Raw genomic sequence first — 120,936 nt, 5'->3', positions numbered from 1 at the left:
CAACCTGCAATCTGCATAAGCCACGCCCTTATCTCCCTCCATTTGCTGCATCAAAACGAGATCGGCGAGGAGGTTTGAAGCTGCGAGGCATGGCCCCCCAAAAATAACAGAAGAAATTACAATTGAGGTTGTCGTGTCGAGGTGAAGGCAAAGGAAAACAACCCCTTTCAAAGTTCTTCCACTCTCACAAAAAGATAATTGGGTCTCTATCACAAAAGCTTCCACATATTTACATGTATGGTGAACTGCTGAAATAACTTTGGCTAATGTGTCCAATGGAATTGCTGCTCATGCATTTTTGATTCCTTGTCTAAGGACATCAATGTAGTTGGTTTCCTGCGATACTCAACATCTTTTAGGGTACCTATGGGGGAATTGAACACCGGAAAATGTTAACTCATTCACTGCCATTGACGGCTATTGACGTTAAAATTAATTTGAACTATTTCTATTAGTTTAACATTTTTTCCACTTTTGTGAACAACTGTATGAAAAACAATATTGTGAATTTAGAACAGATATAAAATTTATGATTAATCGAGTTAACTATTGAAGTCAATAATTAATTACATCACCTGACGCGATAAAAAAAAGAAAAGAAGAAAAGATGATTAAAAATTAGGAGCGTCAGGCGATTACATTTTTTAAATCATAATTAATTGCATGACTTCACGAGTTAACTCACGATTAATCACAAATTTTATATCTGTTTTAAATGTACAATTAAAAAAAATCTAGGTTTTCATACTCATACAAAGTGGGGAAAAAATGCTAAACCGATATAAATAGTTAAAATGACGTCTATAACCGTCAATGGCAGTGAATGAGTTAAGTATGATGATGTGGTATTAATTGGATCATTTGGACGCTTTCTTTCGCTACTTTTTTTTAGTTCAGCACCTTGAGTAACACTGAGAGCAAGAAATGCTGAAGATCACATCAGGACAGCAATGTTGGACATGTCGACATGATAATTGTGTCAATGATGAGAATGACTAGTGAATGAAGGTGGGACTTAGAATGTAGTTGTACTCTATTTATTTATTGCTGGTTTTATTTATTTATTTATTCAAACAATCTGCAGTGTGCTGTTGTAACACCAAAGGCTTATCTTATCATATTTTATAATTTTTCATCAACTTGTCAAGTGCACTCTTACCCCTGTATGCGAACAAAGTAAGAGTGAGTTGATGATTGACATTCCCTGGCAGAGTGACCATCATTTGTCCACCGAAAGAGCGTCAAATGCCACCGAGTGGGGGGGGGGGGGGATGTTGTCCAAACAATGGGCTCTCTGCTGGGCTATTCGGACCTCTTGTCAACAGGGATTGGCCCCCATCTGGAAGAGGTCCGCTTGGTCGACATCCTCACCCGCTTTGTGGCGCATCATTAGATGGGCCTGCCAATTTACAGGCTGGTGTTAGCTGGATGCTATAAATACAAGGCGTCGTTCCTCCTCATGTTTGCGACCATCCTGCTCCTTGATGAGTTTGCTGTTTGGTTTATCCGCATCTTTAGGGGTGACATTTTTATTTGCCTAATTTTGGTTTGCCTGACAGGCGGCCCTTTTTTAAGGCATCACATTTTTCCTCTGCTTAACCTGCGACGGGGCTCAAATAGGTAAACATGGTTTAAGATGGTGTACATTTATCCTGACTTCAGAGTGGATTTGTTCAGTGCCGATAAAGGGCCAAGACAGGTTTAGAGCATCATTACTCCACGGGGAGTTTGTAGACCCCGAGTAGCCATGCTGGCGAATGGCTAAATTGGCTGCTTGTCAGTCTGCTTGTCCGTTGTGAGGCACTAAGGAGCCTAATGATGTCTGGTCCGGGCTGCTCCATTGTTTGGATGTTTGATCTTCTTCTGCTGGTTCTGTAAGGTTTGAGCTGTTACCGCCGAGCTATCAGCAATAAGATTTCTCCAAATGCATGTTATGTGTCCCAGCGGATAAGCATGGATACGAGATGGAATGTTGATTTGCACTTGGGCCATTGGGTTTATTGTGCCGTCAAGAAAATAATGCTATGCTTTGTTTAAGAGTTACCCGTGGCCTTGTCAAGTTTTGTGGATTTTTAACAGTCAGCCTCATATTGACACAATGAAATCAAATTAGACTGCAATGCTCGCTTGCATTCCACAAACACGCAAGCATGTAAGGTCAATTAAAGACTCTAAATTGTCCAGGTGTGAGTGACTAAGTTTACATGCAAGCAATAACCCTTTTAAAACTCAAAGATTGGCAATATTCAGGCTTTGAAAGGCCATGTTAACACACGCATTTAAAAAAATAAATAAAAATGAATAAGAGCCCTGGGTTACCCCCTTTCATAACCCGGCATTTGGAATACCTCGATTGAACGTTAAGGTTTATCGATGCACGAATGCTCAATCTTTTTCATCTTCTTATTTTCTTTTTCACTCATTTGTATTCTCAAGGAATCTTGGTCTTTGTAGTCACAACTTGTACGCGCAGCGCCGTCCACTCATTTCTCTGCGGTGTTTTCACATTATTTCGTGTCTCTGCAGCGAAAATGCCAGTTTGTTAATCCCACATATAAATACGAGTATATAAGTCTGTTCTTCTGACGTGTAACCCACCGGAAATACTCAAGTCGGGGTAAACAAACATGACGATGCAGCAAAGAACCACACTTCTGGAGCGAGGAGGAAGCCGACTACTTTATTTAACGTGGTTAGTGTTAGTGACATAAATATATTGTCTTTTATAGACCGTAGAAAGTTAAAAGCAGAAATGACATCTATTAACGTAATTACGTTATCCGCGCGTCGCACTTACGAACCAGATATTCCAATCGAGCACAAATTACCTCAAATGTTTCATAAACCGGAATTCGGACCCGAATATTGACTGCATGCAAGCATAGTCACTGTGACTGCTTGTTTGCCAATACGTTATGCACACTGTGACCAGATGTCCAGTCTAGGATGCACATTAGCTCTTGCCTAACATCAGCTTGGACCACTCCAGCTCACCTTTGCCATGGAAAATAATGGACGGGTTGGTGTAATAATAATAATAATAATAATAATAATAATAATAATAATAGAAATCATAAAAATCATAATAATAATAATAATAATAATAATAATAATAATAATAATAATGTTGAATAAATTAACTAAAGAAAATTTACAGTTGATGGGGGAAAAAGAAATCCAAAATTAAAACATTGACTTTTCTATGAATCAATAAAGGACATTTCAAGGAAGTGCCTTTCCTACTTGAAATATTCTGCAGTGAGATTGAACCTGTAAACCAACATTATCAAGCAGGGACTTTGACTGTTTCAAGTATTAGATCAAACTGACGTGCCATGCAACCCTTTTTTTTTTTTATTCCCAGTGACAAACCAAGCCATCTAAATTCATGTGTACTTTGGGCAAAGTAAGTCCACTTCACTCTGTTCCTAAAAGAATTAATAATAGAATCAAGATCATTAAGCAAACATAGTGTTTGACATGGAATTTAGGTTCCACTTCAGCAAAAAAAAAAAAAAAAAAAGATTAAGCTCAAAGTGATTCTTTCATTTCACAGGATGATTTTTAGATGGGATGGATCCAACCAAGCAGACTTGCGGGATTTATGGACTTTAAAAGCATGCCCACATTTTTCCATGCTAAAATGGAATTTTTTGTGTAGCCTTGACACCTTTGACAATTGGGACGAGAGGCAACCTTCACAACTTTCAAGTGCGCATAAAACTTAGATCAGTTGTTTTTTTGTTTTTTTTTAAAGTGCAAACGGAAGGTTGCGGCTCACCACTGAATCAACATTTCAAAGTCTTCCCGGAGCCCTTGACTTGTGCCGCACATCACAGCAAAGACTCATTTACATTGTTGGGGCATGTGCAGAAACTTGAAGGGAAAAATACCCGCTGCATTTGGAACTTGTAGTTCATGTAAAATGGAATAGAAAAGAATATAATTAAATTACTTAGATAGATAGAATACATATTTGATGAAAATTCAATTCCAAAAAAAGGAAGATGCAAAAAAGCAGCTTCTGATTGTATTGTTCTCACCGCTAAAATTAATACACTTGAGTGGAAATCAACTTGCGACAATATGAAGTCATTTTAAAGCAATTGTTGTACTTCTTGAAACTTGTTAAATATTCATGCAATAATTGATTGATTGCAATCCTTTATGAGTAACTTAAATATTGACTGTTATTAGCTTATAGCTGTTACTGGAATTTCATTACAAGACTATTATGATGCATCCTAATCTCCTTCTACATTTATTTAAATATTAAAATGGTACTTAAAAAAATTTAGTTGTGCAGAACTGCTAAATCAATGAAATTGATGAAATTTTGATTGAATTGATTGAAATTTCATTTTTCTATTTTTATCTAGGCAAGAATTATTTTTATTTAATTTATTTTTCTATCCATTGAACGCCCTCAAAATGTCAGCCCACCATTAAAAATATTCAGTGAATGAATTAAATGAAATGTGACTTCATATTTTTATTTTTTATGTATATTTTTCTTTGTCCCATGTGATGTCTGTTGATTAAACACAAGTTCATGTTGGAGTGAGATATTATTATACTATTATGCTACACACTATTTCAAAATATTTTTGAATGATGTGGCAACATAATTGTGTTTAATAACATTCATCCATTCATTCCTGTACTGCTTAACCGCATGAGCTCACAGGTGAGATGGAGTTGACTTTGAGCGAGAGGTGCGGGATTCTCTGGACTGGTCGCTTGCCAACCACAGGGCACATGCAATTTTATGATTACTGGTGAATACAACTTTTATTGAGTTCGGTCTGACAGCTGTTTTTAATTAATATTTTGATGTGGAATCTAAAAAAATGAACAAATTTTTTCTCTATCATGTCAAGATTTTGAACTAAAGGATTCACATTTTCTTTACAAAAGAAATGAAATATATGTAAATAAAACACTAAGATGGAATAGCTACAAGCTTTAAAAAAAAAAAATAAAAATACCAGAAATTACAACGGCATGCCTATGGTTACAAGGTTACTAATCCCCTTAATTTTTATTATGCTATCTTTCTGTTTGCGGATATTGCTAGCACAGACTTATTGGGAGCTGCACACGTCTCACCGCACTAACTCAATTGTGACTGCACAAACAATTTGCCACTTATAGCTGTAGATGAGTGAAATCATAATCATCTCTTTTTTACTACAGTCTTACTACAGCTAATCAGTGGATTTTTTCTTATCTGGAGGGTTAAGGTGTGGAGAGAGAAAAAAAAACCTTAAGGTGCTAGGGGAAAAAACTAATTCAGTTTGTTGTAATCAGTACAAGAATCTAACTCAACAGTTTTGTTTTTTCAAATTGTTCCCCAGTGTTACAATTGGGATGGTGTTCTGTAGAAGTTCAGTGTAAACTCCACCGAGGTTTTGGTTCCTAGCTTGACACGGCTTTAAGAAATAAGACAAAAAAGTTGATTCCCTGCCTGAGCTGTCAGTTGATTAACCACCTTGATTAGCATTCTTAAAAGACGCAGCCACTCTGTATTATTTGCATTCCCATTTAGCGGCGATTCTGCGGCCGGCGCACCGTGAGTAAACTTGTCAAGGGGCTTGATTGACAGGGTCAAATCTCTACTGAAATGAGGATGGGGAGGGGGGAAAAGGCAGAAGTAAAATGGACACTGGATGTGTCAGCATGCATTTCCTCTGCCCGACCAGTCTCACTCAAGAATGTTTTCATTTTACGATTTAGATTCCGCCTGTCAAGAGGAACTGGATGGGCCTTAGTTCAGCCGAGCTAGAGATGTGATGGGTGTAAAACAGAAAAAAGAAAGAAAAAAAAAGGAGAAAAAGAAGAAGACGATCAGGAGATGGGCCAGGACAAAAAGGGAAAGAGCTCCCTTTATTGGACAGATTTAATTACACTGAATAGAGATTAAGGCAGGCGCTCCACTGAGGTGTGAAATTAACCCTTGATTACTGATGGAGGCTGAAAACAAGCGTTAAGATTGACCACTTGCTGGTGCAATTATATTGCAGATCACTGCCTTTTTTTTTTTTGTTCCTGCACACGGATAGGTAATGTTAGCGCACATAAATGAAGAGCGAAAGGTAACTATATTATTAAGCGCTCTGTTGAGAAAGAAAAGACTTGATGTTCGGCCAAAATCGAGCAGCTCGCTTGCTTCAGAGCACGTAACCTTTCCATTATGCTGGGCAAGAAGAATGAAAGTAAGGAAATAAACAACTAAAGATACAGAAATTCGTTGGCCTGCATAAGATTGGGCTGTGCTATTGCTGTGGATGATTGCATGATTTGCTTGCATGCCAATGCTAGCACATCAGTTCTTGGTTGGGGGTTCGATTTAATTGAATAAAACAGTCTTCCCATGTCATGAATATAAGATTTGCCATTAAAATTTAACAGGAAGTACCTACCCACCTTAAAAGGAAAGGAAAAGAAAAGAAGGAAGTTAGCTCTATATTACCTATTAGGTTGTTACTAACATAAATAACTATGAGATTATTTTTTTGTTTGTTTTTTATCATTTCCAGTTTCCTGACAACCTCACGACTCTAGCTGGATTCTGAAGTATTCGGTTTAGGTGAATGGTATGGGATTTTTAATAGGTTTTAGGTGAACTAATGAGTACACACTCACACGCGCGCACACATGCACACACACATACACGTACTCACACACATACAAAATGAAAAAAATATTTTAAAAAAGAGAGAGAAAGAGCAATGATGATGACATGTCGAATCGGTAAAATTACCAAAGGAACCATACTGAGCTCTCTGAAAAAAAATAAAAGGAAGTTAGCTCTATATTATCTATTTGGTTGTTACCAACATAACTATGAGATTCATTTTATTTATTTTTTAATCATTTCCAGTTTAATACATTTTGTTGAAACTTTATTCGGCCGTACGCCGCCATCTTTATTTACGTTGCAACGCATTGAGTGCATAGTGACATAGAAATGGCGGCTGGTTCTTGTGAAATGCCTATCAAGAAAGCAAGTTAAGCCTTGTAGCGTTCCTAAAGAAACGACATGTGATCGGGAGAGTCACCCTCCCCCACGCCGCGCTCTCGTCATACACCAGTTTTGATCGTCCCTTTAGGAACGCTACGGAGGCTTACCTTGCTTTCTTTACAAGCGTTTCACACGGCGCCATTCTACGTCACTGCGCACTCAATGCGTTGCGACGTAAATAACAATGGCGGCTGGAAATGATTTTTGAAAAATGAATCTCATAGTTATGTTAGTAACAACCAAATAAATAACATAGAGCAAACTTGTCATGATAGCCGGGGTTGCTTTTAAAAACAGTATAACAAATGTAAATAAATGGAAGCAAAATATCTTTTTGTGAGGAGTTGAAAATTGAAATGAAGAACAATTGCCACTATGATGGTCACATTCCCCCAGCAGGCTGATGCTCATCCCATCCCACATTAGCAGTCAGTCATCCAGGAGGGAAATGTGCACATCCGCCCGTTCGAACCTGATGTTCACGACTCGGAGACAGCCAAATGCGCTTCCCCCCGCCAAGGCTGGAGCTGTTTTGTATAATTAGCAGTAATTAATGAGCACAAAGTCAGGAGTCGTTTGTGTTTTAAATCATCTTAAACGATCCCATTAGCACTTGTCATAGTCGCGTACACCAAACAGCGTGAGATCAATTAGATTTTTGTCAAATTAAAGTGGTTTCAGGATGCCTTCTTGTGGGTCTCCTCCACGCTGGACCGGCCCGGGCCAAATTGGGACGTGTAGACGTTGCCTAGTTTGTTTTGAATTTTGAATCTTGTTTTCCTCCACAGATGACATCAATGGAATGTTATTAAATCGATTGTAGATTCTTACTAATAACGATGACGGCCACAATGAAAAGAACACAAATGACAAAATGAAAAAGGAAAACGTTGTAATGTTATGGAGTATAAAATGGAATTTAAAATCAAGGTCAGGTCACATTTTAAAATCAAAATTCCCACTTCAACGTAAAGTCAGACACCATCAACTGACTTTCACCAAACGGTCATATTGTTATTTGGATGAATACATAATGAATATCAATTCAAAACATATTGGAAACACAACAAGACGGTTATGTCAGTTCTCTCGTAAGCCTCGTTTAGACTGTCAACCAAATTCAGATTTTTAGCCCATCCAGATTGAAACTGACAACATAAAACTGACTACTGTATTTCATTGCCTGCAAAATTTATACTGAAGTATAACACTCCGCCATCTTAACATCTATACATTTCTGCTTTAATATGTTGACTTTATTGTAGAATTATCCATTTTCTCATATTACAGATATATTCTCAAAAATTATAGCGATATCATATTGTCACTTAATTCAGATTTAGACTGGTATTGTATTCTAATGTATTGTATGGTAGTTCAGGTAGTTCTTTTTATAATTTTTTTTTGTCGTGACAAATGTTTTCTGCTTCGGAGGGGCTTTTGATATTAATTTTGATTTATAATCGAATTGATATTTACATAACTTTTCTCCATGCCAAAGTTTTGGTTGTACAGTATATTCGCCCTCACATTTGCATCTCCCACGAAAACCAACAAAAATCACTACACTTGTGGAGTCGACCACCAGCGCTCACTGAATTCCTGATTTGACCTAAATTTCTTCATGGCCAACTTTAGAGATGTATTTTTCCACCAAAATTGTGTCCTTTTGTGCTTTGCACCGTAAGCACAAAACGCTGGCTTCCATTTTGTGTGTGCGTGACAGTTTGCATACTATAAAATATGTAGCCTGTCTTGTATGTTTCATTGCTGCAAGCTGAGCAGACAAGGGGGGAGGACATAGAGGAGAAATAAGGTGCCATAATGAATCTAAAAGGCATAATTCATTCAGATCAAGCGCGCTCTGGGATGAGTCATGCACCGGTGAGCCCCCCCACACACACACCCCCCGAAGCCCCCCACAAGACCAACCCAGAGGTCTGAAGACGGCGGCCGAGACGATGAAGGCGGGATTGACGAGCGCGCATAAATTCTAATTATTCCCAATGCATGCCATGCTGCAAATGGCCGTCCTCACAGTGGTGGCCCATGATGCCTTTCTCTAACAAACTAAACCCTCCTCTCAAAATGTCTCCTTGGACTATTTTATGAAGAAGCAGGACAGGAAGAAGGACTGGGTGGGGGTGGTGGGTATCAGTTAGGTCTTGGAAAATAAGGCAGGGCGATCAATTAATCCAGCCGGTAATTGGACGAGTGTGTACATAAGGCCGTAATGTTGTAATGAAAGTCATCCATTGTGCACGTTCCCTACCTCCCCGGCTGGTGAACCCTCCCCCCACCCCCCACCCCCACATCATCCTCTGGATCTCAGGTGCTTAGCCATGCAAATCTGTCTGACAGCCCAGTACATCTCTGTCCGCCTAATTGGACAGTATGGAGTTGTTTATGGATATCACAGACATTTAAGGCTCAGTCGGGGGCTGCTCAAAAATCATTAGCAAGCGGCCCCCGTTACTAGCCTGTCAGCTTTGCTTCACCCACGTCAACGGCGTGCCATAAAGAATGGTTATCTCCAGCAGCGGAAAGAAGAGAACTCCTTACAGACGACACAAGATCTTGCTGAATGTTCAAACAAGAGTGTCCAGATTTTAAAAGGCGTGTTGCCATCAGACAACACGGTTGCCTATATATTTTTTTTTGCATTAAAAAGTTGTGATGGACCACCATTGAGTCACAGAATCTGTCAGTTTTTGCAATCAAAGTCAGAAAATGCATGATCTCTTAAACAGCAACTCTCAATGTAGCGCTCGTGCTAGTAGTAGTACATGAGCTCCCTCTAGTAGTACATGAAAGAATCACTGAATTAAATGTTCAAACTGTGCATCATGTTATGGTGGCTTCAGTACAGTACATTTGCTACAGTTCAGTTATATTTAACTTTAAAGTAAATTTGCAATTTTATTTAGGTAGAGGTTTTAGATACTTTTATGTCCAATTAATTTTAATTGAATCAATTTCTATATTTATGTATTTTATATATTTTTTAAACTATGCATGTTGTTGCAATGGCTTATATTATTATTAATAACAGTAATAATGTTTTTTAGGGGTAAAACTCATTTTTGATTGACACTGCCTTCTAAACTTTTTTTTTTTTTTACATTGGTTATTATGGTGGTACTTGGAAAGTATTTTTTTGAGATGATACTTCGTGTAAAAAGTTTAAGAACTGCTGCTCTAAAATAATGTACTGAGTGATTTTCCTGTTTCCTGTGGTGTATTTTTTATTTTTTTTTTGCTCCATAACTCATGTTCCATAATTGTAATATTATTCAGAATGTCATGTTTAGAATAGTGAGGTCACATATATTATTGTCAAGAAATGTTTAAGGTTGACGTCCACTTTATGACTAATTTTTCATCCCTGATCTGCTCTGAAAATGTAAATGTAAATATCACACCTATTCAACACTTAGGACGGCAAATCCGTGTAGTCAACACAGAGTTGAGTCAAACCGTGGACTCTGTGAGTGTGACATAAATAACAATAAAAATAAAATGACAAGGATAAGAGTTTGTAACCACAATGTGGTCACCAGATAAACAGCTAGCCTATCGTATTCCCTATCTTCTTCTTTTGCACTCATGCCTCCATTACTTAAAGCATCGAAACCACCTGTTCGATGCTAGGAAATGTTGCTCATCATTGCCATCTGTGGGCTTGTGAAGACCTTTGAGATTCTTTTGAGATTAAAGGTTATTCAAATGAATTTGACTTGGCTATGTGTTAGCCTGTCTCCTGGCTTATGTGTAAATATTAAACTAGTGGATTTATGGTGTTGTTTTGAACCCAAAATGTAATTATTTTAATTTTGTTTACTTTGACAGTGCATTTCAACTGGGAGTGGCACTTAACAAGCCTAGCAAGCTACACCCACATTCTTTATTAGAGATAGGCCAATATGTTTTTTTCATGGTCGATACCGATACTGATTAGTAGTTAAGGATGCCAGTAACGATATTCATTTTCACTAAAAGTTACAATACTGGCATAAAAAATTTTAAAAATACAAACTCCAGCTCAAATTATTCTTTTTTTAAGCATATGTTTATTGAACAACTTTTGGGGTTCGTAAAATATTGGAGCTAAAATCTAACAAAAAGTTCTGGGAGCTCCTAAATAAAAAGTTAAGTAAATAGCTCCCTATTGTGTTCTAAAGTAAATAAAGTTATCAAAAATTTAAAAATATCTGAAATATTAAAATGTTACTTTAGTTTTAACTTCAAACAAAAACAGAAGGTGCAGAGAGTTCCCTGGGTCAGCATGCAGCATCTATGAAATGTAATAATTATTTCCCTGAAAATCCACCCCCGAACACAACCTAGCCTTATTCTTATATCATAGTGTATACCTTTCATTTATATGTACCTTATATTTTTTTGCTTACAAAAAATAAATAACTCACATTTTAAAAATCTTGTAAGTCAGGTTACTTGTACCAAAAGGAACGTGAAGTTTACAGCAGGTTATGTAATTTGCAAAATCTCACTATGATCAAAATAAAATCCTAAATAAGACCGGTGCCAATTTTTATTTTTTATTTTTTTACCCAGTTAAATCATTTTTTTCTATAACAATGTCATTTTCAAGAAAGTGCATATGAAGAGAGCGAAAGTCAAAGACAAAGCAGACAATGCCATCATCGCCATCGCGTCATCAACGGCCGCCTTTTAAAAGAGGAACTGATTGATTGGTCTCATTTTCCAGGACTTGACGCCATGCACAAAAACAGGTGACAGGACAAGGGTACGATCTTTTTAGGTGGACCAATCAATGGCAAAAGCGGTGTCTTTGTGTGTTCTGTGCTCTGGACCGCTGGCCTCCTCCTGCACTCTACCATTATAGAAATGTTTCTTCCCATCAGTGCCTTTACTTATCACTTCCCCGGTGACATTGAACTTCCGATGCCCCCGCCGACGAGACACATCTCTGAACTGGCACAATCACTCTTCATCCCCCGCTAACAATTTAGTAATGAAGTATTGATTTCCAGATTCCCTCTCTTATGGATGATATTAGATTTTGTTTGATAAACTGTGCCCGGGCCTCTAATCTGTGCGCTCCCTTTTCCCACTGTCTGTAAAACAAAGTGCCACTGGAGGGATAATGACCGGGGAACATCGATGAACTCATTTCATCAATTTGTAACACTTGACAATGAAAAAGGGCAGGCATTTTTCAAACGGCAATGTCAAAGTTTATTGCTCCGGGTACAGTCTTATTGGAAGCCAGACATCTTGAGCGGCGTTGGGTCCTAATTTATAGGCCCCGCTGTGCCAGTTACTTTTAAAGGAAATGTTTGGGTACTGGGAGGATATTACAGCTGCACCTGGTGCGTCGGATTCCAGCTGGCTCCCCAGGGGATTTTTGCGTGCCATGTTAGAAAATAGGAAATCAGCGGAGGGGAGCTCGGTGACTTGCAAGGCAACACGATGTTGCTTTGAGGACGTAAATCAGCGTTACGTGCGTGTTAGGCTTTCATGGCTGGAGAAAACGTGAACGGCGCTTGTAGGGTGTGTCGCTATGACGAGCCATACGTTGTGCATTCAATATTATTTATAGCACGTTACAAAAGTCCACCTCTAGCTTTGTTCTTTTAATTACCCTTTTTCACAGTCATGTCAACATAGTGAAACAGTAGATAACTGCATGACACATAAAAAATACAAAACTGTGTACGGGCCATTAAAGAAGCAATTACATCTGCATATAGATAAAGTTGCCGACAGAGACTTTATTTACAGGCATCATTGGAAGCAGACAGCAAAATTGATGGTGTTATTTCTGAGGTATGTATGAGTTTGTGAAAGCGCAAAAAAAATATACTGTATGTCTTTAATGTTATTAGGAATCGATAGAAAAAGAGTGTAATGGGTTTAATGTGTAGTTAGGATTCTTCATGCGCTTTTATCTGCAGAATTTGAAACATGCAAATTGGGCAACTCACATGGTTACTATGAAGCTGTTTATGTCTTGTTTTTGATCTTATACAAGAAGTTTTAGGATTTTGAATTTAGGTCATTATCATTCTTTATGATTTTTACCATATACGTTTAAGAAATGTTATTATTCAGATGACATTTGAATTAGACTGCCATGAAATTAGTGTATTTATGTCTTTATTGCCGTTACTAATATGGTCTAAAATTTTAAACCATAATTAACTTTTGTAAAATAGGACTCCAATGGCTGTTTCAGTATGTGAGTTTTCATCCACCTATTTTTATTCAAACTTTCAAGAATTGTGAAAATAAATCCGAATGGAAATTTAAATCAAAAAAAAAATTTAAAGGCCGAATATTTGCAAAAAAAGAGGGGGATTTTTCAGCATATTGATAAAAAAGCAAATGCAAATTTTGGCTATAAAACAGGTTTTGCGACTGAACGATGACAGGACCGGATACCACGTCACACGGGCGATTAAGCATGTTTGTGAGGATGAAGAAACTGAAATATTTCTGGAATTAATCAAAGAAGTGAACATTATTCTTTTGTTGACCGTCAACCGATAGGATATCTTATGGCAGAAAAGCCTCTCATATGACGTCATCTCCTCTCAATATCCGCAAAAATAATAATAGAAGCGGGCAGAAGTTGCATGATGATTTTGCGCATTTTTACTAAATCCGCTTAAAAATTTTGAAACATTTGGATGTAAATGCCATGTTTACACATAAAACCAATTTCACATAAGAAAATTGCTCAATATAGAAAACAAATCACAAGTGTCTTTACCGCTATTAATTAAATGATATAAAAAGGACCCATATAAAGCTAATTTGAAGGAAATGAGGAAAATGAGATACACATCTATTCTTAACGCCTATTTGCAGTCAGATGACCTGCAATCCAGTCGTTTGATTGACAGCGTGCAAAAAGTTCACTTGGTGGTTAGCAGTAAAGCAACCATGCCAGGTACCGGGCCACTACCGGGTTTGTTTGCAGACGGAGCTGGGGATCGAACCCGGAGAGCCTGCGGTGGCTGGGCGACTCTCTCTACATCCTCTTTTGCAGCTGTCCCGAGGCATATCAGGGTGCGAGAATGCTGACGCTAGCGTTCGGCTCAGTGCTTTTCCTCCCGAGTGCTCATAAACTGGTCCCGTTAAACCAAGGAACCGGAATCTCATTAGCCCCAGTCGGCTTCGGGAAAGGAATTAATCTCCGCCTTCACTCGCCGACTGTTAGTCTTTGTTATTCAATAAAGAAACATTGAAAAGTTTGTTTTTCCGCCTACTTGCGCTTAGAGCTCCGGCAGGTAGAATGCGTCTAAAGCCATGCCTGGGAATGAAGAGTCCTCAGAGACACGACATGAAACATCAAACCTTTTTGTGCATTTGCAACTTTTCTACACACGTGCTGTTCAAGTGTTCACTCGCTCGTGAGCCTCGGGCGCTTTATCTGCTGCAAAGTCAAATCATTTATTTCCGCTCATTCATCCTGATAGAGTGGAGGGACCCAAGGAACAACAGCCAATTTAGAGGGAAAATCCCAGTTCGGCTGGGAGTAATCTGATTGCTTCACTCCCCTGAAATCTACATGTATAGTGCTTATCAAGTGGATTACTGGCAGGTAGGAAGAATAACCCAATTTCAGGTTACTTGTTTCTTGCTATGTACTATTCGGTGTCACAATGAATTAGCAGACAGCAGGTATTGCTTTCTCTGGGATGGATGTGTAACTTCCTTGCTCCAGTTGTAGCAGCTCATTTGCTTTTTCTTTTCTTTTGGCAGCACAGGGTGGAACAAACCATCAAACGTAAATGTTCCGCAATCAGATAATGGCTTTGAGCGAGGCATTTAAGTGGAGGATTCCAGTTTGACTGCATGTGAACATGTTTAAACGCTTACTTTTTTCACTTTTGAAGGCGCTTTTGCAGGCATGTGGTGGCTCTGCAGGGCTGGCTATTTTTATTTTTTATTTTTTTTGAACAATGTTTTAGTTCAGTTCAATGCTGACATTTCTCAGTTAACATGAAACACAATGGCTCCATCATGCAAATTGTGCCATTTGAGATGTTGAGGATTCAATGTCAACCAATCAGGTGTGTGTTTTCTCCACCAAACTAATGAGGTTGGAGTGCCACAAAATGTTGGGGTGAGGATTTGGAATAACTTTTTGAATAAAAAAATGCTTGATGGAAATGTGTCTCGCTGTCACAGCAATGCATATACAATAAAAATTGTATTGTTGCATGTAGTGTTAATTTTACCAGACTTTTTTAAATGAAGTCTTGTTTTAGTCCAGTTTCAATCACGCTTGTTAGTTTTTATAATAGTTAGTCAACCTCATCCAGTTTTTAATTTAGTCAACTTCTAGTTGACTATAAGTCAAATTTTTTCATCTAGTTTTAGTCAACAAAAACTGTCAACGTATTAGTCTAATTTTAGTCAGGACAATCATTTAACCGCTGTATTTTTGTCAGCAGATTATGTTAATGATCTAAAACTATTTTGCATAAAATGTTCTCTCATCTTTTGATGAAAAACACACAATATTTCACACACAGTATATCAACAAGTGGCTACTATGGCTCCATGCTACGAGCTAGTAAATTAGCAAACATTAGTTAGCGGTCGGATTAACATAATTGTTGGAACGTTAAAGCCGTTGGATTAATGTTACGTTATAACTATAATTGACTCTTTTTTTAACCTTTCACTATGAATCCACCACCTGTCTGCCCCAAGTGTTTGTTAATGTTGCACTTGCTAGCTGCAGATTTGAAAGGGTGTGTGTCACATGGCAGTGTCTCAGTGACAGGTTAGCAGAGACCGGATTTTACAAAATCATCATTTTTGTCTCATGAACTAAAATGTACATAGATTTTAGGCCAGTTTTTATTAAGTGAAGTACATTTTCGTCTCGTCTTCATTAGTTGATGAAAATGCATACTACTTTAGTCCCAGTTATTGTTTAATAATGAGGGTTTTAGTCTAGTCTAGTCTAGTTTTTGTCTGGTGAAAAGTGTGTGTTGATGGGAAAACATTTTGTTTAGTTTTCATTAACAAAATTAACACTAGTTCCATGTCACACTAGTAAGCAGGTCAAAAATATGCATGAATCTTATGATCGAAATTATGTATGGTTACAGTGCATCCAGAAAGTATTTACAGTGCTTCACTCGTCTACATTTTGTTATGCTGCACCTTTATTCCAAAATGGATCGAATCGATTTTCCCCACTCAAGATTTAAACATAACACCCCATAATGAATGAATAAAGTGTTGTTGTTGTTTTTTACTTTTGCAAATTTATTTTTTCAAAAAAAAGGCAAATGACATGTCCCGCACATGGATTGAATATTCACAGACTTTGCCTTGAAGCTCAAAATTGATCTCACTTTCAAAAAAAATCTACTTATCTTCTTTGGGGTGTTAGTCTGAGCACAAAACAAACATGACATCAATGGAATTTGAAATTTGGAACCTTTGCTTGATTTGAAATAGTCAATTAAAACAACTTAAGCTCAGCTAAGGCTACTGTACAAACCTAAATTGTAGTTTTTGTGAGGCTTGGGTAACAGATCGTCCCTGCCCTTCCTAATCCATGGACCATCATCAGTACAGAAGTCAATTGCCCTTGAGCAAGAGCAACACTCCTCCCAAAGGTGGTTTATGGGTGACACACCAATGTAGGCATGAGCGATACCACCCCCTGGTCCAATCACTCCTCCTCCTAGTTGTGGACAGGGAGACCTTGCTTAATGTACAAACACTGTGGCGGGACACGATTCCCTCACCTATTGAGCGACCATAAAAGAAACGGAGTGGAAACCATTAGGGATGCGAGGGACCGTGAGACTTTGTCCTCACGCGTCTCAAGCCAATCATATTTTCTGATCAACTTCACAGTCATGCACAGTAAATGCATCACGTGCACAAGCCTTTCTTTATGTCGTCTCATCTTGTGTTGCATCTTTACAGTAGATACATCATCTTAACGCTCTGTTAGGCACCGTCGTATAGTTTGTTTACATCTAGCTGCTCTCATCTATAGGCTTAGTGATTTAGAAATTGCTGTACGAGCCATTTTTAAGGATGTTTGTGGAGTTCTTTTAAAATCAATAACTCATTCCAACAGCATTTGTTATAGCCACATAAACACATAATGAACATTTGATAATGCGGCACAGCATATTGTAATCACAAGCCAGTTGGAAACTCAGCACATGATGCATCAGATGTTTTTACACTGCATGTGCACTTTGAAATCAGGTAATCACCAATGAAGCAATTTGTGAAAATGGTTTTAAATAAAATAAATAATTGATAAAACGTTTAAATTATTATTATTATTATTATTACCACATTGAATAAATTGTCAAAGAAATTACCATTTTCAAAATATTTCTGGAGCTTGTCCAAATGATTGAGGTTAAATTGATGAGATCATAAGGATTGGCCATAGGACAATGTGCCATGAGGCTAAAAGTTTAAATTGCGCTTGGTGTCTTTAAATTGAATATGGTTCTCAAATATCAATGAATAACATTTCTTTTAAGTTTGCTGTTTCAGGATATTCCAACTGGAGAAATACTGGCAAAAAGCCCTACCCATTATTAGCATACTAACCACAATACTTCTTGGTGTTCAATGGCACTGACGTTACATGGTATCAGAGAAAAAATGATTAGGTGTGTTTGAATGGGAAAAAAATAACATAACATTTTTAGCAAAATATTTAAAAACATGCAAGTCAAAAATTCAGTGAGAGACTGTCAGAAAATTATGTAGTTAAAATTGTATTCTCTGCTATTTGCTTTATTCCTTTTTTTATTTGATAACTTCATTATTTTTTCTGTACAATTAATACCTTTAAAAACGAATGTTTCCACTTGCTGTTGGCTGAAGATGACATCACCTGTGCTGAGGAAGTAGGTAACAAGCAATCATGGCTCACCTGCTTTCTGGGTTTGGTCAGCAAACTGAGCCATGATTGGTCGTTACCTACTTCCTCAGCACAGTTTGTCATCTTCAGTCAATAGGAAGTGGAATAAAAATAAAAATAAACGTTTTTAAAAGTATTAATTGTACATGGAAAATAATATCAAATTCATTCTGGACAAAATATGAACTTTTTACTGCTGAAAATGGCTTAATGAGTCAAGTATCCCTTTAACTGCATGTTTTGACCTCTGACCTAGAGCTGGCTGGATAAGGTATGGAGAGGTATGAAACCTGACGCCAAATTGAAGTAAAGTAAAAAGAGATCAAACTGAATGGGACAGGAGCTTTGAACAGCTTCCTTCCATTGATAATTATGGGAGATATACAATCCTCAACAATCAAACGGGGGGGGGGGGGGGGGGATGTAGTTGTTAGTTTAACCATCACTGCTACACTGCTAGGATGTTGTACTTGCTGTGATGTCCAGATTACAATTTCAGCATCCCTGTGCACTCACACTGGTCAGTGGAGACTCCAATCATGCTCCTCTCTCTCATCTGCTAACAACGTCACAAAACATGTTGACTGTGCAACAAGAGGGAATAAAATTGGACCTCTTGTGTCCCAATGTGAAGCAGGCAGCCATAAGGACTGGGACAGTTTCATCTAAAGCATTTTTAAAGATGATATCTTAAATAATTATTCATTATTGTTGTTATTACGATTATCAATTGCATTTTAGGTCTTATGTTTGATTAACAGCACCTGGTTTCAGCTGCGGTTGTTTCTATATTATAAATAAAGTTTAATTGAGAATTGTCTACCAAAACAATTGTCTATCATGAAATCTGAAAAATAAACTTTAGCTACTTAATTTCCTATTAAATGTATTGTAATATTCTGACAGAAGTGAGTTTTTGTTATTTCATTTTACAAGTCGACGCCTTTATTACGATTAAGATTACCACCGCTTCTGCCATTTTTATAAATCTCCAAAGAACAATACCACCATCGTGATCATCATCATTTTAACTCTGTGGATGGAAATGTTTGTGTTTGAGCGTCCCAGTGCAAACTGTAAAGCGTAGCAAGTCAGGAAAAACAACAGTTGCTTCTAAAAGGAGGCTCCGATGTCACCTTAGGGGGAATCTCATGGCTATGGTCCCAGAAAGCCTGCCGCATTGACGCCCTCTTACCATCTGCTCCCCATATGAGCAAAAAGGCACCTCAATCACGCTGTCATTGAACTATCACACCAAACATGTTCTCCGCCTTTGGACCGCATCTTGGTAGAATACGCAATGGTGCTATTTGGCTGCCGATTGTGCCAGAATGTGAGAACATGTCAAGTGTACATCATTGTCCCGCCCCCTTACCTCTCACTTGGCATCTAAACTGGAAGCCTTTGGACTCTTGTAAATAACCCCTCCATGCCTTTGGTTTTATCATTCCCTGACAAAATTATCCCAGGCCCCTCCAGACTCGATGAGAAATAGCATTACTTTATGGCACGGAAAAAAGAGAAGGAGATAAAAAGAGCAGCCAGGGAGAGTAAAAGGGAGATGGGGCTAAAAAAAGGTCCTTCAGGGAATGTGGTGTAAATGAAGTTTCAGGAATGACACAGGCGAGCAATGAGGCGTGGATGGAAAATATACGCTGCACATCATCAGATAGAGATGCCGGTGGAAATGGCTTCATTGAAGTGTCAACCCTCATCCATCAATCAATCATCCGCGAGAAACAATAACGCTGCAGCGGTGGCGGGTCGGCTTTTATGGGGCTTACTCATGGGTATCGGAAACAGCACTTAAGTGTAGTTCTAACACCGGGCGGGAACAGAGGCGAGCTGCGGGGCTTATTCCACATGCAGGTAGATGGGGCGCACTGGGTGAGGGGCTAAGTACTGTATACTGGAACACATGACATTATAGACACAAAGTTGATAGGCTCAATCGATAGAATGGAACATGTGGAGCAGAACAGTTTATAAATGAAAAGTGTGTATTCGGTGAAATCTTTCACCAAGCATTCATTGAATTATTAACTCTTTTATAGCCAACAACGTTTAATGACGTATAGTCAAATCCAAATGAAAGCTGCCAAAAACGTTAATTGACGTCTACGTTTTTTGTTTTTGTTTTTTCAATGGGCAGTTCAGCGTGTTGTGCTGCCTGGTCAATAGACTTGTGAAATCACAAACACCCACTAACTATGGCCAGCAGATGGCAGCATTGTATCTCTTTTTAATGGGCTCCCATTAGTATGGAATTACACTGAAACATGGCCAATCTGATGAAATAGAACGTTTTCAAGGATGACGTGAATGATCAAAGCCTTTGTCACATTAAATCTAATTCACACAGCGTCACTAAACAAAAAATATTCGTGTCAATGTCACTGTTGTGCAGAAAATGTATCTTTTCACAAAAAGCTTGTTTTGTCATTATGTTTCAATTTTCGCTCAATGTCACTCAAATTACCTATTTAGAAATGGTGATTACTAAAGAACGGAATAAGGTAGAAACATAATATTTTTTCTAATGAAAGAATGGAAAATGATCTTTTATTTGGTAGCCACCATGTGCATGCAGTCAAAGTACACAATATTCTGTTTGCCTTGAAAGGTGAGTTAAAATGCTCGAAATCGGCTGGCACGGTCGGGGTTGTTTTTTGGATAAGGTGTGGCAGCAAAAGAGTTAACTTGCATTTGCTTTGCAAAACGTGCACAATGTACAATGAATTTTAGCCGGAAAAAATATGAAATACTGGTACGTGTGTTGGTTGGGGGGGGGGGGGGGGGGAACGCAGCAAAACTAATGTTGGGCTGTTGATAATGGCAGTGATATGTTGAAAGTTGTTTGAATGAACATTTATGACAAAGACCTGGAAGCAAGAACACGTTCCTCTCATTTGGAGTTGACTATCTGCCGGAATAGCTGCACGTTCAGGAAGAGCAGAATAAAAACAAGCCCAAGGAAAAAAGCTTACAACCTTACTGTACCAAAATTACCAAGAGGGAACCACACAACATACTGTACACGGATAAAAATGATTGTTTTTGTCCTTGTACATATTACTTTGATTTCATAATTATATGTACTTAAGTTTTCCAGTTAACTACATTTACTAAAAAAAAAAAAAAAAAAAAGTAAACTTTAATGTGCTTGCTTATTTTGCTTATTTTTCCATTGTAATTTTTTGTTTTTGTTCTTCTTATAGCATGCATTGAAGCAGGTCAGCAGGTCCTGTCCTACCCGGTGTCCGTTTTGTTTTGGGGGTTTTTAGTCCTGTCAGCAAGCTAATTGTTTGGGTCATGTGTTTGTCAATCACACACTTGTCATAGTGATTATACGCTAAACCAATTAATAAGGAATTTACCGGCAACTGTTAAATTTCTTCCTACTTTCACATTCACGTTTGTGTCGTGCTCAAACTAGAACTACTTCATGCTCCGTGTCCAAGAATTATGGGAAATGTAGTCGGACTGAACGCGAGCTGAACGTTTCTGGCAGCGTGTTTCCAATGTTACAATGTGGGGCTATGAGGTATGTTGTGCCAATGTAGTAACCCAGGGGTGTCAAACATACGGCCCGCAAGCCGGATCAGGCCCGGAAGGGTGTTTAATCCCGCCGGCGAGATACTCTTGTAAAGTTAAAAAAAAAAAAAAGTGTAATGTCAGACCAATTAATCTGACGGCCAAAATCAAAACATAAATTTGTAATTGCACAAGCAATCCTCAGATGAGCAATGCAACTTGTACACAGAATTGACCTGGATGTCATTTTTTTACACACAACCTAAAGTTACCGGAAAAAAATGTAAAATAAAAACATAGATGAACATAAATCAAACAAACATGCTGAATGTGACACACATTCAGCTACTAGTAACACAAACACATATGACATCCGTTAACGTCCTATAACTTTATTAACTGCGCCACGCAATGTATTCTGGGAACAACATATATGCAAAACAGGTAGGAATAACAACGCCCGGAACTTATACGGGCAAAGTGTTGCTGTGTTCCTTTTACATTATCATGTTATTTTTTGGAACAATATTTACAGTTGAGCCCCGCAATTTAGGGATAGCCTGCAAATAGCTAAGATGTGTGTTTAACTGACGCCAATTGTTTGTTTATAAGTTATATACCATGATTTTACCAGTACGGCCTACTTGGTAAAAAAAATGGATCACCTTTGCAGAAAAAAAAGTTACATTCAATGATCAATAGCTGCGTGGAAAAACAAAATAAAGCAATTACTGCACTCACTCGTGTTGCATTCAATGCCAGTCACACAAAAGGGAATCTCAAACATTCAGAAATAGTCATTCAATGCACCAAACACTATCACTAGTATGTGAGCACATTGCAGGGGTTAGGTGGAAACATTTTGTCATTTTTTTGATGCACCAAAATCAGACGCATGTCAATTCAAGTTGCAGGGGATTAAAAAAAAAAAAAATCGGGGGTAATTACAATGCCACAACAACGAGACTGAGCAAAAAAGGTTCAATCATGGTGAGTGCATTGCCTTATTTAGCACAGTTGACTGTCAACCAAGATAGCACTTAGCGTTAGCAAAAGTAATAACACAACCACCGTTCAACAGATTAAATTTGTTAATAAATAAATTCACACTAGGAAATATTTATATTTAATTTTCAGCAAAATTGAAGCATCCCAGTTTTTAATTTTGGAAATTTATTATTATTATTCTATTTTGGTCCCATGCAGGTTGACTATTCAAATGCACAAATGTGTGTGCACTTTTTTAGGGTTTAATATTACGGTGATGATGATTCAAAGGTCCACTGTTGTGCTAAAATGCTAACAAGCGTGTTCTGTGCATTTTGAACCCCTTACAACAACTGAGATGCCTCAAAAAGATGTTAAGACTGAAGCATACTGGCTTGCTGTAAATGAGAACATTATTGAAATGTTGCAGTCCGAGTGCTTAAGCTAACATGTTATGATATGAATGCTTATAAATCTATAGTAACTACAATAATTGGGTGGATGGTGGTGCTAAAGTAAAAAAAAAAAAAGAAGAAAAAAAGAGAAAAAAAAGCAAAGTATTCCACTATAAGAAGAGCTACAGTAAATCACTTTCAAATCAATATAAAGGCAAGAGATATTGTGCTGGGCTATAAGATCAGCACTCTGACAACATAAAAATAAGCACCCAAAAAGCTTAATGGTCCAACAGTCACTTTTGCTGTATATGAGTCTTTTGAATTCCCCAAACCGAGTCTCTTGATGGCTTCTGGGCATCATGAAACATGACACATCATCCATTATTCTGTACATGTGCCCTGCTATCTCAGCTCGCTCCATATGGCCTCTGTTGTCTCCAGACACCCAAATCCCTTTCCTGAGGCCAGGGGCTGTTTTTGTGGGAACCACTACATCGCTCCTCTTCCTCAGAGGAGCAACGCTGGCTGACGATGATGAGCTATCACAGCCAGAGCCCAGATTCCGCCTCCATATACTGACAGGATGTGCAACAATCGACTCCACTGGCTTTTGTTGGCCCAATTGCTAATTCATGCAAGTTGACAATCTGGAGGCAACAATTAGGAGTGATGAAAGCGGCGGTTTGACGATCACAAGATTTGAGAGGAAGAAGACAGAACACTTCCTCGGCCTTCAAAACATGTACGTACCTCCGCTGAGGCCTCACGCGCGGAATGGACGAGTGGATGCTAACGCGAGCATGAAACGTCATTTGTCTTTGGGATGCTGCACTCCGATGGGTCCAAACTCCAAAGAGACTTGAGAAGGAGCCGCGAAGACCTCAGGTGCTTCATTCCCAAGTGATGGAATTGTTTTCCAGATGAAAACACAGATGGCTCCAATATGTCATTTTTATGAATTACTGTACTTTCTTAAAAGTGTGGTTGTCTCTCTAATTGATGCTGTGCCCCAATTACTTTATCATTTAAGACAAATGCGCCCTCCTTCAAATTGATGTCTGTTTTTCTGTCACAAGGAAAAGTGTAATTATCTTAGTTTACAGACATTACAACTCACACACAGAATAGTTAACTGCTGAGCTTGTTTGCACTCTGTTGCTAACCAAAACAACAGCACGGACCAAAGCACAAAAGCAGTCTCTGAGATGAATTAAAGTGTGGAATCTTGCCACACATTGTAATCGAATCCCCTGCAGCGTATTAAATGTGATGTCTTCAATCGTTCCTGTTGACTCTGACATCCTCACTGCATTATGTTATGTGCCTTGCCTTGATTATTGCCGGTGCGCCACATTATCCATATTTTTTATTTTGTCTCCATTTCCACTTAATATAAATTGTAATATAGCAGTAGTTTTGTTTAATATTTCAAACAAGCGTTCGTACAAATAAAGCCCCACCTCCCATCTGCAGTTCAGTAAATAAACAGCCACTATTTGCAGAAATTACAGTAATTAAGGTTTATGATTATGATGATCATTAAAGGAAGGCCTGTCATGTTGTCTTTGTGTCTGGTCTTAAGATGGAGGTAAACATCTGGCACGGCACAATCTGCTGTTTCCTGATCTTCCAGTACTCCAGCAAACAGACTTGGGCAAAATTCAGAGTATCTTTGCTTGTTTATAGTCTGCTCCATCATTAAAAAAATAACAAAAAACATACCCTGGCGGACCCAGAGACGGAGAGTCGGCAGACGGATGTCATAAGCTTTTGTCGACTTGCGACGACCACCGCGTGTTTGTGCAGTGCGGGGGAATATGAGGGTGATGCTAAGTGAAATGCTCATTTTGCGTTCGTGATTACCGAGGCCCATGGGCAATATGCACTAATGTGAGCTAATGCAATAGATTACACAGCGCTGGCCCAGGGGAGCAGACAGCAAACAGATGTGGTCTACTCAAAGGGAAGGGGGAAGTGGCAGGGGTGCAAAAAAAACAAAAAAAACAAAAAAAGCAAAGTTGAAAGTACTCATTGTGATGAAGATTGTCCATAGTCATTTGTTGTTTACATGTCTTAATGAAATATGTGATGAATATGATTCTGCAAAAATAGTAAAAAAAATATTTAGAGTGTGCTCTTGGTCTAAGTATGACATACGGTATACTATAGCCTCGGTGTGGTTTAGAAGCACGCACACTACGGTGGCTCAGAGAGACCATACTTCGCAAGCCTACCACCTTGGCAAGCGACAGCGACTAGCAGCCAGCGAGCGACACGGAAAGACCGAACGAGCCGGATTTAGACGGAGCAGCCAACAAGAGCGGCTAGCGGGAGTTGGTCGGAGCCATAAACTGGAGTGGCTAGCAAAAGCGACTGGCGGAAGAAGCTAGTACAAAAATAAAAAATTCCATTTTTTTAAAATTACATTTATGAGATACATTTTTTTTTTGCATACTATTGACATAGTTTTAAAAATGAATGAATTATTAGTTCACCACTAGATGGCGCTAGGGATCACTATCTGTACCTTTAAGGCAGTTCTGTCGGCCCACAAAGGGGTTTAATCCAGCCCACGAGATGATTTTGTAAAGTAAAAGAAAAAAAAAAGAACGGCCACAATCAAAGCATATAAATTTGTAATTTCACAAGCAATCCTCAGATGAGCAATGCAACTTTTACACAGAATTGCTCTGGATGTCATTATTTTACACGCAACTTAAAGTTAGTTAAAAAAATATATATATAAACCAACATAAAACAAACATAAACGTGCTGAATACGACACACATTCAACTACACATATGACAAGGATTAACGTCATTACAATTGAATTAACAGCACCACAAAGTATTCTGTGAACAATATATAGGTATATGCAAAATAGGTAGAACACGCCCGGAACTCATACGGGCAAAGTGTTGCCGTGTTCCATTTATATATTTATAGTTACCCACCGCAATTTAGGGCTGGCCTGCAAATAATTGTCGGCAATTGTTTTTCAATTTATACACCATGATTTTACTGCTGCGGCCCATTTGGTGATATATTTTCCTCCATGTGGCCCCTGAGCTAATATGATTTTAACACCCCTGCTTTAAAGTATAATAATAACATGCAATCAATGTGCAAAAAAAGAAAGAAAAGAAAAGAAATATATATATATTCCATCACATCAACATAAAAAATATATATAATCGTAGGTCTAGTAATCACTAATTATGTTACACTTTACAAGAAGCTGCCACCTTCCTGTTACGGATGCCAAAAGGACAACTTCCCAAATGTAATTAGCCCCGGTGGCGCTTCCATCGAGTTTCGGACCCAATGGGTCAACCGCCACTTACCTTCCACAGCAGGTGGTCGTCACTGACTTCCGTGATTCGGGCTCCTTTCGCTTGTCACCTCTGTTTTGCTCTTGTAAGCTTTTACTAGCTTGTTTTTAATAGCTTCTCCCGCTAGCCGCTCTGGTTAGCCACTCCAGCCTATGGCTCCGACTAACTCCCGCTAGCCGCTCTTGTCACCTGCTCCGGCTAAATCCGGCTGGCTCTGTCTTTCGGTGTCGCTCGCCGGGCTTCACACCATCAACCAAGTCGCCATCGCTCGCAGAGATGCTTGTTTGCTCACGCAAAATAATATTTGGTGGAAGGCTTGCGAAGTGTGGTCTCTCTGAGCCACCGTGCGTGCTTCTAAATGCATGCATTTCAGCTGCATTCTATGCTATAGCGACATCTAGTGGTCACTTTGAAAACACTGTGGCTTTAAGGCATGCTCTGTCCATGTGTTCGTGTTATTTTCACATATTTCACATAATATTGAATTGAAATATGGTGAACCTTTGCTCTGTTAGGGGGCCTCCCAGAATCAGAAGGGAAAAAGTTGACAGCAGTCTAAAATTTTACAGATATCCTGCAGCCTCATCATTTCAGAGATTACAGTGACATAGGATGGATTGTTTGTCATCTTTAAGACGAAGAAAGAAAAACAACTTTGACAATTGTCTGTCAACAAACAGTGAGTGTGGAATCATTCTCAAAAATATATGCTATTCTTGTATGCTTTTTCAATTAATTAAGATTTCTTATATTAGCCAATCTCCTCTTGAAAGTTGTTTTTGGTCTTTTACTAAAATTATTTAAATGTGGTTTATAAACAAGGATCAGTTAAAAGTTCACACAAAATCACACTATGAAATGAGTAAATAAATATAACAGTATAGCAACTGTGCATGTGATTTAGGGCTTCTAAGTAAACCTCAAAATGTGTAAAAAAAAATTATTGCAAGTATTGCGGTACATCATGTTTATAGCTTCAACAATTGTTTGTTCACCCGCTTCATCATCTGGTCCTGTACAAATTGTCAAGAAATGCTTGCAAAATCTTAACATTTGTATCTATCACAAATTACAATTTGATTTTCTAGTAGATTTTAGCAAGCATCATGGTAGCTTGATTTGCTTTGTGGTGGGCCACATCTAGCCCTCGGACCTTGAGTTTGACCCCTGCGGCCTACAGTAAGCCTTTGTTTACATTTGCCGCAGCCTCCAGAAGAGTGGATGACGATGTCTTGTGGACTGTGTGCCCAAGGCCAATTATACAATAACCACATTAATCATGTTAAATACATTTCTTCCACGTCTATTTTGGAATTAGTTTACTGTACCTGTTTAAATGTAAAATTATGGCCAGCGTTGGTCTCCCAAGCATTTTACGCCACGTAAAAATGTTGACAGATTGATAAATTCATGCAAATGTCTGCTTTTCATTGCGCTAGGTGGAGTGCATCGTGTTACCGCAACTGGTAGACCACCATCTTGAGGCCGGCTGAGGGTCCTCTTTTTTTAAAAATGAAAATATGGTCAGCCTAGTTTACTGTTCGTGCCATAGGCGACCCTTTTGCCACCCGAAAAAAACTGGTGACGTCATGGTGAAACGTCTACAGTCTGACAGTAATGAGCGGGTAGCGTTTGAAGCCTGATTGTGTCACCAGGTGTTGACAACTACACAAGGCTCCACAACAGAGACGCCCCATGAAGAGGCAGAGACTAAAATATGGGGTAACCGCAATTGATATGCATTAATGCAAATAAGATATCAAATAAAATCAATGGTCTGCAATCTGCACCATACTCTCTAGTGACAACGGAGTTGGCCTGCAGGTGCATGGAGCTTTAAACAGTACTTTGTAAATATTGCCCTCTAGTGGCAGATTTCTCAAGTCACTGCTGAGCTCAACAAAATACAGTACAACCCTAAATCATAAGCCTGAATGATGGATGTACTGTGTTGATTATAGGGGGATTCCCCCCACCCCCCATTCACATTTTCAGACAAATGTTTTTAGGATTAAAGATAAGAGGTTCAAGTTAAAATGGCCTGTACTTTAATGTCTAAATGATGGTCCTGACTAGAGTACATTTGCTTCAGCCAGTAATACCAAGGTAACCAATAACTGACATGCACCTCTTTGCCTCTTTTTTATTTTATTTTATTTAAACGTGTAATACAAACCTCAAACAATATACTTCAATTATGCAAGATGTGAAACAAAAACATACATAACTTAATCCGAACACATCGAAGTGGCACAATATCAATTCAATCAGACTTTGCCTGCAATTTATTCACATTGACACATGGATTCTGCTAGCAGTTGTTATGGCTGACTGTTGTGTTGCATGGCTCTAAGAACCCAGTCACCTTTAAAGATAACAAACCGGGATGAACAACTGCTATATGAAACTAAATACTTTCAAGAGTCTGCAAGACCCGAAAAACTGACTGAAAATGTGCCATAGAACAACAAAGTACAGCACTAATAATAACCACCAAATCTTGAGGACCATTTGAAGAAAAGCACCACACAAACTGTGCCAACACTCTCGGTCAACCAGAAAACCAAGTAGCACATTGGGCTTCAAAAAGAAAAAGAAAAATACTCAACATACCACTAATGAACATAGCAGCAACATTTCACAAAGCAAAGGTTTGCTAGATATTATTATTACGTGCTGAAAAGACACACAAATGTTATGTGGTAAACTCTGGTGAACATTAGTGTGGCTCAGACAGGAATGGACGCTTTTGGGCCTACAAATATTGGAGTGCATTTTTTTTTTCAGCCCTAAAAACAACAAAATACACTTAACACCCGACAATCTCCAAAATAAGGTAGCAGCATATGAAAATAATTTCACATTTTCAAAAGAACCATTTGTGTTAGGCCATAGGTGAACAAAAAAGAAATTGTAAGTCTTTCAGTGTGCTTTGACCTTTTTACATTGTGTTATCAGAGGTCCCATAGTGTTGATTAGGCACGGGACCTGGGGGCTCTCTCCTGGGCAGGATGGGTGGAGGGGGTAATTTCGGTAACAGCACACTCCTGCCCCCTGAGGAAGACATCGGCCATGTTAGATCCACAACATGTGACCGTACAGTTGTTTCAAGCTAACGCAATTCAATTCCCCGTTCGTATGCTTCAGTTGATCAGGTGTGGTGAACACGGTACTCAAACCCGATTAATCAATTCAACAGTATCTAATGAACTCTGATGAGAAAACATTCAGCACTAAATCTGATCCAACTGGCAAATGAATGAATCAATCTAGACAAGATAAGCACAAGAGCACAGAGGGCAGATGAACTGTAGCGTTGCATTTGATTTGCTATAACACAACTGGGCCAAATTTACAAATCCTCAACTGAGTCAGACTACGGGACTACAATTCTAGGTGTGAAAGCACCCTAGGTGAGCGCCGCCAACGCCGCCCTGTAGCATCCAACCTACGTACCTGCTCTTGGATGAGCTAGCCCCATGTGGTTTTGGCTCAGCGGGATGTCGTGGTAGAGAGACGCCAGGTTGTTGGGGGTGCAGGCACCAAAGAGGTTCATCATGTTCCAGTCGGCATCCAAACCTCCTCCAATAGCCGCCTTGCTCTTTATTGGCGCAAACATGTCCGCAGGTGGACATGACCCTTGCGACGTACCTTGAACGCCACTCCCTTGGAGACGCAGCCTGATGCGTCCATCACCCGGTGGTGGTCCTCTGAAGCCAATGTCCATGCCCCCCCCTGCAGGTAGAATTTTCTTGAATTTCTTGCTGGATGGCTCGCCGATGGGAGGCAGGCTCCCGAACTGGCTGGGCAGGAACAGGTGCGCGGCGTCAGACTGCCACATGGCTGCGCTTCTCTCAGGGAAACTCCTCTCGGCGGCTGCCACTTTGGTAAAGGTGGGCGCTTGCTCAGCTTGGTATGCGCCCACCGGGCTCGACTTCCTCGCCTGCTTGGTTGAGCGAGCGGACTTCTGGCCAGACTGGGACTCCCCGTTGTGCTTGTGATGCTTTCTCTTGTGGGGGCCGGCGTCAGGAGACGCGCGGGTTGGCTTGGGAGCATGAGGTAGGCTGGCAGGCGTGATCACGTCTTTGGGTTTTGTCTGTGGCGGGGACGGGGACTTGGTTCTGCGGGGGTGCCGCCTGTCAATCATAGCGAGAGGGACGACGTCTTTTCCTTCCAGCGCGGGTGGGCAGCCCGTGAGGCGTCTCTGCTTGCTGTAAGTGTTCTTTCTTGCACCGCCACACTTATCTTTGTGAGTCAGCCTTTTGTGCATAATCAGAACCTCCGGGTAGAGGGTTTTGTACGTGCAGAATGAACACACCGATGGAACTAATGCATTTCTAGGTTGTGTGCTGGCAGGGACGGAGAGACACACTTTTAAGGACAGATTTAATGGGGCCTCGCCATTCCCCTCTTTTATCTCCTCCTTTTCCACCTTCAGATTAACAGCTACAGGGCACTTTATGGTCACGTTCTCAGTTGGGTTGAAAGCTCGATTAGCAATTACTTTTTCATGCGCGTCATCGTTCTGCGCAGGCACTTTGTCAAGCTCGCCATTAAGGAGTTGCAATTTATCCTGCAGTTCTCCCATGTCCACGTAAGGCTTGTCCTTGTGACGGCGTTCCATGTGACATTTCAGTGGCGTCCTCTGGGCGGCAGCATAGTCACAATAGATGCACTTGTAGGGTTTTTCACCTGACACACAAGACAGGGTAACAAGAATCAACAGAGCAAAATGTATGCAGAGAAACCTCTTAAGTCATTTGACTCACAATCAAACATGAACAACAAATATCCTGAGGTTGAAACAGTATTGCGCATGATTGTCATCACATGAAATTTAGGCGATTCCTGTGATCACCTCAAGTGTGCTTTGCTGACCACAGATCCAAAAATATTATTATATTATGAATAATAGTTATTTTCACTTAAAAATATGGTACCCACATCTCTGCTCTGGATGATCAGTACAATATGGCAAAATTTTGAATGTAAATTATATGACAAAAAGATCTGCGTAAGCACATTACATCGCATACATGATCAATAATCTCTCTTTGCATTGTCACTCATAAAAGTTGGACGACAACAGATTTGTTGCATGTTTTACTGTTCTTCAGCTTTTATATTATTAAAAAGTGAAATGCTGAAGTCTGTAGTAGTACTCGCGCTCCAATTTTACTTCAGTGTCTCTTACTCAATATTAAAGATTAGAATGTGTTGTTTTTATGTTCTACCATTAACATGTGTTGATTGGTATTTTTATACCAATTTAAGTGGGGAAAAAAAAGTTTACAACACTCTAACTACTCCAAACATGGCATTCTGATTAATATTCCCTTTGTGGAATATGAGTTAAGCAGCAAAATCCACCAGTTTTTATCTATCTCAGTGGGCGGCCATTTTGCCACTTGCTGTTGATTGAGAATTACATCACAGTTGCTCAAATAATGACCAATCATGGCTCAGCTGGCGAACATCACATGACCATACTCGGACTACAGGTGAGCCGTGATTGGTGGTTACCTGAGCCCTGAGCAACTGTGATGTCACTTTCACTCGACAGCAACTGGCAAAATGGCCTCCCCATGAGAATTATAAAAACTGGTGGATTTGGCTGCTTATTTCATATTCCACAAACACAATTTCAAATATCAGAATGCCGTGTTTAGACTAGTAGGGGGCTCATAAAACATTTTATTGTAAATAATTTATACCCTGGAACAGATCATTTGCTATGAGAATTTTTTTCACATTTCAAGTGGGATGAATATACCTGTGTGAGTTCTCAGGTGCACTGTTAAGTAATAGCTTGTGCGAAATGATTTGCCACAGTAGCTGCAGCGTTTCGATCGGTCTTTAAATTGGTAGAAGCCATCCTCACCTGAAACAAGAAAACACAGGAACAGAAATAAATACTCAAAGAGCTCAGACTTCCAAACAGACAACAAAAACGCCAGATGTTGGCAGGGTCCTCCTTCCTAGCTTAGCGACGAGTACTGTACATTACGGGTGCACTGATCGATCGGCAAGCCGATTTATCGGCCCCGATTTCTTTAACTTTGGGGGAATCGGTGATCGGACGATCCATTAAAAATAAACCGATCTTTTCCACCAATCTCATCTCCCTTCTTAGAGGACTGAAAAAGTCAGCCACTGTCCTCTTCTGCTGACATGACTAATGGGTTTTTCATTTTTATTTGCGAGAACTACTTCATATGCAGTTAAAACAACCCGTTTGTAATATTTCACAGATATTTGTCAATGTTTTCCCCTAAAAACAAGAGTAGAACACTGAAAGTGTATGTTGCTTGTTGTGAAAAAATATTGGAATCAACAAAAATCGCGATCGGCAGGTCAGAATTTTTAAAAGATCGTGGATTGGATGGAAAATTGTGATTGGTGCAATATTTTTACAGTTGTTCTGGTCTTTAAAGCGAAAGTCAACCCCCCCAAAAAATTATTGACGATATGTTCTATGCAGCCCCACTAGTCTAAATATGGCATTCTGATCAATATTGCGTTAGTGGAATATGAGTTAAGCAGCAAAATCCAGCTTTTTTTTTTAAATAATCAATATCAGAAGGCAGCCATTTTGCTTGCTGTCGATTGAAAATGACATCACAGATGCTCAGGTCTCAGGAACAACCAATCACAGTTCAGCTTTAAAGAACAGGTGAGTTCTGATTGGTCGTTGCCTATGAGCAACCGTGATGTCATCTTCTGTGACGTCATCTTCATTGGACAGCAAGTGGCAAAATGTCCGTCCCCTGAGATGGATAAAAACGGCTGGATTTTGCACCATAACTCATATTTCACAAATATAACACATTATTGTCAAGAAATCTTTAAGGTTGACATCCCCTTTAAAAAAAAAATTACAAACTAAAAGTTTGGGATTACCATGTTCCACTCCAACTGTTCCAATGGGCTGACAAGTCATGTCTGATTTATGTTCACATTGATAAATATTAATTCCTTGTTCTGCATCAAAATGTCACATCTGTGAAAATCCTCAAATCTTGCACACAAGCAAGCGTACAGGTAAACAAATGAATCGATAAATACCTGTGTCAAAGCCTTCCTCAGTCCCGTCCTCGATGTAGGCCGCTGACCCTGCTCTGGACAAGGTTCCATAAGTGGGCAAGGTGAGGCTCTGCTCCCCGCCTGCTTCACGCTTGTGTACCCTAGAGTGAAGTACTAACTGGTGGTAGGTCTTAAAGCTTCGCTGGCATTCCTCACAAGTAGTGGGCCTATAAATGTCTTTGTTCTTTTGCATCAAGGACCGCCGCTGTGGTAGTCGCGGTTTGCTGTCCGGGTTTGCTGCCACATCCTGCTGCTGAGGTCCCAGCTCTCTGCTGGGAACCTCTTTGAAATTCTTGTCCCCCTGACCATCAGACCAGGAAATGCTCATTTGCTCCTTATCAGAGGCGCAGTCCTCGTTGTCTGTGCTGGCCTCCGGGCCCAGTTCTTTCGTAGTAATAGGGCCAACTGCAATCTTGCCCCTTGTGGCCAATTGCCAGGCCTGGAACGTGTTATAGGGATCCAGTTGAGGAATCCATTTTGACGTTCTTTCAGGTTGCAAAGGTTCGCCTGCAGGAGAAGGCTTGAGATTGAGATTGTGAAAAAAACTCTGTTGGGTCAGCGTTTCAGCCTTGGTGCCCTTTGACTCGGCATCTTCATCTTTTCCAGGCCCCACCTCTCGATTGTGTACTTTACTATGTTCTACCAAGCTGCAGTGGTCCGGGAAGAAAAACCCACAAACCATGCACATTTTGTAGGCAGTAACCACTGGCTCCGACACGGGCTCTTGGACCACGCCATTGACAGTAGCAGGACCCTCCTGGTCTTGCAGGGCCTTGCTCTTGGCTCCCGACTTGCCATGCATCTTCATGTGGTTCTTGAGGAACCAGGGCTCTCTGAACCGCCGCCCGCACACATGACAGCAAAAGCTGAAGTAGTCCTTGTGCTTCCTCAGGTGGGTCTCCAGCTCACTGGCGTCCTGTGACGCCAGGCCACACACGATACAGGTGTGGACCTCCTCTTTATCCAGCGCCAAGCTGCTTGGTTTGGCACGGGGTCTCTGCCCAGGGATTCTAAATTCGGCTTCGATTCTGAGCACGGTCGGCTCAAAGAAAGTGGTGGGGTGCTGTGTTAGAACGTGATGCCCCACCTCATCCTGATGATTGAAGGTCTCGTCGCAGAACATGCACGATGGCGACTCGTTGGCTCCGCATTGTGCCACGGTCTTTGAGAGGTAGGAGGCGTCAGGGGTCATGCTTGAGCCAGATTCCGGGATGCTGGCACTGTTGCTAATCAAACTGTCTTGGGTGAGTCCCTCCGGGCTCTCCACAAACGGCAGCAGAGACTGAGTTGGCATCGTGGGATGGAGCAACGGTGCAGTGAAGGTTACTTGGAATCTGCAAGCAAAAAGAACAGTCTCCTAAGGCTTTGGTCAAATATGGCACAAAACATTGCATGAGTAATTCTTGTCAAAAGAAAAATTGACATCCAATGTAGTGAAACAGGAAATGAAGCTTTATAGCAACCAAGTTCAAACAGAACTGATTACTACACCTCAAACTGGAGACTGTTTGGAAAACATGCTTGTGTAATTTAACATGTATTACTTCATGCTAACCTTTTTTTCATAAATATAATATAATACTAGGGGCGTGCCCCCCTCCCCCCAAAAAAAAGATTCTCATTTAGTATGATTCAGAATCGATTTTAAATGTTCCAAAATTATTTTATACTGTCTTGCATGTGTTTGTGTGTGCCTTCATTGGGAGCGCTGTTCATGTTGTACACAATTTGGCCACTTAGGGGCAGTGTGGTTCCGCGCATTCTGATACACTGTTAAGTTGTAGCCACACGAGTGTAGAGGGAAAGAGTCACAATCAAGTTATTCCAATAAAAGTTGTTTATTGCAGCGTAGGAAGTGCATATGCCGGTGAGTTATGTTTTGTATGACTAGCCGTTCCTTTGAGCGATAAAAGTGTTGCGAGTAGCGCGCTAATTAGTAAGTGAGACTGGAGTAGATCATGACAATTATTTGCACATCTATAAATTGAAGCAAAAATTAGTCAATCAAATTGTTAATCAAAAATCGATTCTGAATTGAAAAACAATTCTAAATCGAATCGCAGACCCAAAAATTGGAATCAAATCTTGGTAAGGTGAGATGTTCATGGTAAAAAAAATATATATTTAATCAAAATATGACTTATTCAATTCTTTAAGGTACTGATATGAAAACTGCTTGCAGTCAACAACAAAAAAATACAAATTAAAAACAATGGACATCCTTAAAGCAGACAATAATGATTTCTCCAATTGTAGATCTTATTTTGATTTCAATCTGCCAAATACCTGTCGTGTGATTGGCCCAAAAGTGGAGTAACCTGACCAGCCAGTGTAAGCACTGAGCACTGTACTGTACACACAAATACTTAACCACCCCCTGTTACACACAATTAAACTTATTCATTATTTATTTAGTATCACACAAGCTTCTGCCCGTTGTCCCATTTACAGGAGGAAACTGAAGATAAAGCAGCCGCTGAAATGGCAGCTATAATAATAAAAATAAAATTTAAAAAGGCTTAAAATAGAATAGAACAGACATTTGACATGAGTGTCTTGAAACAGTAGAGAAAAATAATTGAGGAAGTAAACACAATCATATTCAGAGCATCAAGACATAAATGTCATCATAAAAATCATCCCTTACTATCAAAGAATCTTTTGTTTCACTGTATTCACTGTGGATAGCTTCATTTTTCATTCAGTGATTCTTTGGGATACCACTAGAGGAAGACCACATACCACACTGATGATCTATACAAAAAACATACAAACTGATATCATAAATTAATCAAATTAAAAAAAAACATATCAGAAACCATGGGTATGGGGCAGAATCAAGCTGCTGTAGGTATTGTTTACAAATCTGTCTACTCTACATCTGTAGTGAGCATTTGTCCTTTGTTGAGTGGTAACTGACCAATCAGCCATTGCAATCAGCAGGAGAGTTGCTGGTCAAAGCAAAATAACCACTGCCTTAGTCATGTTCCACGTCTCACAAAAAGGACTCACTGAAACATTACATTTAGTAATTGGGAAAACTACAAAAAAAAATCAACTTAAAAAAAAGGTAGATATTTTGTTACAGCAACAGGGGGAAATCATCAATTAGTCAGTTAGATTGATTGGCCGTGGTTCTGTATATTTTTTTCAGTTACCACGAGCTAAATGTATACAGCCCTATGTACATTTAGTGTTTTATGTGCAGTTAGTTACTCATGCAAAGTTATCAAAATATGTATTGAATATGATCTGTTTTATTTATATATATTTATATATATATATATATATATATATATATATATATATATATATATATAGCGAGAGAGGGAGAGAGTTGTACTTAATTACATTTCAAAGAGTGAACTTTGCTTTAAGAACAGTTGAATCAGTACTTCTACTTTTTTGTCTTCATTTATTTTCTTTTTCTTTTTTTTAGACAATTAGCTGTACTTTGTTCAATCTTAATAGAGACTGAATATCAGCCACCTTGGTTGACTGCTGGGGGGGAGGGGGGGGGGTTCTTTAAAACAAACGCATACAAAGCATTGCAATGCACAGTACTGAATGGTACCACTTACCCAAAAAGATGTTTCAATTAAATAATGACGTAATTAAACGCTGGCAATAATTTAGTTCGTCAATAAACGTTAAAAAGCGAAGACAAATCGGGCATGCTCACATAATTCATACAGTATTCATTCACATTATGTGCTGCACAAGAAACGCTCCCCCGGAAACTTGTAAGAGCAAGAGCAAACAATTCTTATTGTTACATGCAAGTCCAAGGTGAACAACACGGCTAGTGTCACGCACAATTGTGTGTGCACTGTGCGCTTGCCATTATAGCCACGTTCTTAATCAGGAAACTGGCCAAAATGGTCTTCATTGCTCCGTTCGTTTTATTCGGCACTCGAGTCCAGAGTATAAACGTTTGTTAAGAAACGTCCTATTACGTTTCTATTATCTGCCTCGTATGTACATGCTCACATGTTTTCCTGAATCAAATGCATCTCTCACATACGTTAGAAAGACAAACTTTTTTTGCAGTACGTGTACTTACTTTAGGCGTATCTGTGGTGCCTTCAGGGTCCAAACAACGACTTAACTGACAACAAGTTGTTGTTTTTTTAGAAGAAACAATAACCGAACCTCTCTTCTCCCGTTTCCGGTTTAATAACGCTGACTTCTTTGGTGTCTTTTGTTGTTTTTGTAGGAGGGAACTTTTCAAAGTTTACTTTGATGCCGTCTGTCCTGCTCGGCTCACCTTTCCGCCCCCAACAAATTGTTCAATCATTTTTGTCAGCCGTTGGGAAGAAGATGAGGCGCGTGCACGACACCCCCCCACCACTTCTTCTTCTTCCCTTCCTCCTTTCCTAACCTAACCTCACCTCACGCGCACGCGCGTCCTCTCTGAAGAAGAGTGATGTCACGTGGTTCTAAGCAACAGATGAGATAAAAGTAAAACGATAACTGCAACTCATTTGGAACGGTGCAGTTGATTTGTATTTGTTTAAGGAACTTGCAGTTTAGTTACCCGATGCTTGTTGCCATGTCGACGTCACAATATTCATCAGCTGCGAACGAGCGACTAATGACATTTGCATGTTAAAATAGTAATTATGAACGAGATGTTTTAAGTGTCTTGTCACAACGTGTGCGTTAACAACTTCATTTAAAGAAGGTGGGAGCTACCTTTTAAAGCGCTGCTGCTCTTCTTCCTCTTTTTCTTCTTCTTTGGGCACCATGGGGCGGGTGGGGGAGGGGCAACCTCCAACTTTTTCACAGTTACATGGGGAGGTTTTTTTTTCAGAAGCAGGTTGGTTGAGTGAGTCAGCTTCCTCCTATTTCACGATTTCGAGCTTCGAGAATTTAGGTGGGGGGGGGGGGTCAAATCAGTTGATACAGCTAAGTTAAATGATAATGGTGAAAATAAATCACTTGTGTGTAAATTCTAACGAATATGACACACGCATCTTAGGTGTGACAGCTGTGTCAAGGGAATAAAATCAGTATCAATGAAATTCACCGACTTTTTTTCCCCATCTCTTTTTTTTAATGAGATACTGTACAGTAAAGAAGGGGCAATGTGAAGAGAAGCAGCCCCTCCTCCACCCCTCAAAGCAACCAGACAGCAGGCATTGATAGCGGTTTAAAAGCCACATACATACAATGATACAATCAATGAGTATATTCACTGAACACACTACTCACGGCCTGGATGCCATTGCCTGCGGGAAAAAGACGAGCATTATGTGCAAGCACGCCCAGCTGAGGGACAGTATAACAAAGAGCAGTTGTGAGCACATTAGTTTAACTTCTCCAGTCCGCCGTTTGTTAGCCACCATATTTCATTTTCACAGGATGAAAAAGTGGATTTGTGGAGTGAGGCATTACCAAAACATATCAATATAATGTGTTGCAATGTACATGTAACTGCGTAAAAGCTGTACATTGCAGTAAAACATCTCAGTGAACACCCTAAGCACTTAAAAGAAAAGCACTACAATGTTGTAGTACACAATAATTTTGCAGTCATCAAATGGGTTTTTCCAATAATAATAATAATAAACCATTAAAGTTTTGTCTTTCTATATATTTGATTAATGGCTTGTTAATTTTATTTACAATTTAAAACATTAATAATATATATATATTTAAAATCCCAATGTTCTACAAGGGATCAGATGTGCCCAAAAGTTATACATATTTTCACAATTGTTTGTTGTTTATTTGTTTTAGTTCATTAATATTGAAATATATGTTATGATTTCATGAAAAATATCTCAACGCTCAAAACACAATAAAAACACTGTACAGTAGTCCCTGGCCTTTCGCACACATTTTCATTTGTTTTAATTACCGCTACGAATTAGCATTCAGTACAGCAAATGGAAACAGGCTCAGTGTTAGTTACCATTATCTGACAGGATTGTTGTTCTCTTTGACTTCCTAACAAGTACAAAGAGTGGAAGTCATTTTTTGCTTCCAAATAGCAACAACAAAAACAACTGCAAAGTTGTACTTATGTACAGTAATAAGAAATCAATGTATGCAAAGGACCGTGTGTTTTTTTTTGTCCTGACTTGTCAGGAGCAGCTGACTTCTTTGTTCTCCTCCAGTTTCATGACCCCCCCCCAAGCCCAACCCCCCTTCTTTCATAATGGCTCCTCAAAAAGAGAGTGATAGTAGCTTTGAGATCTCCTTCCACACCCTTGTAGCCTCCATTGTGTTCAACAGACAACCAGCTGTTGCGTTGCCAATCACTGGAAACATTCTCATATTCGACTTTTCTGACATCTTAATGGCTTTAAATATGATCCGTTTCAAAATATGCAATTTAGAACTGTTTTGTATTTGGAATGAATACATTCTTTTGAATTCAGAAGTGATTCAGGATATCATTACCTCATGTGAGCATAACGTGAAACAACTGACAATCTTACCCGATGAGAGCTTATTGTGTGAGCATGCAGTCAAATGGAAGAATGTCATCAATTAAATAATAAATTACAAACTGTCACACAAAAAGTAAAACCAAAATAAAAGTAAATTAAAATGCTGCATTTATTTGTTGGGCTCATTATACTTTGATTTTGATCTATTTGTTGCTTTGAGAGATAAGTCATGTGATGGTATTGACGTGCTTCACATCATGTAAATGCTTTTTCAAGAGTCTGCTTTAAAATGCATAAGGTTGTTTTAAGACCAGCTCCGTGAAATATCATTTTCATGGGCTTCCAAAAGCTTTTCGCCGCTATCAACTTCGGATGCCTTTTGTTGTCACATTCAAAGAGCATCTCCATGACAATGCTGCCCAAAAATTCAGCCTGCAGGCGCTGCTGTTTTGAGCCTGGCCTGCAGAAGATCGGAGTCGCAAATTTGTAATCATATTTAGTCGGCAGCTCTTTTCATTTTTCCCTCGAATCATGCATCTCTACACCAGCAGGCAGCTTTATTAGCTGCAAGCAGCGTCGACTCGTAACGCACATTGAGGGCCTCCACCCAGGCCTGCCTGCCCATGAGACACATGTCCTGGGATGAACCTCAGTAGTATGGTGGTCCATGCAGCTGATCTAATCCTTTGCATGATTAATTCCATAGACACAACCATTGCACAGCTCTACTCAAATGGCAAAGCTTATTGAAAGGATACATGCTTTCACATTGTGCACGTGGAGATTTCCACTTGTTAGTGAATGCACAAACGCGGAGGAAAGAACTTGTGGGTAAATGTAAAAAGCAATATTGTTAACCTGTAGCACAGCTTTTTATGACGCCCCAGGAAGGGTGAACGTATAAAAAAATGAAGAACTATGTTAATAAAGACAATAAACTCCTCTTTAACAGAGTGCCTCAGCTTCTTCATGACTTTTTATCAACATTCTTCTGCCGTCAAGTTAGAGCAGCTGTTATATATAAGTTTTTATACATTTAATTTTCTAAGTTTGTCTTCAACATTTTTGATCCACTTCAGCACTCACCCCCCTTAACCTTAAACCCCTTAACCTTAAAAAAAGGTTGCTATTCAATTTTTTTTTCTTTTTCTGGATTTCACTTTCCTTTCTTTTCTTTGGTCCTTCCTCGGGTCTCCTGACGGCCTCACGACTCTGGCTGGAAGTGTTCGGTTTAGGTGAACGGTATGGGATTTTTTAATAGGTTTTAGGTGAACTAATGAATACACACACACTCACACGCACGCACATACACATTCTCACCCACATACAAAAGAAGAAGAAAAAAGAGCAATGATGATGACATGTCAAATCGGTAAAATTACCGAATGAACAATACTGAGCTCTCCCAAAAAGAAAGGTTGCTATTCTAGATCTTAATGAGATGGGTGGATGTTTAAATTTCAGTCTTATGCTTTTGGGGATTTAAAAATAATGACATGGGGAAAAGGAATATTTGATCACATTTTATTACATGAAGCTTCTGTATTTTGTGACTACTTCCTAATTTGTTTGACTCAAGCTCCCACCCACTTGTTCCGTCATAAGGTTGGGAGTGTGCAAAACTACTCGGGCAATGTCGTCACTTTCTTCCTGTCATTGCCTCTGCAATTACATTAATGCAAAATTAAAAATGATCCACCTACGGAGAGTAACGCGAGAAGAGTGTCCTTGATAACAAAGGTGCGGTCGGTGTGAGTTATGGCTGCCAGGGCCGTGACTCATCACTTAATGGCGGCTCAACACTTGGCGCTTATTGAAAACAATAAATGTGAAACGTACTATATTAGCAATTGTGTAAATCAGTGGTTCTTAACCTGGGTTTGATCGAACACCATGGGTTTGGTCTCAGGGGTTTGGGGGAGGCCAAGACACACACCTGACTCATATGATTGGTGACGACGCTCCTGCTTGGCCATCATTGGCTGCAGGTGTTCAGGCTAAATGTGCGCTCAGTAGTCAATTTGTGATTGTTGTCTTTGTAAGTCATGTTATTTTTTTATTATTGAAATCCCTTCTCATACTTGTACTATGTTGAGCAAAAATAAAAATAAAATCACATTTTCTTTTTCAATAAAAAACAGTTCCGTGAATGCACATAGGAAACTTGTGGGGTTCAGTACTTTCAACGACATTAAAGAGGAAGTCAACCGTAAAGATTTCTTGACGATAATATGTTATATGTGACCTCACTATAGTCTAAACATGACATTCTGATTAATATTAAATTTGGGGAATATCAGTTATGAAGCAAAATCCAGCCGTTTTTATCTATCCCAGTGGGCGGCCATTTTGCTGCTTGCTGTCGACAGAAGATGACATCACAGTTGCTCAGTGCTCAGGCAACGATCAATCACAGCTCACCTGTTTTCTGAAGCTGAGCTGTGATTGGTTGTTACCCGATACCTGAGCAACTGTGATGCCATTTTCACTCGACAGCAAGTCTATACCACTTATCCTCACAAGGTTCTCGGGTGAGCTGCCGCCTATCCTAGCTGTAGACCACACCCTGAACCGGATGCCAGCAAATCACAGGGAACAGACAATGAACCATTCACACTCACATGAACAACTATGGACAATATATAATGCTTAACCCAAAAAGCATGTTTTGGAATGGTGGCAAAAACCAAGGCAATGCAAAGGGAAAATATGCAAACTTCACACAGAAAGGCCACATCCCAGATTTGAGCCCCCAACACCAGAACTGTAAGGTGTATGTGTTGTTAACCACACACCCGTAACGCTACAAATCACTTCATGGGATCTATTTTTGTACCCAATGGAAAAGTCTGTCAACATTTGAATACTGGCAGGCTAGACTGTATTTGGATATTTTCAGAGAAGCACGCATGCTGATTGGCGCAGATAAGAAAGTGCACGTTGCGCCGTTGTGGGGATGCTCACTGCCGACTTGGCACCAAATTGTTAGGCCCATTGAGCGCGTGACAAAAGAATGCTCATCATGGCGTAGAGCAGTCTGCCAAGTTCCTAAACAGGCGTAAAAAGGATTGCACAGGCACAAAAATCAGGATGCACAAGTTTATATACTCAAGTGCAGCTGTGCCATCTCGGAATTTCAAAGCCAATTTACTCAGCTAAATAAAATACCTCCTCAGGACAGTTCATGTTGTTTCCTTGCAGCTGTCAGTCAGCGATCCAAATGAATCCAACAATGACTATGAATTTACAGCAAGAGATTGATGCGTCACACTTTCTCACAAGTTCACCAAACACGTACGCAAGAAGGCCGTGTCATCATCTTAACATCGTCCAAACCCAATGACTCATTGTGGGTTGTTTAAAGCAGCGGCTGCCTTGTATGAAGTTAAAACATTTCATAATGAGCATGAAACGACAAACCTGTTTATTGTCCTCAGAAGTTACACACACATACATTAACAGAAGCAGACAAAAGCACAATGTTAATTGCACAACAAATTGCCACAGGACAGCCACAACTGGACAGTTCACAAAGAGGCAACATCATATTGATATGTTGTCAGTTGCCATTTCTACAAGATACTTGCACAACATTGACGATCATTTTACCGTATATTCATTCCTACATGAATTTGTTATTTTCTAAGCTTGTAATTACTTCCAGACATAGTAACGATTATGATTTATCTGAAGGTTCCAATAGATGGCATCAATACCAAGAGCTCACATCAACATAACATCATCTTTAAGTGCATTCTTTTTTGTCAAGCGCATACAAATTTAAGTTGACTGTTTCTATTTGGCACTCAAGTAGAGTGTACTAGTGGATCCTGTAAAAGGTGTTTATAAGTCCACACAAAGCTAATTTCATTTCATGTGTTGATTCCTTCATTTGACCAAACGTTGACCTACCCCACATTGTCACTAAGCAGAGCATCTAAAAACTCCACATCTTCAGCTACCTGCACTCTCTGTTCATGTTCACTTTTGTTTTTTCACAATTGACCTTTTAAGTGCTAAACAGACAAAAACAAGCAATTATTAATTTGACAGTTTCGCAAAATGAAGGTATGAGCCAGAGAGAAAAATAAAGATCGAAAGGACTCTATACAGAAGAGCTTGAGAGTGGATTCTGTTTTCATTTGGCTGTTGGAGCCACAGTCAATGGCTCGGTCTGGACCCCAGCGTCTGTCGAGTGACGTTTCTGACCCTAAAGAGAGGAGGAATAGTACAACATGGATCAAGCGTCTCTTGATGCTTGTAAGTGTTTCCTTACAAAGTGACATCGCCAACCACGGCCTAGATGGACTGACATCCATAATATGTATATGTATATATATCCATAATGTTTTTGTAGGTTCATATGAATAGAGATCATTTTGACAACGTTGTCATTTGTGCGCATTAGCACAGCGCGGATCGCCAGCACCCGGAGCAAGACAAATATTTGCAACTAACTAATCCTTGGGTCTCTTCCACCCGTCTAATATTGAGTCTGCGGGACAAAACAAACCAACCACATTTTGTTTTCCACAGTGTGCATCACCGTGGTCGTCTACATAGATAAAGAATGTAAACGTCAGTCGCAGAAGGAATCTGGAATTTTTCAGACTTCAAAGACATTAACTGACTCTTAAATATGTACAAATTTAGTGGGGGTGGTGGCAAAGGAGAGGGGGTTGACAAAAGGCGCATTGATTGAGTCAAGATGCCAAATGCACTCTGAAATTAAAATAATTATCTACTAATTCTAATATATGTTCTTGAAATTTCGCAAAATATAAAACAGAGTGCAAAATAGATTTCCACTCAGAGATGAGCAAAACTGATAAGAACCCGGTGTGATGAGAGCTGAGACTTTAAACATGAACAAGGTGGATTTGCAGCTGGTTAAATTTGGGACATCCAGCTCAGGTCCCAATTGGTTTGATATTTGCTTGTGATCCAGCATACACATGCACGCAATTCAATTCTGATATAAGATGATCTCAGTTTTTAATGTGTTGTCCAAACTGTAGAGAAAGTTTTTTGTTTTACAGTTAAAGTGTCAATGTAGGAGTCCAGCTAAATTTAATATGAATATTTCAATAATACAACATATATTGAAGTAAATATAATAAAATCCAGTTCATGTAAGCAGGCAGACAAATGAAGAAACAAACAACTCTCCCCCAATCAATCCCCATGATGGTCAACACTTATGTTGACTTTTTTTTGTCACTTCGTGAACCGCTGCTGCCATCTGGTGGACACAGTGCGAGCAGCATACTGCAACGGGTTACGTCGGGCCTTTGAAAATGAGCTCTCCGGGGAGATGTGACTAACTAATTAAGGTGCTGGAGCTGTAACTAAATATTGATAGCGTATTTTATTTATTTATTTATTTATTTACTCACCAGATGTTTCAAGAAGAGCTGGATGGAGTTCCTCTTCTCTGACTTCCGGCCCGCATTGGCGACACCGTCGCCTGCCTTGGGGGCCACTGAGGCCGCTTTGTCGTCTACGACCACCTCGCACGACTTCGCCGCCGCTTTGGGCTCCTCTTTGGCCTTTACTGCCGCGGGAGGTGCGTCTGCTGCTTTGACGGGGGCAGGGTTCGCCTTCTTGGGATCACTTGCCTAAAACAGTGAAGCACACAATGAAAATGGGGCATCGTAGTAAGATACAGTAGTGTTGGGTTGGTTCTTCAACTACAGCCAACATGATCTCCCTGTGCCCATTTTGTTGCCTCCCACGTTACATAGCCCTATGTATGTACTTAGGCTATGTTAAGACTTTGAATTGTAATGGAAAATGATTTAAATGACCGGGGGGGGGGGGGGGGGGGGGGTATCCACACACATTTGATGCCATGCATGTACCGAGCCTAATTTCTCACTTAAACCTAAAGTGTCTGAAAGATTATCCTCCTGATTGGTTTATCCTGTGGTTTGGCGTTTGGAATGTTTTTAGACTGATTTAACTTCCTCAATCCGCTCAGAAAAAGCCAGCCGGCAATTTTAAATGTTAAACATGTTCATGATTTTCACTCGCAAAGCCATGTGTATGGTTGGTGGATGGAACAAAACGATTCACAAAAAGTGGATGTACAGGTTAACTAACTTTGTTTTCAAGTGGAAGAGCATTTGATTTAACCTTGCCAGCAAGATGAATTCTCGCGGCATTTGTGAGTTAACAAACTCCAGAGAATACATCTTGTACCGCTCCCGCTGATACGTTTGCAGCCGACCTTTTTTTTTTTAGGTCGGACCAATCAGGCGTTGTTTAGGCAGGACGAAAGCAATAAGCGCTGATGGCGGGGGGGAAACAAATTACTTCATTATTTATGTTCTCGCAGAAATTACTCACCGTTTCCTTGTTGAATTTGAACAGCAAGAGGCGTTTCATGCATTTTTATCTAGTAAAGATGTTCGTGCCCACCCCCAAGACGAGACGGAAGACGACATTTTCATCCGTTGCTTTGATTGGTCAAAACAAATGTGCAAAGATGCAGCATCGTCCAATCAGCTCGAAGTATTGTATAGCAAGTCCCGCCTTTCCCGAACGGGTCTGCCTAGTGAAGTACCAGATTGATCATGTGAAGAACTCCCTCGAGGGAATGACAATCATCAATCTCGCTGGTGAGGTTACATTTGATTGGCATTGATAATTTAACAAAAACATTTGGCAAAAATAACTAACATTGGATAATTTACCCCCGATGACTTTTCATGGCACACTAATGTGTGACTGAAAATGAACAGATGCTTCGTCAATACTAGGTTCTTACTTTAGGCTTGAAGAAGGACAAGAATGATGACTTTGATGGATTTTTCTTCTCCTCATGAACCGGAGGTGGGGGGTCTGGCTTGGCAGTGGCCTCCAGAGTCCCAGCTTTAGAAGGATCCACCTTCTTCCATGAAAGACAAAAAATAATCATAAACATCAACAGCTATTTCATGAGGATGATGGCAAGGACCGAATGAAAGCGGACACCTAAGAGTGAAAGACGATGTTAGCAAGAGGAACATTTTGAGACAAGAATCAAATCCCAGCAAGAATACGGGAAAAAAGCATCACCCTGATTGTTATTTTCTCTACTGAGTATTGTCTTGATAATAGTGTAAATAGATGTAGTAAAAGAAAGTGTCACCCCATAATTTTAACAAAAAGTGAAACAGATTCCTGGACCTTTATTTGTTCCATCATGACTCCACAAAGTTTTATGCTAACCAGTTAAATCATTTTAGCCAACAAACCAGTAAACATGCTATTAAAGTAATGAGCAGAGTTGACACCTGCAAATCAAAGAGGAGGTAAGATGACAAAGGTGTAGCATTATTAATTGAGACAAGACAAGGAAAAGAATCAAAGCCCAGCAAGAATCAAAATCGACGCCTTCTTGAAAAAAATCGCCTTAGGTCTTTTTTTCAGATTTTTCAGGAAACACAATTTTTTTGTAACCATTTGCATAATGAGGAGATGACTTATGTAAAAAAAAAAAAAGTTTGTAAAAGAAAAAGAAAAAAAGACTTAGGCAATTATTTTAAGATGGTGACGAAAAAATCTTGATTAAACCTCGAGACCCGTCTAACCTCATTTTCTACCTCAGGCTGTGGTGTCTCTACCATCATCTATGGAAAGGAAAAGGTTGTTTTACCACCAACGATGCTACAACTAATTAATTAACCAACTAACTAACTAACTTGAAAAATAGTCACTATTTTTGCAATCTTAGTTTTAATCCAATACATTTTTGCCAGTTTATTGCAACATAACCTTTAAGAACAAGGCACGTGGATGAATTTTCGGATTAGGGAAGAATTTTTCGACATGAAGTGTGGAATTCGAAATCATTTGTTCGTGGGTCAGACTGTCGTCATCATAAAAAAGCAGTCATTTTTCAGATTTGAAACGGTGTCTTGGAGGTAGACAAATTTACTGCGTGGCCGAGATGTTGTACTGATGGCAATTTGAGCTTCAAGCTTAAATTTTAGCACAACTTTAGAAGTGCAGTTTCCCTCTTCCAAATTGCGCGAATTACTTATATAAGACCTCCGGGTTTTTTTCACTTGAGATGTTCTTGCGTATTAAACATCATGTCGACTGCTGCTAAAGAAAGAAAATACATTTTGTGCTACTTTACCTTCTCTTCTACAATCATCTGTGTTGCCTCTTCTGCTGTCTGTTGAGGTTCTTCAGCCTCATTAGCAAATACAAATGAAAACATTTTTGTTTGATATAAAATTAGGATCACTTCTCGTAAATGACACACGTCAAATATTTACTTTCACTGAATTACCTGGACCTCCACAACAGCTTGTGGCGCATCCACTGGATTTTCCTGCAGGGTAAATTAATGTTTGTTGTTGTTGTCTTAAAAATCTCGAGTACAAGCGTAGCATGAATAGCCTGAAATCGATTTAGAGACTTCCCAAGTGCAGCTGGGCAAGTTTACCTGTTTTTCTACAATTGGATATACTTCAGCTTCTACTGCTTGCGGTTGTGTCTCCTTGTTAGTCTGCAGCACATTGAAACAGTTCTTTATGGTAATGAGACATATAGACGTCAATGCCAGAACGACACAATCCAAATAACATTATCCTCAATTGATTCCATTTTTAAATCGCACAATAACTATTTCTTCTCTTTTAGCCAAAGATCAAAATAAAGTGTCATTAAAGATACATTTTGTTGCAATGAATGAAAATACACCTTCAGAGATATATTCCACCAAACCTAAAGTGGATATAAAAAGTCTACACACCCCACTGTTCAAATGCCATGCTTTTGTGATACAAAAAAATGAGACCAAGATGAATCATTTCAAAACCGTTAGAGAGGCGACGAGTAAAGGATTATCTTCCAAGTAAAAGCAACAAACACACAGTCCAAATGATGCTCGCATGCTACCTTGATCGCCTTCCTTTTAGCATGTTTGGAAATGCTATGCCTGAATGTTAAGTGGATCCCTTTCTAACCTTGGTACCTTGATGGCATGTTTTGTATGGTTTGTGGGCTCTCCTCCAATTCAGATGCAATTTAGGAACTTACTGCAGTTATATTACACATATTGTAATGCAGTAGTAATAATAAACACAATCTGGTGTTGTGTTGATTTACCTTTGGACGGAAGAATTTGCTTAGAACATCTTTGGTTGACTTCCCTTTGGGGGACTCCGCGCTCTTTGCCACAGCTTTTGTTTTTTCTTTGGAGGTGGCGGATTTGGCTGATTTGCCACTTGGCTCCACTTTGACGTCCACTTTTGGAAGCTCTGGAGGGGGAGGAGGTGGCGGGATCAACATTCCCTTGGAGGCTGCAGGAGGATCAGACACTTGTGCAACCTTGGGAGAGAAACTGAGTTAGAATGCTTGACTGCAAGGTAAAGTGACCACCCCGTCAGTTTCTATTGTGTTTGTTCTCATTAGAGTCACGGAAAGCTGAATCACATTCACATCTATGGGAATTTTAGAGTCACCCAAACCTAAGAAGCTTTAGATGTGGGAATAAGCCAAAGTACCCTCAGAAAACCCAAACAAACACGGGAGAACATGCATTCTCCACACATATGTTTCAATTGAGATTCAAACGGATCCTCTGACAATGAGGTAGATCCTACCATGCTGTAATAAAGCGGCCATTGCAAAATAATATAAATGTAATGTAACTGTACAAGAAACCAAGATGATTTGAATATCTATCAAACACAAACCCAGATTCCCATAAAGTAACCCAAAGGCTTTATAAGGAAACAGACAATGTGCTCACAGTGGTGGTTGGTGCTGGCTGTTTCTCTCTCTGCTGCTGTTTGGCAACAAAAGAGGCAGCATTTTAGAGTAGGTCAGCGAAAAATGCCAGCAGTCATAAAAACATCACGTTTAGCAGCGATAAAAGGAAGGCTTGTCCGGCTGAACCAAAAGTCTGAATGAGGAGCTGAATTAGACAAACAGCATCAGTTAGTACAACTTATCCAGTTTGTTGTTGCTGTCATTTTTTTAAAATCTCTGAATTGATGAGTTTGGGCATAGGTGAGGTTTTACAGTATTTTAATCTAATTTCATTTATTGTGATTGTAACAGTTTTTCTTCAATTTTAATTCAGTGCCATTTTAAATAGATCACAATTATTATAACTTGATTATTTTGTTGAGTAACGTGTATGCTACTGTCAACAATTGCAAATATCACATTTTACAGAAAAATAAAAAACATTAAGTAAAAGACCTTAAGAGTTAGCTTAAGCCCCAGAAACGACCCTTTTCGCAGTATATGTTTTGAAAATTTGAAGCAGACTTGTTAAGAATGTCAGTGTCTGAACAAGGACACATTTGTTAAGTAAGTAACCATTCAGGTTCCTCTCAACTCAAAACTTATCTTAGCCTCACAGAATCGCTTTGATGTTTAACATTGAAATTAGCATAATGCAGAGTTTAAGGGCTACTTTATAGCCGCCAGATTTTGACCTGATTACATCAATTGGACTCTGATTAGTGAAGATAAAGTATTTTTACTGCTCATTCATTAGTCCAGGTTGCCTGCGTTTGGCTCATCAAAACAATGCAATGGCCTTGAGGAGTTTTTCCCGTCACCACTGTATAATTGATGTGCCAGAAGGTGGGGCCTGAAGAGTGTGTTTAACGGACAGCTCAGCAGATCAAACGTTTTCAGCATGTCGATATTCACTGCTTTTGCAATTTATAAACGGGTGCTATGTTTAGCGTGATTGGTGCCATGATTTTTGTTCTCCGGTCTAGCAAGTAGCGAAAGGGGGTCGGAAAAGATGTTAGCAACACGACACTCCCTGTTTGCACCCATGTTGTCAGCAGAGCATGTCAGAAAGGACACGCTTTAAACGATGAATAAATAATAAATTGATGGGGAAAAATTCAAGTTAGTCGATTAATCACCCAAACCTAATTTAACATTTAAACAGTCAAAATAATGACGAAAAGGACTTAACAAAGTCATTATGAGACAGCGACATTAAATAGGCCTATATACATATTTCTGACATTGGGTGGAATCCTTGCATCTCCAAAACCATCACTTTTTAGGCAACCAAAAATAACTAAATAAATAAACAGCATGAACCAAGAACATTGCATCGTCAAAGGGAGCAAGCCATTTTCAACACTTAAGATTTGTAAATAATTTGTAAAAGTAATAGACCCACAAGGAGACCCAGCCCTAAATATAGATTTGAAAAAGAATATCAAAATTGGCCAAATAGGTCATAGGAGGTTTTTACGCGACAGTGACGATACAGTATCATATAGGCAAGCAATTGGAGGATGTCCTGTTGGATTTGTTTCTGATCATCTCTGACCATTTATTTGTTTCATTGTGTCATCATCACCTGATCCTTTGGAACTTCAGGAGTTTCCTTTTTGGATGTTTTAGAGGGAGTCATCTGCCGAACAAGGGAAGGGACACTCACCGTTAAATTCTGCCATGGAAAAAAGAAACACAAAATAGAATAATAGAATGCCCAAGCATTACATTATTATTATTATTATTATTATTATTATTATTATTATTATTATTAGGGGTGTGAATTGCCTAGTACCTGGCGATTCGATCCGTATCACGATTCATAGGTCACGATTCGATTCGATTAATCCCGATACAAATCTATAAATTGATTATTGCGATTTTTTTTAACTCAAATTTAGAAAATACTAATCAGTAAACTTGTAAACATGTACACTGTAAGATTTATAATAAAATGTATTTATTTATCTGAAACTTCAGGCTTATAACTGAGCCACTGTATTTAACAAACAACCTGTTGCAATCTGTTTCATGTTTGAACAACATTGAAATAAAATATTAAGGCTTAATGTTCCATTAATACAACATTCTTCCATGCTTAATGTGTGAATCCTAACCCTAAGTAAGACGTTTTGTTGAATATTTCCATCAAAAAAATTGATGTTTAAACATTGATTCGGCCGCATATCGAATGGATTCGAGAATTGCTCGCTGTAATATCGCAATATATTGCCAAATCGATTTTTTTTAACACCCCTATAATTATTATTATTATTATTAAGGAAGCAGGCCGTTTATAAAAGTAAGAATAGGCTTTTGCTTAGGCTCACTGCTGTACGTGGCCATGTGTACACAGTGCATCGCTGTCAGAGTGGCAGCCATTGTGCTGCGGAGATGGCGTAGGCCTGCCCTCGCTCTATCTTTACCAAACTCAACTTCCAGCCTCACAGGCCTCCCTTGTGAGCTCACACGATGGTTCCAACAATGGGCCGCCACATTCCCGCATGTTCCAAGCCTTGATTAGCATGGCGCGAGGTCACTGTAACTCTTTAAAACGCCACGCGTTCCAAACGACGGCATGATGAAGAGGAAACACAATGGCTGCCTGTTGTGCGTCAGAGCATAATTTGTTATGGATAGCTTTGCTGCTACTGGCAATTTGATTGTAATGATTTATATACAATATTAGCAGCAGGAAGACTTAAAAAAAAATCATTTGGTTGAGCCGAGAGATTTCATTTGGTCTGGTGATTGAAGAGAAACAACAAACTAAATATCACAAACACACAAATCATCAAGTTTTCATGTTTACATTTAAAATGTGTCACTTACTAAATTTTTGAAGAAGTTCATAACTGGACTCTCTTCTGGGTTAGTCTCCTCTTCTGCAGGTGGACTGTTAGCGTTGTCAGTTTGGTCTGGAGTCCCGCTCTCTGGTTGTGTCAGTGCCTCTGGCTTTTGGTTAGCTGTCTCCTAAGCACCATCACACAGAGTTAGCCTTTTGAGGTTATGCTGTAGCAGAGCAGTGCAGCAGCGTCTTAATCACAGCATTGAGATGGGAGCACAATTCCAACCATGCCTCTGCCTACTCTGCACATTGTAAACAATAACCCTTTTATGAACGTGCATGTCCCACCGCCCCTCACTCATTGATATTCAAGTATGTTGGATGGTCATGTCTCAAGAATTGCGAGAAAAACCGTGCTGTGTCCCAATGATGAGGGTCTTTGAAGTAGCTACCCTTGGTTTTAATTTGGTAAATCTAAAGATAATGAATGCAGGAATTTGTCACCGAACAAAACTTTTGCAAACGTCAATTTAATCTTCAGTGAACATAAGGTATGGGTTTTTTACGAACATTGAAGGCAAGGTGTGATGTCACAAATAAATTACGATGATAGTCTTTTTTTAAGACCCTAAATAAAAAAATATATATATTTTTTAATAAACATCACAGTATGTTCTACAGAGCCCTAGACACACCCGTCGCCATAGGCGGGCCAAAGGGGTCCGTGCCCGCCCACCGAAATGTTTTCAGGCATGGATCTCTAAAATTTTAAATTTTAAATTTAAACTTTATTATTATAAAATTTTCCATAGTAGCTAATAACAGTTGTGTGATTTTTTTTTTATTGATCTGCAGCAGCCATCTTGGCCTAACTGAAAATAATGTTCGGTATGCTGGCTTATACGCGACGAATGGGCTACATCAATGTTGGTATGCCAAGAGTCATGTACATTTTTCAAAGTGAAGCTGCCAGGTTGTTGTTTTTTTTTGGTATTGTGTACTGTGGCAAGTCATGTCTGTATAACAGGTACCTAGTTGTAAATAAGGAGTTCCAAGAACACTGTCGAACACGACCAGCGTACGTACGGCAAGTGAGGAGGGACATACTACATTGGTGTCGGCAACTAATGAGCCACTTGAAAAAAGAAACCACGGGAGCCACATATCATTTGGGCATCTAAAATGAGGTTGGGTTTTGCTTTCCTTCTTTCTTTTTAATTCTGCTGCAAACACCGTTCAATCAGGTGGCCTGATCAAAGCGAAATGTCAGCGCATCCGCCATTTTGGATGTGGCAATTGTATTCACCATTAAATTGGCAAATAATAAATACGATTCATCAGGCGTGGCTTGATGATACATCGCCAAGGAGAAAGTGAATGAGGCATCTTTACAAATAGCTTCACTTTGCCTCATCCAATATGGCTGCGGCGTCAACGTACTCGTGTAAGTACTGTAAATGTTGTCTAATGATAATACTTGTCAGCAGGTCCCATTCAATGGATGGATGCACGGCAGTGCTACATGAATTTATCCAAATTTATGCGACAAGTTAATGCTGTCTGTCACTTAAGCCTGGGCTCTGGTGACGGGTCTGGCCCTAGAGATGAAATATATATATAAAAAATAATAATAATTGTGGCCACACTCTTGGTAAGACATGCCAACTAAATTCAAATTTGTGGCCGTGACATAATTATACCGTGCATACAAAAACACAGTATAAGACAAGCAGCTGAGATCATTTAGCAACCGGCTCACTTTCTTTGCTAGCTCTTATCTTATCTGGGTGGGGCCTGTGCAAACTTCTGCCACTCATCTGTGGCGGTTGCCAGTTAAGGTCATGGGACTGCCGTGAACATCTGTGCGTCTCCTCACACTTGAATGTTCTTGGTGGAGCCCTCTGGACTTCTTCACCGTACCCCGCTGCATTCACGTAGCCTCCTGTCAGGGAACTGTCTGCATTCCGCCATGGAGGGCGCTGTTCTGTCTCTGTGGTTGACCGCTACCATGACACCAACTCTTCACAATTAGCCCACACTTACTATTGTTTAATGTTATCTAATTTTTTGTAAAGTTTGTCTTTGAGCGTCTTTAAAAGTGATATATCAGCTTGATTTATTATTATTATTATTATTATTATTATTATTATTATTATTATAAAGCAAATGCAATCATCACAGCTGTAAAATATATACAGACTGATGTTTTTGTCAATACTACGAGATAAGAGTTTTTAACCTAGCTAGCATCTTTTTTAGTAAACAATGTAGAATCTTCATGACCCTAATAAACTTTTTCAATTTTTATACATTAGTTTTTTGGACTATGAGTGGAAGTAGACCACTGAGAACATTCTCAATCACGGGAAGAAATACACACAGAAAGACCCTGGCCCAAGATTCAAACCTGAGATTCTAATCAAGATCCCAGTAGGTGCTTTATGACAACACCGATTAGAAACTCACTTGTGTGTTGACATGAGGAATGTTCCAAAGAATTGTCAATATTTATTGTCAATATTACAACATTGCAAGGTGAATTAGATATTTAAAAACATAGGTGCCTTGACATCGTCAAAATGCTTTTACATTCAATTCAGTGTAGTGTAGCCTTTACACAGCAATGCTGCGGTGTGGACACATATAAACACTTTTGTAGTGTTACCGTAGATTTAACACTTTTACTGTTAATCCAACACTGACGATTTTCCTGTGCATAGAACAATTAAAACATACAGAGGCAAATAAAATTATTGTTAAAAAAAAAAGCTTTGGTATTTCATTGCTAATCTTCTAATGGAGCTACTCGAATGACAACCATGATCTTGTAGCCCGATGAAGATATCTCAACATCTTCAAGTCTGTAGGGGGATTCTTCAACAATAGCTGTACATGAAGATTCCAGCCTCACAAGTAAATCTTCCATGTTCTCCTGGTGTTCCGGGTTTTGGTCTGACCAACCTTCAGTAGGCATAATTTCTGTTGTGTCGACTCGTGATTCAGCCTCTGACTTCATCACTGGTTCTTCATTCTTTGAGGTTTCACCTTCAGCAGCCTGAAAGCATGCTGAAGCCGCTAAAGAAGCATCACATTTGTCTAATTCATGAATTCCTTCTCCTCTGACTTCATTTGTTTTGAGGATTGCGGGTTGATTCTCAGGTAGTCCTATACTCTCCTCTGAGGGATCACCAGATAAGAGAGGAGCTTCTAACACTTCAATATCACTCAAGGACAGAGACTCTTCAACATCGGTTTCATCAGTTTGGACAACATTGCTCTCTACTGCTGGTTCGTCATCGGCTGAGCTACATGAATCCAGCTCCTGTTTTGTTAATGGTTTGGCTTGCAAATCACACCATTCTTCTGTATGCCTGATTTTACAAACTTCAAGGTTCTCCAACATCCCTTCAACAAAAGGCTCCATCACCCCTTGATCCTTGCAAGGACTTTCATTTTCTTCTTTGAGCGCATCTGAGATTGCAGGGTTTTCCGCGTAACTTTTAGCTCGTGCAAAAGCATGTTTAGATGATTCAGAGACTTCAACTTCAGATGATGTTTCCCCTAAATGGCTCTCATCACTGGCAGGGATGATGCTCTCCTCACAGATTTCATGTAGTGTCTGGAAACTTTCATCTTCTGTTGAAGAGTCTTCAGATGTTATTTGTGCTTCATATTTCATTATCTCATGAACATTCCACAGGACTGCTCCATGTTTTAGCAGAGTAAAGTCCTCAAAGTGAATCTCATCTTTAGCATCCTTTACAAGTGGTTTGCAAATTTGATCGAGTGGTTGGGGACATTTGGCCTCTGTCTCAGTTTTAATCTGTGTGGATTCCTCAGCATTATTTTGAGCAGGGGTCAAATTGTAATCCTTGGTTGCTTCCGAGATTTCAGCGAGTAGTTGTGAACGGAACCCAGCTTCCGCAAATGCTTTGGTATTACATTCAGAAGACAATTCTTTGAGAAGTGTATCTTCATCAGCACCTTCTAGCACTACTTCAGTTGCCTTCTGTGTAGATTCCTCAGAGTGTAAGTCTTTAATAGGGATGATGGTCTCCTCCACAGCTGGTTTTGGGACTGCAGGGATTTTGATGTGCAGCTCCGAGCGGTATGCTACAGTTTCCGCAGATGCTTCGGTGGCCCCACATTGAGAAGATGATTCTTGGACAGGCATATCTTCACCAACGCTTCCGAGGACTGCCTTGGTTCCTTTCTGTGTAGATTCTCCAGAGGTGACCTCGTCATTAGTTGCTTGTAGTTTCAAGTGGCTGTCGCTGGCAGGTGTGGCAATGCTGGATTCAGGGTTCTGAGAGAGGGGAGGAACTGCTTCCTTTTGTATTTCATTCGAAGCTATGTTCCAAGCTGCAGGAATGCCAGATTTGTTGTGAGTGTGTTTGTCTGTGCAAACTTCTGCATCTAGTGAACAGTCATCAAAATAATGTTCAGGAACCTCATCAATGGTTGACAGTTCTTCGTGCCTAGCAGCATACCTTTCTAACGAGTCCTCATCACCTTGAGCAGTATTGATACCTTTTTCATTGACTGGCTGTGTTCTCTCAAGAATGAAATGTTCTTCCTCCTCTGAGATTGCTTTCATCATCATGATTGGCGGCTCATCATAAACTGATGGTATGTCATTTCTGTCTTTGATAGCATGCATGATGAACTGAGGCGCTGCAGTCTCACTCAGAAGCGTTTTATTTGTTGAGCCTCCTTGTCTATCCTGAAGCTGAGACACATTGATCTCTTCAGCTGTTTCAGTGATGGATTCAACTGGTTTACATTGTACCGGGATTTCAGGATCAATCTCATGAGAGTCATTAAGGCTCCTTTTTTCAGGATTTTGGATTCCAGATTCATTAGTCACCTCCACCTTCTCAGCCCTGCACGCAATATCCTCATGAATGGCATCGACTGTGGTTTCTCCAATGGTGATCCCTCCCGCCTGGTTGTCGGATGATTTTTCGTGCATGGTCTCCTCAACTGCCTCCTCTGCAATTACAATATCACTCGGTTCTTCAGCTCGATCCGTTCCAGCCATCTCTTCCACCAGGACCTTGGTGGTCAATGCTCCCTCCGTGTCATTTCCTGTTTGTGTCGAAATGTCTGCTTCAAATATTTGTTCTGTCTGAGTGGACGATTCGGCTTGATGATGCAGATAATTCAACTCCTCTTTGGGTGCAGATGTGGCGACTGCATCTTCTCTGCTCGAACTGGATTCCTTTGTCATGAAAATCAAGATTCATATTTAGATTCATACTTTGGTGTTCGACTATGGGACATACAGTAATCATATGTGTGAGCCGGGTGTATATACTGATGCATAAATCGCAACCTCAAAGGAGAAGATGCCACAGATTTATATACAGTTTATGTAGGTGATTTCCAAGGCAGATTATTGAAGACAAATGAGAGCTAAAGCATAAATTCTTTCTCCTCATTAGATCAAAGGTGAATTAGGGCATAGCATAGTGACAGTAATTTAGGCTAGAGGCGGGGTACACCGTGGCCGCCAGTAAATAGCAGGCAGGGCACATATAAACTAGAGTTTAAACGGTTAAATTTTTTAACTCTTTTACCGCCAAAAACGTTTAATGACGTATACTAAAATCCCGATGAATGCCGCCAAAAACGTTAATTGACGTTAACTATGATTTTGTTTTTTTTTCTAAATACGCAGTGCAACGTCTTGTGCAGCACTATGGCCAGCAGAGGGCAACATTGTATTTCTTTTCAGTGGGCTCCCATGTATCAAATTACATGAAAACATGGCAGATTTTAGGAAATAGAATGTTTTCAAGGATGACGTGAATGATCAAAGCGTTTGTCACATTATATCTAATTCACTAAACAAAAAATATTTGTGTCAAAGTCACAGTTGTGCAGAAAATTGATCTTTTCACAAAAAAAGTTTGTTTTCTCCTTATTTTTTCTATTTTTGCTTGATGTCACTCATATTGTCTATTTTCAAATGGTGATTACTAAAGAATTAATTTTTTTTCGGGTGAAAATATGGAATCCAATCTTTCATATGGTATTCACCACGCTTATGTAGTCATAGCACACACGTTTTTTGGAAAACGTTTGACATTAAAAGAGTGAATCAGATTAATCATATTTTAGAATTTTGATTATTCACAATTAATCACTCAATTAAAAGCTTATCAACATTTTTTGCCATCCACATTTGAAGAGCATCTGTTATATGTTAATTATTTCAACATTTAATGAACACATATTCTGAATGTCATATGCAAAATTTTTATTAAATGCTTTACTTTAATGCATGTAGTTATGTTTATTGCTTAAACACAACCTGCGCTACCTTCAATGTAACCATCCTCTGTCAAATTAATGGGATAATCTGTGGTCAGAATTAATAGTGCGATTAATCTGCGTTAACACATGATTAATGCGATAATTTTTTGTGATTAATCAACTTGGACAGCACTAATATAGACAAAAATCATTTCACACCTGTGGACAATTTCGAGTTCTTCAACGAACCCAGGCATGTTGTTAATGATGAAAACTCATTATTAGGTCAAATGTTGGCTGTTTTACTTACTGTACATAACAAATAGCAATTGATGTCCACAGAATGAGTTTTTTAAATCCCCCCACTCAGGGATTAAATAAAGAGCGCCTTATTTCTACATAAATAACAAAAGTATTGGAACACTTGCTTGATCTATATCCCTGGCCCAAACCTTTCACTCAGAGCTGTTTTCTCAACCCAGCTCAAAACGAACGTGGTGGCCTCAACCCTGACCCAAAAATAATCCCAATCCATTACAGTCTAACCAACATCTCCATAACCCCCCCCTACCCTAACCCTAAAAGTGAAAATACTTACCATCTGTGTGTCAGAAGCAGGAAGACTTGCAACACTTGCAATATTCTGCTGGACCTCTTCTTCAGCGACTCTCTCTGCATCAACTGGTGCCTCTGGTTCTTCTTTCTTTTTGAAAATTTTGTCAAAAAGTTGCACTTTTTCTTTGTGTTTCTCAGGCTCTTCAGTCTGCGAGGTGACAGACGGCTTTTCGGAAGCAACTATGGTTTCGACATGCTGATTGTCTGATTGCACCATCACATAGTCAGATTCTGTGGTAGAATTTAATGCAGCCTTGCCGATTTGTTGGTTTGGGTTCAAACTTTTAGCTAAAAAGAAGAAAACGAAAGTCAAATGAAAACATCCAAATCAGGGCGGGTCAACATCAATGATGTAGTCATCCATCCGTTAAGTTCCTGAACTCCTGATTTATTTGAGTTTGATAAATTTGATTTACCTAATGTGATGTGTGGGAATTGGACATGGCTGTCCATCCTGTGTTGACAATACATTTACAGGGTTAAAGTGTAACCCACCCCCCAACCAGGATTTCGCTCCACACCTCACTAATATTTGAAAACGGCACTCAAAGGGGGCCCTGGAGGACCGTTGTTTGTGAGTGGGGTTGAGGTTTGGGCGTGGTCCGGCTGTGATTGACAGCAGCAATGAAAACTACGATTGAAATAACAAGCTATGCTATAAAATGCTATGCTAATGGATATCTAACCTGAAAGTCGATATAAAGATGCTTGCAAAACGTTGCTATTCCAACTCAGGCTCAGATTGAGCCAGTGGGTTGAAAAACGAATAAATCAGTTTCACGGAGATGATGTCGATAGTCCGTGCTCGTCCAATGAGAGGACAAACAGCCAAATTGTGTTTATCCTAATGTTTAGCCTGAAGATGGCGCCACACAGACGGTTTTTGCCCCAATTTTAAGCTTTCAACGGACATGCACTAAAATGTACATGTAGACAGCATTACTAGACGTACACAGTTTATCAGCTAAAAAAATAAATAAATTGATTTGATGTTGAGTTACGTTTTAACGCAGAGTTGAAAGGAGATTTGTCATGGGTAATATGGCGTGTCTCCTTTGAATGACTGAATAATTCTTGCGTCTGGCATTTCAAAAATGTTTACCCAAGTGGAATTTTTTTTTTTTAAATTAATTTGTCTTTGACATACCTATAGTGCTTTTAAAAATATTGAAGATTAACGTCTTTCATGAACATAATAGACCTAACAACAAAGATAATATAACATTATTGAGAATCCCAAGACTGGACCAAATTGACCTAAGGTTTGCCCTTGCAAAAACAGACACAAACTTCATTTCCACACAAACACATGTGGAAGCCGATCTACTAACCGGCGCACCTCGGATCTTTGTCTACCAAACAGACAATATTGACATACAGTTCATTTTGCGTCATTTGGGAGGAGTATATACAAATAACGCGCAGTGTGATTTATAAAACCTCTCTAAGGAACTATAATGGTAGATTTATGTCTTTAAATGTCTGAAATGCAGGTGCATACCAGCACGGAAAGCAGTGCTAGCGTAGCGTAAGCAAAATGAGAGGTGGCATAATTTAGCGCCCACCCACTATTTTGGATCTTCGTGAAAGATCACAAGGTTACCTGCAACTCGACCACCAATAGCGCACACAATCTTTTAGAGCACATGTGTCAAGATTCGGTCCTCGAGGTCCTGACTGAGTCCTGCATGTTTTTTTTTTCGAGGTTTCTCTACTCCAACACACCTGATTCAATGATCAGGATAATAATCAGGCTCCTACAGAGCTTGCCGATGAGCGTAAATATGAATCAGCTGTGTTGAACGTTGGGAAACCTCGAAAACATGCAGGACTCAGGTCCTCAAGGACCAGATTTTGACACCACCGTTTTAGAGAGAACACACAATTTAGCAACCATGCTCTTTGGAATTTTAGCAAATCAGTCTCATTGTGTTTTTGCATTTCTCCAAATGTTGTGGATTGTAAATTTGATTGATTTTAGTCAACAGTGAACTGTCACACCCTATTCTTTAAAAAAAAAATGCTGTCCAAAACTGATTAAATCAGCAATAGCATTACAAATGCATACTGTAGCCATCCTTTGAAATGATCAATGTGGACAGTGCTCCATGAAGTAAACATGGGCTGGTCTACCTAAGAAGACGAGATTAGCTTGATCACCAGTATGTCAACATCATCTCACTGAGTGATTCTATCTGCAGGGACACTAACTGCACCATGACAGATTAAATAGTCCATTTAGAGACTACGCCTATAGTTCACAATAGAGGCTACAAGAAACAGTCACTGTTTACCCAGTATTAAAAAGTCCAAAGGACAAATTCATCCTGGACGTGGAAGGCTGAAAGATAGATCATGTGTTTTGGTGTTTTGAAAAGTAAGGGGGAAAAAGGACAAATAACGTTACAATTACAAATACGATAGAAATGCGACAATTGAACAACCTTGACAACACGGAATTCAGCAAAAGGTTTTTTGGGGGAAATGAGTTTCATAGCCTGCACATCATGTAATAAAATGTTGTTTTGCATTTTCGTTTGACTTTTATCAAAAAGAAATATCAGTCTCAAGTAAGGAGTGTGAAGGAGAATTTGAAACGGACTATTAAAGGGATTTACCATTAGGTAAGATCACACACATATTCTATTTACTATTAAGTATGATTCATTTTACACGTTTGACGGTGAGGAATGTTTAAAATATTATGTGAGTTCGATTCAGTTTGCACTCCACTTTCTTCATTAATGTTTTGTTTTTATGCTTAAATATTAACTGGTACTGGTAACCTATTTTTACATTTGTATGACAAGTAAAATATTTGAGTATTACACTGTACATTTAATAAATATAAAACTTTTGGTACAGTTTGACCATGGAATAAGTGTTTCATTTCCATTTTTGTTCTATTGGAAAATCATGTTTCAAAATCCCAGCTAAACAGTGATAGACAGTTGTGATTAGTTCATAATCTTAATATGAAAAACTCACCATCCGTGTCTAATCCATTGGCTGTGATGTTTACTGCCAGGCCATTCGGTACTCCATGGTTATCACACTGATTGATCTATGAACATATCATATGGAACAATAAATTAAATAAATAAATAAATACAAATTGCCAAGACAACAATTTTGTAAAGTTAAATATAGAGGCATATATTCCTGGGGAAGTACTAGAATATAAGAATACTATGCCTATGAATAAAATACATTATTATTATAATAATAAATAATAATAAAGCTAATAACTTTACTATGAAAGGCGAATTTTCTACATTTCTGTCATTTTACCTTGCTCGGATCTTTGTTCTTGGAATGCTCATTCCCCATACTTAAGACCGAATGATGCAGGTTTACTGGAGCAAAGGGAAATTAGTATACAAGTAATGGTTGCATTTGGTCATGTGTAACATGAATCAAGTGTCTTACCCAAGCTGCACTTCGGGTCAAAGTAAATGAGATCCTCCTCTGGAAGACAACAGGTAGAGTGACACCCTGTCAAAATGGGTGGACTCGCTGCTCCGGCCCAACTGTGCTTACAGCTATTGTTGACAGGCCATTATATCTGTGCTTGCAGATGGGTGGGACTGTTTTTAACTAATCAATCAGATGGACAAAAGCACATGATTAGTTCAAGCTGATTACTCTTTGAGCCCCTTTCATCGCCATAATTTTTTTCGGATTATATATTTTGCTGTGTTTGTTGCAACCTTTCTTAAATTCAAATACTTTTTTTGGGCGGGGGCCACATTTCAACAAAATTGATCTCATGCAAAGATTTTAATATGTTTGCCCCGCATGTCATTCGTGATCCCCAAATTAATGGGCTCTCACGTTTACAACACTGCAGTATAGGGCAGCCAAGTTCGTCCCAGACATCCGTCACAACAGCTGCTCGTTAAAGAAGTCACGATACACACTTGTACCACTATTAAGCGTTTAAATCCATGTTTTTGGAGGATACAAATTTAGTAACTCCTCATGCACTTCAAACGCACTATCAGGGGTTATTGAGCTTCAAACTGCTGTTGGTGTACTTTTGAGATCAGTGTTGATGTGGCGTCTTTGAACAAAGTAGACAGAGGTTTGTATTCAAATTTGGAGAACACATCTGCTTCCTATTATACCTGAAAGACCAAATTTTCTGGACGTAATTTGGTCGTTGCTTCTTGCCATGGCCACTCTTTTGGTTGATCCTATACTTTTGAATTTAATCTCAATGAGACAATTTTATTTGTCATTTCTGCATATGCTGCTTCCGTTCTGCCTTTTGGACTTCCTTGGCCATTTACGTCACTCCCCCCACCCCGTTGTGATGCGTTTTACTTTTTGTCACGTGACTAACGCTGAGCAGGCATTTGTTTGGCTCTGTAAATACGGATGATAATGTTTAGGAAGCAGGCGTGCATATGACAACTAGGAAGACAAATTGTGGCCTGATTTGTCTTCCACAGGTATGTTTTTATTTTATTGTCATTGTCAATGACATTTATATCAATGAGTCATTGTTATAATTGCCGTTACTTATTGTATACTCTACCCAGTGCGCACAGTCTCGCTTTAGCCAATAGGTGGCATTGTATTCCCATTTATTGGGTTTTGTTCCTTCGGCGGTTGAAACAAAATATACAAATACAGATTTTTTAATTAAACTCTGTATAAATGAATCTAACATGTATAATGTAACTTTTCTTTTTGTAACAATGAATGTTAGATCTTGGAAAATAAATGTGTGTGTGCACATTGTGACGCTGCTCGTCGAGGGAAGCGGATGTGCAGATGACAACAGGGAAGACAAGCTGTGTCCTGTTCTGTTCTAATGTTCCACTTAGTGAATAAATTCTGGAAAACAAAACATCTAAAGCATCTTTATTGAACCCTACACAAACATCCATTACACAATCTCTGCTGCTGCCTGCAATCACTGGACCTGTTGCACCTTCAAATATGAACGCACGCAATCAATCGATTGCCAAGACTTTTGTGTGCACAATTATTTGTGACGTTTGGGGTTGCAGAGTCATCAGTATTGATCTTCGGTGACCATTTAGCGCGGTAAATAAATATGTTTTCCACCTGAGTGCTTTGAAGGCCCAATAAAAGCCAAACATATTGACACAGTGATCAAATTGATCTAAGACTATAAATGAAAGCTGGGTGATGTTGATGTCTCACTCAAGGTTTTAGATTGTACAGTTGTACTGTATAAGAATCTAACTTGACGAGAAAGTAAATATTACATCCAAGAATTTAGCTGTCTGTATGAATCAATAAAGCTTCTGAATATGCTGTCCAGTATGTTGGCTAATATGATATAATGTCGTTACTCATTACATTCTCAAACAAAAAATATGGATATGATGTAATATTTTTGTGTGTTTGTGTGTGTTTTGTTTGTTTTGTTTTTCCTGTCTGGCTTTTAGTGAATGCGTGTGTGATCACTTTCAGTGTTTTGAATGGAATATTAATAAAACATGTATCCCTGTTTTGTCCTCTTTCTTATTATGTAGCTTAGAATGTACACCAAAAATTTACATGATTATCGAAAAAATACGCAAAACATGCGCTTGACTATATTTTACGATTTGTATTGATCCGCCAAACCTGAAATGCAGACTGCGAATCGTAGCGCAGCGTTTCTTGGCATCACACATTTTATTTCACTTTTTTTTTTTCAAGTTTGCATACAGTGTGTCCCAAAAGTTACTATATACACATCCTTCAGCCGTGAGCATTTGGCAGCTTAGGCTTTGCAATTTTTTTTCCTTATCTGATCTGTTTTGAGAAACTTACCATGGATAGTGTAAATTGTTTTTTTGATTCAGAGCAGTGTGACTTCTAAAAAGCTTTTATTATTTACAGAATTATGTGCAACGCTACTTCAATGTCAATTGGTAAGCCATAGGCAAGGGAAAGTGCTTACTAAAAAAACTGCAATTTGTTAAAGCTGTCAAATGCTGATGCCACACGGTTGTCCAAATGATACCTGAAACAAACATCGAATTACCCAGAGAAGGTAGTCTAAAGTGAAATCTTGTTATTTCTCCAAAACCACTTGCTAATGTAGGCTTTGAATACAGCTTTTTAGTTGTCTGCATAGACGTTTGAGTCCCTCAAAAATCAACAGACACGCCTGCTCCAAGGTAAGTTTGTGGCTAAGCTAACGTGCTTAACCAGGTGGTCCTGGACTGGTTGCAATGTTTATACTGGCTTTAGAAAATGTGTAGTGTAAATAGAGAGCTAACACTGTTGTCCATGAACATGGTTTTCTCTGTCTCCATCATCAGGCGACATTTGCTCAGCAACCTAGTAGGACGGCGCAAAAGAGAGCGTGTGCACGCCCCGCGCGAGTGGGACCGTTGCTAGATGTCGGGGAGGTGGGTTCGTTCCCACCTCTAACTAGTCGTGTCCTCCACACGAGGGCAGTTTGAAAAAGCTTTACGGACGGGAAGAGGCAATGGCGACCGGTATTCACTGGAACGAAGTCGGAGCGAAAGTTTGAGCTGAGAGTCCAGCGGCATGCTACGCGCTGTAGCTTCTTGCTAGCTAGCCCGCTAGCCTACAACCATAATGTGACTGGGATAAAAGTTGATGTCACACATCGTCATCCTCATTGGATGACTGTATCTATCTATCTATCTATCTATCTATCTATCTATCTATCTATCTATCTATCTATCTATCTATCTATCTATCTAACAGTGAGGTGTGATTGCTTTCATTGACAGTTCGAAAACAGCATATGGGCTTCAATCAATCAATCAATCAATCAATCAATCAATCAATCAATACCCTACATGCTTTTTAAGTACACAATGATTTTTTGCTATTTGTAGGCTGCCCGGGTCCCCATCACCCGCAAATAGCAGGGGCACATTGTATAGAATATATATTGTGGTGATATTTATTTTTATTTTGTCTTCATGAGAATACTCAATATTGGAGTAATCCAAAAGCAATCCAATTACATTACTTTAATATTATGGTACTTGGATTACGTTACTAACTACATTTTTTAGCAGCTAACTTGTAACTGTAATGGATTACATTTTAAAAGTAACCCCCCCAACCCCGTTGGTTAGCTTCTATTATGATTAGTTTAACACAATCTCTTTTGGATGTGACCCTCAAATGCATACTGCATACACATCTGCCTGCTTCTGTACCGCTGAGACTTTTTACAGTAACGTGATTCTATTTCTCCAGGTAGTGCAGACGGTGAAAGTCCATCCATCCATCCATTTTCTTGGCCGCTTTTCCTCACAAGGGTGACGGTGAAAGTGTCACGTTGAAAGCTTGTCAGACTCAGCAACGGTAACTAAGGTGGGTAAACAGCTCTATTTGGGCCAGGAAGCAGAGCGAAGTAAGAGGTCATAAATACCAATCAATGTCGAAATATTTGCTGTAGTACTCCAAAATCTGAACGGAACCTTTGCACAGTGACTAAATGAAGCCTTAACAACGTACATCAGCTTCACCAGTACTGCCCTTTTAAAAGCATAACAGTGCTGGATTATACACCTTTCAATTGATGTGACATCCAAGATGACCCAGACTGCCAATCTCTTTTATTACCTGTGCAGTGTATTCTGAGCAAACCACCTATGAATATACTGTAGCTACATAGAGACGGTCATTAGCACCTCAGGAAGCTGCAGTAATATTAGTTGTTCTTCACAGAGGATAAAAACCTAAAAAGCACAACTCTAATTTTTGTGTGTGCTTCCTGCGTCATGAATGTGTCTTGTTCAGGTTTTGGCCCTATTATCAGGTTACAGTTGGGCTAATTTAAATAATTCTCCCTTTAGTTTCCTAGTGAAGCACCAAAATAGTAGAGTGCCATTTTAGCATACCACCACTGGGTTGGATCTTATCACAACAATGAAATAAAGTTACACACCAACACACACACATGCAGCAGATATTCAGTCGATTACACCTTTTATTCACCCATCAAATGCACATCTCAGGATAAACGTGCAGGAGGTCTCATAGCAGCAAGCTCTCAACATACTCAATCAGGCATGCTATGCTAATCAGTTCTGATGACTCCATGAGAAAGATTATAAAAAACAAATACTAAAGATTATGACAGGTATTTTCACTCTGTATTCTGCCGTGGGATGTGATGGCTCCCTGAATGGCAATTGAGATGTTGAAGGTTTTACAAGGTTCACGAGCAATACATTCTGAGTAATAGCCTACTGATTGTGTGTGGATTGGAAGCATAATGGCTAAACACACATGGCCATTGTTTCCCACTTCACTTAGTATGCAGTGCTGGCAAACAAAAAAAGTGAAATGCCAGCATGAATATGAAATTAAATTGAGTCGTGTTGAATGAGCGACATGGCCTTCAAATGCACTGAAAAACAATAGAAATAGTTCAATTATTTATAGATGTAAAAGAAAGAAATTTGACATTTAAGTAGCAATATGGGGTCATTGAATCTAAAATTGAAAGCTTTCAAAATCACTTCGATGGTACACTGACTTGTAATAATAAAAACTTTATATGCGGAAAGGTAGCTTCCGAGATATATTTGTCAGTATACAGGTTTAGATGGATCACCCCCCCCCCCCCCCCCCCCCGCCACCGTATTTGTAAACAAGGTGTTTGTACATGTTATAGGTTACATTATTGGTATAAAAAATAAAAAATAAAAAGACAGAAAGAAAGAAAAAAATAAAGAAAGAAAGAAAAAAAGGCTTCAAATGATTCATCTTGGCCTTATTTTTTAGATTTAAAAAATGGCATTTGAGCAGTGGTGTGTAGACTTTTTTTTTTTTATAGACAATGTACATACTCTTAAAAGTGTGTGTGTTTGTGTGTGTGTGTGTAAGAGAGAGAGAGAGAGAGAGCGAGAGAGAGGGAGAGAGAGGGAGAGAGAGAGAGAGAAAACTCCTTATGTGCAATTTATGAACACTTCACAACTTCAATAGAAGTACAAGATTGCTCTATACTGTATAATACATTTGACTTTTCAAACAATACGGCCCAGTCGTTATAATTGTCAGTATAATTTCACAGCAGCCTGACATACGATACGATATACTTTTATTTCGTATCGTTACATGAAGTTGTGTTCCTGCAACCATGTGTGTAATGAATTATTAAAACATTATTTACATGGCGAGGGAATTCTTGAGCAGGCACAATTAGGCTATATACTTTTGTTTGTAAATAGAAATGAAATATGCTCTGTAAATAGAACACCAATTATTGGTCCACTTTATTGTTTTATGTCAAAATGACACACTACTATTTGTGCAACTCGATAGTATGTATCGTACAGGCCCTTAACACCTATGGGGAAATCCATAAGAGACCATTCCATTCATATTCCACTCATTCCACTCTCTATACAGATTCATTCATTGCAAATATAACATGTGATAACAAATGTGAGACAATCTAATGTTGCAGTTTAATCTTTCCAATATGCTTATTGAAGGCGTATGAAATATGATTTTCTTTTTACCTGTATTTTTAATGGTCTTTGTGAAGATGAGTTATGCAATACAGTATGTTGTATATAGCTCTCTAAAAGCTTTGGATGCAATGCACACCTGCATCCTGAGCACCTGAAGGGCACTTGTAGTTGAGCAACACACACAGACTTCCTCTTGGACAGTAGATTATATTATCAGTACTATATACACCACATTATTTGGCTCTCTTGAGGACACTTCAAAAGATAAAGAAACCATCACCTCTTGTATCAGATGCTGTTTATCTTTGTCGAATTATAATGAACTTTAGTATGTTTTTGCATTTGAAATTACTCGCACATTTCCATTATAATACCACCAGTGTCTAATAAAGCAGATAGAATTATACTAAACATACAGTGATGACAATAAAGAGTTTCAATAAAACACAAAACCAGAATTTACTTAAAATGCGCAAAACGGACATGTGACTTATGCCCGTTTCCATCTGTTCTTGTTTCGTGAATATTGAGAGGGGACTCAGCCGCTGTAGGTGGCGGTATACACCATTATGAGATGTGATCCACCAGTAATTTAAAAGAAGAAGAAGAAGACCAGGAAGCAACAATCATATGAGTTTGCTTTTGTACCGTAATTCTTAATAAACCGTAGCATTTCTTTGCTGTTTTCCATCTAAAATAGCATTAATATTCGCTTCTTTAATTAATGGCAAAAAGATTTCTGTTTTGTCGTCCCTCCAAACATACCTTACTTTATCGTCCGACATTGTTTTGGACCTACAAATGTGAGTGTGATGTGATATCCCGTCAAAACGTATGACGTGTATCCGATCTTGCCAGCGGTTATTCGCGAAACCTGTTTCCGTTGCCAAAATTAGCATTTTTCTTTTTTAACCCTGGAGAACCCAAGAACCCTTTTCTTCTTTGGAAAATTATGAATTATACATTAAATGACTGCTATAAGTTCACTGAACACCAAAATATATGTTTTTTTCAATTTTAACCCTTTATTCTCTAATTTAGGATTAGGGCGAAATTTGACCCTTTTGGGATTTAGGGGTATCATTTCGAAAAATCTGAATAACAAAAACTGTCAGTAAACTATTTAGAATTGAAGAAAATAATCAATCAAATACACAGCTACATTGGACAATATAATTTTTTTGTTTTATTTGTTGCATTTTAGAACTAGATTTTGAATGTACAAACACACTTTGGCCGATGGAAACAAGAACACAGGGACAAAATCACTGCTGGAAAAAAAAAGAAGGTCTTTGTTATTTGAGTAGCAGAATTTATAGGGGCCAAATTTGACCCCGTGGGTTCTCCAGGGTTAAATACGCTTCAAAATCCACCTTTTCCCAGCGTGAACACTTTTAGAATTTCTGGCGTTCCCATTCAGTTTTATTTCGCATTTCTTTAAAATTCGAATAAAAATGGGTGCAAGGAAACCCAACTATTGTCCAAATTGGATGCAAAGAGACACATTTTTGTTCCTAGTACAAGTCTATCACAAAGCACAGCTTAACTGTGGTCATCGGTGTGGTTTTCTTTCTTTTGTTATTTTTGTAGACGGGCACAGTAAGAAAAGTGCGTTTCCACCATTGTGGGCGTGAACACAGCTGACTTGCTTCCCAGCCAATGAAAGCGGCTCATCTCATTCTCTGTAAATTCAGCTTAGGAGAGGCCCACACAAGCTTTGACATGGCTGAAGCTCAAACAGACTCACTGGCGTCCATGTAGGAGATTGATGCACGCAAAGTATGTTTATAAGAAAATGCAAAAAGATCTCCACTTGTGAATGATGTTAAGTAGGCGAGTGCGATCACGGATTCCCTTTGTTAAGTGGGCACTTGAAGATTGCCTTCCACTCCAATGGTTCATGTCTAAATATTCATCATTTGTTTATGGGAGCAACAAATGTTTCAGAAACCATCCTTAACCTGAATATTGATGGTATGTATACGTAATATATGTTGTCAAGTTGTCACAGTAAATGATATAAATAAAATACAATTCATATTGGAATCTCTTTATACTTACAAAGCAGAAGACGACAGTTGTTGTCCGCATCAAATGTGTTTCATTTGTAATTGTAAATGCATACAAAGTCTTAATTAAGTGTCATCCTCTGCTGAATTGAACCTCTTGATTGTCCTTTCTCTAACCTCCTCTTGCTCTGTTATGGGCTCGTTGCTCTCGTGGGAGGAATCCTTTACCACGCTGTAATACATGGGCACGTTGTACTCCATCGGCTGCTCTTTGTGTCGACGGGTGCACTTGCAGAGCTTCTTGAACGCTGCTCGAAACTTCTGGGACATGAGGTTATAAATGATGGGGTTGATGGCGCTGTTGGTGTAGATGCACATCCTGCAGAAGAGCAGGAACCACGTGTTGTGGTACGGGGGGTCAAAAAAGGAATTGACCACGACGAGCGTGCGGTAAGGCATCCAAAGTAGGGCGAAGAGGATGACCACGGCAGCCAGCATCTTTGTTATCTGTAGCAGTATGCACAAAAGAGGAAAGGCAGAAATACATCTACAGTATATGTATAATATATTGCATGAATGTTTATGTTAAAGCAATACTTGACTCATTGAGCCATTTTCAGAAGTTAAAAGTTAATATTTTGTCTAGAACTAATTTGATGACTTCATTATTTTTTACGAACAATTGAAGGGAAAATAACCATGGTTTGATATGTCCTCATGTAACCTCTCATATAAGGATATGTTGTTGTCCTGAACTGTTGTACGAATCCAGATGCCCAACAATTTGTGAATAAAGGGCGGAATCAACCTGGGAACTCTTCCTTGTTTATACTATAGTCCTCCCTGCTTCGGAAACATGTTTTCGAGGGTGCCTGGGAGAGGGGCTTGGCCAGCCCGGTTTCTCACGCTCACAACTTTTTGTTAACGAATAAAAGATGTAGCGGCACACGGTGTGGGTAGAGTCAGCTGTGGGATACGTACGATCGCCCAGCCGTTTTGCAGCTCGTTCTACCCGGACCGTCGGCTCTCTGGTCTAGTGTCAAGGTAAGCGTTGATGATGATCATATTATGCTGCTTAGCGTTGAAGTGTGTTGATTGCTGTTTGCGGGGAATAAAGAGCACATTTGTTCTAGCACAGTATATCAGTCTCTGTGTATTCATTGTTACCGCCGATCACTCACGATCCTGCATAAAAATATAAAAGTGAAGTAGTGTTTTCCATAAAACAACAATTAAAAACTTTAAAATCATTTTTTTTTCTTCTTGAACATGAAATCACCTGTACTGAGGAAATAGGTACCGACCAACCACGGCTCACCTGTTTTCTGGGTTTGGTCCACAAACTGAGCCATTCATTATTGGCCGTTACCTGTTTCCTCAGCACAGGTGATGCCATCGTCAGTCGAGAAAAGTGGGAAAATTAGTTTTGAAAGGTATTAATTGTTCATAAAAAATATTGAAGTTATCACATTAATTATACACAAAATATTATCTTCTTACTGTTGAAAGTGACTCAATGAGTCAAGTCAAGTGTCCCTTTAACATGAATGATGTCAGTCCACCAATATTAAAGAAAGCAGGATGACAGAGATTCTACTCTCTATATTCCACGCCATAATAATCAAAACCATACATTTGAGAAGATATTTACTTTCCATTCTTTGTATTTTGGTCTCGTCACTTTTTTCAACTTCTGCGAATGATAATGGCAAGAAGTAAAGTCAAACAAAGTTGAGCTTTTAATTTGTCTGATTGAGCAGTAATGTGGACGAACGTGAACCAGGGAGCATAAACGACGTTAATGTAACTGTTTCGTTATTTTCCATCACTGGCCTTATTTAAGAGAATTACTGTCTAATCTGAAAATAAATAAATAAAAAAGTGAGATACCCTAACGGTTGAGTGTAATTTTTTTGCATTTGCTTAATCATTTTTGCTAATTTAGCTTTTTTTTTTTGTCATCAGTTCACAGAGTAAGCAAAGCTATGGGAATACAATGGGTTCTCTCTTCGTGCCAGTGCAAGACTAGCGCAAAACGTGGTCTATTTGTTGGAGTTTTATTTTGGTAGTTTTCGTAGCCGAACGCAGTTAGAAATGTGTATTTGTGCCGTTGTGGGCATGGACACAGATGATTAGATTTACGGCTAATGTAAAACGCTCGTCTTATTCCCTTTGATGTTTGACATTGCAAAAGCAGGAATTAAAATTTGGCCAGGATCACTGCTGTGAGTTGTGTTCCACGCACGTTGCTGTCATATTTATAAATGAAATACGATAAAATTCACCATACATATCCGCGGATCTCAGAATCTGTCTGCCTGCACCTCAATCAAATTCAATAAAATGGTGATAGACCATCTACGCTTTCTGCTGGTCTAAAGTTTAGTCCACTTTCAACCACCAAATCATCACCCAGAATGGCGCAGTGCGATCTGCCAAATTCCCAATAACGCTAAGCTAGGCTTGAAACGACAAAAAAATCAAAATGCTCCAGCTTATATGCCTATCTCTGAAAATAGACCCCATTGTTTTGGTAGTATAAAAGTCTGTGCCATTGTTAGCTCACTTTTTGTTCTTCTCAGTTCAAGCTAGCAAGCAAGTTAGTAAAGAGGATACCTATTTTGCATAATGTGTGTAACAGCCAGCCAATAGAGAGCGCTTGAGTTGCTTAATGTAATTAAGACAAAAATTGAATACTAAAAAAAAATATATATATATAGATCTTCTTTAACACGAGAGATAGGAGCATGGTGGGGCGTTGATTTGCAGCACCTTGGAGTTCCTCTACTTTTCATGTAATATTTCCAATATTGTTCTCTACCTGCTTCCTTGCTGAGACTGCCTTGGTATTGTCGCCGGAGCGACCTCGGTGAACGGAGCCTCTGGCGTTGAGATGCGAAGGCAGAGGGCTCATGAAGAGAATCCTGGCGATGAGGCCGTACAGCACGGTGGCCACCATGAGCGGGATCACGTAGAATAAAGTGAAGTCCAGGAAGTAGATTGGCATGTAGAGGCTCCTGGAGACACGGTAGCCGCAGGTAACCACCAAGCCGTTGCTGTAGACGGTTTCATCGATGTCCACCAAAAAGAACCACATAATGCAGTAGAGCGATGTGAAGACCCACACGCCAGTAATGATTCTCTTGGCTCGCGACACAGTGCATAAGAACTGAGCCTTTATGGAGTGACAAATGGCGATGTATCGCTCGATGGTAAAGGCGGTGATGGAGCAGGAGGACACGTTGATGCCAAGGTACTGCAGGTAAGTGATACACAAACATCCCGTGTAGCCGTATATCCAAAAGGCCACCACGTCGGAGATGTTGGGCAGGCCTGCGGTCAGAAGCACAATGAGGTCAGCTACCGCCAGGCTAACGAGGTAGCAATTGGTCGGGGTCACCATGTGCTTGGTCCGCAGCACAACCAACACCACCATGATGTTTCCAGCAATCCCAACGCCGCAGATGAGAAGCGTCAGGAATATCGTTACCACTTGCTCTTCTAGAGAGTTCAGAGGCATTCTGGTGATATTTGCCAGCTGGGTGACATTCTGAAGGTCGTCCGTGTAGTTCTCCATGTTTGAATATTGCAGCGTCACTTCTGTTGATCTTCAGTGGCACCATCAAGAATCCTAAAGACACATTTCTGTTTGAAACAACAAAAACTTTTGTTCATACTTTGTATTTGGCTTAATATTTTTGCTATATTTAAAGACCCTGTAAAACTAAATCTTAGATTACTTTCTAAATCCCTCATACATGTTCAAAACTGCTGACAATGTGCAAAGACTGAAGATTACTGTATCTAGTAATCAATTGTGAAGATATAACAGTAAGCTGCTTATCATCATTTTAGTTTTCCTGATTTATTTTTCTTTCTTAGAAAAATAAATCAGGAAAAAACAAAACAGCACCCAATGACACATTTGGGTATCTGGCATAAGTCCTCCACTATATAAAAGCTTGTGTGTCGTCATTTGCCTCAATTGCAATTTATCAACAGTTCTTTTAACTTGGCCGTTACAGAAAAACAAACAAAAATTTAAATTTAAAAAACATCATGAACAAAATAAAATAAAATAAAAAGGAGTGCTTTTTTTTTTTAAATAAAAAACTGAAAACTAACTTACTAACTAATTAACTAACTAACTAATTAACTAACTAACTAACTAACTCCTTCGTTTTCAAATTAGTCAATTTATTTCATACATAAGTTTTCAAAGTTAATGTGAAATTTACAGCACTCTATACGCCATAAATAAATAAAAAAATTATCTAATACTAAAATTATCCATCCATCCATTTTTTTTAACCGTTTAGCGGGGGCGCTGGCCAAACCCACTCTAAAAAAAATTAATGAAACAAACTAAATTTTTGTTTTAAAACGAAATAACTACAATTAAAATTGTAAAACTATTAGGACCTAGGCGGTTAACTAGCTGCTAGGTAGTCATACACCAGTGGCGTCCAAACTTGGTCCTCGAGGACCGGAGTCCTGCAGGCTTTGACTGTTTCCCAGTTCCAACACACTTGTTCCTATGCACAGGATCGTTATCAGTCTTATGCAGAGCTTGCTGATAAGCTTCAGGTGTGTTGGAGAAGGGAAACATCCAAAACCTGTAGGACTCAGCCAGACCCTCGAGGACCGAGTTTGGACACACCTTTAAATTGTACATTTCCTTGATGCCACAATTTACAGAATGGCTTAGTGTCATTTGTTGAAATTCCCAAGCGAAGGGATGATGCCCCGGAAGCCTGTTAGCTGTCAAGCTAGCTGGGCTCTCGCCTCTCAACGTGGCGTACAAAGCCCAGTGACCACCCGTGGGATATATTCCAGCCAGCCGTGGCTTTAAGCGGATATATTTTCACAGGTCAAACATGTGTTGAGTTGACATAAGAAAGATGCTGCACCCACGGCGTTGGATTTAATTATTTATTTTAATGGATTTTGAAGCCTCTTTTTTTCCCTTCGTATTTTGTGACTGTTTAGTTTGGTTGCTCTGCTGCCCAGTTGTGATAAAGTAATGGATTTGAAGGCTTTTCTGTAGGGAGTGTGCAGTGCAAATCTCCCCTGTGCTTTTGTGGATTATCTGTGACTACTCAACCTTCCTCCAACAGTTCAAAAACATGCCAATATTGTTTGCTGAAGACTTTTTCTGTATATGTGAATGCCAATGCCTCTTTACAGTTGTGCTCATAATTTTACTGGCAGATTTGTAAGATGCGTACCATTGTTTAAAGAAAATTAGAAAAATGAGAGATCAGGCAACACGCATATTCTATTTTTGATGGGATTCAAATTAGACGGTAAGACATTTCAGAATAGCACAATCGCTAAGCAAAAGTATACAACAGAGTGGAATGTTTGTTTCCATTCATTAAATAACAATTATGTACAATTATGATACTGTAAATTAAAAGTAACATTGGTCTTAAAATCTACTCTCAGTAGAGGAAAATATGTAAGCATAGGAGCAAAAATGAGCACCTTACCATCGCTTGCAGTGGCAGCGCTCAGTATGACGTGGTGACAGTTCTCAGGTAAAATCCAGCAAGACGCACAGATGTCGTCTTGGTCCTCTCTCTGCCACTCGCTCTCTGTTTTGCCAGCGCACCCCTCCCTTGCACACTATTACATCCACTTGTAATGTACTGCATTGCACAGTGACCAATTTAACAATCAATTCCGCCCTCGTTCAAGCTCAGTGTAGTCGTAGCTGTTACCATAGTTCCTTGTACTGCGATTACTAAAATAACAGAGCTGTATTCACCTGCATTTGAGATATGGGTTTTTGTTTGTTTTTCTTTCTTACTAGCAGATTTTTAGAAGGGAAAACATGTTGGGAGAAAATTTTTGTTTTTTCGAAGCAATTAAAGGTGGGGTCTTAAGTTTTGACCGTTTGTGTTTGTAAATAAACAATTCAAATCCGACTCATTCCAGGGCTCAACACCCCACTCTTCTCGTCAACATTGCGCAACAGGGACACGCCCCCAACCCCCCCCCCCCCCCTGCTCTGTGATTGGCTGAAGGGGTAAACATTAACTGTCCGCCCAGAAATGTCCCTCTTATGGCAAAACACAACAAAATGGCAAAATACAGGCTGGGGATCACCACCACACATGAACAGTGAAATGTGTATGCATCCAGTGTTTCTTAAGAGTTTATTTCTGAGTGAAAACTCAAGACCCCACCTTTAAAGCTGCCAACGCAGAAAATTGAATTTTAAATCGCTACTGCCACCTGTGGCCAAAAAATTAAACTGCATACTCCCTATTCACGTACACAATGCGCACACGACGTCACATCAGTAAACAGAGTGTGGGAAATTCGAACCCTAATCCTGTCTGAAAACTATTGGCTGCTGCTAGAGGCTTGCAGGAGTACCCATTGTGAACAGCTAGGCTGCTAATTAGAAGACATTTGAGTCATAAATGGTCAAATAAAAAGTTTATTGTAAAGATATTTTGGGGCAAATTTCTGCTTCTTTTGACCTTTTTTAACTTTAATTACAAAACACACATTTTTCAACATGCTTACTAGTCCGGGCGTCTTTTTTCGCATACAAGATTTGGTGCACAGTGAACACAATGAAATGTTTGGATCTCATTCACTTTTTTCAAAGCACAGTTCCCCTTATATCCTTATTGCCAGCTGTTTTAGAGCATTTTGATTTATGGTTTAATACCTACAGAGTAAGCAATTAATTTCTGTGACAACATAAGCACCACCAAATCTACCAATCCCCCACTTTGACTAGAGTGCTCACATCATAAACAGGTCCCAATACTGCAAAATGCATTGCAAAACACGGTGACCCTCACTCCCGTGGACAGCTCTTCAAAAGCTACTTTTTTTTCTGCATGAGGCAGAACTGTGGGAGACATATATTTACATATGAATGGACGTGAGGAATAACAGGAAATAGATCAATCGTATTTTTTCCTGTCATCTTTATTACAGATGCAGAATTCTAAACGTCAAACGTCAGGCTTAAAATAGATTTTTTTTATTTTTTATTCAGGTTGGACACCTTAAAATAATCTTCAAAAGGGATTTTGAAGCAAAAGCACATTGTTCTTTTTGACAGCGATGGAAATAGAACCTTCAAGAAATATTTATACAACTACAAAAGATATCACAGCAAAAAGCCCAGTGATGAATTGACTCTCACAGAGTTGATTTCAACACTTTTTCAAACTTGATATAACTCCACACTTTCCAGAGTTAAATCAGCACTAGTGAAAATATTTAACACTGGGAGAGAGTAAATTTTTAACTCACTAAGCGGAGTTACTCAACACTACAGGAGTTGACATTTAACTTTTGTCAGACACATAAAAGTTGACTCCTAAAAGGACCTACCACGACGGGGGTCAAAGGTAGCTATCTAAATCCAGCCACAAACATTTTAGGCGCTATAAAGGAATTTAATAAACTTAAAATAAACTTTGCGACCTATCGAGTGCTCGTTGAAAATAAGGAAGCGCACTTGCCGAAAGGTGGTTATCTATAGATGATGGTCCAAGTAACGACAGTTTTCAATTTCAAACCAACACCTCTTTTCAAGAGGGCATTTGAAGTAGTTAATGTTATAATAGAAGTTAATGTTGACCACAGTCAGACTGAAAAGGAATTCATGGCCCCAAACTCCTTTTGTCTGTCAAGACTGTCAGGGTTTCCCAGTGATAAGCAAGGAAGAAAGGGGGATGAGGAAAATGTCGCTGACTTGTCTTTCTCAAACTGGAGACGAGCAGGTGAAAGGCGGAGCCAATCTAACACTCTGAGGAGGTGAGCTAACTCTAGGCGATCAACGCTGTAAAATAACAGCTCTACACACCATTTAACTCTGAAAACATTAAAATGACACTATGGGAGTTAAAATGAACTCCCGTAAATTTTACTCTGCTATTTTAACTCTCCAATATTTGTTGTGTAGGAGGTTCGGAAGCTGTAGTGATGTATTGAATCATCCCAAAGCACCATAATGACATCTAGTGGTGCAATGAGCCCAACAAACATCAGCGGATATAATTTATTGGATTCAAGTAACAAAATTAAAAACACATTTTAACCCAGTTGAAAAATCCACACAGTATGGACCATTGTTTAGTGATGTATTGTTTTGTTGTTTATAAACCTAAGAATCTTTGGACCATAAAATTAAACTTTCATAGTTCTCCTGTAGTGACTTAGTGATTGAAAGTACAAAGTCGGTACTGTGAATGTCATCTGCAGACAATCAAAACTGGCGCCTCTCTGTCCTGCTTTGCTTGGTCTTTTGCGTTCCAATAAGCCACTCTCTTCTCTTCCTGCTTTTTAAAAAAAGATGCACAGATGTTCCGACGTAACCTGGCGGCGTACACCTCAAGGAACACAAGCAGGTAGCTCATCAGCCACAAACATCCGAGCAGCGTGCTCACGCCCGCGGTGGGAGCTGAAGTTGCGGCATCACACATCGACGCTTCAGGGGTGAAGTTCCATTTGTACTCCTTACCGAAGTCAGTCAGCTGCCGCGTAATGCATGATTGCGGGATGATGCAAAACGCTGGTGGAAACCATTGGATCTGGAAAATAAAATGAAAAGCTATTATTTTTAAGCCTGATCTTCCCCCTCCCCGATTCCAGTCATCTGAAAAATGTTGTGATTTGGCATTTTGTAATGTGAGAAGAAGCCAGAGTATCCATAGAAAACCCAAACAAGCACATACAAATACGGTACAAGCGGCAAGATTAAAAGTCCTGCTCTTTTGTTTCCATACATTTTAAATCACACTTTGAATTCATATGTTAAGTAGAAATTAGATACCTTAAATGTAAATATAATAATCTGCATAACTGCACTCTACAACCAATGTAATGAAGACCTATTGGATGATGTCAATCAAAATTGTGCATTTACTATCTTTGCAAAGTATAATAAATTATTATTTTTGTTCCACTAGATCTCAATAGATCGGCTATTAGATAGTCTCCCCTAATATATTTCAATTTTTAAAGATAGCTCAAAATCAAAATTGATGAGGTTGTTTTACAAAGTTTAAAACACAATTAATTAAAACAGTCAGGCAATGGACAAGACAAGCCTTTAGCACATTGTTGCCGAACCATCACTAATCGTCAGAGATGGGGAATCAATCTCAAAAAAGTAAAATCTCTGCCACAACTGGTAGCTAAATGAGCTTTTCTCCACCTGTTGAGTAGAAGCACCTGTGGCTAAAATACTGTTTCAGGGATTTTAGTTTTTGCCCCTTAGGCCGCGCCTCCTGGCTGATGTACATGTAGTCTTATAGAGGACCAAAATTGCCAAAATTCAAAATAAATAAATGACTAAACGTGAAAATAAAAACGGATATAAAAAAATATAATTCGAAAATTTAATTAAAAAAGATATATATAAATGGAAATAAAAACAACTATGTATATATATATATATATATATATATATATTCAATTTGAATTTTGGCAGTTTTGGTTCATATTGCCAGGGTGAAATGTTATTCAAATGAGGGGGCGGTCCTAAGCGGGTCGGCAAACAAGGAAGTCTCACCGACTTGCGTTGGGGAACTCCAGCAAAGGACGACTATCTTGTCCACTGCCACCACAACTTACAACTTGAGTTGCTCGACAACAAGTCGAGGTGACAGTGGACCAGATAGCTTTCCATTCAAGTCTGCCATTTAAGTCAACTGTACGCTTAGGAACGCCCCCCTATTTGAATAACATTTCGTCCTGGCAGTTTTGCACAAAATTTAAAATAAATAAATGACTAAAAGTGAAAATAAAACGTATATAAAAAAATATATAATTCAAAAATGAAATACAAATGTATTCAGTTATGTATAAACTGTATATATATTTGTTGTTGTTTTTATTGCCATTTATTTTTTGGGATTACATTTTCGAATTATATATTTTTTATATCCATTTTTATTTTCACTTTTAGTCATTTATTTAGTCTTTTATTTATTTGGAATTTTGGCAGTTTTGGTCCTCCATATAGTTTTGTGTTATTCATTTCCGGTTCCAGTTTTGTTCAGCGATTGTTTTTGCCCAGTGTCCAGACACTTATTAATTTTCCTGCTATTTTGCTTTCAAAGTTGAGTCTTCTCTGCTTTAAAGCTGTTCCAACCAGACGCTTAATTTCGGCATTAAACACGCTAGCCGTGTCAATCTTAGGTTAGCTTAGCACTAGCATAGCTTCTCCCTTCATTAGGAGGCGATGACTACTACTTTGGCAATGATTTCAACCACGGCAGTAGCCAGACGCAGTTTGTTGCTAGCTAGCTAATTTAGCATAGGTAGCGTAGCTCAAGCCCAAGCACCAAGCTGTCTCAAACTCCAACTAACCACGGTAGGTGACGTGAAAGATGTAGCCCAGCGATGCTTTTTGGGAGGTCTTGGCAGTTGTTTCTCAGTTGTTCTGTTTAATGTGTTTGTGGGAAACAAAATAGTCACAAAATGCACATTTTGCCTATTTCGAGCCTTGATGTCTTTGTTCATCTTGAGTTTGACACAACTGCAAGATGTTTTTTTTTTTTTAATAGGGTTTGCCCATGTGTGGATTCTCACCTTATAACTGACCTTGATGCTGGCAGACATGGGTGGAAAGTCCAGGAGCCACGGCAGAACGACTTGAACTGTATGATAAACAATATAGTCCAAAGCTGCTATTAATGCTATTGCGGTGAAATATAACGTCACCACCACAAGTGATATGACACTGGGGGAAGATTCAGCACAGGAGATTTGAAATCTTCTGAACATAGGTGCAAATCTTTTGGGGGTGGCGTGAGCTTCATTTTGTCGTAGCTGTTTGGAGATGGAGTTGTTATCGAATTTAACGTATGTCAGATATGACTTAAGGTAGCGTGCAGATTCCAAAACTAGCAAAGCAACAAATATGGCTGCCAGAATTCTGTTGGATAGTAGTTTGTATTGTGTTATCATGTTCCTCATATAGGAAAAGTTGATTTCTACTTGCCCGATCATCTTCGTAAACCTGTTTTTGACCTCAGACACGTTCACATGTGTGAAATGATCCAACATTCTTAAATTGGTGACAATGCTCAGGTCCTCCTTCCTCGCTTTAATGGCTTCATCGACTATTTCCTGCCTCGCTGTGTTTAAAAGCTGCGAAGAGTTCAACAAAGTCTTGGAGAAGCCCTCAGCGGTGCACTTCAGGGTGCGTACGACTGCACCGACGTTCACGCTGATGTTTGGGATGACGTTCAACATCAGGATCATGATGGAGGCGGAGATGAGGAGCTTGCGGCCCTGCTTGGTGCAGACGGTGGGCAGGGTCATGGTCAGTACGCAACGCAGAGGGTGGCACAGGAACGTGGTCGGCAACATGGCCACACTGTAGACTAGTGCTGTGTGAACGGATGCGTCGTGGTCATATTGAAGCGTTTGGGAGAGCCAGTGGTGGAGCAGGGTGCCGGTGACAACAGTCAGAGTCAGACAAAGAGACATAAGGGTCCACAGGTGTCGGCCTCGAGGCTTAGCTGAAGAGTAAACATCCCACAGGTAGAACACGAAGGACTTCACTGACTCCTTGCAGCATGCTGACCTGTAATAAACACACGATACAGATGTACTGTATATTTAGCACTGTCCAGCTCTTCAGGCAAGTGGCAGTTGGTCAATAGAGGGCGCTAGCGTGCTACCTCACTATGCATAATGATCACCACAGTAACGGTTTTCTTTGAAGACAAAATAAGTGCACATAAAAATAATAATACTAACAAATGTTTCAAAATATATTAAGATCTGGTTTTAGATGTGCTGGATAAATATTATGATAAGTAATGATAGGTAAGTAGTTTTGTTCATCTCTTGTCTAATTTTGTGATTCCATTCTAGGCGTGCACAAATCTTTAATCATAATGCCCCTTGTCCAAGTGGACTTTCAGACTGCATTGGAATTATCTATATTGAAATTTATTTGAAAATAGACTTATTGATGCAATTTTAAATGTTTTTCCTGTGATGCCACTAATGTATTATTACTTAGTAATGTATTTCTCTATTGGCCACTCTTTTTTTTTTTCTTCCAGTGATGGTCAATCTAACACATTATTAAATACAAACTAATAATCAGATCAAAGTCATTTGTAAGGACTTGAGGGTGAGTCACCTTAGAACATCTCTAATTTGTCTGTGTTTCTTCAGCAGGTGACTGTTGCGGGTTCTATTTCCGTGCGACCTCCAAAACTTGAATGTCATCCTGGTAAGAGCGAGAATCCTCAAAGTGTCCATGGTAAGGTAAGTCCATGTCTTACGTACCTGTTATGTGCTAAGTTAGCATACTATAATGCTAAGTTTGGGGATACGGTACGTTAGCTTAGCTTAGCTTGCTATACTGTAATTTATGTCCATAAGCAGGGCTCATATTTTTTTATTGTGTCCTTTTAAGTTGTGTCTAAAAAAAAATAATTTGTTAATGGACCTTATGGAGCTGCTGTAATATTATTAATAAATAAAACGGCATGTCTGCTTTACCATTTATTGTTTACATTGTGGACATTAGTGGAACATCTAGTTCAGGGGTGTCAAATATACGGCCCGCTGGGTGGATCAGGCCCGCAAAGGGGTTTAATTCAGTAAGATGATTTTGAAGGGAAAAAAAATTGTAATGTCGGACCAATTAAACAGCCGGTGAAAATCAAAACATATAAATTTGTAATTTCACAAGCAGTCCTCAGATGACCAATGCAACACGGAATTTGTCCTGGACGTCATTATTTTACAAACAATTTAAAGTTACGGTTTGTTTAAAATAGTTGTTTTTTTAATCTTTGACATAAATGTGTTAAATACGACACAAATTCAATAACTGGTAACACAAATACATATGACAAGGATTAACGTCCTTATAACTTCATTAACTGTGCCACACAATGCATTTTGGGAACAATATATATGCAAAACAGGTCGATTTAACACGTCTGGAACTTATACAGGCAAAGTTTGCATTTGTGTTATTTTTTGGAACAATATGATTACAGTTGAGCTCCGTAATTTAGGGATGGCCCACAAATAGCAAAAATCTGCGTAAAATTGCTGACAATTGTTTTAAAGTTATATGCAATTATTTTTACCGATCCGACCCACTAGGTAATATTTTTCCCCTGAGTGCGGCCCGTGAGCTAATATGAGTTTGACACCTCTGATCTAGTTAGTATCTATCTAGGGAAATGAATGCATGTCATTTTGACATGTACATTAAAAGGGCCGTGCATACGCCATGCGTGCCTAAAAGTTTTGTTTAAAATAGTCACGTTTGGTTCTAGGTGTTTTTTTGTGGAAGGGCATATTAGTGCGTTATCCAAATACAAAACTTAACTTTGTATACGGCCACATGAACTTCACAATAACAGTTTTCACGATATAGTATGTCGCGGCATGCTAATCATTGTCATGTTTGGGGTTCTGGTTTTGGTTGTGTGTCTCCATTGGTCTTGAGCAGAGGTGGGCAATCTCGGTCCTCGAGGGTCGCGGTCCTGCAGGTTTTGGAGGTTTCTGACTTCCAATACAAGCTGATTCCAATCAACAGGATCATTATCAGGCTTATGCAGAGCTTGCTAATGAGCTGATCATATATCAGCTGTGTTGGAGAAGGGCAACATGCAAAACCTGCAGGATATCGGCCCTCAATGCCCACCTCTGGTCTTGAGTGTGGTCCTGCCCTTCCTCGTGTCGACCAATCCGTGCCCTCAGCCACTTGTGTCTTGCCCCAGGTGTGTCTTGTTGTCTCGTTAGTGTGTGTGTATTTAGTTCCCTGGTTTTGGTCATTCCTTGTGGGATCATTGTCGCTTGTCGCTGTCACCGCTGGTGTTCTGTTTGTGAAGTTGAGTTGAGATCGTTTCAGATCTGTGTTTATTTAAAGCTAACCAGTACCCCTGTTAGTGTTTTTGTAAAATAAATTATGTTCAGTATAACCTGCATTCCTGCCGTGGTTCTCCTGCCTCCCTGCATTTGGGTCCTCCACTCCACACTCGTGACAGAGTCAACTCTGGACCGTGACAATCATCACCTGGTTTCAGGTTAATACGCAACAGAAATACTGTATGATAGTTGACTCTGGAATAACATACAGGGCACTCTGGAATAACAGTGCTTCACAAACGAAAACATTTCATATACAGCCCTTTGCTCTTAACTTTGAGGTGAACAAAAATATTATGAACTTTTGAGTGTGTATTAGAGTTGGCATCGGTTGCTATTGCTAAGATACTAAAGTGACACGCGCACAAGAGACTCTTTCAACAACAAATTTTGATGATTAGGTGGATGCCTGTGGAAGCACTCACACTCATAAATCTTGCTTAGAAGATATTGAATCAGATTTTCTTCACACAAACACAGATAATTACAGTTCTTACTTGAGAGGGCCAATGACGCACTCCGTGGCAAACTTCATTGCTGCTATGACATGTTGCATCGGAATGAAAAATTGCTTGGCAAAGTGTGAAGAATAAAAGAGGAAGTGGTATGAACACAGTCACAGTCATGATGTTGTTCCCACGCGGAATCGACAACTTTAAATGGGGGGAAACTTGACATGGAATCATGTGATGTGCTCTCAAACACAATTTGACAGCTATATTTGCAAGCTTTAGGTCAACAAAACAACACCAATAGGGTCGATTATTAAACTTTACAAAAGAAGATCATTATTGGCCTACAATATATGTTCATAAACACTGTCTTAAATTTGTTCATAGAAAGGTTATTAAAGGAAAAGGTTGACTGTAATGATAAAGATCGGTAATAATGGTAGAATAAAAAAAAGATGTGTGCAATCAGAAGAAGTCAGAAGCCATTTATTTTTAAGAAGAGGATTGTGAGGCCCAAATGAATAAAACACAAATAATTTAGTATTTCCGTTTCTTAAACACGCCTGATCAGTCACATAATGTAGATGATTACAATTAAAAACATACACATTCACTGAGTGAACCATGATTTGAATTTCTATTTGTATTTATTTTTTTCCATCTGTCTACTTGAGTGGCTCAAAGTTTTGCACTGAAAGCCTTTTGGCAGCGACCCCCGCTAACACTAAGTAACCACAGCAGCCTTGTGCAAGTTAACCATTGCTAGCAGCCATGTGAGTCCAGACACTTTATAGCACACCAGACACAGGGGCCCTCATGCACGCGGGTCTCAACAGAGGACGGCGGGTCCAATTTGGTTGCTCGGTAACAGCAGGACTGCCTTACAGCAGAAAATATGTTGTTCATAACTTTTTTTAACTTTGGGATGATGATGAGGACCAAAATCAATGACTTAGCGTAAATATGTATATACTGTAAAAACAATGAAAAGGACATTTTATCATATGTTGTCCCCTTTAACTTAGCATAACTATTACCATATTGCACTTGTGATGTTCCAGTGTTAAAGAGATTTAACTGCACCTGTATTATATTTATTATTATATTTGTTACAGAATTCTCCATGAAACTATTAATTGACAGCAATGCAAATGCTACACAAGATTAGAACATGGACACCACCCTCACTGCTGTCCACTATAGTTCTGGAAAGACACAAAAACAGAAGGCTACTAGCTTCACCCAATCAGCCACACTTTGCACTTAAGAAGTAAAAAAAAACAAAAAAAAAACTTATGACGCATAGCCTGTATGACCCATTTATGCATAGTGGTCACGACAGAGGGCGGGTGATCAGATATTCTATATGTTATGGCTGTCGGCTGGAAACTTTGTCCAAACATGGTCAATTTCATGTTCCTTCACAAATCAATACTGCGTGTCTTTCTCCAACTCCTCTGTTATTTTTACACATGATTAATCAATTTAAAGTACTCAGAATAGTTTGAGAATACTCTCTTGGACACTTGAAGTGTGATCAAACCTATTCTGCAGAAACCGTGCAACATTATGTCACCCCAAGCATGCAGGTCTGAATGTTTACATTTTTTGACTTAGGTTTGACACAGGTACGAAGGAACTGTTTAGCCCCCAGGGTAAGTTTTCAGTCATTTTCGCCTATTGAACTGCTTAGTAAGCACATTGTTTAATTGACTGCATCATTCATGGCTCTAATTAAAAAAATAATTTTGGGAAGATGATGTCAATTGTTTGCTTTTGTGAAGGCCTTTTGTGTTGTTGTATGCTCAAGGCAAGCAATGGCGGCGACATGTCCGTATCATTTTAATCAATGGAAGTGTAATAAAGTAGCTTTTTTTTTATCAATTAAATTTGTGATTGAACATGATTTTTGGACGGTTTTGTGTTGTTTAAACGATAACACCAACTTGAACAATGTGATGTACTGAGGTTCAATGTTTTTTTGCAATGCATATAACAGTACTGTAATATTATTATTATAAAATTTAGCATTATTCAATGCTAAATTTTATCTTTCACAGTTTTACATGATCTTGATTGATTGTGTCAAAATCATATTGCATTTGTTGAAAGGTCGAACGCATGCCGTGCATCCCCTGAAGTATGTGTTTTTCATACATAAAGAGTAACATAAATACTTGTGGGGGATCCTGAGGGTTTCCTTCCAAATGATTTTTTGTTGTTGTCTCTGTTTCGTGTTGAATCCAGTTGTGTGATCAGAGAGTAGCATTAGATGTGTGGCCTGCAGACTGGTTGAGAGGGCGAGCCCAGTCAGGATAGGTGTCCAGGCTAAACATGGCCTGGCCCCATGTGTTTATGGCGAGCGTGACTGAGAGGAGACCCAGGATGTTCATGACAAAGCCTGTTTTGACCTAAGATGGCACACGACAGACAATGAGCAACAAGCGATAGTTATTACGTTCAAAAACAGAAGCCAGAATATCACCATGTCTTTGACCATGAGGTGACCGGACGCAAATGCGATGGAGTTGGGTGGCGTGGCCACAGGCAGCATGAACGCGTATGAACTCCCGATTGTTGCAGGGATCATGAAGTACAGCGGGTTCACAGACACATGAAAGGCCTACAAAAACACAGCAAAATAGGTCAAGAAAATATATTTGTATAGGGTGAGACATTTACGAACATATTTTGTTGTGAACATATTTTACGCTTGAAGGCATGAACAGAAAATACACCATGTGGAGCTTACGTAATTTATAAAAACATAGAGTAGTTATTTAAACAGATTTTGTCAGACTGCTTCAATTAAATGCTTCTCCTTCTGGTGTGCCTGCCTTGGCCACCTGGGGGCAGTATATGACCGCCCGACAGCTATACAACATTCATTCATCATCACATTATGAATCCCACTTGAATTCTGGTCAATCCTTGCCTTTTTGCAGCAGCCAATAATATTGTAGCATGGCTTGTTTCAGCTCCTTGCCAAGCTCTTCAGTACGACACTAATAAAAGTCGTTCTATGCAGAAGATAAAGAGTATATGACTGTGAATAGTCAACACGGCTAATTAGCATTACCATTAAGTTAGCAGGCCTTCCAATAGGCAGTGTTTAGCTGTTAAACTGTTTGACAGTTAACAGATGTACTGGAAGCAGTGCAGCCAACATGAAACGTTAAGAAGAAAAAAAAGTTGCAGGGAATAAATTAATCAAATAAAATAATATAGCTTGTAAATGTAAGTCCATCACTGTATAATATAGTAGCATTCTGCTCGGAGAGATTTACAAGTTTAATTGTGATTTTTTTTTTTTTTATTGCATAATGGTTGCGTGATGGAAAAGTATATTTACTATAAAATAAAACAATGAAGAGAGCTATTTAATTTCAATGCCAGAAAATTATCATCAATAATAATAAAATGAGTTTATTTTATAATGTAGTTATTTAAAAAAAAAAAAAAAAAAAAAACATCTATTCTTACTATGCACAAAGCTGTAAGGCAAAGGGCGCTATTTCTAAGAAATTGACAAAACTATAATCCACTGACAACATAACTGGAATGTAATAATACGATGCTAATCTAATCTAATCTGACACTTTCTGGGTGCCTGTACATTCGCTTTACTTTCTGTGAACAATCTTGAGTGGCCTTTTGCAAAGTATAAAGGACCCAGATAATGATTAAAGACAATAGGGGTTAATAACTAACTGAGTACAAACATAATCATGTCTGTTGCAACACAATTTAACAGCAAAAAAACAAGTGTATTTTTTGTTCTTTTTTTTCAAACGTCATGAGGATCAAGTCACACAAAAACATAATTTGCTACCTCTGCTCCATCATGAAAACAGTCGGACATAATAAGTAATATGTTACGGAATTCTTCTGTAGCCGGGGATCGGACTGCCAAAGTTCGCGTCTTTGGCCATCACCCAGCTTGCTAATATTCCAATTCCTTTTTTTTTTCCATTCCAATTTTAGCATTTTAGTAGGAAAATTCCGTCATGTTATTCATACACGTAAACAACTGCAGTCCTTGGTGTCATACTTAAATCCTGTAGATGTCAGTAGCAATTTTTCAAACCAAATCAAGAACAAGAGAAGAGTATGCTAACGCTATTTAGAGTAGGTAATGCTAATGCTAAAAACAATGCTAACAACAAAGCCATGTTCATCTCTGTGTGGTCTCATTTCTGCCCAAGAGACACAAGCATATAATATACATTGTTTGACAATACTTCTCTTATAAAACATGAAAAAAAAAAAAAATAATAATGAAAAAACTTCAAAATTAAAGCTAGCAGAAGTTAAAATAGTTATGCTAAATAGCACTGTGAAAAAAAAGAAGAAGCTTACTTTTGTTCCCTGTGTGAAGATTTTTTTCTTGAGTATGAAGGTTTGGCTGAATAAGAATACTTTTTTGACGTGTGTGACTTTTGTCCCCCTACTGTAAATGATATTTTTGGCTAGTACAGTGCTTCATATATGCATTCATGCATCATTATGAGGGTAACTTGCGACTGCAGCTGTAACTGCCTATTTCAGTATCACAACAAATAGCCCAATCAAGCACAACTTTGTGTATTAAAAAATAACTTACCAGTTCCGCAATAACAGGTAAAAATATGATAATGGTGGCGGTGTTGCTAGCAAACTCGGTAAAACAGGCCACAAAGGCTGTGATCAATATCATGGCTGCAGCAGGCGGGACCTTGGCCAAAGGCTGGAGGTGGCCTCCGATCCAGGAGGCCAGTCCAGATTCCTGCCGCAGAGCACAAGAGGTAAAAGGTCAAATCACAACATAACAAAGCACTGTCGAGAATGAAACCAAACAATGTGGTGCAGAAGAGATGACGAGAGGATTACAAAGCAATAGCGTGACACATTTGAATGCAGAATGTGAATTTGGGAGCACACTTTTTTTTTACCTCACATGCTTGAGCCATGGCAAAGCCGCCTCCGAGCAACAGAATGATATTCCAAGGAACAGCCTCCTGGGCTTTCTTCCATGATAGGAGAGGAACGTACGGCGCATTCGAAGCTAAGGGAACATTCAAGAACTTTGTTTTGAACGGGGAATGTTTTGTTTGCCTTCTTTCGCTTGTATCCAGCTGTTCATTTGTCCAGCTGAGCATCAAAAACAATCTGGCTCATGCACGTGTCCCAAACAGGCACAAGGCATGTGCATGTAAATGTGAGTGCCACCACAAAGAGCTTTGAGAGATTATCCTGATCGGTCAAACAGAGAAAGTATAGTCCCACCTCCAGACGGCCAAGGTACTTGCTCTCTAATCTACATTATTAACATTTCTTAACTTACTTGTGATATTTTGCAACACCTTCAGACAGAAGCTAATTACGAAGGAACCTCGGCGGTCCAACGCAATCCATTTTAGGTTTGTGGTCCACCTCCGGTTTGTTTGGATTTAAAAGCAAGGAAATGATGAATTCATCTGTTCAAGGGTCAAACTGTTGCCATGATGAAAACATTCAAGAACTGTACAGGTCACATTTTTAGCTTTCTCAATTGTCACTCAAGTCGAAAGAGATTGTTCACCCAAAGTGAAGGGAGAGATAGTCACGTCATTTTTGTCAGCCTGACAGTAGTAACTAATCTGTAAAAATAACATACATGTCAACCCATAAGGTTTGTCCGTATTTCTTACGGATTTTTAAGTGTTGCAAAAGCATACGGGCGTATTTGGAAATGAATACGGATTTAACTGTTTTCATGAAAATAATAATATTAGTATATATTGCTTACCCTTTTTAAATTTATTTAGTATTTACTGTCGGCTACGTGCTACACGTGTGCATAAGCTCGATTTAAACAACAACCGGTCACAAAATCTCGTCTATCGCGCGAGACTTCTAACAGTTTCCTGACATGCGCAGTTAAGAAATTTGTGTTAGCGCGAAAATTGCGAGTCGTTCGCAGTGGTTGAGAAAATGGGGGACAGGCCGGCCAAAAAAACAAGATACACCGGACGTTTTCGTTCGGAATGGACGGATTTATTTAAGGTAATTGGTCCGTCAAAACTTGGAGAAGAGTATGCATCATGTTCGCTTTGTTCACGGGACATTAAGGTTGCGGCATCTGGCATTTACGATGTCAAAGAACATTTGAAATCAAAGTTGCACGAGAGAAATGTGAAGCAACAAAAAAGTCAACCGTCCCTGTGATATTTAGAAATCTGTTTTTTCTTTGTGCAATAAAATGTCATTTGGAACAAGATACTGTCAATGTCTTCATATAAGAAAGAAAGTAAGGTAAGATTAATGTTATTGCATGAAACAGCTTTAGTATTGATAAAACTGACATAAGGATTTTTATGGGAAAATAAGGATTTTATGGGTTTGTAATACAGGTGGGACCAAATTAGGGTTGACATGTATGAAATAAATAAATATAAAACTAAATAAATAAATTGTTCCTCGTTGTCAAAATGGCAATAGTTTCAGAGAAGCAAGATGTTTCCCACCAATGGCCTACTTTAAGAGAATTGTTCAATGCTGTCGGCTACAACAATAATTGTTGGTGAATGCGTTTGATTGTAAAAACCCACACACAAAAAAAAACCGCAAGCTAATCAACTAATGTGAAAAAAAAATACAAGGTCTACCTTTTAGTTTTTATTCTTGGCTAATTGAGCATTTTTATAAGTAACCACATTAGCAAATCTATTGAAGCACATAGTTTCTTTTGATAGCATAAAAGTTGAGCCAACTCAAGCTAGCCTTTTACTTTTTAGCTTAAGTACATGTCACAGTTTGTACTTTTTTTTTTTTTTTACTTTTACTCAAGTTCAGGAGTTGAATCAATCCAGAATCAGTGTTTGTTTGTTTTTTTATCACAAGAAATTACATTTTTAAGTACAGAGTAGTGAGTACTTTTGCCACTTGTGTCTCAGTGGCTCACGATCATTTTGGTGGTCACAATGGAAAGCTGATCGCAAGCTGTCCTGATTTGAATATAGTTAATCACTCAGTATCGTAGACATTAGTTTGTCAACCCATACTTTGACAATTTTACATGTGCAGTAATTTTAGGAATAGAATAATTGTACAGAAGTCAATCTATTTTGGGCTCTTAAAATGGCCGACCAGTGGGTGGCAGTGCGATGGGATTTCTCTCCGATTAGCACTTTAAATACAAAATAAAACAGCTTTTGAAACACTTTCCAAGGTAGTGAGCTTTGACATTTTGCAAAAATGTTCAAATATGTACCAAATTACACTTTGCACTCTTCTGGGATTTTGTTATATTCCATGCACGAAACTGTTAAAAATGTGAGTCCCTCAAAAAAGTTTGCCAAGATGGCCACATGGGGACGAGCACACTAACCTTTAGGGTCCAACCACCAGCTAAGAGAAGGTTTCTGCGAGGGGAAGAAAAATAATATGGACACAATGATCACACCGGTGACTGCGTCTGACACGTATCTGCGGAGGAGGAAGTAGAAAGTCACGTGCGATTAGTACAAAAATGGGCGTATGATGAATGTCAAAGGGTAGTTTTCTTACCCCTTTTTAAAAAACACAGACCAGCCGGTGACAAATTTGGGATCCCTTGTGAACAAGAGAACGGCGTACAAGACAAAGAAGAACGAGATGGCCCCCTCTGCAAAACTGCAATGGAGCAAAGTCTGTTGAACCCGTTGCCTTCCAAACACAAATTCCCACGTTATCAATTTAGCTTGAAGACATACATGAGTCCTCACTTTATGGGCCCAAGTTTTCTGTAATCCTCTTCAATGAGAGCCCAAGCTCGGGCCTCTTGCTCTGATCTTTGGTCCTTTTTCTTGAAGCACAAGCTGCAAAAAAAATCAAAAGCATTCAAAGAGTTAATGAAAAACTGAGCCAGATCATTCATATGCATTCAAACAAGCTGGAACGTGACTGCGGATCGACTGCGGAGCAAAACAGTGACACCCCGCTTGACGTCATGGAAAAAGCTCCGTGTAGCGGTCAATAACCGGATAGAAGCGCGTTACAGGCAGGTCACGTAGCTCCCGACATGTAGCAACTGTTCATCATATTTGAAAAGTGATTGTTAGAAAAACATTTCTTCGCACTTCGTCCCTCCTCGTTGCCTCTTTCTAATATCATCGGATTACAAAACGGACAAAATCGGATATGTCTGGTGGACTCTAGTTGTGTCAAAGGGAAACATAGATGTCTGTTCATGTTTCTGGAAAAATAGACACTTCCTTGTGGCCCCCACCCTGGTTGTATTTGAACTGTATTTGTCTCCTTGCATGAACGTGATTGACATTGTATCCCTCATTTCTCTCAAAGAGCATGTACTGTCTTGTCTATTAAGGGTTTCTATATTTCCCGTGACAGTAATTGCCTCCGTGTGATATCAAGTCATTCAGTCAGGCCGTCAATACCCTAAAGCGGGACGCGCGAGCTGGTTCGGCAAGAGCAGCAGGTTGACGCATAATTATTGATGAGAAGCAATGCCAATGGAAATCAAATCCAAAAAAAGTGTTGCAATGTCCATTGATGTGATGTAGTACGTAAGGAAAACTCGTTTACCGTGCGTTCAAGCCTCCGTGCAGGAACGCGATCCATACCCATCCCAGAAGAAGGAAGACAATCATGAGCGGGAACGCAAATGCAAACCAAGAGCCAAAATTGATGAGATCACACTCTGGAAAATAGCTGCAAAAAAATACCACAATTAAAAAAATAACCTGTCTACTTTGAGCCAACCAAAATCAACATTACTTTTTGAGCTGTCCAATCAGGATGAGGTTCGGCGCAGTTCCAGTCAGCGTGGCGGTTCCCCCAATACTGGCCGCATAAGGAATGCAAACCAGGAAGCCTTTCCACACTCTCATCTGATACTCCGACTCGCATCGGATCTCTTCGGCTGTCCTCATGTCATTCTGCTCTGCCGTGTCCAACCTTTAGACAGTTATCATGACCACATGCTGCATTTTTACGATTGCAATCCCGCAGGACATTGAAATCAGCAATTCAATAAACCAAAATAGTGGCATCATTTCAAGTTGGGGAAATTCAAAATGGATTCATGAAGTTTTGGAAAAGAGCTATTTTTGATTGAATGTTGTGTGCAGCATTCACACTTACGCAGCTGGCACCTCAAGTAGAGAGTTGTACAACTTCAGTAAGCTAGCTCGCTAACAATAATGTTTGTATTACCAACCACAATAGTGTGCCATGAGAGAACATCAAGTATGGAGCAGGAAATGAAATGATTGTACTTAATCGGTATAAAAATGATTATTAATTTACTAAATTGCTCAGTTGACACTGAGTGACAGTTTTGCTTGACACATTTGAACCATTCTCTGTTCATGTTACACAGTACAGATAGACCAATATGGGGTTTTTTTCAGGGACGATACCGATGCCGATTATTAATGGTCAAGGAGGCCAATATTCATTTTCAGTAAAAAGAGGGGAAATATATCCAACCATCCATTTTCTCAACCGCTTATTCCTCACAAGGGTCGTGGGGGGTGCTGGAGCCTATCCCAGCTGGCTTCGGGCAGTAGGCGGGTTACACCCCGAACTGGTTGCCAGCCATTGGAAAATATATTACCATGGAAATTTTAATCTTGATTTTGTTGCAATGTCTTGAAGCATTAATGCTTATTGACCAATTTTTCTAACTTTTCAAAATGTATTTTTTTTTAAAGACAATATACTTCATTTTAGAATTCAAAAAAAAATAAAAGTTCAGGAAGCTCCCAAGGTTATCAGAACGTCTTAAAAAGTTAAATGGACACTTAAAGAAGTAAATACGCATAGCTCAGTTTTTTCCCTAAAAACAAACAAACAACTGAAATCTTAAACGTTCACATTTCTTTGTTTTAATGTGGAACAAAAACAAACACAATAGTTTCCTGATAATAAAATGGTTTTAGCTTTACCATTTATAATCCGCCAGATTTTGAAAAAAAGGCCGACACCGATATCCGTCAAAATGCCCAATATCGGCGCCTGGTCGATTATCTATCCCTATTACACAGAGTGATGAAAAGTAAACTTTTACCGAGTTCAAAACGTAATTTGGAAGCCAAGAAAGCACGAAGAGATTTGGTGCTTCAATCTCAGAAGAGGACAGTTTGACGAAGGTGAAAGGAAGACACAATTGGATCTGCTTCAATTGTGGCCAAAAAGGCTACAAAACCGCATATTGCGCATCAGAAATCGATTGATATATAAATAGACGTCTTCAACAAACCCCATATTTTGTGTTCACTGGGAAGAAACCCGACATGTCCAAAATGAGAACATTTGGTACAGAATGTTTTGCCTACAAATATGACAAGAAAATACTGTTCACTCCCATCCCACTGGACTCCCACGGAAAAAATGTAAGCCTCTAGTTTGAGGTGAAGTCGAAAACAGTCAGGATGGAATTGGAATCAAATGCTTCATAACTGCCTAATTGAAAATAGTTTTGTTTAAAATACAGCAGACTATTGTGTTTACAGTAAAGAATCTGACAATGAAAAGATCATATTGATAATTTGGGTTGATGTCCTTATTCTTGGTTGTCAAATACTTCAAAGTGTGAAAAAAATGTTGGGAGCAAAATTCCAAATTAAAGATCTTGGGAAACTGAGGCATTTCCTTGGCATTGATTTTACCCAGAAAAAAAGGAGAACGTAAAAATGGATCAGAAGAGATTCCTAACCAAGATTTTGGAAAGATTTGACATGACTCACTGCAAAGCAAGATTAACAACACCATGTCAAATGAAAATGAAATTTGAAAATGAGGGTGAACCTGCTGATTCAAAGAAATATCGGGAATTCATCGGCAGTTCGGTCTATGTAATGACTTCTACTCAGATTTGAGATTCATTGTGAGTAAATTGTCACAATACTTTTCTGAACCAAAACAACATTAAGTAGAAGCTAAACGTGTGTTAAGGTAGTTAACAGGCACAGTGGAAAAGGAATTGTTTTACAGGAAACATGTCGATCTTAAACTTATGGCCTACTGATGCAGACTTGGCAGCTGATCAGAATGATAGGCGGAGTATGACTGGCTACTGCTTTAGTTTGACTGAAAATGGAGCTATTAATTCCTGCAAATCTATGAAACCGCAGCTTTATCTGCGTGTGAAGCTGAGTATATTCCTTTGTCAGTTACATTGCTACACTAAACAAGAAAGTCTTTATCTTGTACATGTTGGCTACTTGCTGGAATAGATAATGGATTATTTGAGTATACACCTGTCACCATTTTTTGTTGTAACCTTGTCAATTTAACAACAAGTAGGGGTGTTGAATTGTTGTCAGGTGTTCTTAATTGACGTGACCTACTTCTGGGAGTGTGGGCGGGGTTACACACCGGTGTTCATTCAATAAATGGCTGCCCGCTCATTCACAAAAGCGCTTGCGTCCAAATTCACTTTGTCGGCTGCATGACGTCACCCCTGACGCGACGCGACTCGACAGCACGCACGGACTCACATATGAACGGATTGTCAATGCTGCTTATCGGTAGCGCATTGACCGACGCGCGTCAGGAGTGACGTCATGTGAGTTGCATGCAGGCAAAACGCAAAAGCTGTGTGTGGTGTTTTCCCTCCGTCTACCGGCATTTCCAAGTCCTACGGCATGGCTGCGCCAATACACACCAAGTAAACAAGTTGTCATTATTTCACTCTATGCATTTTTTGTTTGTTGGTGCATCGTGAAAATGTTCCAAATCTAAATTATGGCCTTTGCTCAGTAAATGTGCCGGAAACAAACAGTGTAGCGAAGAAAAGTATTGTTCTTCTTACCCCTCAAGTGATAATATTTGTTTCTCTGAGGCCACTGAGGACAGTGAATGCATCTTAGTAGACTGACCTGAAAGAAAGCAGACGTGGGCATTTAAAAAAGCAAGAGTGGAAACTAAACAAATGATGTGGTTTTCACATAAAGTTATTATGACTTCTTAAATCCGTCTTTTTTCTTTATCTTTTTTGTTGTTGTATACTCCAATTAAGTGTAATTTCACATCCACTACTGTAGGTGACAGGCACTTTCATTCTCAGAGAGTGCGCAAGAATGCGTATGCAGATGCATACTTACAGCAATTTGATTGACAAAAGATATTCTTTACAGTCGTGGCGGGGAGTTGGGCAGGCTGTGCAAAATATGTTCTTCCTCTTGGGGCGGCGTAATCAAAAATATTTTGCCTATGTTGCTGTGTGGTGCGGTGTAGAAATTTACGATTAGCGTAATCCTGAAACAACTATTGTAAATTGTAAGCAAGCTGCAAAGCCACAATTAATCAGTAACCTATGGACTATATAATGGAACGTTAACGTTAAGGTTATACCTCAAGCCACGTGATGAATGAATGGTCAACATTCTGCCTGCTTGGTTTGGCTGAGAGAGTGTTTCAAAACTATAGTGGAAGTCTTGTCCCTAAAACGCAAGGACACATTTCTCTATATTAAAATGGCACAAAAATGCTCCCTCCTCGTCCTAGTTTATCATTAACTCAAAGTTTGACACCAGGGCCTCGTATTTGTTATAGTGTTATACTTTTTGACCTTTACTTTTCAATTCAATTCAAAAAAATATTTCACTCTTTAAAATCAAAGAAATGAAAGGGGACAGAAAGAAGTAAAGCCTTGTTATATCTGCCCCTGATAAAAAAAATCAAAAAAAAATCAACACAAAATGAATGACAGCGAGACGTTTTCAATGAATAATTCAAGAGCATGTCCTTGTGCTATATGTATTTTTTTTTTTTTTCGGTAATTGTGTTTTTATACATTTAAAAAAAATACAGAGACTGAGAATATTTTGTTTTATAATCCAGATTGTTCCACAAACTGACACCTTCAGTTGAAAAACATCTTTCTTTTTTGTTTTGTTTTATATTTAGGTTTGGAAAAAATGTTTGCCCCTCTTTGTACTCACTTTCCCTTCTATTTATTTATTTAATTTTATTTAATTAATTAGTATGTTGCCTGGTAAACTTACTTACTTTACTTCTTGCATTTGTATTTGATTGTTTTTATCTGTGTGATTAATTTGATCTGTGAAGCACTTTGTGACCTTTTTGTCTGTGAAAGGTACTATATAAATAAAAATTACATACTTATTTACATATTGCTGGTATCTGGCCAAATCCTTGTACCTCTTTAATAGTCTAGACTAATATATATATATATATATATATATATATATATATATATATATATATATATATATATATATATTAGTCTAGACCAATAAAATAAAAATAAAAATGAAATATCCCAAATTGTGACTGATGAGGTTTTTGGCCCGACACCAGCAATACAAATGCCAACGTCATCATCAATCACTCAACCAACCATTGACGACGTCGCCGTCACGATCCTCTATCGGCTTGCATTTCTGCTTGAGGCTCTCCAGATCACCGAAGAGAGTCTCCAGGATGGCGTTGGCGATGGGGAGCATCATGGCTGTCGTGGCCGTGTTGCTCAGCCACATGGACAGGAAGGACGAGGTCGTCATCATGCCCAGTATGAGCCTAGAAATGTCGAAAAGATGGGGGGCATTTAACAACTTCCAAAAAATGAAAAAAGGCACATCATCATTGCAGTCATTTTGGTGTGCTAATGTACTATGATAAAATGTAACTTTGTCAATCATTTATGCCAGCGGCGGAGTGACAAGCAGAGCAATTAAATGCTTTTCCACGACGTGGTAGAAGCTTTTATTGACAGCAGAATAGCCTTAGTGATCTCTTGCGGTGCACCATTGATAGAAATCACCAGTACACTGTGGCTAGCTAGCATCCCGGATTTTCTTACCAGGCTGGTTTTACTCCTGCAATGGTGAGGACCTTGAGCGCTATTCTGCGATGGAGGCCCCACTCCTCAATGGACGACGCCATCACCAGGCCGCTTAAGAAGAGAAAGTTGGTTTCCAGGAAGTATTGAGGACAGAGTTTTCGGGACGAAATGATCCCCAGAGTTGGAAATAGGCAGATGGGTAGCATGGCGGTGACAGCCAAAGGGAGGGCCTCCGAGCACCAAAACGTGGCCATGAGCACCACTACGTAAAGACATCTTCCTTCCTAAACACAAGAAAAGACGACTAAATTGGGGATACATGAAAATTCTTGTTAAAAAAAAAAAAAACTGTCGTTTTTAAGCAAGTAGGCAAAAAAAATGTATTGCACTCTTCACTCACTCACCTTTTCAGGTAAGATCACAAGTAAAGGCGAAAAGAGGAGTGGCGTGATCAGCAGCACCAGCACTTTGTGAATGCACCACAACTTGTTGGTCACAACAGACATTTTCATCTCCACGTGTTGAAGTTTGCTCCCGAGTGGAGAGAGGAAGCTGGCAGGCAGCGCTTTAAAGCCTCCGCGACCGTGCAGAGAAGATTAACCACATGCTCGGCTACAGGTTAACTCCTCGTGCGGAGGTGTCAAATAGTTAAGCAAGACACTCCGGTTTCCCAAAGTAGGCCTCTCCCACTTCAAGTGGAGGAGGGCATGTTTTGATCCCCTGACGTGCAAAAAGATTCACACTCATGCTGAGAGAGCAGCTGCGGACGCAAATTCCACAACGTTATTAACTCACGCAGGGCTGCAAAAACAAAAAATATTTACAGTCAAATACTTACTTTTATTGAAAGCTGATATGACCAAATGATCATTTTATGTTTATTTTATTTTTTTATCTATACATAGAAAAGCAGGAAAAAATGAAAACATTAAGAAAAAAAAAATACTGGCCATTGCCTAAAACCGCTACCGGTATTTGTATTATGACATTGATGCCTTAAAAAAAATATATATATATATATATATATATATATATATATTTGTAAGATTATCACTGCGATTGGCTGGCAACGAGTTCAGGGTGTTGCTGGGATAGGCTCCAGTGCCCCCCGCGACCCTTGTGAGGACAAGCAGTGAAGAAAATGGATGGATGGATGGTAACATTATCAAATACAAAGTAAATAATTACATAGTATTGCACCAGAATTAATTGATTACAACTTCTGGTATGTGCACAATTGACCACTGGGGGGCATTACAATACAGTCATGCAGATACAAATGAAGAGTTTCACAACTACTGTAAGTGATTTAGTAAGTTGCAGTAATATTTGCTTTTTATGGGAGGATAAAGAAAATATGCATTTGAGTATTGTTATTAGGGGTGTAACAAAAAACGGTTTGAACCGAAAAATCTTGTTTTTTTTGTTTGTTTGTTTTTTCGGGGTGGGGGGGGGTATGTTTTAGTGCTGCCAATTAAACTGAATCAAATCGTTCCACTTTGAAATTGAATTGGCTTTTTTTTTAGGGGGGGGGGTATATTTTAGAAAGAAATGCCACTTTTACACGACTGTATTGACAAGTTCATTTAAATGTATGTAAAATGACAAAATGATTGCACCATGTCTTCTCAATCTGAGCCGTACCATACTGAATCGAATTGTAATCCCCCTGAGTTTTTTTTCTTTTCTTTCTTCCTATTCTTGATTTTCTTTTTTTACTTCAATTTATACTTTATACTTGTAATTTGTTTTGTGTTTTCTTTATGTTTATATGTTTAATAAAACCAAACCAAAAAATCGAATCATACTACTTTCGAATTGAAGTGTGCCTGAATGGCTTCACACCCCACATATTGAAAACCTACATTGAATCATCTTGATGATTGGATGAGATGCACAACCCTGTTTGTTATATTGTCGGCTTGAATTCAAATTTCTGTTGCTTAGTTTTCCAGTATAACACAAATAAATGCTATTTGTTAGCCTGTCTGTGGCATTTTGTATTTTGTTAACATTGAGCTAAGGCAGGTTTTAAATACACCTGTTTATTTTGGTAGTAAAGGTCTAGCAATAAAAAAACGATATACTATTTTGGAACAATTGTAAACTATTGCTAAACTGCCAGTTGTGAAGTGATCTTGTATCTCAACTTCACGTCAAAACCTTTTTGACTTTTTGGAGAGAGCAAATATAAATAAACTGAATAATGCCACCTTTTAAAGTGCCTCTGATGAAACCTCAATAAATAAAGTGCAGATGTTCTTGTAGCTTTTCCTGACATTTTTGTTGCTTTCTAGCAAAAGCCTGAAGGTTTTGTCCTACCACTGACTGCTATTTGTGGTTGTACATAATTGCCTCTACCCAGTTACAGCTGAAGATAAATCATGATACTGCCACCACTGTAGGTATTGGTAAGGTGTTCTTTTGATGGTGTTGTTTTTGCACCAAACATACCTTTTGGAATTATGGATACAAAGTTCAGCCCTTGTTTTCAAAATTTTGCAGCAACACACATGAAATCTCTCGTATGCATGTGGGAAAATGTGTGATTGTCCGTTGAAACAAAGTTTTTGGTACGTGTAGTTCTGCTTAATTACAATGCGTGAATATTTTTGGTACATCTGTCATAAGGCATCCACCGTCATTTGAATATCCTTTCTGGCACACTTGTCTGAACATGTTGAAATGACTTTCAAAAACAAAGGGGCGTCTTCAAAGTTTAGGAAGATATCCCCGTTAGACGTACACTGCTCATACTTTTCTACTGCGCAATACTTTTTGTATGTTGTATTATTTTCACTCATCTTTTTTTGCACTAGCTAAACCGCTAACAGTCTCTAATGCACTGCTTTTGTAATTTGTTCTTGAGTTACAATTGTTTTTCGTTTATATCCTTTGTGTGAGAGTGGAGGGTCTATTTTTTTATAATTTTTTTATGTGGCTCGGGACAAATCCATTCATTATCCGAACCGTTTATCCTCACAAGGTTGCGGGCATGCTGCAGCCTATCCCAGCTGTCTTCGGGCAGTACCTAAACCGGTTGTCAGCCAATCGCAGAGCACATGACAAATTAAAATCTTAATTCTTGAAGTTCTGATGTTGGATGTCTTTGGTGGTGTCTGAGAACTTGCCAATAGGTGGCGATATATGCATATAATTCAAAAGAAAGGGGAGGGGGGGGGGGCAAAAAACAGCACTTGACCTTTTCAAATAAAGCAGGACTGCATTGAGGGAGGATTCATGGGGCCTGCAGTTGGAAAATAATCTCATGTTGAATGACACGAAAATATATAGCCTAAGCATGGGAGGGCGCTATACCATCTCACTTTGGCACAAACTTGAAACTGACAAATGAAGACCTTTTCTGTTCTAGTTGAGTTCCCTACTTTCCAAACAATCACATGACCATAAACTTTCACATTTTATTATGAACATCTCCAATGATCATCTCGTTTTGTTGCACTCGTCTCCAAGATCACTTACAGCAAGCTTGAATGACCTGCACAAAAGGTGAAAAAAAAAACATCAAATCAGCATAACAAGAAAAAAAAAAAGTCTTGAAACTGCAAAGAATCCCACAAAGCTTCTTCAGAGGCAAACCAATGTGGAGCTATAGGCTGTTGTTACATAGATTCAAGTCTATCATGATAGAGAACTGTATGTAGCTCTCAACATGTGCAGACAAACAGAATTTACTAAGGAGGCGGGTCTCATGGCTTAGAGCAAGGGTGGGCAAAATGCCAGGATGTGGGCTATTGCAAATACAGTATACAGTATGTCCCGCAAATACATTTTCATCACAGGCCACATTGTAAGACTGCTGCACTCTGACAGAACACCATCTGAGTGTTTCTGCCGGTGCATTTCCATATAGTAAATGCAATTCCCATGGTCACGTGACGTACATTTGAAGCAAAATTTTTTTTTTGCTAATGCGAACTTTTCGTGGCCATCAGCCAATTACATACTACGTCACACACACAGCGCAGCGGTAAAACGCAAACAGACGCACACCGTGTAGAAATAGACAATAAGAGATATCATTTGTGTTCTGTGAGGATTGAGACTGGACTGTCAACCAAAATAGCATTTAGCATAGCATTTAACTTTCATTTTTCTGACAGAGAAGAAAAAGCAAAAACAAAACCATTATTTCATGTTAAGTCTGCTCCTCTTGTGAACATTGCGAACGTCACGTAACCAAAACCAGAAAACTGCTTAGCAGACCCGTAGTTATGCTAGTACACAGAGTCTGTTATCCTATTTTCTTCATATGACACTCGTAATGTTCCGACGTGCCCAACATGAGTTTCCTTACCCGAATGCTTATGCATGACACAAGCACTTTGGCCAAGCCCACTGCCAAGTAGCCCAGAACACTCCACATGACTGGCAGCTCCGTCCCAACTGGAGTTAACAGCGCTTGGAATTGTGGTGAGCTGTACATTTGTCATTGTTGTTGTTAGTGAGTTGGTCACGCAAGCTGGAGTGAGACAAAGAAAACAGGAGCGGAAAAGGTATTAGGCTACTTCATATATACAGTAGATAGATAGATAGATAGATAGATAGATAGATAGATAGATAGATAGATAGATAGATAGATAGATAGATAGATAGATAGATAGATAGATAGAAAGTATATTGTACATAGAGTTACAGTGGCTTGAATAATATTAAATACTATATACATTTTTGCAACGACATTTCTGTCACATTTTTAAATGCACACTTAGAACTCTTATTATACTACGGTAAGATGTTGGTGAAGATGGTGGTACTTGGAACGCCAGGTAATAGGGGTGTGCCAAAAAATCGATTCTCACAAGAATCACATACACACAGACAACGCTACTCAATGGCACATTTTCCCCCAAATCTGTGAAAAACGAGTTATATTCAAATGCTCAGATGTAACTTTCTTCTATCTGATTGTGTGTATGTACGATAACACACTGCCCCTAACAGGCCAAAACACACAGGAACAGTTGTATTTGTTTTTATTTTAAAATTGCTATTATTTTAGTATACAGTATTCTTATTTTACGTCCTTACTAATTTCATTTCTCAATATGCTTCATCTTAAAGTTGCATTTTTAAGAGTTCAAGGAATGTTCCTTTCCTTTAGTTTTTATTGGCATACTAACACACATTTCCACATGACATGACACATAATACAATTCCTGAGGTCCAAGGTGAGCCCACTAAGTCCCAAGACTTGCGAAAATATGACCAAATAAATATAATAAAGGTTTTCAATCATTGAATAATGATTTTATAAATTGTGATTTTAATCTCAATTAAAATAATTTATGTTTTCCATAATCGTCCAGCCCTACCAGCTTGCAAAAACACATTAGGGGGAGAAGAATAAATAAATAAATTTAGAGAAAAAACTATGAACTAGTTCTTTTTTTGACCCAATGAACTCAATTTAAAAAATGTCAATTATGAACTATTAACTGAACTAGTTTATTTGAACCCCTTCGGACCCATAGATGAATGCAGTGGACATGACATATTTGCGTGTCCAAACCAATAAAACACATCATTTGGATGATGACAACACTTCTGGTTCATAATTGGACCCGAGCTAACCAATCACAATCGCAAGTTGTTTTGCATGATGGTCATGTTAAAAATGGTACATGTAAGCTTGGTCAGTTTACAACACTTTACAGCCATATTATCCTGGCGTCCATTATAATAAAAACATGAGACCCCCACACAAAAAAAAAATCCATGTTGTTCTTATGTGGGAAAAGAGTCAAAATCAGCAAATATATATATTTTTTTTTTAAATGCCCAGCAGAAAAAATGCGTATCTGAACTTTTTCCCAACACTCTGTAATGTAAAGTCGGCCTTGAAATGAGGTGACAACATAACAGTAATTGTTTGGGAATCACTGATCTACACGTAGCTTGTAATTACTTACCATGAACGAAAAGGTCGACCAAGCACTCTTTATTTCGACCGCCTACTTTTGCATTGATGGCACATTTGTAGGTCCCAGAGTCCTGGGGCGTCACCGCGGGCAGATGCAGACTGTCATTCTCGCCAAATGTGGACCGTTGGGATATCATGGCCTGCTCCACCTGGCCTTCACCAATGCCGATGATGAATCTTCTTTTCTGTCCATTCATCTTTACATTTTTGATAACTCTTGAGTTCTGAAGGGTCAAATGACACGTTGCCGAGAGGCTGAAAAAGATTCACTAACCTTGTACCAAGTCAGCAACAGGAACTCCGTGCTGTCACGACATGGGCAGCTCAAGTCCACATTTTTGTCACAGTTCACTTCAATTTTTGCCTGACTGTTGGTGACGTAACACACGGTAACCACCTGGACACAATGCATAGAGATTTTTCCAGAAGATTTACTTCTAAACACCAATTGACAGAATAGCTTGACATTGAAAAATGAACTTTAGCTCACCTGAATGAACAGTAGTATCTTGCTCATGTTTTTTACTCAGCATCTGTGACTTTAAGAGCTTGTACGAAGTGCCTGCTTCTTCACCTAAAAAGAGAAACCCCGAAACAGGATGTGGATGTGGGTGGGCAACCGTTTTGTATGAAATAAATAAATAAATAAAAGGGAAGCTATCTTACCAGAAAATAACATTGCCACAAGTTAAAGTTGCCCTGTAGAATAGGCAACTACTTGTTTAAGTCTTAATTAATTGACATTTTCTGTACAAATGTAACAAAACTCATTTTCGGACATTAATTTTAGTCAAGTGAGTGTCAAGAATTTAGTTATGATCCCATTATAATTGTATTTATTCAGTTTACTTTAGTTAAATATCTGTGTGTTGGCTAAGAGGGAAGTTAGTCATTTATGATTAGCTGCATTTAATTTTCATGACCTGCCCCTATCGATAATTTTAGAATTTTATTTTGTAGTAACGAGAAACAAAGATTGTTAGGGGGAAAACTATTGGAATAAAAGTGTACATTTTCTTTAGGAGATGTAACACATATCATTTTTATTATTATTTTTTTTTTTACAAGTAAGTAAAAGTGTACATGTTGTTTAGGACATTCAGTAAATTGGAGTAAAAATATTAATTTTATGTAGCAAATGTATATAGAATAAAACATAATCAATTTTATTTAGAAACAGGGGAGGTCAAAAGTTTACATTTTATTTAAGGAATTAGTAAAATGATGCCTTTAATTTTGTGTTATTGGATAAATGTATATGTTTTGTTTGTTAAATGTATTACATTCCTTTTTAGTGTTTATCAATTTATCTTTTTAAATATTTGGTTAATAATGTAGCCGCAAGGTGGCACAAGCCAGTATCTTCTTGTGCCGGTCTCAAGCCCGGATAAATACAGAGGGTTGTTTCAGGAAGGCCATCCGACATAAAACTTTGGCCAAATCAAACATGCGAATCAAATATATGACTTCCATACCGGATCGGTCGAGGCCCGGGTTAACAACGACCGCCATCGGTGCTGTTGACCTACACTTGCTGGTGGAAACTGGACTACTGTTGGTCAAAGAAGGAGAGGAGGAAGGTGTGTTTGTAGGATAAAAGAGAAGAGGAACACCAAGAGTCTAGGACTGAGAGTAGGGACTTTGAATGTAGGCGTAGGTTTTCCTATCACAAATTGATCAATGACAACATGATGCCCCTTAAACAAGCGCATTCAACATGCCCGCTATCTATCAGCGGCGGACATGCCACGGAATATTGTCACTGTGGGGGGAGGGGGGTTGTGAGCGTCGTATACGTCTTCCAAGTTTAACCCTGGAGAACCCACAGGGTCAAATTTGGCCCCTATCAATTCTGCTACTCAAATAACAAAGACCTTTTTTTTTTTTTTTACAAATTTAACTTTAAAAGTCCAGAGTGCCACTTCTGACCCCTGCATGGGGCCATCTATTGGATGAATATTGCACTTACATGAGCCAGAGTGGTGGTGAAAAGATGGCTGGCAACATGCTGTTTTGTTGAGCTGGAAATCAATCCAAACAAAACCATCTTCTCAGTAAACCAACAGATGGTAATATTTTGTTTTTTTTGTTAATCTATTTCATATTATGTTGCAGAATGCCTAGGAGTATGTTTTATATATATATTTTGATAAATTAGCAACTCTGAGCTAGTTCAAAAAAATTAAAAAAACATATATTTTGGTGTTCAGTGAACTTATAGCAGTCATTTAATGTATAATTCATAATTTTCCAAAGAAGAAAAGGGTTCTTGGGTTCTCCAGGGTTAAACTTCCACGATCACGATCAGATCGATGCTCCTTAAACACGTCATTCATCCGGTATCAGCGGCGGCGGAGGGTTGTTTTATATTATTGTATTACATTTAACTTAAAGCCTCCATGATCACAATTTGATGCCCCTTAAGCATTTAGCCAGTAACGCCGACGACTAAGATACTCCGAAGGCACTTTCGTCACGGAGGTTGTTATTCACTTTCGAAGACAGCCTGCCAAAAATCATAGTTTTTCGGTCCTCTACTTTGTTTACAAGTGTCTCCAGCTCACATCGTTTTTTTTTTCATTTGTGCCTCATGCTTTATAATGTGATTATCTTATCATGCAGCGAAATCATTCCCATCCGCAAGCCCTGTTTATACTAATTTGCATATTTATGTTCGCGTCTGGTACGCTAACATTTCCGCATTGATTGAGATGTATGAAAGAAATGTGTTTGGATTCGTACGTACGCACAGATTCGTTCATCTGGATTTTTTTATGCGTGCGACGTTTTCTGGAAATGGCCGTACGGCGTGTTTTAGTATGAAAGCCATGCAAGTCTCAGTTCATGAGGCCCCTGGAGAGGGACGCAGAAGGACAGATGGTGGTTGACTTTGCAAAAAGAATGGGAATGGCTGCCGTGAATAATTTCTTCCAGAAGAGGCAGGAACTTAGGGCGACCTACAAGAGTGGAGGCAGGAGTACGCAGGTAGACTACATCTAGTGTAGACGGTGTAATCTGCAGGAGATCAGCGACTGCGAAGTAGCGGTTGGTGAGAGTGTAGCCAGACAGCATAGGATGGTAGTGTGTAGGAGGACTCTGGTGGTGAGGAAGACAAAGACGGAAAAGGCAGAGCAGAGGACGAAATGGTCAAAGCTGAAAAAGGAAGTGTTGTATGACATTCAGGAAGGAGCTCAGACTCTGGATGGTCAGGAGGTGCTTCCATATGACTGGACAACTACAGCAAATGTGATCGGGGAGACGGGTAGGACAGTCCTTGGTGTGTCATCTGTTGGAAGGAACTAGGTGGTGGAATGAGGAGGTGCAGAAGTGGATCCAGAGAAAGAGGTTAGCTAAGAAGAAGTGGGACACTGACAGGACTGAAGAAAGTAGACAGGAGTACAGGGAAATGCAGCGTATGTCATGTTTATTTTCAGTCTTGTTTACTCCCTGTCATGTTTAGCTTCTGTTTTCCTTGTGTTTTCCCCTTGTCTTGTCATTTCCTGTTTTATTGTGAAAAGTCTGACTCCTCTCGTTTCAGGTCACTTGCCATTCCTTGTTTGGTGTCTTTGTCAACCCTGGTCCCTGATTGTGTCCACCTTTCCCCATTACCCTCATGTGTCATCCAATCAGTGTCCTCAGCCAGGTGTGTCTTGTTATGTCATTAGTGTTGGTGTATTTAGTCGGTTGTCTCCCCCCTGTCTGTGTCGGTTCATTGTTGCCACTGTCGTAAGTCATTCGCCACGTCACGCTGACCTTTTTGCCTTATCAGGATCCATGTCATGCTGTTAGTTTTGCCTAAGTTGTTTTGCCATGTTTAGCTTCATGTTTTGTTAGTTCCGTTTATTTTGCACTTTGAAGTTAGCTTTTTGATTAGAAATTAAAACCTCTTTTTTGGACTGCACCTCTGCCTCCTTGCTCTACCTTCCCGCATCTGGGTCCTAAAGCCCCCACCTTACTGACAGCGTAAGGTGAAAGTAGAAGCGGCAAAGGCCAAACAAGGGGCTTACGATGACTTGTATGCTAGGTTGGACAGTAAGGAGGGAGAGACTGATCCAAACGGGTTGGCAAGGCAAAGAGACAGAGATGGGAAGGACGTGCATCAGGTTAGGGTAATAAAGGACAGGGATGGAAGTGTGTTGACAGATGCCAGTAATGTGATGGGAAGATGGAAAGAGTACTTTGAAGAGTTGATGAATGAGGAAAATGAGAGAGAACGAAGCGTCGACTGTTGTGGACCAGGAAGTAGCAAAGATTAGTAAGGATGAAGTGAGAAGGGCGTTGAAGAGGATGAAGAGTGGAAAGGCACTCGGTCCTGATGATATACCTGTGGAGGTGTGGAAGTGTCTAAGGGGGGTAGCGGTAGAATTGCTGACTGGGTTGTTCAACAGGATCTTAGATAGTGAGAAGATGCCTGAGGAATGGAGGAAAAGTGTGCTGGTGCCCATTTTTAAGAACAAGGGAATTGTGCAGAGTTGTGGCAACTATAGAGGAATAAAGCTAATGAGCCACACAATGAAGCTATAGGAAAGAGTAGTTAAAGCTAGACTGAGGGCAGAAGTGAACATTTGTGAGCAGCAGTATGGTTTCGTGCCAAAAAAGAATACCGCAGATCCAGCATTTGCTTTGAGGATGTTGATAGAGAAGTAAGAGAAGATCAGAAAGAGCTGCATTGTGTCTGTCGAGCTGGAGAAAGCTTACGACAAGGTGCCCAGAGAGGAACTGTGTTTTTGTATGAGGAAGTCTGGAGTGGCAGAGAAGTATGTTCAAGTGCTGCAGGACATGTATGAGGACTGTAAGGCAGTGGTGAGGTGTGCTGTAGGTGTGACGGAGGAGTTCAAAGTGGAGGTGGGACTACATCAGGGATCAGCTCTCAGCCCCTTCTTGTTTGCTATGGTAACGGACAGGATGACAGACGAGGTTAGACATGAATCTCCATGATGTTTGCAGATGACATTATGATCTGTAGTGAGAGCAGGGAACAGGTGGAGGAGAAGCTAGAGGTGTGGAGGTTTGCCCTGGAAAGGAGTGGAATGAAGGTTAGCCCAAGCAAGACGGAGTATCTGTGTGTGAGTGGGAGGGATCCAAGTGGAAGAGTGAGGTTACGGGGAGAAGAGGAGTTTAGTGCCACTGAGGTAAAGACAGGAGGCAGAGCTGGCAGAGATGAAGATGCTGAGGTTCTCTTTGGGAGCGACCAGGATGGATAGAATCAGGAATGAGTACATCAGAGGGACAGTACATGTTAGAGCCTTTGGAGATAAAGTCAGAGAGGCCAGACTGAGATGGTTTGGACATGTCCAGAGGAGAGATAGTCAGTATATTGGCAGAAGGATGCTGAGTTTCCAAATGCCAGGCAGGAGGTCTAGAGGAAGACCAAAGAGGAGGCTTATGGATGTAGTTAAAGAGGACATGAAGGTAGTTGGTGTGAAGGCGGAGGATGCAGAGGACAGGGTTAGATGGAGGCAACTGATTCGCTGTGGCGACCCCTAAAGGGAAAAGCCGAAAGGAAAAGAAGAAGAAATATTTGGTTTGTTTATTATTGTGTGTGTATGTATATACTGTACATACATACAAAGACAAACATATATATTATATACTTTATATATCTTCAGAAATATATAAACCATAAAAAAAAACATTTTACTGAATTTTTGGAAAAAATAATTTCTGGCTCATATGAGGAAAGATCACTACACAATTATAAACACTTGATACAGTCATTGGCTGTATATATTATTATATGAGCGTTACTCAAGGTGGCGTGAGCTCATTCTATTCACAACAAATTTGCGACGGTGAATGACAAGATTGTGTTTGAAATTGTGCTCCCATTCACAGTCCTTAAAGTAGGACACTTAGCACTTAAAAGCAAATGTACTGTACTTAACTATGCGCACACACACACACACACACACACACACACAGATATGAGGTAGCCTCATCCTGTTGTTTTCAATCCCAGGGAACTCCCCATTGTCCCTCATTGAGCATATTATTTGTAGGTGTCGCTCTTGTTGACAAAAGAGGTCAATATATGGTTATTAATAGTTGACAGCCTTAATGGAAAAGAGGAAAAAAATCAAGCTCTCTGTCCGCATAAAACAATACCTCATTCTGCAGCAGCTGGCACAGGGATGCAAAAATGTAGTGACGTTTGTACAAAGCGTGAATGGAAATGAGGAGTTACTGGACACTTCCTACTGCACGCCCAGCTGTGAGCTCTCGGAAGACAAGGCCAAATCTCAAGTGGGGCACTAAAGTTCAAATGCTAGTTCAAAGTATGACACTCGAAATGCTATTTTGTAACTGTTTCTAAGTTGTTGTGGAGACCAGGCAGATGTCGGAAAAGGGATCTGGAGTAAATGCTGCCAGAGGGACATAGTTGTGCTGAAGTTCAATGGCAATTAAAGAGTCTGGAAGGGCAGTGGAAGAGCAGCAGCAGAGTTGCTGCATATATATGCCAGCAGGGGGCGTCCAAATGTGCAATATAGCTTGTGGTGGTTTGAATCTGGGAACCTCCAACTAGGTTCTTACATTATACAGACGCTCCCCTACTTACGAACATTCGAGATACGAACAACGGTACATACGAAAAATGTTCGGAAAGAGATGCTGTAAGTTAGATTTTGTATTGCGCGTAGTGCTTCTTTCCGACGCTAATACCGACGCTTGGGGCTGTGAGAGCTCATTGGAGGCTCAGCAACATGTCGAGGAGGAGGAGGAAGAAACGCCGGTCCCCATAAAGCAAGAAATAACTTTTGAAGCCGATTCCAGCGACGACGAAGAATCTCTCATGATATAAAATCCTCCTCTTCCTCCTCCTCCATCATCTCCTTAAGCATCGAGTACATCTTCCAAAAGTAAGTTAAACTTCATTTTATTTATCTTATTACGTACATGTACATACTGTGTGTGTCTCTCGCTCTCTCTCTCTAACATACGTAGTACAGTACTGTACGTATTCTCTTCATTTTATTAAAAGTTTTTTTCAGTACAAACCAATGCAGGTTACTTATACAAGCCTTAAACATACTTATATAAACCTTCAATATACTTATATAGGCTTTAAACATAAATTATAATACAAAATATAGCACTGAAGCAACTTACGAACAAATTCACCTTACGAACGATCGTCCGGAACGTAACTCGTTCGTAAGGTGGGGAGCGTCTGTAATCCCAAAACATGTTTCTAAGGTTATTGACGACTAAGGCTATGTCCACACAGAAACAGATCCAATCTATTATTTTTATTATTATTATTTTTTTTTAATTTATGTTCCCGTACACATGGAATTGTTTCAGGAAATGCATGTATTGTGCCCACATTGTATTGTGGCCGTTTCTCAAAATGAAGAACGGAGAGTACGGTCTTGTGAATTTGGGCTTCTAAAGAACGCACTCAAGAACGTTTTTGGCACCGTGTGGTTGAAATGAAATTATTTTAATTTTTTTTTACTTTGCTGAAACACCTAAACCCAATTTCATGCTAATTGGGTCAAAATTGTCCTTAAGTGTGAATGATAACACAGTCGACTGGATAAAGACTGGACTGACCTGCTAATTGCAAAAAACACATGAAAATCCTTTGCTTCCTGCACCCATGTTCATTGTAGGAGCCATACATTTGGTGGTTTCTTCCTGTTTTGAGTTGTGTGCATGTGTGACGTGTATTGGTGCTCAAGGTCCGCACATTCTACCACGATGATTGGCGGTGTCACCAGTGGGAGTGGCCTTGCTTATTAATAAGTGGGCTCACCTGTGTTAAGGTGTGTGTATGTATGGCATTGATCACCTGGTGGGGTGAGTCTGAGGAGAAAATGTTGACCGAACGCAATCTTTGGAATACAGTGGAACTCAAAATCAACTTGGAATCGAAGAGATTGTCACTTTGTCACTGTGGAAGTCGGGAGCTGCATAAAGGTACCTTGCCCGGCAAACTAAATACGTGCCTGCCTGTATTTTCGATATGTTGGAGATTTGGATCTACAAGCAAGTAAAGTTGGTTAAAAAGATGGCACGCGTCAGCAGAGCTTACATCCTCACATCACACCAACTAGACGCCGCAAAATGCATTGATACAATTTTTCATGTTGTCCATCTATTTAGTGTATGTGGTTAAGATTTAGCATCCATTAAAAAAAATCTCTTGGACACATTTGTTTTTGAAAGACCAGGGAAGGACTAAAATGACCCTAAAATGGCCTCTTCAAACACAATGGCAGACTTCCTGTGTCCTTTAAGCCATGCCTTCTTGAGATGTTTTTGTGGCCTTCTTATAAGAGACATGTCTTCAACTTTCCCTGTTTAAAAGAGAAATGAGCATGGGGGCTATTTTCTTTTTAAAGAATATTCCAGGAGCGCTACGCAGCCAATTTATTCATTCCTTAGTTTTTTTTCCCACTCAGATCATAATACCTGCAATGCTTAAATCTTGCAAGCCTTATCGAAATTGTAATTCTCTGACGGCTTAATTTGTGGCGTAAATATGAATGCGCGTGCATGCACGTGTTAGATTGGGGAAGTGTGTTGAACGCCAAAGTAAATCCCCGAGGTTGTTAGCGTGCCCAGCTGCTAGCGCAGGTCTCCATTTTTCTGTCAGTGAGGTTGTTCGCCGCACACTCTCCAGCCTCTGATTGAGGAAATCCGCTGACTGTTTGCTCCGTACGCTGACATGAAACATCCCAATGGTTCCGCTGCCTCTCCCACAGGTCCTGTGCACTCAGGCTTTCCCATGAAGGCTGTGAATGTTTACGAGGGATGACAGATTTATGGCTCTTTGATGGAGCGTACAAGTACCAACGTTGCAGCGCTGCGTAAGCCACAGAAAACACAGTGGTGCCTTGACTTATGGTTTAATTTATTGGGTGATGCTTGTATGTCAAATCAACTTTTCCCATTATGATGGATGGAAATGCCATTAATCCATTCAAGCCAGTTATGTGTGTTTGGTTGAATATACAATGTGTAATTTTCTGGGAATGAAAAGTCAGCTGAGTATCTTGAAAAACTTTTGATTTAGGTCCCTCGTAAGCACAGGTGGCTAGAGTAGCAAATTTTTTTACTCAAGTGAGAGTAGCGTTATTTATAAAATAATATTACTCAAGTAAAAGTAAAAATTTTTTTTTTTAAAAATCACTCAATTACAAGTAAAAAAGTATTCGCTGAAAAAAATACTCAACTACTGAGTAACTGCTAGAAGTCTGATTTATTTATTTTTTAAATCATCAAGACAAAAACATAAAATGATGTACAAATGCTGGCATCTTCAAATCATAAAAAACAAACACACAAAAACAAAACAACAAAAAAAACATACGCCTCCTTTGTTTGGTCTCCCCGTGACTTGTGTTCTAACTTATGCCACGGTGCTAAACCAGGCATGCGCAGTGTCCTCTTTTTCTTTTCTTTTTTGCTTGTTTCAGAGCTTAACTCTTTGACTGCCAAAAACGTTAAATGACGTTTAGTAAAAACCTACGGAGGGCCGCCAAGGACGTTAAAAGACGTTCTCCAATTTTTTTTTTTTTTTTGGGAAACGGGTGGAGGAAAGCCTTGCCCAGCTGTGGTGAAAGTTTCAAGCAGATCTAGTTAGCCTAATGACTATTTTTGGCCCCTAGATGGCAGCAATGACTCTCTTTTGACAAGATTGGGTAGGCGTCAGTAGAAGACGTGAGGCGGAGCTAGAGGGGACAATGGCTGGGGAAGGGAAGAGAACATGGCGACCGGTTGCAAGCGGCTCACGCTCGAGCATTTTTTTTCAAAGACGAAAAGCATCGACCAACGCTAAAGAGCACATTGATGACGACGATGATCATCATCGATGATGATGATGGTGACTCCGAGGTTGGAAGCGTTGACGCGGCAGTAGAAGACGTGAGGCGGAGCTAGATGGCTGAGGAAGCGAACAATGGCGGTTGCAAGCAGCTCACACTTGAGAATTTTTTTCAAAGACGAAAGGCATCGACCAACGCTAAAGAGCACATTGATGACGACGATGATCATCATCGATGATGATGATGGTGACTCGAGGTTGACGCCGAAGTTGGCGGCTATGACGACGTCATAAAGGTTCACGGGCTAGCGATGCTAACACCGGAAAACGCGGAGCACAACCGAGCACGCTCAGGCGGACGTTCAATCGGGCGACGAAGAGTACCCCAAGTCCAATGCATATTCATCGGAGGAGTGGGTACAGTCTGCTACTTGCTATTTCCCGGAAAAAAAGGCCGTCAAGAAAGTGTAACGTCTGCACGCGAAACGGACAATCGAAGTGAAACGTATCGTGCAAATCCTGCTCCTTCTCCTTGCACGCAGGGCAGTGTTACAAAAAGAAAAACTGTATTTGAAACATCCACATAATTGTAAATAGTACCACAGTTGCACACATTTGTAAATAGTTTGCGAAATTGTTTTGTCAAATTGTTACACTGTTGAATGGAAATAAACATATTTTGCAATCCAAAAACACTTTTTCATTGTTGGTGGTGGTGTATTACAGAAGTAAAGCACTATTTAGGTGTTTGTAGCATCATTCATGGACAAAAAGAAGTGTAGAATTCACTAGAGTGCATGAAATAACATAGTTTCACAAAAAGCTCTTTTTCTCCGCTTTTTGTTTCAAAACAGAGCATTCCGGTAAAACTAACCATTTTCTATTGTTGATTACTGAAGAACGGAATAAGGTAGAAACAAACCTTTTTTTTCTGATAAAAGATGAGAGTTCAATCTTTCATTTGGTCATATGTGTGTTTCCATAGTCCAAACACAACATTTTCTGTGGACCATGAAAGATCAGTCAAAATGCTTAAATCGGCTGGCACTGGCGACATCCCGTTTCTGAAAACGTCTGGCAGTCAAAGAGTTAACGACCCACTTACAAGTTAATTGTTTGATTAACGCTAATATGCGAAGGTGACGCTCCCTCCAAAAGCGAACGGTGGCACGCGGCGGAAGGGGGGGGGGTGTCGTGGTCATATTTCGGGGTATTAGGGGGTTGAAATGCTCTCACGTTGAAGAGTTGTTCAAAAGTCGTTCGTTCGTGAACGTCACATCACTAGTGTCCGCGGAAATGCTTCCACACAGTCAAGCGGCGCGCTTACGTGAAAATACGGTAAATCTAATGTATGAATGGGGCGGCGGGTAACGACTCTAGTGTAGCGTTACTTCTTCACACATCTACTCAAGTAAAAGGGAAAAGTATTTTGTGGTAAAACTACTCTTAGAAGTACCCCCCCCCCCCCCCCAAAAAAAAAAGTTACTCCAGTAAATGTAACTCGCTACTACCCACCTTTGCTCATAAGTCCAGTTATATAAAACATGAGGCGTTAGAATGTCAACACTGGCTCCAAATTGCAGTAGTCTCTTACACACAGACACAAACACAAGCCCGTCTTATTTGATCCTCAGCCTGTGAGCGTGGACAAGCCGCCGAAGGCCGGGGCTGGATTGTCGGAGTCTGCACAAGAACAAAACAGTTACGATCATCTGTATTGTTCTGTAATTTCATCTCTGGGATTTCCTCTCACCAGCAGAGCCTCGCTGCACACGCCCCCACCCTTCCGATTTGCTCGCCGTCCATCATCCCGCCGCTGTCAGAGGACGCTGCCAAATTCTTTGCCGCATGAAAACAATTGTTCCGTAATGTTTGAGGAGACTTAACCGGCTCCTCAGACAGCAGACCCGCCCCCTACAACCCCCCCGCTAAAGCCTTGGTTGAAAGTGGGGCAGGCTTCCTTGGCTTTATGTTCAGTGGAAATGTTGAAGCAAAGCATCTGAGGCCACAAAGTGATTCAAGGCCATGAACATCAGCTCGTGAACATGTACAGGTTTGTGTTCTGGCAAGTCGACAGTACGTTCAAGGTGAGCACCCACCTGGGAATTACGACTGCTCGCAGATGATGCAGGGGAGAAAAAGTACATCCTTCCTGTTTCTGGATAATCTATTTTATTTTGGAGTCTACACGGACAGCGCCGTGATTTGTGTTGTCCTAGAGCTTTCCTCTCCACACTTCATGAACATCTTATATGAAATGTTTACTTTCTTCTTCTGCATCCCAGCTGTTTAGAAAATTAGTGTTGGAACATCATTCAATTATCTTTGCATGAATGAGTAACTTACTTCAAGGATAGAATTTTTGGAGCCTGATTCAAGGTTCTCAAGAAAATAGTGGGATATACAAAAAATCTTTAGTCAAATGATGCCTACTATATATTGTAAAGGTATTTTAAAATCCTATGTTATATTGTATTTTACAAGCGATGGAGTAGAGCAGTACAATGTTTACAAAATAAATAGCTGAAGATATCTCTTTTAGCTAAGTAAGGTACAGGAATATTTTTTTGTTTTTCCTAGAAGATAAACAAAACAATACGTGGTTGGTTAAAAATGTTCATCTTGTCTTCAAATCTAAACAGTCCTTTGGTCAAGGTAAACGAAAAACCTTTTTGTCTTAAAAAAGAAAAAGAAAAAACAAAGGACAAAACAATACATGCCTGTTGGTAATGTGATATTGTCTGTCTGCATGTGTTGGGTTACAACTACCACAACAAATCGCTGGCCGAAACCTCATAAGTCACAATTTTGCAAATTTCACCTTTTTTGAAAAATAAATACTTTTGGTGGCTTTCATTTTTACAAAATTTTGACATCTTTTGATGATGCAATGTTAACAAGCATGGCGTTTGGGGGGTTTCCTGAAAAGTGTGAAATGCTAGTTTAATTTACCTGTCTATGGTGGTTTGCATTGTGTGTTAGCATCAAGCTAAAAGACCATCGTAAGGCAATGTTACGAGGTTTGGTTGAATACACAGAATGTAATTATCTTTTTTATGTGTAGTTATATTCAAGCATTAAACAGCTAGAAATATACATTCAGGGCTTTTCGTGCTTAGCGCAAGTCTAGCGCAAAGCGAAGTCTAACTGCACACATGGGTGGAGATTTATATCTTTTAGCGTTTATGTCTTTCAGAGTTTGTTGTGGACGTGAACACAGACGACTTGCTACGCGATCAATGGAAGCAACTCCATTCCTTTCCTTTCACTCCCTTTAAATGGAATCTTTCTTTTCATCTTGGCCGAAAATCTGTTCTGAAATAGTTATTTATCTTCACTTTTACTGTTTTTTTTGGTTTATTTTCACCGACTCACTTTTTAACGTAAATTGGCAAATTTATATTTCCACTATTTTGCATGTGTTAAAAAATCAATTTCACTACAAAGTGACCCACGGCGAAATGGATTTGAAATTAGCTAAGTGAACAACTATGCTCCCAATGGCCCCTGACCAAGTTCTGAGGGGGATGTTAGCGATCAGTGTGTCTAGCCAAAGACGTGGAGAAAAAGACAGTGAGTCAGTCAAGTCCAAACCTATTCACTTGTCAGACATCATCATCCTGCACTCGAGTGTCCATCCTACTTAGCCGCAGCTCACAATTTCGAGGCTGGCCCTGAATGGACCCACCAGAGAGCTGTACATCTGGGTCCCAGCGCAGGATGATGTCAAGACTGGCGCTGACCCAAAACCCGCCGCACAGAGGGTTACTCAGAGAGGTCGGCCGCACGTTGTTTTCCCTTCCTGTGCCTCGGTGACATCTTCCTGCCGGGGGGAGCCTCGGGGAGCCATTCGAAGGGGGCCCGGGCTCTGAGCATGGAGGACTTAGCGCAGCAAATTACAGTTGGCCTGAGACGGCAGAAGGGGGAAGGTTTACTTTAGTGTTTGGACCTCCTGCATGCTACTGAAATTCACTTTCCTTTCAGCCTCCTGTGACACCCGGGAGCCTTCCTCTATCCTTCTGTGGAGCAAATTGTGGTGTGATTTAAAGTGATGTCAAACTCCACTTGTTAAGGATGCACGAGCTGAAATTGCCAGGTAGTAAAGTAGTTTTTTTTTCAAATGGAATAAACTTTGTTACTCAACAGAGTTTAATGGACGTTGTAAAATGTTGCTGACCTCGATGGGCCTACCATTGGAAGAAAAAATAAGATCTTTTCAGTAGCAATTCTCAAATGAAGGTCTATAAAGTAACTACAAAGTCACTCAGTTGAACGCAGACCTCTCCCAAGGCCAAACGGTCAACAAAAGTGTGTGGATGGCTGTTTTTTATGCTTGTTTGTTAGCTAGCAAACTACATCCTGAGTCATAAACGATGACAAACTGACGGATACTTCCATTGTGATTCTGTAGGGAGTGTGGTTTAATGCATGCCAAAATGTACAGTGGAACCTCGGTTTTTGTGATTAATCCCTTCCACCAAGTCTGACTAAAATTGAATTGTACAAAAAATGTACAGTATGACATTTAATCATTTCCAGAAACCAAGAAATATTAATCAAAAATAAATCTCATAGAGAATAACATACACACAAAAACAGTGTGAAAGAAATAAAAAAAAAAAGTGGATAATAAAGCGGATAAATTAGCATTTACAATCACTTTTACTTTTTTTAACAATTCTTGATACAAGCAGAGGAGGGGAGAGAGGGCAGCCATTTTTGTACTTGACTATAAAACAATTATTGAATTCTATTGTCTTTCTTTTCTTCTTTATCAAATAGCTGGCACTCTGAACTTTCTGCTGTAAAACAATGCAACACAATGCGGCAACACTTGGACAGCATTGACGTAACACCCTGTCCAAAGTCAAGCTTTCAAAATAAAAGCATACCAATATAATAACACTTTCACCACAACACAGTAGTCACGCTCAAACTAGTTTGTATTAATTATTATTATTATTACCTTATTATTATTAATAAAGTGTGGCTGTTAAATAAGTCACCGGGTGGTCCAAGAGAGTGTGGCAAAGCTATTATTATACTGTTTGCCTTTATTTTGAAGGCTCAACTTTTGACAGGATGTCTTACAAGGCCTCCCTGAGTGTTGCCAAGCAGAGTGGGAGACATGTTATTGCCTTGAGTTACTAAAATGTTGCATTGTAGAATATGTCTTGCCGGTTGTTGAACCCTTTTAGCACAACTGACGAAATGCTTGGGATGAATGCAGCGATTCCGGGACATAAATAGCTGAGTTAACAGAAAGAGAAAGAAAAGTCAAAAAATGATTTAGCCTGCTGTTTCCTAAGCCCAAATGTGTGCTGTGTAAAAAGTCATTAAAACAACAACGCTAGCGGAGACAACTATTTGTCCCGTTCAGGTTGAAGCAAACACATTAGACAAGTGAAATACAAAGTAAGACTATTTTTGCATCATTTGCTTCCACTGCGAGAAACAGGCTTTCACTTCTGACCTCTGACCCCATCTCTCCCTGTCTGTCGGGCCCATGGCAGTGATTTATCCCTCTGGCATACCAACAGCTGTGTTTGGGGGTCCGACCAGAGTGTGGGCCACTATTTGCCATGACTAATCGATAGCAGACTTCAAAAAAACACCAATCGTGAGATTGAGAAGGGAAAAAACACACACACCGGCTAATGACAGCGGAAACCTCGCACTTTTACTGTGGTAAACAGAATAACAGTGCGTGAGATCATTTGCAATTTAAAAAGAAACTCTACCATGTGCTAAAACTGAAAACAACACAAGATTTAAGTAATTTTTCCTCGAGATAAAACTTTTAGGATCAGTTATTTGGATGCATGAAGATGACCTATGTAGGAAATTTCAGTATAGCCTACTTAAAGCACTTTGTACCAATTTTACAGTAGCCTTTTCATTTGACCATTTATGAATGAAACGTTTTTTAATTAGTAGAGTGACAACTTAGCTGTGTATAATGGGAACTCCTCTAGCCAATATTTTCAGACTGGATTCGGGTTTGAATTTGTCGCCCTCTCTGCGGATGTGACGTCATGTGTGTGTTGTGTATATGAAGAACTTAAAATGAAGTTTGGGCTCCGGGTGGCGGAGTGATTACCGTCACTTGCCTTCGGTGCAGGTTGGCGTAGGTTCACTTCCTTCCTGGGAGACCATATATAGACAGTATGTGTGTGAGTGTACTATAAAAAAATAAAAAAAAACTTAAGATGTAGTTTCATTTTCCAGCCACAGGTGGCAGTAGCGATTTGAATTAGAATTTTCTGCGTTCACTAGTTTTAAGTACCGGTTTATCTTTCAAAAATCTGACATTGTCAGAATGGAGACATTTGTTCTGGGTAAAGAAGCACACAGAAACAAAGTGCTAAGCACACTCGCCCATCAAGTAGTAATATTTACTAAGTGATTGTATAGAAGGAATTGTTCTTAATTTGTGTGATTTGTTGATTGTTCTTTATTAGTAAATATTGTGAGTAAGCCAGCAACTGACAGGATTTTAACATTCATATGTTAAATGTTTTTTTCATTATAGTCTAACTGTAATCCTGAGATAATATAGTGTTTTCTAAATTTTAAAACTCAACATTTACCTCA

At 39.3% G+C, this 120,936-nt stretch overlaps 6 protein-coding genes and 1 long non-coding RNA gene across 16 annotated transcripts; all 7 read right to left on the bottom strand.

Annotated features, from left to right (window-relative positions):
* Nucleotides 1-28,312: 28,312 nt before the first annotated feature.
* znf217 (zinc finger protein 217) lies at nucleotides 28,313-37,985 on the bottom strand. 2 transcript variants are annotated; one of them, XM_077553353.1, is made up of 5 exons: nucleotides 37,963-37,985; nucleotides 33,250-34,601; nucleotides 31,958-32,065; nucleotides 29,641-30,876; nucleotides 28,313-29,238 (listed from the first exon to the last, which is right to left on the bottom strand). In XM_077553353.1, exons 2-5 carry the CDS (start codon nucleotides 34,559-34,561, stop codon nucleotides 29,126-29,128), a joined length of 2,769 nt encoding a protein of 922 aa, XP_077409479.1. In that variant the 5' UTR covers nucleotides 34,562-34,601; nucleotides 37,963-37,985; the 3' UTR covers nucleotides 28,313-29,125. The 2 variants fall into 2 exon arrangements, with proteins under 2 accessions (XP_077409479.1, XP_077409472.1); XM_077553346.1 differs by lacking the exon at nucleotides 37,963-37,985 and adding an exon at nucleotides 37,331-37,892.
* Nucleotides 37,986-43,066: 5,081 nt separating this feature from the next.
* bcas1 (brain enriched myelin associated protein 1) lies at nucleotides 43,067-52,495 on the bottom strand. Of its 6 annotated transcripts, none has more exons than XM_077555311.1 (7): nucleotides 52,248-52,495; nucleotides 51,001-51,090; nucleotides 49,414-49,449; nucleotides 48,768-48,989; nucleotides 46,435-46,557; nucleotides 45,062-45,283; nucleotides 43,067-43,875 (listed from the first exon to the last, which is right to left on the bottom strand). In XM_077555311.1, exons 1-7 carry the CDS (start codon nucleotides 52,266-52,268, stop codon nucleotides 43,804-43,806), a joined length of 786 nt encoding a protein of 261 aa, XP_077411437.1. In that variant the 5' UTR covers nucleotides 52,269-52,495; the 3' UTR covers nucleotides 43,067-43,803. The 6 variants fall into 6 exon arrangements, with proteins under 6 accessions (XP_077411437.1, XP_077411438.1, XP_077411439.1 ...); XM_077555312.1 differs by having other exon boundaries at nucleotides 49,414-49,446; XM_077555313.1 differs by having other exon boundaries at nucleotides 51,001-51,054.
* A 9,875-nt stretch (nucleotides 52,496-62,370) lies between these two features.
* On the bottom strand, nucleotides 62,371-63,343 carry LOC144041262 (uncharacterized). The gene is made up of 3 exons (XR_013290064.1): nucleotides 63,204-63,343; nucleotides 62,506-62,673; nucleotides 62,371-62,432 (listed from the first exon to the last, which is right to left on the bottom strand). It is a non-coding gene; the product is annotated as an uncharacterized LOC144041262 (long non-coding RNA).
* Nucleotides 63,344-67,646: 4,303 nt separating this feature from the next.
* On the bottom strand, nucleotides 67,647-76,100 carry LOC144056376 (thyrotropin-releasing hormone receptor). Its single transcript, XM_077573149.1, has 3 exons — nucleotides 76,012-76,100; nucleotides 73,341-74,164; nucleotides 67,647-71,026 (listed from the first exon to the last, which is right to left on the bottom strand). The coding sequence occupies exons 2-3, from the start codon at nucleotides 74,094-74,096 to the stop codon at nucleotides 70,646-70,648; spliced, it is 1,137 nt and encodes a 378-aa protein (XP_077429275.1). The 5' UTR covers nucleotides 74,097-74,164; nucleotides 76,012-76,100; the 3' UTR covers nucleotides 67,647-70,645.
* Nucleotides 76,101-78,627: 2,527 nt separating this feature from the next.
* Nucleotides 78,628-87,175, bottom strand: ocstamp (osteoclast stimulatory transmembrane protein). 2 transcript variants are annotated; one of them, XM_077585435.1, is made up of 3 exons: nucleotides 87,036-87,175; nucleotides 81,089-82,088; nucleotides 78,628-79,083 (listed from the first exon to the last, which is right to left on the bottom strand). In XM_077585435.1, exons 1-3 carry the CDS (start codon nucleotides 87,125-87,127, stop codon nucleotides 78,745-78,747), a joined length of 1,431 nt encoding a protein of 476 aa, XP_077441561.1. In that variant the 5' UTR covers nucleotides 87,128-87,175; the 3' UTR covers nucleotides 78,628-78,744. The 2 variants fall into 2 exon arrangements, with proteins under 2 accessions (XP_077441561.1, XP_077441571.1); XM_077585445.1 differs by lacking the exon at nucleotides 87,036-87,175 and adding an exon at nucleotides 84,904-84,962.
* slc13a3 (solute carrier family 13 member 3) lies at nucleotides 85,319-99,155 on the bottom strand. Of its 2 annotated transcripts, none has more exons than XM_077585412.1 (13): nucleotides 99,034-99,155; nucleotides 98,648-98,913; nucleotides 98,186-98,364; nucleotides 96,635-96,701; nucleotides 93,595-93,774; nucleotides 93,403-93,528; nucleotides 92,583-92,675; nucleotides 92,386-92,490; nucleotides 92,207-92,304; nucleotides 89,790-89,902; nucleotides 89,462-89,623; nucleotides 87,344-87,481; nucleotides 85,319-87,269 (listed from the first exon to the last, which is right to left on the bottom strand). In XM_077585412.1, exons 1-13 carry the CDS (start codon nucleotides 99,139-99,141, stop codon nucleotides 87,114-87,116), a joined length of 1,791 nt encoding a protein of 596 aa, XP_077441538.1. In that variant the 5' UTR covers nucleotides 99,142-99,155; the 3' UTR covers nucleotides 85,319-87,113. The 2 variants fall into 2 exon arrangements, with proteins under 2 accessions (XP_077441538.1, XP_077441547.1); XM_077585421.1 differs by having other exon boundaries at nucleotides 98,648-98,909; nucleotides 99,034-99,139.
* Nucleotides 99,156-102,037: 2,882 nt separating this feature from the next.
* LOC144038670 (uncharacterized) lies at nucleotides 102,038-105,164 on the bottom strand. 2 transcript variants are annotated; one of them, XM_077551333.1, is made up of 5 exons: nucleotides 105,064-105,164; nucleotides 104,848-104,970; nucleotides 104,563-104,770; nucleotides 102,948-103,112; nucleotides 102,038-102,128 (listed from the first exon to the last, which is right to left on the bottom strand). In XM_077551333.1, the coding sequence occupies exons 1-5, from the start codon at nucleotides 105,088-105,090 to the stop codon at nucleotides 102,109-102,111; spliced, it is 543 nt and encodes a 180-aa protein (XP_077407459.1). In that variant the 5' UTR covers nucleotides 105,091-105,164; the 3' UTR covers nucleotides 102,038-102,108. The 2 variants fall into 2 exon arrangements, with proteins under 2 accessions (XP_077407459.1, XP_077407468.1); XM_077551342.1 differs by having other exon boundaries at nucleotides 104,563-104,758.
* Nucleotides 105,165-120,936: the final 15,772 nt, after the last annotated feature.

This window comes from Vanacampus margaritifer, chromosome 1, assembly GCF_051991255.1.
Source record: "Vanacampus margaritifer isolate UIUO_Vmar chromosome 1, RoL_Vmar_1.0, whole genome shotgun sequence".
Classification (NCBI taxonomy): Eukaryota; Metazoa; Chordata; class Actinopteri; order Syngnathiformes; family Syngnathidae; genus Vanacampus; species Vanacampus margaritifer.
The sequence above is the reverse complement of the archived record's forward strand: the minus strand, read 5'-3'. Positions and strand labels throughout refer to the sequence as shown.

Excerpts from the sequence above, each read along its gene's own strand:
- LOC144038670 (XM_077551333.1), bottom strand. The coding sequence starts at position 105,090 with ATGAGCAAGATACTACTGTTCATTCAG. Across the intron at positions 104,771-104,847 it reads TGTTGCTGACTTGGTACAAG|ATGAATGGACAGAAAAGAAG; the intron begins GTTAGTGAATCT and ends AAAAATGTAAAG. Across the intron at positions 102,129-102,947 it reads TGTCATGCATAAGCATTCGG|GTCATTCAAGCTTGCTGTAA; the intron begins GTAAGGAAACTC and ends CCTTTTGTGCAG.
- LOC144056376 (XM_077573149.1), bottom strand. The coding sequence starts at position 74,096 with ATGGAGAACTACACGGACGACCTTCAGAATGTCACCCAGCTGGCAAAT. Across the intron at positions 71,027-73,340 it reads CAGTCTCAGCAAGGAAGCAG|ATAACAAAGATGCTGGCTGC; the intron begins GTAGAGAACAAT and ends ATACTGCTACAG.
- ocstamp (XM_077585435.1), bottom strand. The coding sequence starts at position 87,127 with ATGCTACTCTCTGATCACACAACTGGATTCAACACGAAACAGAGACAA. Across the intron at positions 82,089-87,035 it reads ACCCTCAGGATCCCCCACAA|GTCAGCATGCTGCAAGGAGT; the intron begins GTATTTATGTTA and ends TGTTTATTACAG. Across the intron at positions 79,084-81,088 it reads GCATCAAGGTCAGTTATAAG|ATCCAATGGTTTCCACCAGC; the intron begins GTGAGAATCCAC and ends TTTATTTTCCAG.
- bcas1 (XM_077555311.1), bottom strand. The coding sequence starts at position 52,268 with ATGAACTTCTTCAAAAATTTA. Across the intron at positions 51,091-52,247 it reads TGAACTTCTTCAAAAATTTA|AATTTAACGGTGAGTGTCCC; the intron begins GTAAGTGACACA and ends TTTCCATGGCAG. Across the intron at positions 46,558-48,767 it reads GCAAATTCTTCCGTCCAAAG|AAGGTGGATCCTTCTAAAGC; the intron begins GTAAATCAACAC and ends CTTTCATGGAAG.
- slc13a3 (XM_077585412.1), bottom strand. The coding sequence starts at position 99,141 with ATGAAAATGTCTGTTGTGACCAACAAGTTGTGGTGCATTCACAAAGTG. Across the intron at positions 96,702-98,185 it reads TGACGGCGACGTCGTCAATG|GTCAGTCTACTAAGATGCAT; the intron begins GTTGGTTGAGTG and ends GCTTTCTTTCAG. Across the intron at positions 89,624-89,789 it reads CCATGGCTCAAGCATGTGAG|GAATCTGGACTGGCCTCCTG; the intron begins GTAAAAAAAAAG and ends GCTCTGCGGCAG.
- znf217 (XM_077553353.1), bottom strand. The coding sequence starts at position 34,561 with ATGCCAACTCAGTCTCTGCTGCCGTTTGTGGAGAGCCCGGAGGGACTC. Across the intron at positions 32,066-33,249 it reads TGAGGAAGGCTTTGACACAG|GTGAGGATGGCTTCTACCAA; the intron begins GTATTTATCGAT and ends TTCTTGTTTCAG. Across the intron at positions 30,877-31,957 it reads GCACCTGAGAACTCACACAG|GTGAAAAACCCTACAAGTGC; the intron begins GTATATTCATCC and ends CTTGTGTGTCAG.